At 35.3% G+C, this 129,211-nt stretch overlaps 1 long non-coding RNA gene across 1 annotated transcript; it reads left to right on the forward strand.

The window, feature by feature from the left end:
- Positions 1-40,420: 40,420 nt before the first annotated feature.
- Positions 40,421-114,754, forward strand: LOC141503449 (uncharacterized). Its single transcript, XR_012472850.1, has 3 exons — positions 40,421-40,503; positions 44,079-44,137; positions 114,670-114,754. It is a non-coding gene; the product is annotated as an uncharacterized LOC141503449 (long non-coding RNA).
- The last annotated feature ends 14,457 nt before the right edge of the window (positions 114,755-129,211 follow it).

The following is a 129,211-nucleotide window of genomic DNA, read 5'->3' on the forward strand; positions in this document are numbered from 1 at the left end:
CTTTCATTATTACAGAAATAATGTAAAGAGGCACTATTTTTATTATTTTGTATAAAAAGTATAATTACCACATTATTGAAAGCCTTGCTTAAGTTTATATGTATTGCTTCAAATAATAGTTAATTTGTTAGCAGCTAGTTAGGGGCTAAAATGGTCTCCTTGGAACCAGGAAAACCCAAGTTTGAATTCTGCTGAAGATATTAATTTGTGGAACTTTAGACAAGTCTTTCAACATCTCAGCCTCAGTTTCCTCATCTATGAAATAAGAATAAAAATAACAGCTACCTCACAGAGTTATATGAATCAAATGAAATGATGTTAGACACTATGCAAACTTTAAAATGTTATATAAATCCTGATTCCTTATATGTCTATTTACTATTCTTATCTGGTTGGTTGAAACCTAGTATATGGTGTTAGGACTTCATGGTACCAACTCAAAGCTATATCTAGTCATTTGATCATATATCCCAAGTCTAGTGGGACTTTTTTCTTCCTGCCTAGCTCCCCAACCTCTCTATGCAGTGTTTCATTATAACTATCTGATTTGTCAGCACAGGCAAATTTCACTTACTGAATCACTTTCCTTATCTCCCAGATAATTAGCACAGGTGTTAAATATGAGGGGGAGGACAGAAAGAAATGAGAAATGTTTCAGGAGTTTTTTAATAATATACGCTTACATGTTAAAGATGCGAAAACTGACATTTACAACATAAAGAGAAAAGACACCTCTCACCAGGATCCTCAACACTTACCAACCTGCATTATTAAATTGAGAGATTATTTGAATGTTGTGATGGAGAAAAATAGACTTGGAAACATCCCATTGTTGGTTACATGAGGTTTTCAAAGGCTCTTAGGTTGAAATTTGGAAGGGACCTTAGGGATAATCACATTTCACCCTCTCATTTTACAAAAGAGGAAACTGAGGTGAAGAAATTAGAAAGGAATCTCCCAAGAGAGTTTGCTCTAGGTAAATATTGTTATTGAACACAGAATGCACTGGAATAGAAGTGCCTGGAATCTAGGTATCTATCTATAGAAACAGAAAAGAAAAGATATATATGTGAGGTGTATAGGGAAAATGGTGATAATTTGACTTGGAGAAATTTGGTGATTGTATAGAGAATTGAATGAACATGGATGAATTAAAGATGACAATGAGGCTATTATTTGAGTAAGATGTCCCTAAGCTCAGTGATTTAGAAGTATCTATGAATCCCTGATACTGTATTGTTCTAGGGAAGAGAAGGAAACAAGCCCTTATTAAGCACCTACCAGGTACCAGGCAATGTACTAAATAATTTATAAATCTTATCTCATTTGATTTTCACAGCAACCTTGAGGTAGGTGCTATTGTTATTCACATTTTACATGTTGAGGAAACTGAGGCAGGCAGAGGTTAAGTGACTTGTCCAGGTCACATGGCTAGCAAATGTTTGAGGTCAGATTTTCATTTCAGTCTTCTAGATGGCATAAAAATATAACATATAGGACAATACTATAATATAAAAACCACTTCCATTTATCCTACTTCTGCTTTCCTTAACACTAGAGGACAGAGGGCAACAATCATCAGTGGCTATTGATCTTGTGCCTGCCTCCAAGACTGGCTGCACCCAAGGGGTCCAGTTATTGCTACACTGGGTCCCCAAGGTGGACAAAGGAACAAGGAATTTGTTAATGAATGCTTCTTTCATTTGTTAAGGATTACTGATTCTATCACTTCTAATTTGTGATTCCCAGCTTATATGTTTGGTCTTAGTTGGTTTTGTTAACTCTTTGAGTACTGGTTTTTATCACTCAGTGTGCGTCAAGGTTAGTTCACTCATAACTTGCCAAGCTCTTTTCTAGCTTAAATCATCTGCTACCACCAACAGAACAATTTTCTTAGAACTCTAATTATAATCCTTCCCTTCTCAAACATCTTCAAAGGATTCCCATTCCTTAAAGGACAAAGTCCAAATTCCTTAGTATTACATTCAAGGTTCTTAAATTTCTCATCTCAATCCACCTTTTCAGCCTTCTTCACCTATACAAACTCCCTTCTCTTAGTTAAAACATTCTATCAACATTCCTTATAGACACTAAGCACTTTCCAGTCTCTGTGCTTTCCCATTTCCTCTGCCTGGAATTCCTTGTAAACCATTTCTGCCTATTGATATTGAATCATCAATTCAACAAACTTTTAATAAAGACCCATTAGGGGCAGCTAGGCTAGCATAATGTAAAGAGGACTGGGTTTAGAATCTGAAAGATTCATCTTAATGAGTTCAAATCCAGCCTCAGTCACTTACTAGTTGTGTGACCCTGGGTAAATCGCTTAACCTTGTTTGTATTAGTTCCTCTCTTATAAAATAAGATGGAGAAGGAAATGTTAAACCACTCTAGTATCTTTGCCAAGAAAATCCCAGAATAGGGTCAGGATGTGTTAGACACAACTTATAATTCAATATAAAAGGTGCATGGCATTGGGGATCTGTTTTTTGTTAGTTTTTTAGTGTAGGCAGTTGGACCTTGTTGTTAAGTACACATATGGTATTACAAATTTGGAAAGTCTTCCCACTGATGCAAACTGGGAAGTCTGAAATTTATGGACTTAGAATTTCCCAGGGCACTGAGAGTAATTTACCCTGTCTCAAAAGAAGAATGTGTCAGAGGCAAGATTTGAACCCAGATCTTTTAGACTCTAAGGCTGACTCCTTATTTATTATCAGACTATTTCTTGCTGAGTGAAAAATGCAGATGAAAAATCTATATTATAAAAACAGTCTTTATTTTGAAGGAACATTTTGTCTAATATTCAAGGAAAAGGGGGTCAAGGGATAAGACAGATATTATGTTACATCCTGGTTTAGTGACTAAGACTAGTCAAACAGAGAGGCTTGAAAGGTTTGAAAAGAGAAATCACAAGCTCAAATGACCTTTCTCCAATGAAACCTTCTCTTATCTCAGTGGGAAGTAATTTTCTCCTTCATTTAAATTTCACTTTTCTATGTCATTCATGTGTCACTTATTATTTATTGTCTTATAATTATTCTGCCCATGCTTTTTTCCCTCATTTAGACAATATTCTTATGGGCAGAGAGTCTATTCCATCATTCGACTTTGACATCTTAGACAACCTTTTGGTTCCATATTATTCCTAACCTACTTTCTCCCATAGTGTTTAGAGAGGAGCTTTGCACAAAGCAAGTATTCAATAAATATTTGTTAAATGAGTGAGTGAATAACTTGCCTTCCTTTCATTACTCACTTTGACCCCTGGTTCTGTAGATTTAGGCTGTGGTCTTGATCCTAGTTTATACTAGGATCTATTCTCTTTTTGTGAAAAAAAATGGGAACAGTGAATACACATAACATAATAGTCATTTGGGTAGTAACCTAAAGTATCTTAGGGGATCTGCAGAACAAATAAGCCAAAAATACATACTCTGTATAGAATTCTGTGCTGGCACTATCGGAATATGTATGCTGGTTTTTGGATACCCCTGTTTGTACATGTACTACTAAATAGAGGAATATTTCATTTGTCCAGAGATCAGTTAATAAAAATAATAATGAAATAACATTTATGTAGCTCCTACTATCAGTCATTGTGCTAAGGAGCTTTATACATATCATCTCATTGGATTCTCACAACAAACCTGGAAAGTAGCAGTTGTTATTCTCAGGAAACTGAAGTAATAGAGGTTAATTGACTTGCCCAGGGTGACATAACTAATAAGTTATTTGAATTCAGGTCATTGTTGAATAAGTAAATCCATTGGGGCAGGGAGGTGGTGAAGGATAAAATGCCCAGTCTGGAGTCAGGAAGACTCATCTTCATGAGTTCAGATCTGACCTCAGATATTTACTATCTTAACCCTGTTTGCCTCAATTTCTTCATCTGTAAAATGAGCTGGAAAATGAAATAGCAAATCACTCTAGAAGACCTCCACCCCCAAAAGGTCTTGAAGAGTCAGGCACAAATGAAACAACAAAGTAACAACAACCACCTAATTACAAATCCCTGCAGTTTCTAGTTCCTTTCATACTGACTTCTTCCCAGGCTTTCTCCCTTTATGACCCTGTAGAAAGTTTGAATTCCATACATCTTCTCTCTTTACGTAAGAGGTCAGAAAATCTGAAGAAACTGAAGAGTGCAAGAGACTAAAGAGAAAAAGTCATTGGATCTCTCTTCTCTCCAGCTCTCATCAACTCCACTCCACCCATACAGGTGTAGGACATTTAATTTCCACCAATAAAGAGAGATTTCATATCAGTGGAGGCTTTGGGTCTCAAAGTTACATGTCTCCCCGGACAGAAATTTTTCGTAGTTCCTTGAGAAAATTAGTTGGGCCAAGTGGAAAACCTGTAACTTTAAAGTATTTTTTTTTAAATCCTATAACTTTACAGTCCTTTGAACAACAGCAATAATTTTGCTAGAATCTCATGTAAGCAAATTTTAGAGCCATTGAAAATAAAACTGAAATAAAATAGAACCTCACATTAACAAGACATATAGTATAGATCTGAAAGAATATTACCTGGGAGGCTACTGTAGTAACAACTCTAACAATATATAGGATATTATACATGCCCATTTCATAAGTACATTCATGTCCATAGAACTAGTTATCATGAAAAGCAATAAACAAAAAAGAAAACTAACAATAACCCTTTGGCCTGTATTTAAATTACAATTTAACTAAAAGCTTTGGCTTCTACACAGAAAGATTAATAAGTAGACATTGTGATATCAAGTTTTGCATATATCTGGGCAACAACATTAGAGGCTGACCATATGAAATGGACCTTTATGTAATTTCATATTACTGTTGTTCAGGTGAATTACCAAATGTTTCAATAGGCTTGATTTTTATTCTGCTGTTATGTTCATTTGACTCTTTTGTGGCATATTTATATTCCAGAGCTTTTTCAAATGAACATTTTTGAGTATTTGACTTTTTAAGTCCAAGTATAAAAACTTTACATTTTTCTTTATTAAATCTAAGCAGCCTAATCTAGTTTCCATATCCATGTATGTACACATATATCTATTTATTATTTTTCAGTTGTTTCAGTCCTGTCTAACTCTTCCTGACTCTATTTGGAGTTTTCCTGGCAAAAACATTGGAGCAATTTGCCATTTGCTTCTCCAGAATAATTTTACAGATGAGGAAACTGAGGCAAACATATTTAAATGACTTGTCCAGGGTCACACAGCCAGTAAGTATTTGAAGCCAGATTTGTAATTGGGAAGATGTCTTCCTGACTCCAGGTCCAGTGTTCTATTCCACTTACCTCTATATGTGTGTATTGGTACACACCAATGCACACACACACACACACACACACACACACACACAAACACATATAATCAAAATTGTATTTCATCGTGTTAGCTATCCCTTCTAGTTCTATGTATCTGCAAACCTGGTCAACCAATTTCTTTTAATAACAAGCATTTATTGTCTACTGTGTACCACAGATTCTTCAAGTTGAAGGAGATGCAAAGGGATTAATCTAAAGCAGGAGACAATTAGGAAGACAACATGTACACATATTTGAATATACACAGTAAACACTTAAGGAATAAATTCAAGGTGATTTGGGGATAGTCACCTGATCTGATCAGTGCTTTAGGAATATCACATTTGCAGTTATGTGAAGGGTAAATAGAGAGGAAAAGATTTACAGCAGCAAGATGGAACAAGTGGAAGACCATAGCAATAGTTGAGGGGAGAGGCAATGATGGCCTAAACTAGGTGATGGTCATGTGAGCATAGAGAAGAGAATAGATGAGTCTTACTAGTACTGAAACAATCATATTAGTCTATCACTTTCATAACATGATTTTAGGTCAATGACCAGAGATCTTGCTATCTATAATGGCATTGCATTTCTGACATCGTATGATACAACATGCATCTCTAGAGACAAAAGGTATCTTCAAGGTTTCCACTCAATACCCTTAGAATTAAATGGAAGACATTTTTAGTAATGGTTAAATGTAGAATCCATAAAATGTGGTATTTAAGAAAATATATTCTAGAATAAATATGGCATTAAACATTTTTAAAGATTTTTGATGTAATTAAATTTATAGGAAACCCCTCTTGCTTTCTGCTTTTCTTCTCCATAGTATAGGAAGACAATACATGACCACAATGGGCAGGTATAGATCTCAAACCTTCTCACTTGCTTCCATTATGTTATGTAAATAGATAAAGTTGGTTTGCATACACTCATTATATTCTGCAGGATTTTAGCCTCTGTAACATACTGAGCTTCATAAAACACTCTATTTTATGTATGTAGGAGGGAGTCTTATCTGAGATGGAGTTGGCAGGGAGGGGTGGGAGATAGAAGATGGGAGAGGCTCTGCAATACACTAGTGATTCTTCACTAAGATGCAGTCTTCCCTGCAGTCAATTTGGGAGTGCTGATTTGGCTTCTGTGTCTGGGTGTTTGTTCACAGTCCACAAATCTGTGTCTGTGTTCAAGGAAGTATGCAATTCCACTGTGATAGAGAAGCACAGGTCTCCTATGAATGCTATTTCCCCAGACTCCATAGCATCTTAGACACAGTAGCTAAGCAATCTTCATTCACATGCACCCAAGACAGGTGAGAGAACAGATGAAAAGCTTGATATTTAAAGCTATGATATCAATGTAATTTTTAAATGAAATCTGCATTTTATAGAGCTAGTAATAAGCTTTAGCAACAATTCTTCAGAATCTGGAAATGGAATTCCTGATGGTATTTTAGGAATATGTTATTTGTCAAAATTGCAAATAGATGGGGACAGCTAGGTGTGCAATGGATTGAGTATTGGCCCTGGAGTCAGGAGGACCTGAGTTCAAATTTGACCTCAGACATTTACTAATTACCTAGTTGTATGACCTTGGGTAAGTCACTTAACCCCACTGCCTTGCAAAAACCTAAAAAGCAGCAACAACAAAATTGCAAATAGAATCTTCAAAGGGAAATCATATTTGGGTCATAGATACAAAAAATATGTAATTAAAAGCCAGTTAAAAGCAACAACAACCACAGTACTAAATGTCAAGTAAATTTCGAGAAAACAGAATCCTGGAATCTCAGAGTCTGAAATGATATTAGAGGCTCCTTAGTATAACTCACACCTAAATAAGAATTCTTTCTGTAATGTCTGTAATAAGTGGTCATCTAGCTTTTTCCTTTAAGACATTCAGTAAAGGAGAAAACACTATCTCCAGAGTCAGTTCATTATACTTTTGTATAACTCAGAAGGTCTTTCTCCCCCTGAACCCTGCCCCCCAGTCTCATATGCAGTCTAAATTTACCTTCATGTAACTTATACTCATTTCTCCTGGTACAACGTATTAACCAAAAGGAAAAAAATGATTCCTTTTCCATGACAATCCTTGAAATGATTTAAGACAGTTACTGGGCCTTCTACTTCCCCTCTCCTCTTCAAATTTACCACATGGTTTAATAAGTAACAGGAAGAGGGATGGTAGCAGAAGGAAATTATTTTTTTAAAAAAATGAAAGGTCCTGGGGCAGCTAGGTGACACAGTAAATAGAGCACTGACCTTGGCGTCAGGAGCATGAATTCAAATCCAGCCACAGACACTTAATAATAATTGCCTAGCTTTGAGACCTTGGGCAAATCAGTTAACCCCATTGCCTTGCAAAAAAACTAAAAAAAAAAGAAAAAAGAAAGATATTTAAAGAATGACATCATTGTGGAATCTGAAACTAGGTGTTTTTAGGCAAAAGCTTATCAAATATGGTCATGATAAAGTGTGGGAAACAAGGAAAGAAGAGAATTATCACTGAATTTAATCTGGAATTAAATCAGGAAAGTCCATAGAGTTGTGGTGATACTACATACCTATATTTGAATGAAATCGAGCAGATCAAAGAACATGAATTGTATTGACTGTGCTTGGCATTGCCCAACAAAGAAGTATATAATGTGCATTAAATTAGTCTTCTGGTGATGGATAAAGTACTCAAAAATCCAAAGAGTCATTTTATTCTCTATTAGACACAGTTAATAAAGGACTTATTTTAGCCATATGCATAATTTAATATGCATAGAAGTACCATCATCTACTCAGGGTATATTTAGTCTTGAGCTGCTGTTGTGTTAACAGTTGTGACTGCTTGTGTGAGGAGAGCTGCCAATGGAAGGAGCTCTCACCATGGCTGATGATGCTAAGATAGACTTCCTGAAAATCACAGTCAGAAAAAGATAGTAGCAAGAAGGGACAGCCAAAGAAAGACTGTGGAACACTAACCTGACCTACTTAGCACTTACTAGAGCCTCAAACAGAAGTTTATTTTTTGCATCTGGAGACAGCAGTCTCATTCTAAGTTCAGTCATTTGAAGAATATAATTCTCAATAAAAAATCTGAACACAGTGACTGACCCTCAGATTTAGTAGTGTCATTTAAGAATCACAAAGGACTGTGTGAATAGAGAAAGAAAGCAATTTCCCAAGCAACATGTCATGTTTGTTGATCATATTTCTAGCTAGGTGGTGCAGTGGATAAATAAGTAGACCCGGAGTCAAGAAGACTTAAATTCTGGCCTCAGTCACTGACTAGTTGTGGAACCCTGGGCAAGTCATTTAATTGCCTCAGTTCCTTCATCTGTATAAAGGATATAATAATGGCACCTGCCCCATAAGATTACAAAGCTCAAATGTGAGACTATCTGTAAAGCACTTAGCAAATAATAGGTATTATATAAACACCAGCCATTATAATTGATACTTTATTGCTCCCTTTGTATAGTTACAGAACAAAATCAAGACATAATATCATAAATGAGTGCTCACTTCCAAAAGCATGTACAATTTATCAGATCTTTTGGCCATATTCAATCAAATGTTATTTGCAAATTTGGTGGCTTGATGGTCAATGAAGAGTAGTGAAGGACAACCAGGTGGTTGTATTAGATAGAATATTAGACTTGGAATCAGGAAGACCTACCTTCCTGAGTTCAGATCTGAAATCAGATATTTTTTTCTGTGACTCTGGGCAAATCACTAACTATTAACTCAGTTTTTTTTCATCTATAAAGTGAGTTGGAGAAGGAATGGCAAGGAATTCCAGTATATTTACCAAGAAAACCCTAAATGAGATCACACAAGAGTCGTCTGTGACTGAAATGACTCAACAACTACAAAGAGAAATGGGAAAAAATTATCTAAATCTAAAGGGAGTGAGAAAACTAGGCAGATCCATACAAAATATTCAATTTTCTGTAAATTTGATTAGCTAGTATTACAAATGGCCTTTAAATATAAAGTATTTGATAGTTCATAATTAATTTTAGCATTTTTCTCAACTCAACAATTTTTACAATCTCGTGCCTACCAATATTATGGCAATGATGAAATGAGTATCAATATCTAACAAAGTATAGCATTAATACTGATGATAATTATGAACTTGATTTCAAATTTTCTCATGACTATTTTATCTTAAACAAATTTCAGTCCTTGAGCCTAATGCTAATTGGTAACGGTAAAAATGTCTTTTCAGCATGATAGAATCTATCTATCTATCTATCTATCTATCTATCTATCTATCTATCTTTTTACATATATATGAGAAAGTTTTGATGTGTTCTTTCAATAAATCAAAATGATTTAATTCAATTAAACAATTACATATTAATGTATATTATGTGCAAAGCATTCTACAATGATCTGAATCTACAAAAACCAAATAATAATATATAATAATATTATATAAATTATAGGTGGTGCAGTAGATAAATAAGTAGACCTGGAGTCAGGATAATAATAATATATTCCTCTGCTAAAAGATTTTGGAATAATAATAGTCCAAATGTTTAAGTAAATGGTATACTATTCAAAATATTTAATTTGAGATAAATTATGTGTGCAACATATGAATTGATTTGATGTAATTCTTTGCTATTATTGATGTTACATTCACACATATGATATGCAGTTTTAAGTCAGTGTGGACTCTTTGGAGAGGAGTACAGAAAATTTCTTTGGACTGCTAGAAATTGTTCATTAGAGATGAATCAACTCCAGAATATTAAATCCTTTGCAGAGTTTAGACAACTTTGATCTGTTTCAGATATCATATATCTTAACCACTAGTAGAATAAGTAAAGGAAACAGGTGACAAAATACACATCTTCCTACTTGTTTTTGCTGATTCATAGTACTTGTTCTTTCAACCATTTTGATACTTAACCTTTTTATTTGACTTCATATATTAAATCTTAACTGTAATTCCTTAAGACATGGAATAGACCAAAATTCCAATAAATCATCTTTCATAAAGATAGGTATAATAAAAAGATTTTTAAAAGTTACAGCACAAAATAAAACATAATATTCTGAATTAAACTGGATGAATAAAGGTGAAAGAATGGGCAATTTGTAAATTAAATGAGACTAATAATTACTGACCTCAAGTCATTTTTCATTCCTGAAAAAAAGATATAAAATGGGGGAGGGGATAATTATAAATTAAATTTAAAAATTATGAAATATATATATATATATATCAAGGAAAGAACATTTCCACACACAAAAAAGAACAGAAAATGATGCTGTTTCCAAATGTCTTTGACATACAGCTTGCTTTAAGAAAAAGTAGAAGTATATAATATATTCAAAGCAGTCTTATTTGTCTCTTCAAAATTTCCTTCTGTTCTCTTCTGTGCATTGAAAAATGCTTCAATGACTTTATTTTGTTTATTTTCTGTTGTTTTTTTCTGTTACCCTATCACTAGCTCTTCTTTATCCCCTATAAAGAAAAACCTATTCTTCATAGCCCATAAGTAATCTAGCAAAATAAATCAATACACATGCCATGTCTAAAAATAGCATTGCAATTGTTGATTTCCCTACTCTCCCCCAATGAAAAAAAAAAAACCTCCTAGGTCTGGTCAATCAAAAATAAATCTGCATAGAGCTGATTTGTGAAAATGTATTTCTCATTCTATCCTTTGAGTTCATCAACTCTCTGGCAAGTGTTATGACACAAAGAAGTAAGAAACATGCTTAATCATGGGTCATTTGGAGAAAAAAATCAGTTGGTCATTGCATTGATCAAAGTTCTTAAGTCTTTGAAATTATTTTTTGCTATACAGTATTGTTCTTTTATAAATAGTTCCATTGATTCTATTCACTTATCTATATAAGATAGAACAAATCTTCCCAGGTTTCTCCAAAATCCTCTTTTATGATTTCTTATGGAGAAATGTTTCACTATGTTCACATATATTAACTTATTAATTCACTCAAAAATGTAAGGAGAATACAATATTAAGTTGAAAAGAAAGTTAAAATAAAATAAAAAATGTTATAGTAATTATATTTGTGTAATATTCTAAGCTCTGCAAAGTGCTTTCTTTATAACAATTAAAAGCTCCATTCAGTTGTTGTTTAAGTTCTTGGCAAAGATACTGGAGTGGTTTGCCATTTTCTCCTGTAGCTCATTTTGCAGATGAGGTACTGAGACAAAAGGGTTAAGTGACTTGCCCAGGGTCATACAGATAGTACTTATCTGAGGTCATACTTGAATCCAGGTCTTCCTAACTCTAGACCCTCCTTTATTATCTAGCTGCCTAGAATCTCCTATTTTATAGAGAAGCAAATTGAAGCTTAAATAATTGCCAATTAACTAGTTAATTTGGGAACTGAGATTCAAATTTGTTTCATCTAAACTACATTTTGGTAACTATTATAATTTCTCCTACCCTATCTACTCTAGTTTATTTTGCGGAACTAGAGGTAATCACAAGAGACTTTTGTGGGTTATGGGCCAAACTACCTTATCTACTCAATGGAGATTATCAGGGCAGGTGATTGTGACTCTTCCATTCTGCTCCTTGCATAAGGCTCATTTGTTTCTGATATCACTGTGTCTGTCTGTGTGTGTGTGTGTGTGTGTGTGTGTGTGTGTGTGTGTGTGTGTATGTGTGTGTGTGTGTGTAGGTGTGTGTATGCCTGTATCTATGTGTCTGTGTGCATGTGGGTCTCCACCTAGAAAAGAAGGAAGGAAAGAAGCATTTATTAAAGATTTACTATGTGAAAAAGCGCCATGCTAAGCTCCAAGGAAACAAAGACAAACAAAAAGAAATACAACTTCTGCCCTCGGGGAGCTTATATTCTAATGGGGGAAGACAACATGCCAGAGGGAGCTAAAAAACAGGGGAAGAGGGTAATGAAGATTCTGTGTTCAGAAACATGATTATGAAACTAGGAACAGAGCTAGGAGGGGGTATGAATGCCAGCTTGGCCTCTTTCCTCCGAAAGAACACTGACCCTTGGAATAATTTATCAATGGTAATTGGAGTGAGATGGGAAGGTCTTACAGAAGGATATTTCAGGTTAAGGAGCTACAAGGGTATCTGGATGTTCCAGGGTGAGGACATCAGATCTCTAGGCTCATCTCCCTATATTCTTAGGTACTATTTTTTTTTCCTTCCAATCTCTACATGAGTTTTATCACAACATTTCAAGATCATGACTTTTAGAAGTATTTAATTGGAGCAGTAAAAAGGAAACATAAGTACATTTTTATCAGTGCATTAACCCTGTTTATTACAAAATATAACTTTGTTTTAGTTCCTGCTAAAACCTTGAAGCAACACAGAAGATAATAACTTGGAAATAAAGTTCTTGGCAGTTCCTATTTCTATCTTTCAACTTTGCTGGAGACAAGCAAAGATAATTGATCTTAGAGGTATAGTATCTTACTATACTATTGAGTGAAAGAATAACAAGGCACTTTGGGTTTTCTTTAAGATGCTGCTTTAGCTGATTTAAATGGTAAGGCATTCTATTAGTTTCACTTTTCCATCTCATTTCCTTAGCACAGATAAATCACTGCAAAAAATCCATTTAGGACAGAGATTTTTAACTTAGGGGAACCTAGACCCTTAGATTTCAGGAGGGACTTGAACATTGAGAGAAGAGATGGTATATTCATCTTCACTAATTTAGCAGTTCCTTCAATTATGAATGTAATAAGCAATATATAGTTCATAGGCTTTGCCAGACTACCAATGAGGTTAAGAACTCTTGCTTTAGAAATACTATTAATCTCATCTCATATATTCAGGTTTTCGGAATTATGTGAATGAAGGAAGCAAGGTTGAGAAAAGAGTGACCTGCTTAAACTCCCCAAGAAAGTAAATATTGTTTTTATTTTTAAAATGTCAGAGTAGAAAACCTTATAATAAAATACTGCATTGTGATACTACAAAAGAATGTATTCTCTGCTCCTTAGGACAGTGAAACTTGCTCCATGAAATCTTATAATTAAAACAATATTGCCAATTAAGTGATATCACCCTTTAGGAATTTTGAATGAAAGGATGAGGCCTGCATCAGATAATGCCTGAAACCTACTCGAACAGTTAGTTCAGCAGAATCATATTGCTATCATATTGCTAATTCAGGGGTTGAGGTTTTCAGGTAGATGTATCCCTTTTCTTTGTTAACCTACCTGGATTTTTCTTAAAGCCTTCTTATTCCTTCAACCTAATTAGTAAATTATCTTAATTGGCTGTCATTCTTCCTTAATTTCCCATTTTCTGTTCCTCACTAACTATTATTTCCATCTCCCTCAACACAATCCCCCAATTTCTACACAAAAGCTACTCATTTCTTTCATCTTATTTTTTTGGAATGCTTATTTCATAGGTAATAAATTTGCTTTTTATCTCAAACCTTTCCTTTCCCACTTCTATTTTCCTTCATTCACTGAATTGACAGTCCTGTTGACACAACTTCCCTGGTCACTTTTTCTAGCACTCTTTGTCCCTTTATGCATCCCTCCAACTCAAAGGTTGAAGTAATTGGAATACTCTTTGTTCTCCATTACCAATTCTAGACTTTCCTTTGTCCTCCATCACTAAATAACTTCTCCTTTGAAGTTCACTCAATCCATATTTACCACTCAATCAAGATTTTGTTAGCCATTATCTACTGTTTTCAGGATATTTGCCTTCTTTACTTAGTCAATTCATTGCCTGGATCATAGACTTTCTCACTTCTCCAACTCTTGCCCCATATTATGGAGATACTGACATATATATATATATATATATATATATATATATATATATATATATATATATATATTGCTATTCCCTCAAATATATTGTTATTCCACTTTCTCAAAATAGTCATTTTCCAGGAGATGTTCATACCCATAATCTTGCTATCATTAATTAAGTGTTCCACTTCATTGTTTATCAGTTCTAAAATTACCTCATTTGATCACAATCAGTTGTCATCCCACCTCTCCCTCTGCCTTGCAACTTTCTTCTTTGTCCTCACCATAACTACTGCCTTGGCTCGGCTCCTTAATTTTTTCCAAAGTATTCATCCCTACACCCGCTAGAATATTCTATCTTCCCTATTTTGACCCCTCAGTTCAATTCCATCTTTTTTTCCTAGTGTTGACTTGCCAAGCCTTAACCTTGGAGTACTGTAAACATCAGTTACCTTTGCTCTTATTCACATGCTAATGAACAAGGCTGGAGAAACCAGCACAAAATTATGTTGACCAAGTCATGTTATAAAATCTCAACTGGGAACTTCATTGCAACAAGGAAATTCTTTTATATGTCCTTAATCAATTTATTATTCTACTCTCCAGAATGGTTACTCCAAATCTTTTCATCCTTCCTTAAATTTTCCTTCAATCTTCCTTCCTCTCAAGTGAGAATCTTGCCTTATATTTCCACTGGAAAAATGGAAGCTGTTCATCAAGAATTCCTTTTTTCTCTCTTCTTCAACTCATGTTACTCAAGTGCTTCCCACTGTTATCTTCTTCTTCATCCCTATTTTACATGAAGAGGTGATCCTGCTTAGTCCCAAGACTCTTCAACATGCATATGTCATCCTAGTCTACCCTGCTTTCTCCAATATGTTGCCCTTCCTTATCATTTCTACTCTCCCACTGATCTTCATTTTCTTTGTCTATTGCTTTCTTCACTATACCTACAAACATGCCATCATCCCTTTTATCCTCAGAAAACTCTCACTTGATCTGTTCATCCCTTCTAGTTAATAATCTCAAATGTCTCTTCCCTTTGTACCTAAACTCCTTGAGAAGACCACTGTTAATTAGTGCTTGTACTTCTCTCATTCTTTTCTTAACTAACTCTGACATCTGACTTCTAACCTCATCATCCAACTGAAAAGTTACCAGTGGTCTCTTAAATGCCCCATCTAATGACCTTTTCTTATCCTCATCTTTCTTTGCAACTTTTGACAGTATTCAACTCCCTCATTTCCTTGATATTCTCTTCTTTTAGGTTTTTGTGATACTAATTTTCTCTCTAGGTTCTTTTTCTATCTGTCTGACTACTCTTTCTCATTCTCCATTGCTTAATCTTAATCCATGTCATATCCGCTAACCATAGGTTTCCCCAAGATACTGTCCGGGACTCTCTTCTCTTTTCTGTTTATATTATTTCACTCATTTATCACTTTCAATGAACTCATTTATCTCTATGCGATGATTCCAGATCTACTCATTCAGTCCTAACTTTTGACCTTTAATCTCTCATTGCCAACTCTTTAATGGACATCTCAAACTGAATGCATTGTATTCATCTTAAATTCAACATGATAAAAGTTTAACTCACTGAATTCATTCTCCTTAAGCATTCCCTTCTTCTTAATTTTTTATTTTTATCAAAGGCACTTCTATCCTTCCATTTCCCTAGGCTCTCAAACTGTCATATTTGATTTTTTTCTTCCTATATTTAATCTATTATTAAGTTTTTTCCATTTCTATATTTATAACATCTTCTTTATATACTTACTTTTCTCCTTCAACCATGGTCTAAGTCAGAGGTATCAAACTAACTTCCCACTGTCTGAAATGGTCCACAAAATTAAAAAATGCTTGAATCAGATTAAGGACCTGTTTCTATTAGATTGACAACACTGGCAGGCCCTCATTACCTCTTCCTGGACTATAACAATAGGTTTCTGGTTGGTCTTCCTGCCTCAGGTCTCTTCACATTCCAATCTATCTCTCTCAGCCAATCACTTGTCAAATTCAACTTCTAAAAGCTTAGTTCTATGTGTCTCCCCATTCAATAAATTCCAGTGGTTCCCTATCACCTTGAGAATGAAATATAAGATACTGTTTGGTTTTCAAAGTCCTTCAACACCCAATTCTTTGTTACCATTGCTATCTTCTTTTACACCTTATTCTGATCTCTTTATTGTTCTTTGAATAAGATATTTCATTTTAGGACTATGGATATTTTTATTTATTGTCCCATATGAAATTCTCCCCTTCCTTGCTTTTGACTTCTCTTCCCCATTTGAGATTTCTTGGTAAAGATATTAGAATGGTAAAGATATTTGCTATTAGAATTGCCATTTCCTCCTCCAGCTCATTATATAGATGAGAAATTGAGGCCAACAGTATTAATTTATTTGCCTGTGGTCACACAGCTAGGAAGTGTCTGAAGCCAGATTGAACTCAGAAAGTTTAGTCTTCCTGACTCCAGGTCTGAAATCATCTTCACTGGGCCACCTGGCTACCCAGGGTCTATTTTTTTCCTTTATAGTTTTGGAGGTTTGCCTAGAACATTGAAGGTGTTTAATAAATGTTTGTTGGCTAATTCCCCTCCAGAATTTGAATATAATGCTGAATATCCTATACAAAATAAACCAATTTAGATGAGTTTCTGATAATTCATTCCCTTGCCCAGAGAAATTCTCTGATTTGTGCCATGTGGTGGTAAATCAAGAATTTTGCTCCTTAGGAGAGGAGAAAGTAGAGATATTAAAAGCTTTCTGAGCTTATATTGAAAAACAAAATTGTATCTGTCAACTTCCAGGCTAATGACTTTTCAGAAATCTTTATAACCTTATGCCCTTAGCCAAAGACTTTTCAAATTGATTTTTCTTGTGAGGGGGAAAAAGGGACAAAAATGGAAAATGTTTCTGTTAAAGTCACTTACACAAAATAAGCCATTAGCTTGTTTTGCTTTTTCATGGGAAAAGAGGATAGTGAATAAATTTCAGTGGCAGTATGGGCCTAGATTCTGTTTTAAGTGGTTCAATAGATCTATAAAGCCATAACTTACAATGCTGAGGCAAGAGCTTAAAAATCCTCATCAGACTATATACAAGCCAATCATCCTTTCATTCTTGCCACAATTTCTTTTTTGCAAAGAAATTCTTCAGATGGATTGGAGGTTACAAAGGAAACAGGAAACTTTTTGCCAGAGATTGATTAGCAGAGCTGGATGAAATCTTAGACATTTAATTCAATCCTTTTATGATATAGATGAGGAAAATGGGGCCTAAATATGTGAATGTGACAGAGTATACTTCATATTCTAATCAGTAAGGGAATAATGGGAAATGCTTTGGAGTTAGCACATGAAGAAATTTAAAATAATCTATTAAAACATAAATGTGTATTTTATATTTGTAGCACACACCTTCTGGTCCCATTCCTTCAGAACCAGGCAGTATTCACCCCTCCTACCTTCTCCAATCCCTCCACCCCACCCTGGAATCTCAGGTACATGGAAGGGCTTGGGTGGATGTCTTTTTCTCTGGATTTCCATTGTCTCTGTTTTCCCTTATTTTTAGAATGCTATAGCTATCATTCCTTTTCAATTAACCTCCTAACACCAAGTAGGTTTCACAAAGCGTTATTTACTTCACAAAAAAATAACAAAAACAAATGTAAAACATTTTCTCTAATATTTTCCCCTAGACCAACTTGGATTCTGGAAAAATAAGCTCAAAACTTATTTCATTTCTTACATGGTATTTCTGCCCTTTAAGTTCAAGTCCAAAGGCAGGATAGTTCTTGATTCAACTTTTACTGGCATGGATCCAGAAGGACTCTCCCCATAAATCTTTAGTCTTCCTTGTTAGGCTGGTGGCAATATTCAACCTGAATTCCAACTTTTGCATTATTGTGACTCAGTCTCCTGACCAATTTTCTCCCTGAATCTAGAACAGAAAGGAATAACAACCAAAAACAAAAGCCTAGGAAACCTCTTTTTGAGGGAGACAGGTGGAGTGGAATGGGGTGGGGATGGGAAAGTATATGACTATCAGATCCTTTTCTTTAGAGCAGAAGTGTCAGACACTTGGCTAACTGGCAAAATGTCTAATTTAGGCTCAATTTAAGTGTAGTTCCTTTCTGATTTTAATGTGTTGATATATCTCTCAATTAATAAAATAAATACACAAATATTTGTGTTTTTTTAAAACATTATATGATTTTCAGGGGGATCTTAATGTATGGTTTAGTGGTCCAAGTTTCTGGTTGAGTTAGACACTATGCTTTAGTGTTTTATAATCAGTCCATTAGCAAATGAATCACCTTACTAGTCCAGGCATGAATTTAGCAATAAGATGGGCAAAGCTAGTATAGGCCTTTTTGAAGATGCCAACAGCTATATAACCAGTCAAAAATGGTCCTCTCACTCATGTGACTCCCAACTACAGCCATTTAAAGAATGCCCATTCATTCACTCCAAAGCACTATCATCATCATGATTCTTCCAAAAAATCTGTCTTCTTGGCATTTTCCATATGGAGAGGTGCCATCTGAAGAAACTAATTGCATCTGTACATTTACCAGAACTCCATTACATATTATGTACAAGATAAATATAAAATGTCATCTAAGGACATTGTTTAGAAGAGTTTACTCTTTATCATAACTGGATAAGCAGTCTTGGAAAGAGATCAGCAAATTCACACACCAGAGGTGCTAATCCTTCTGCACACTCTAATCACCCCCAATTTATTATAAAGAAGAACCTCCCAATTCTCTCCTGTGGTTCCAAAAAGCTATAACATGCAGATTAGTCATATCTTGGGGAAATGGTCTCCACAGATAGGCTAAACCAGGTGGAGAATAATTGACAGATTTCAAACCCATCACTGAGAGAGAGGGATGTCTTATCCCAAGTGTGTGAGATTTACCCTGGCTGGGCAAATAAGAAAGAAAATTTGTTCTGTCAGCCATGAAGGAAAAGAAAGCAGGTGCTTTAGGATGCTTAGAACTTGGTCAGAGATTGAAGATATCAAGGTCATCCATTGCATCCCAGACCATTATCAATCTCTTGATTTTTGTCCTACCTTTGAACTTCAGTGACTCTGGAAGAGAAAACAAGACTGATGAGTTTGTTGCAACTGCCTCACCTATATCCATTTCAAATGTGTATTAAGACATCATCCTGTGATACCATCAGCCCTCTTCAAAAAGGGAGGAAAAATAATAATAATAATAATAATAACTAGGTATTCATGGTTTTTAAATTTCAGATTAATCTATAGGTGCTCATCATCTATTAGAGTTTTAGGGTTGGAAAGGACCTTAGTGGTCATCCTCTCCAACCACCTCATTTTACAAAGGAGCAAAGGTCCAAGCTTCACAGATAGCAAATAATTGATTTAAAATTTGAACTAAGGTCTTTTGACAACACATTCAGTGATTTTCTGTCAAACCACATTGCTAAATGATAGATTCAAGGAGCTAGAGTCAAACATCTGGTTTTGTTATTATATTGATGACATCAAGGTACCACTTGAGCCATCTATGTGCTAGCCCTCATTCTTGCTATTATTGCCAAACATGTCCTCAATTCTATTACCCCACCCCTCAAATGCAAGTCATTGTTAGTGACATGATCTAGTTTGCTTTTTATAAGTATGTAGACAAGTGGATTGGTTTGGTGGAAAAGTATTACACTTGGAGTGAATAAAACTGAGTTTATTTTCAAATTTTAAATCAAACTACCTATACGACTATGGGCAAGTTATTTTATTTTTCTGAGCCTTATATATAATCTGTACAATTTTGCTGTTTAGTCATTTTCAGTCACATCTGACTCTTGATATTCGAGTTTTCTAAGCAAAGCTATTGGATTGCTGTGCCATATCTTTTTCCAGTTCATTTTACAGAAGAGGAAACTAAGACCAACACATTTAAGTGACTTGCCCAAGGACATACAACTATGAAATGTCTGAATCCAGATTTGAAGTAAGGAAGATGACTTGAGTCTTCCTGACTCCAGACATGGCACTTTAACTACTGAATCACTGACTTCCAAACATCTGCAAAATAGAAATAGCATACTTGCAATAGCTATGTCTTTTGTGTTTTAAAGAAAGCATTTTGTAAATCTCAAGCTGCTATAAAGCTGTGAATTATTATTTCCATTTTCCTTCAGTTATTTATAATTTTGAGTCTTTAGAGATTATAGTGTTCCATAATTTACAGTCATATATAATCACAGAAGGAATAATGACATTAAAAAGATGGATTTTTCATCCACTGAGGAATAGCTAAACAGCCTGTGGTACATCAAAATTATGGGCCATATGAAACTAAGCTATATATGAAATGATGTCTATAAAGAATACAGAGAAGAATGGAAAGATTTATATGAGCTGATATGAAGTAAGCAGAAAAAGAAAATAATACACACAATTACTGCAATTATTTATATAGAAAGAACAACAATAATAAAAACAAAACAAAACTTTTTAGTTTTGATTGTCAAAAAACTGTATAGTTAGAAAATAAAACATATAAAGAAGACTGTATATGTGTATACTTTTGTTTCTAATGCATAGTAGAGAATAGGGAGTAAATTCAGGAGGAAACAAATAAGCAGGACAGTTCTGAAAGTAATATATGAAATTTATTATATTTTTTAAAAAGGAAGTGGTATGAAATTATATTCACTTTTTAAAGCACATAATAAATTCCACACATTACCTTCAGAACTATCCTATTTGTCTGTGTTTCTTTCTGAACTTCTTTCTATTCTCTTTTGTGCATTAAAAAAAGTTTTAATGATTCAAAAAAAAAGTTACTGTTGCTACTGTCTGCCCTTCCCACAAACCTTCTTTAAAAGAAATAAGCTTAGGCAAACAAAGCAAATCTATATAGTGACCATGTCCAAAAATATTTATGCCTCTATACTTTGACTATATCATTTCTCATGGGCATCACCACATGTTCCTAGGCAACATGAATGGCACAGTGGATAGAATGCTGGGTGGAGTCAGAAAGACCTAAATTCTAATCCAGCCCCAAACACTTAGCAGCTGTGTGTGACCCTGAGCAATACACTGAACCCTGTTTGACTCAAATTTCCTCATCTATAAAAATGGGCTTGGAGAAGGAAATGGCAGAATCTGCTTAAAAACTCCAGTATTTCTGCTAAAAAAACAAACAACAGTCAGACAAGTAAACAGCTCCAAACAGGGTCGCAAAGTATCAGACAAAACTGAATAACAACAACAAAAACCATTTTGAAGTTCTGGAGTCAGGGTTGGTAATTCTGTTCATCAGGACTGGTAAGTCTTTAAATACTATTTTCTTTAGAATGCTGTTGTTAATTGTTTTCATGGATCTATTCATTTCTCTCAATTCATATTACTGAAGATTCTCTGAAATCATCTCTTCTGTTGTTTCTTACAGAACAATAATATTACATTACATTACTATACCACAATTTGTATCTAATTGTCTGAGGTCATCTAAGACCCTCCCTTAAATTCAATTAATTTTTTTCCTCCTCTCCTTTTAATTCATGCTTCATGATCAACAAGTTTGCTTTCCCCTCATTGGAATTATTCCACACACTTAGCTACCTCCCCCCCTCTATAATCCAATTTCCTGTTGAGTTTAATCCAAAACTGTTATATGTGTGTGTTCAGCTTCTTTCTCTATTTAGGATGAATGAGATTCATATGCTGTCTTTTCCCTTCACCCATGCCTTAATTTTTTTGTTGTTGTATACTCTTATTCTCAAGCACTCTAATTATAAGAAATAGCAGTTTCTTCTCTTCCCCCCATCCTGTACTGTTGTATTTCTTTTCACTGTTACATCTCTTTTCCCTCTTTACCCTCACAATAGAGCCAATCCTATTTTTCTTATTTAACTTCTTCAATGCCCTTTGAAAACAATGTCACTGAAGAGACACTCTGTTTCCTTTCTTGCTATTGGAATATTAGTGCTTTTGTTATTGTTAATTCGTTTTTGACTATTGGTGACCCCATTTGGGGTTCCATTGGAAGAGATACTGGAGTAGTTTGCCATTTCCTTCTCCAGCTCATTTTACAGATGAGGAAACTGAGGCAAACAAATGACTAGCCCAAGGTCACAAAGCTAGTAAGTGTCTAAGGCTGGATTTGAACTCACGATGAGTCTTTTTGACTTCAGACTTGATGCTCTGTGCACTATGGTGCTATCTGACTGCCCATGTATGTGCTAAGTTTTATACTCTCTGCATCTATTATTCTTCCTAATTTCAACTCCAAAAACCAAGATGCCCTCCCAGTATAAGTTCATCACCAAGTTGCTGTCTTAATTTTTAATTGGTGTCACTTCCCTCAGCCCCTTCTCCCCTCTGATTGGAAGACTGGAGGGTATAGTGCCAAACTCCTCTGAATGCCTTCCTTTACAGAGGGCAGAAACTGGACTTTTTGACTCATTCCACTTTGCATCTGCTACTCTAATTTCAACTCCTCCCTATCTTTTTGCCCCTGCTCCTGCTCTCCTGCCTCCTTTTATGTGTTGTCTCCTTGTATTATATTGCAAGCTCCTTGAGATCAAATGCTTGTTTTTTAATTAATTTTTATTAATTTAAAAATAATTAAAATTAATTTATTAATTGTATCCTCACAACTTATACCAGTGTCTGACACAAGTGTTTTTTGGATTAGATTGATACAGATTCTTCCAAACTGTTCAGAAAAAAAATTCATCTTTCTACTGATTCTGCTTGTATTTGAAAGCTGCTGCTTAGCTCTGGTCTTTTCAAGAGAAATACTTGAAAATTCACTAATATATTAAAGGGCTCCCTCCTTGGAGGTTCCTGACCACCTTGAGGATTTATTGGGGTGGAGGAGGGCTCAGATCTTCCTGCTTCTGAACATAGAGCCCTGCAGACTGTTTGTATCTCTGACCCATCTCTGGCCATAATAGGAAAGTACCAGTTTGTTTGCCTATAATATTGCAGGATAGTCCCTTTCCCATTGTCCCTTGGCTTCTATCCAACTTTTAAATGCATTTCTGAGGTGGAAGAAGTCTTTAATTCTAACTTGTTATTGGATTTCTTGATCATATTTTGAGTTGGTAAGAATTTTTGGTTTTTATTGAGAAAGGTATAAGGGAGCTGGGGTCTATTTCTGTCCAGACAACCTTCTTGGCTAGAATAATTGTGCAATTTTTATATGCTGTTTGATAGTATAGAAGAGATGAGAAAATGCACCTTCCTTTCTTCTTTGCAGTTGCCAAGAACTATGGGTGCAAAGCATTGTATAAGCTGACATATATTTGAACTTTTAGTTGTGTTTTTCTTGAACTTCTTCCTCCCCTTTATTGCTTTTGGTTTTGTGTGTGTATTTGTGTTTGTGAAAAAGGATGACTCTCTGAATAGGGGAAAGGGAATGTATATATTTGCAAATGAAGATCACGTAAAAAACAAGATCGAACTTAAAGATCAAATTTTGTCATAGCATAGTTTTATCCCATTCATTCCTGAGATCATTTCATTTTCCATGTACATACTCACATATACATAAAAACATATATATATATATGCATATATTCACATGTGTGAGTAATTTATTTTACAATCAATTATTTTAGCATCTATAAATGGTTTGGTTTTTTTCATTGTAGATTACATTGAATGGACTTTGCAGTATTCACTAAATGGACTTTGTACTATTTTTGGAATTAAATGCAAAGAGTATAATACACTTTTGAATTGAAACATTTTTGAGAAATTTTCTATCAAGAATTGTTTTCCAGAACAAGCTATTTTTTATCACAATGGAAAACATGTCAAGTGAACATATATTAACATGTAACATATAATTGTGATATTTTGTTATCATCATTCATTCATTATTTGTATATGACTTAGACCATAGCAGGCCAATATTTGTTCATGGGGTTTTTTTATCAAAGATATAGTGGTTTGCCATTTCCCTTTATAATGGATTAAGGCCAACAGAGGGTAAGTAATTTTCCTAGGGTCATACAACTAGAAAGTATCTCAGCCCAGTTTTAGGTCTTCCCTGACTCCAGGCATTCTGCTCTCTCCACCGAGCCACCTGTCTATTGCAATATTTATAGATGCAATAATAATAACTTTAAACATAAAATGAGCAATTTGTGATGCTTTCCTGTCATAATCTCAGGGGCATTGAGTGGAGGACAATTTGTTTCATGACATATGTACTGGAAGCTAAAATCTAAACTCTGAATTCAGAATAATCTTTACATATACCCAGCATGGTTCTTTTGAAATGAGAAATTAAAAGGAAGTTCAGCTGGTTCAGTTCACATTGGTAGTGCTAGGTTGACCAGGATCATAGCTTTTATTTATTGTTTATGTCCCCAATTTCAAAGAATGGATTAATGTGAGTCATGAACCAAGATAAAAGTCAACATCTCTCGACCCCACAATGACAATATGAGAGGAGGACACCAGAGACTAGCAATAGATGACTCTACTATACCTTTCCTCCCAGCCTCAAGCAGTGTCTCCCCTATGTGTACTGTACTAACTATGGTTTCTTGAAATTTAGCTGGAAAACCAGACTTTGATAAACCACATTATGGTTCAAATGGAGCTACTTCACTATGTCTTTAAACACAACTCACTGGTTTTCACAAATTGACCAACAATAGGTCCCAGCCCAAACCTCACTTGTTTGCTTTTGATAGCTCAGAGTGAGTGTATATAACAATTGGATTCTGTTCTGAGAGTCTTCCCCTCCCAGACTAATTTCTTTTGTGAAGACAAACTGGGCCATCATTTCTCTAAATTCTTACCTAGCCTTAAATTATTGATTCTTGTCTAGATATAGCTTCCTGTGAATGCTTCAGAAGTTTGTCCTAGTCATGGTTCAGCATTTGGTACATTGAATCACTCCATTCCTGAGGGTTGAAATACTTAATCTTATTTAGAAAATGAGACATTTGTAAAGCACTTAATACAGTGTCTTAACATGGTGGTATTTAACAAATTCTTGTTTCTTTCTTTTTAATAAAAACAAACTCAAATGTCTCCAGGTGAAAGCAGGATTCAAAGCAGTTAAAAACACTTCTTGGGATGATATAAATAGTTAAAAGCCAAGGGCATGAATGCTAAAAAAAAAAAAAAAAAGGAAATAATAATGAGCTAGGAAGTTCTATGGACATGTTGAGAGCTCACTACCAGAATCTTAGAATTGATTTTCTAATATCCTTTCCCAAATGGTCCATCCACAGTTGCAACCCAGATTGATCCACTTGAGGGTAAAACTAACTCAAACATTCCCAGATCTGTTCAAAATCTTTTTTGCTCACCCTGTTGATATGCTAAGAATGTAACAGAAGCATCATTATTTTTCAAACCTGTAAGTGTCCTGTCCCACTAGTTCCATCCACTCAATATCCTAGAGACATTTAGATGATTCTTTTGATGTTATATAGATGTAAACAAAACACTTATCTGTATATTTGTTCTTGACTCATGTTCATTTTCTTTTCTGGTCATTCATATTCTTGATGAGAGGCGACATAACACAAACTCTAGATTGTTTGTTGTTGTTCTTGTTGTTATGTCTTCCCCTCCCAGACTGACGTAGTCTAGAACACTGGACCCAAAGTCACAAAGACTTGATCCAATTCTATTTTCTGAATGCACTGTATAGCTATGGACCAATCACTTTTCCTTAATTTATAAAATAGGGATAGAGACACCTGTAATACTTCCCTCCAAGCATTCTTATGAGGCTCACATGAATTCATATGTGACAATTTTAATGAGTTATATAAATGTCAGTTATCACTAGATGTTATACCTTATGTTTGCATCTCTTGCAACAGTGATTATCAAAAGCTTTTGGAATACTATGATACACAGGCCTATGTGAGAATATTTCTGTGAAAAATGTTGGACTTCTGTGGTCTGTAACAGTTTGGGATACTGCATAATTTCCCAAGTGACCATCCAACAACTTCTCTTCAATTTTGGGCCTATATCATTGTTGTTTTCTTATTATTTTCTATTGATTGTCTTGTTTTCTAAATATATAATCATTATCTGAAAATTTAGAAAGATACTTTGACTTGCTCATTTACAATGATTTTTTAAAAATTTATTCATTATTTCTATTGCTAAGATTTTGAAAACTATATACAATAAGAGCAGTAAGAGTGAATATCCCTGAATTATATTTGTTTTTAACAGGATTTCTTCTATTGTTCCATTACTGTATAAAATAATATTTTGTTATTTCAAATATTCATTTTCAATCATATTATGGAAAAATATCTGTTCTTGCATATTTAATATTTCATAATATATATTTTATATGGTCATCTATGTCTTTTAGATTCTCATGTTTATTAGCCTAGAGGACTTATGAAACCATTGTTGATTATTTCCTTTATATTACCTAGTTGTGATCTGCCCTTTCTCATTTCTAATTTTGATGATTTGGGATTTCTTTATTATTTTATTTTTGAATAATTTTTTAACCTTTCTAAAAAATTAGTTTGAGGTAATTTAACAGATCAGTTTTCTTTCCTATTTTCATTTGTACTGATATCTGGTCTAGTTTATTTTCTCATGGTGATCCACAACAGGACAAAGGAGAGGAAAACAGTTTATGAAATAATCCTTATTTTTGTTTTCTACTAGAATATAATTTTGTTCTTCTTAGAGGTTTTTTATTTTAAGTGAAGTCTCTATTAACTTATTTTCTCTCTTTTATTTATTTAAAAATTTATTTAAGTAAGCATCTAGGACTCTTACTCTTTGAGTATTAATTTGATTAAAATCACAGATTCGTCACATATAATGTCTTTTTTAAAATAGCATCTACTATTATTTTTACATTTTCTCTTTCACTCAGACATCATTAACCCTGTTTTTGTTTTGATATGGCCTGTACTTTTTATTCATTGAATCATTATTTTTGGGGAGGCAATCAGAATTAAGTGACTTGATCAGGATTATACAACTAGTAAGTATCTGAGGTCAAATTTGAACTTAGGTTTTCCTGACTCCAGGATTTATCACCTAGCTGCCCCTCATTTTATCATTCTTTACAATGAATATTATTTCTTCATTATCCATAAATGTAGTGTATAAAAATCTCTGTTTATTTCTATTTGTCCTTTTGGCCTGAGGCTAGTCTTTGTCTAAATTTCATATACATTTGAAGTGTAGGGTTTTTTAGCTCTTTAATTGAATTATTTCCATAATTTTTAATATCTAATTTGTTCAATACTTTGCTCAGTCTTATAATTTCTTTATTATATTTCTATTGTATTTATGATATCCTGATAGTGGTATACTAAAATTTATGATTGACAATGATAATACCTTTAGCTATTTTTCTTATGAAACTATGATATTTCCTAGTACAAATTTTACAGAAAAATTTTTCAAAGTTTACTTTTTTTTCTCTCATTCGAGATCTTTGATTTCATCTGCATGGGGAAATTCTTGGTATAAAACTTATTTGTAACTTATAAATACAGATTTAGAACTGGAAGAGACCCCAGAGCTTATTTATTCATTTATAGTCTTAGAATTTCAGGTAGCATAAGTGGTTAAGTGATTTGCCCATGGACAATCAGCTAGCCAATGACAGAAGCAAGATTCAAATGTAAATCTTCATGATTCCAAGCTTAGTTTACCTAATCAGTATGTCAAACCAAATCTTGGCAGAAACTTGTTGCATAACATAATCTTTGTTTATATCTTTTAATGTTTTTTTATTTGAATTCAATTTTTTAACATTATCAATGCCACTTTTACTTCTCAAAATGTAGTAGTAACATGATATTTTTTTTTTTTTTTAGGTTTTTGCAAGGCAAATGGGGTTGAGTGGCTTGCCCAAGGCCACACAGCTAGGTAATTATTAAGTGTCTGAGACTGGATTTGAACCCAGGTACTCCTGACTCCAAGGCCAGTGCTTTATCCACTACACCACCTAGCCGCCCCAACATGATAAATTTTAAAGTACATTTTCTATTTCATATGTTTAAATATAATTACATGTTTGCTCAAAGGAAAAAGTTATATTTTTGGATTCCAATTTTCAATTCATTTTTTCCCTTTTTTAGAGGGGTTCATCCATTAACATTTAACATTACAATGATTAGATTTGTCTTTTCTTCAATAAGTCTATTTGAAGGAAATCTATCCCTCTTACTCTTATTATTTCTATTAATTCACTATAAACAAAATTCATGTCTATCGCTAACTGTAAACTACATTAACATGAACTTTCCTTTTATTAAAGATAAAAAATGTATTTTTAAATTACTATATCCCCAACTTCCACCCTTTCTTTTTTTTTTGCTATTTTTTCTTTGTTACTCCAAATACCATTCTGAAACATTTATTGATTTAGCTGATGTAATATTTGAATGGTACTCATATTTTGTTAGCAACCGGCTTTTCTTGATTTGAGAAGTGGGAATTGTTTTAATTACATATCTTTTGGGCATGGAGACTTGGCTGCTGTTCAAAGACTTCCCTGAAGTATATATGACTCTACAAACTTTTCAAAGTCTAAATGTTTCTCAAATTTCCATCTCTTGCCTTCTTACAGAATACTAATTTTGCTGGGCCCATGGCCCATGCTTCTTCATTTTGAATACATTATGGTATTCCATTTTCTGTAATTGTCCTTTCTTAAAAGTTTGCTGTCTTTTGGTAGGCTAATTCTTTCTTCTTGCAATTTGGATTATTTTTTTCCATAGTTCATATAATGTAATTAATGTTGAATTTTGGGGTTCTTTTCAGGACGTTTCAATTATTATTATGCTATTACTCGATTTTCTTAATTCTTGGAACTTTTCTTTGGTAATTTTCATTTAGAATTTTTGCTTTCTTGAATCTTTTATTGATATTTTTGAGGTTGTTATGTTTTGAACTGCCATTTAGGTCCAACACTTGAATCTCTAAGATGATGACTTACTGATCTTGTTTTCCTCATTACTTTGCATCATCTACCATTCTGTCTCCTATTGTACTGTCTGTTGTTGTTTACTTATATTTTTGTTTTCTATGGTATATTTTGTATTTAGTAATTTAAAAATTATTTCGACTTGATTTTTTAACCGCTTTTAATCTTGGCTTCGGTTCCTCTTTTGATTTTTTTTTTCTGCTTTCTAGAAGTTCTTATTTTATTCAATCTCTAATTTTCCTACCAACATTAATTTTTACTTAGTTTCTTTAAATGTGGTGTTGATTTATTGATGACCTCTCTCATGATAGTTTTATATTTCTTTCCTATCTTCACTGCTTCTAGCTGTTTCATTTGTTGCACAGTATTTTTAAAAATCATACTGACATCTTTTTTTATTTTTTATTTTTGGTTGATTTTTATTTTCTAATGTGACTTTTGAGATTTTTCTTTTTCTCTTTGGTGCTATTTGTTGTTTTAGGAAGAGTATGTGAGCATATATGAGATATTTGAACCTTATCTCTCTACTACCTTGTTAGGAAAACTATCATGAAATCTTACGTGATAGATATGTACAATTGGCAAGTACCTTTTTAGAGGTGTTTTTTTTTTGAGATCTGTGACTTTTTTTGTTATATAAATATTTTATTTGTTTTCCAGTTGAGTTTTTAAAGTGCATTTATTCTTTTCTTTCCAAAGATGAATAAGTATCAGTACATACCCCCCAACTGCCTACAAGACATGGCTACCTGGATGTTTCATTGGTATGGCAAGTTCAACATTTCCAAAATCAAGCTTTCCCTCTTGAGCTGCTCTTCTCTCTGATTTCATCATCTGGTATAAGCTTATTCATGTTCCATTATTTGTTCCTCAGGACTTCTCAGCATTATCATCTTTTTTTTTCCTTATCTCTGAGTATAGCAAATATTTATCTACTCTCTATTAAGTCCCTCTCTGTCCAGGATCCTATTTTTTTCCTACCTTTACCAGCAATCTAGTCTATCAAATGGACTTTAATGACTCTTTTTCATCTGCTTATATACTTATTCGGGTCTCTCTAAGCTTAAAAAAAAACCCCAAACCCTCTTCTCCCTCTCTCTTTTTTAACCCATTTGCCTATTGGTCCATATTTCTTCTGATCCTTTACTCTCACTTCAGACTATTACCAGAGAACCCTATGTCAGCATTAGATCCTGGCCACCCCCTGGATGTTTTGTAATCTTTGACTCCATGCCAGGGTCTTCTAAGAGCACTCTAAATTAGCCCCAGTTTGTGGCTATTTGCCTTTTGCCTCTGTTCACTTTGGGGTCTTTTCCATGGCCCAGAGGCAACTCCTCACTTTGAAACTCACTTTCCCTACTAGCTTCTACCACTGATTGGACATTCCCCTTTGGTCCTTTAACCCATCAAAAGTCACACACTCTTTTGTTTTGTGAGGTGGATCTCCTAGACCTCTTAGGACACAACATCACCATCTGCCACAAGAATGACCTTTGAAAAGCCTAACCTCCTGTCTCCTTCAATAGAGCTCTCTAACCACTAAAAAAGACTCCTCCCTGTCTAGCACAAATCTGATTCATTCCTCAATCATTTGTATACTTCTACCCTTCCCATTTCAGAGTTTCTGAGCTGGGCTGCTAAATGACAAATCCCACTCCCGTTGTCACTTGCCTACTCCCTTACTACAATGTCTTATTCCACATTTATCTAACACTTTCTCTATGATCGTAGGAATACCTACTCTGTAATTTTAAAAATTTGTTTTTACTTTGACTGTTTCTTTTCTCATTCTTCCTACCTTCTGTATGCATTGAGTAATCCTCATGATAATAGCCCTGACCTCTCTGTTCTAGTATTTTTCACTTGTTCCCCATGGCCACTTTAAGTTCTTCCTCTATTACTAGAACTCTTCTCTTTCTTAGAAGTTCACACTACTTAAATTTGTCATTCTATCCAGATTCTGGTGGCAGATGTCTATCAAACCTCAGGACATTCTCTTTTCTTTCTCAAGGAGTTCAGTGTCTAGTTCTCAGTGTTTCTCACCTCCCGAGCTCCCGCCCTCATACTAGAGACTACAACATGCATGTAAACTCCTTAAGGATAGGGACTATCTGTATCTCTTTTTGTATCCCCTGAACTTAGCACAGCATCTGGGACATTTAATAAGTGTTCATTGACTATTAATCATGCTTCTTTGAATTTACTCCAATTTCCCAATTACTCAATCTATTTAATTCCCATGACCTACTACCTCAGCTTTATACACAGGAATCATATGACTGATTATCCATAAAAGTTCCACATCCATGTTTATGAATTACAGAATTCCTTTTTCTAACCATAATTACATCTTTCTCTCTGTCTTATGATTCCTAAACCTGTTCTTCATCCACACCAAGACCTCCAATTTCTGCTCTGGCAACATCCTCCTCCCTTCCCAGTCATGATTACTAACCTTAAACTTGGATTATACATGCTGGGTGGCACAGTGGATAGAGCACTGGCCCTGGAGTCAGGAGTACCTGAGTTCAAATCCGGTCTCAGATACTTAATAATTACCTAGCTGTGTGGCCTTGGGCAAGCCACTTAACCCCATTGCCTTGAAAAAAAAAAAAAAACTTAAAAAAAAAAACAACTTGGATTATTCCTGCCATTAAACTACATTTTTTTCCTGTTCTCATACTACTGAATAGAGATGGAGAAAATCACAAGACCATGCTGACTGGGCCCTCTTACTACAAATTCATGTTATATATTCTTCAAAGCAATGAGATGGATCCCTCTATACCTTCCTCATGAATTCATTTAGTCCATTTGCCAAGGAGCTCTATTCCAAGTCTTTTCATTCTGCCTCAAAACTCCACTGATACTCCTTCTTCTCCTCACTCTCTCAAATGATTTCACCTCATATCTTCCTGGGATGCAAAATGAGGTCATTCTCTGAGATCTACCTCTTCTTCTCTCCTCACTTTATGATCTAGGTATCTTCCTTGACTATTTCAGCCTTTGCCTTTGCCACACCTGAAAAGGTACCAAGGCACCTTTGCCAAGGCAAAATCCCTCTACATGAACCCTTGATCCCATCTCCTTCTGACTTCTTCAGCTTATTGTTTCAAAATTGTGTCTATTCTCTCTTCAGTCTTCAGTCTTTCTCTGTATGGATCCTTTCCTGCTGTCTGAAGATATGGCCCTCTGTCCCTCTTCCTCAATCAAACCAAAAGCAAACCAAAAACAACCTTTTTCCTGTATCCCACCATCTATGCTTATATCTATCCTTTCCTCCATTGATCTCCAAGGGTGGGATTCAAATAAATTAACAACTCTGACCTAGTGACTATTTAAAGTATACAAAAACATATACTAAAGGTAGTTTAATATTTCATGCAATAATATTCAAATAAGAACAGTGAAAGAGGTACACAAAACTAGATTATATTATATACTTACAATAAGCAAACATATACTTATGGAGTGAAAGCAGACATGTGACCTCAGCAACCAATGTTGGAACATATGCAAAAATAAACTTATTCTACCTATTCTACCTCTTTTTTCCCCCTTACTTCCATTGCTTCAGAAATGAGCAATAAGATAACCCTTGAAATCTTTATTTCTATTGGTTCATTGTGTCCCAGCTGCCTATTGGTTTCACCATTGAAGGAACAGCAACACAGTCATACTATCCCTAGGGGAATTTGGGACATAACACAGAGCAGAAACAAATGACAGCTTGTCATCCCCTGGTTGTTTGGAACTTTTTGTTTTTATGTTATTTGTTTGTTTACTGAAGTAACAAAAATAAGAGAATTAAAATATAGTATACAATCAAAGTTATAATGAGTTTTTCAAAAAAATGAATAAATAAATAAATAAATCGATAGATACAAGTATAGTTCCATCAATTTTTTTTTTCACCTGTGGATGGAATAAAAATTACATTGGATATTTGGAAAATACAGTTGCACAGAAGAACTGTTAAAAAAAAAAGTATAAGGACTTCAGCCTGTGTTCAGATACCCTCAGCTCTGTCTCTGGGATGGATCTCATTCTTTTTATTAGTCCATCAGAGAAGTTTCTTCAAGTCCATGTTTCTTTTTCCCCCCTCTCACTTTTTTTTTGAAGTTTCTCTATCTTTGTGGGAAGAGAGGAGGAATTATGTTTACTCTTAACAAGACTGTTGAAGTAATGTGATAAACTAACAAACAGATAAATGAATGAACAAATAAATAAATAATTTTAAAAGAGTAAGGAATATAAATTTGTGATTTCCATAATGTATGGCTACCCAGGCACCCACCTTAGAGAGAACCCTGATTACAAGTGCAACATTAACACCTGGTTTGCTGAAGTCAACATAAAATTAGGTATCCATTCTGCCCAACCAGTGTGAACTGGCTGAATCCCACCACTAATTTCCTTGAAAAGGCCATTTACACTGGATTCTTTCATTTCCTTTCCTCTCACTCTCTTCTATATTCTATCTGCAATCTGACTTCTAATCTCATCATTCAGCTGAAATAACTCTCCAAAATTTCTGATGATCTCTTAATCACCAAAACTGGATTTCCTCCTCACCTCTTTTTTTCCCAAGACTCTGCTCAAATCCAACATTCTGTAGGAGACTTTCCTATCTTGCCCTCCACTTTCTGGTTCTTCCCTTTAAGATTACATTTCATCCATGTTATCTCTTCTGTATATACACAGTTGTTTTCATGTTGTCTCCCCAATTAGAATGTGACCCCCTCCAGAGCAAAGACTGCTTTTGTCTTTATTTGTACCCCTGAGTTTTGAAATGTCTCTAGGACATTCAATTGGAAATATCCAATAGGGAAGCTGTGATATAGAAACAAACTTTGGGAGAAAGACTAGGGCTGGATACATAGATCTATGAGTCATCTGCATAGAGATGATAATTAAACCCATGGGAGTTGTTGAATGATCTGTTCCTTCCTTAACTATTCTCAAAATAAGGTTTTAAAGGAAAAACCTTCCTACTATTGTCTAGTGAAGGCCATTGCTAGAGCATTTTTTTTTTGTCTCTCAGGTCTACTATATCCTGATGCCTTTATTACACTGACAATGCTATCCTTTGGAACCCATAATTCCCTTCTTTTATTCTGTGGGAATAGGCCATTTAAATTTCTCTAGTTTATCTTTTCATTCTACCAATTCTACAAATTGCTCTGTAATAGTGGTTCAAAATCTAGCCAAGTATTGGGATCCATTTTTAATGTCAAAAACTTTCACAGATTTCCACATGCCAGGAGATATATTATTACTATCCATTGACTGAGAAAATACATGATTACACAGTGTAGCATGAACTCAGTAATGCTTTTCCATGAATATGTACTTTATTATTCATAATTTCATACATATGCATTTGAAAAATAACTTAATTTTTGACAATGTATGTTTGTTTATTTTCTATAGCACTAAGAATTTTGTTGGAGTTTTATGAAGATGAAAAAGGATGGGACTTGGTGGAAATATGGCTATTCAAATATCTTCCTTAGGGGCTGTGAACCCTTTGGGGAAGTATTGGTATAAATGTTTCTTCCTTTATATTTTTTCTTGGCTTTTCCTTTCTTCTCTTTTCTTTTCCTTTTCTCCTTATTTCCTCTTCCATTACTTCTTAAATCCAGTGGTACACAAAAATAGGAAGATATAATTAGAAGTGAAAAACTTAATGAAAGTCTGACCTTTAAGTATATATGCTGTTATCCCAAAGTTCCCAATCACTTAGAGATTTCTAAAATACTTTTGTTTTTTTAAAGAGTTAGTGTAGACATTGATTCAAATAAAGGCATTACTTTTTTTTGCAAGGCAATGGGGTTAAGTGACTTGCTCAAGGTCACACAGCTAGGTAATTATTATGTGTCTGAGACCATTTTTGAACTCAGGTCCTCCTAACTCCAGAGCTGGTACTCTATCCCCTGCACCACCTAGCTGCTCCTAGGCATCACTTTTTATTCAAACGATTTCTATAAAATTTTAGTGCTTTTCATCACTGGTGATAATTTTTACTGCATATATTTCTTTTAAAGAAAACTCATTTTAGTGGCATGACATATCTGGGGGTAGTCTATATTCAATACTTTATTATTCTAGTGCAAGATGTAAGATCATGTGGGAAATTTGATATACTTCTATGAATATGGCAACGATAAGGGTAAAATATTTTTAAATGTTAAAATAAACTTACTAGTTCCTAACCTGAGTCACATTTTAATGCTTATCCCCTTTCCCCTCATTTAACCCTAGGATTTATGGTATATATTAAATGCACTTTATAAATACTATTTCATAAAACATTTTTATGGGTTGGATGGATATGGACTGTTCCATTTTAAAGTATGGTCTCATGGGACTCTGTGAAGTGCTCAGTAAAATTGGGAATTGGAAATGTATGACAATGCTTTAGTGATTTCATTAACTTCATGTCATCAACTTTGCCTAAAACTTGTTGAAGAATAAATACTTTTCATGGACTAATTGATCTTTTAAACTGCCCCCAAATATACAGAATGAAGTTGCTAGGATGTTGTAGATGGCCACCCAATAAAACTAGGTTACTTTGATTATTGCATTTCAACCAGTCACACCAATGTCTCTGTGGGTTATTAGTCATTAGTAGGAAGGATTGCAATGTCAAATTGATATTACCTATTTGTCTCAGTAGTAAGGTCATACAGTCATTAACCACCTCATTTTGTAAAGAGTCTATATTAAAATACAAAATAAACTGCTAAGAGGTCTTAACTTTCATTTCCTCTTGGATACCACTATGTAAGGCTAGGGAAAGTTTTTCTGGTTAGGAAAAAATGATCTGTATTTTACATGTATCACTTCTTCATAACAAAATTAGCTTTTTAGGAATTTTAATTATTGTTAAAAGGTAGAAACTTTGGGTTCCCAATAGACAGGAGGATAGCTACTACTTCAGAGGGGATATAAGTATCTGATTCCCCATTCATTGCTAGGGTAGGGAAGGGGATAGTTATAAAATCTGAACTGCCTTTAATGCTGGTGAGCCATGGTGGGCAAGACTTGTGAGAAGGTCACAGCCTAGCTTTGGGGGTGGGTGGGTAGGAATGGGAAATTAAATAGAAGATAAGAAACATAGGATCATGAACTTGAAATTGATAGGGATCTCAGATGTCATCTGCTCCAACCTGCAAATTATGAATATGAAAAATGAGATCCAGAAGCCATAGAAGAAACAACTAGCAGAGAGATGGGATTTGAACCTGGGTCCTTTGCTATCAAATTTACTGTCCTTTTCTTCCTGTAACAAGTTTATTATGGACCTTAAGAAGGAAGACACTGGTAAATATTTGACAATTATTTCTGACAGTGGAAAGTATAGAGGGGGTAGATTGGAAAAGTGAAAAAGGTATGTATTCAGGATACCTTTGCAAGTTTAATCTTTATTATTAACATTTTCTCCATTGCTTTCTTAAGTTTAGACTATCAATGAAACAATGAATAAATAGACAAATAAATAAAGACCTGATTTGTAGCTTCCTGATTTCTTGAAGAACATGACACCAGTGGGCCTCTTCTGATTCCATGATTCCAGAAGAGGAAGTGAGTCTGTTGACTTTGCACATCACCCTCTCTCTTAAATCCAACTCACTTACATATCATAGTATTGCTTCCCTGGTGTCATGGTCTTCTTGGAGAACAATCAATAACAAATTTTCACACTAAAAATTTAACACTTCACTCCCTAACCCAAAGGAGCAGGTTTTTAGTACACCTGTAACTTTCCATTTTCCTAAGGATTGTTATTTGATCTTTTAGTGGTGATATATTCAAGGAAAGCAGAAAGGAATTCTTAAGGTATGTCTGTTATCCCCAAGATGTCCTCTGAAGAGGGGACTGCATTGAGTCATCTAGTCCAACCCATACCTGAAGATGAATCTTCTGTACAACTTACCTGACAAGTTAGAATCCATTGCTTGATTTCCTCAAATGAAGGAAAACATACTTGCTCTTAAGGCCATCCCATTCTATTTTTAGACAGATCTTATTCTTTAAAAGTTTTTCTTGATATTAAGCTTAAAATTGACTCTTTTCAATTTCAATCGGTTATTTACAGTTTCTCTCTCTAGGGATCTTTTGAAAAAAAATATTGTCCCTCTTTCACATGACAGCCATTCTTAACACTAGACTCCCAATTATTATGTGCTCCCTAAGGCTTTTTTCCTCCAAACTAAACCTCTCCATTTCTTTCTACCAATACTTATATGGCATGAATGCATGACTCTTCATTATCCTAGTTACCCTTCTCTGTATAGTCTCCAAATTATTGATTTTCCTCAAATGTGATAGACCTCTAAATACAGTGTGACCATGGTAGAATGCAATGAAACATGATTTGTGGATAGTAGTTTTCTTTTTATGCAATCCAGGATCACATTAGCTTTTGACCAGCTACTGTCTACTCTGATTGAGTTTTCACTTGACTGAGACCCTCAGATCTTTTTCAAGTTAATTATTTTCTAGCCTTTCCTTGCCCATTATATATTTGAGGAGGTTTTTTTTTTTTAAAATTCCAGGTACAAGACTTCACATTTATCTTTATTAAATGTCATCTTACTTAATTTGATCCATTGTCATCCATGTATTTGCTATCCTTGTCAGTACTGTGTCATCTGAAAATTTGATGTCTATGATATTTCTTTTTTTCCAGATTATTAATAAAAATGGCAAATAGTAGCGGTTCAAGGACAGTGCCCAATTACATGCCATAGAGTTGTCGTCCTTTCAAGTTGACATTGATTCATGAATGATTCCTAGGGTCAAGACATTCAACTGGTACTGAGTCTAACTAATTACACTATCTTCTAGTCCACATATTGTTATTTTTTAATAATAGCAATAGAGATTTTATCAAATGTCTTGCTAAAATCTATATATGTCAAACTTTCCCCTGATCTGCTAAGAGATTTATCATACATTCTAGAATTTTCTAAGGAATAAAAGTCAAATATACTAGATTTACACTAGTGTGTAAACTGCGCTTTCTTCCTTTTTTGTGAAAGTTGGACAACATCTACCCTTCTAAAATTTTGTGGTATGTTTCTCATTCTCTAAGATTTTTCGAAAATGACTCATAATTATATATCAAAATTTTTTCAGTGCCTGAAAATGTAGTGTATCTGAGATACATGATCTGAATTTACCATGTTACTTAATTAACTTGGTATTGACTCCAAATTAGTCTTTTTGTTCTTTTCCTTCCAGTGCGTTACCTGGTACAAAGGTGCTTCATAAATGTTTATTGACTATGACTATAGACTATTATCCTTGACAGAAAAAAAAAAAAGAATGGAAACAAGCAATGGCTGAGCAGCTTTGTCTTCTCTTTGTCACCAATTATCATTTCCCCATCTAGTCCATGAAGAGCTTTATCCCTTATTTGATCCTCTTTTTTTCCCTCCAATATAGTTTAGAAGAAAAATAACCTTCTTTGTTATCTTTAGCTTTCTTCACTAGATTGACTCATTTGGGGCTTTAGCCTTCCTGACCTTATTTTAACAAAAAAGGAGAAAATAAACCTTTTTAAAGTACCTGCTCTGTGCCAGATACTGTGCTTAGCCATTTACAAATATCATCATTGGTCCTCTTTGAGATAGATGCTATCATTATCCCCGTTTTACAGATGAGTAAACTAAGGCTGGCCATGGCTAAGTGACCTGCTCAAGGTCATACATCTTATAACTTGCTACAGGTTGTAATTTAAATCCAGGTTTTCCTGACTCCAAGTCCAGTATTCTATGTGCTCGGCTACCTAGGTACCTTTCCATGCTTTTGTATTTATCCATAATTACCTGTTTCGCTTTCTTCCTTGGTCTTTTTAAAATTTAAACTAGGCAATAATTTACATACATTTTGACCTCCTGAGACAATTCCCCTCCCCTTTTCCCTTTATGGAATTATTACCTTTTGTATCTTCAAATTTTCATTCTTGACTATTTCCAATTCCTTCTAAAAGGTTATCTAACCTACATAGTGAGTTCATGGCAGATCTACCCCTAATTGTGTATTCTTTTAATCTCTCTGTAAAATTAGGGACTTGAATCTTTGGTGTCCAATACTCTTTTCAACATTAAAATTTAAATTTCCAATCACCTTATTGAAGTCATTCCCAGATTAAGGAAAACTAAGAAGGAGCAGTGAAAAAAAAATGCTGACCCAGGACTTGACAATCTAGAATAGAATCATAACTCTGCTGCTTTCCAGCCATGTGACCTTGGGCAAGTCACTGAACATCTCTGAGTCTCAGGTTTCTCATCTAGAAAATGACTCGCACCTTTCCAGGAAACCTTTCTTGGTACTTTCCCAGCCCCTACTGCTAATATCTTCCTCTGAGTCTATTTCATCTATTTTATATATTTTTGTATGTTCACTTGTCTGCATGTTGCCTTCCCAATAAAATCATGGGTTCCTTGAAGACAGGGAATGTGTTTGTACTTTTCTTCTTATCCCAAGCATTTAGCATAGTGCTTAGCAAAGAGGATGGCTAAGTAGTGTAGTGAACAGAATTCCAAACCTGGTAGTTTTACCTGAGTTCAAATCTGGCCTTAGATATTCCTAGCTTGTGACCCAGAACAAAATCCTACTAAACCCGATTTGCCTCAGTTTTTCATGTGTAAAATGAACTGGAGAAGGAAATGGCAAACCATTTTGATAATAGAAAAACCCAAAAGGAATCACAAAAAATCAGACAAGATGGAAAAAGTTGAATAATAACATGTTAGTTTACTGACTTAAATAAACTTGTCCTAAAGGATCTCAAATGTGCTGTTTAACTCTAAACCTATGATTTCTGAACATGGGTGAAACTAATTCACTGAAATGAACTGAAATTTTAATGACTGCATATATATGGGGCTTGGTTTAACCTACACCTACTGTGAGAAAAATAAGCTTAAAGTTAGGAAGCTGAAGATAAAAATTAAGAGTTAACCATCAAAAGAACTTATGCTATGAAAAGTATGCTAAGGACCCTCTTTAGTTTCTCCTTATGACCTGACTCTTACTTAAGAGTAATAACCATATGCACAGGAGTGTAAGTAAAATCCTTTGAACTTGCCTAATGAAATCCAAGGAAATTGAGTCTAAAGACCTACATGAGTTTTCCAGAAGATCAGAAGCAGAAAATCATGTTTTCATGGGACTTTGATTTTTTTTTTAAGTAAAGCTTCCAGTTCCTGGATGACTAAGTCTATCCTTCTGGATTACCTGGACTGCTTTGTATAGGATCCAGTGAATGCAGGGGGTCTCATCATCATCTTTTTACAGGTTGATTTCCTAGTTTTCCTTAGAGTTTCTTTTAGTTTTGTCATTCCATTTTTGTACAGGTCCAGATGGTTTTTGCAAAGAATTCCATCCTGACCAGGCAGTGCCAAAAGCAAACCTTTTGAATACACACAGAGGCATGAGGTCCAGCAACAGAAAATGTTCCAGAAGCTGAAGCATTTGGAAAAAAAATAAAAGGCCTTAGCCAAGGAAGTAAGTGTTGAGGAAGCTAAAGATGCTTTTGTTTCAGGGATTTTTGTGTCTTCTTTAGTATTTCCATTTATAAAGGGTCTCATAAAGTCACTTTGGAAGGCCCGATGAAGGAGATTCATTATCTAAGACCTCACTAGAGTGCAAACTCACTTAGATTCTTCCTTACAAAGAAAAACACAGTCAGGGCATCAATAAGCATCCTTAAATATCTACTGTGTTCTAAAAACAGAGATTCAAAGAAAAAAAAGGCAAAAAACAACTCTGGCTCTCAAGGAATTCCCATTCTAATAGGGAAATAACATAAGGGCAGAAGCTGATACTTCTCTATGGGTTTCAAAATAAAATGAGATCCTGCTCATCTATTCCAAATATATGCCTTCCCCCCCCAAATGGCCAAGGCAACAGTAACAGTAAATGGCTGTTCAGGGTATTAAAAAGCCAACCAGCCAAAATTGCCCAAATGAGAATCAGGCAGTGGACCTAAAACATTGGAATAAGCTCATTTCTGTTCACTTTCTGTGGGAATTTATATTTGCAGGGGCACTATGGCAATATTTGCTGTAAACAGATGTTTGTAATCACCTAGCCCAGAGATATGGAGAATAGTGGAAAGAGGTGTGAATGATTTGAAAGGAGAAAAGATTGCATTAGTACTTGTAGGCCCAGCAAATGAAAATATAGTAGGACAAACAATATTTTCCCTTGGATAGTGAATTTTTTAAAAATGATTTTGAAATATTTTCAAGATTATTGTAATAGGGGGCAGCTAGGTGGCACAGTGGATAAAGCACCGGCCCTGGAGTCAGGAGTACCTGGGTTCAAATCCAGTCTCAGACACTTACTAATTACCTAGCTGTGTGGCCTTGGGCAAGCCACTTAACCCCATTTGCTTGCCAGAAAAAAAAACCTAAAAAAAAGATTATTGTAATGGGTGCTCCATAAGATTATTTTAATAGGCTAAATTTCTAAAGCAAAATACTACTGCAGTAATGTATTGGTACTCCACTTGACTCCCAGGAAAAACTTTGGCACTTTCCTTTACCTGTTTATTAGTCAGTTTTTAAAACTTCAATAATTATTGCAGCTAAGGATAAATTTGCAACAACAGAGCTGTCGATCAGCAATTGGAAGTGAGCCAGTTTATCACAACAGGAACCAAGGACACAATAAATCTCTCTCACATAAAAAGAGGGAGAAGGGGGGAAGAGAGAGACAGAGAGATAGAGAGACAGAGAGAGGAAGAAAGATAGATAAACAGATAGAACACAGAGAAACAGAAAGAGAGACAGAGATAGACAGAGGCAGAGATAGAGGCCGAGAGACAGAGAGAGAGGCAGAGACAGAGACAGACATAGAGAAACAGAAACAGACAGCAACAGAGTCAGAGATAGAGAGACAGAGATATAGATAGACAGAGAGAGGGAGAGAGACTGACAGGGACAGAGACAGAGATAGGGAAATAGAGACAGAGATGGATAGAGGCAGAGACAGAGAAATAGAGATGGAGATAGATACAGAGAGACAGAGATAAAGTCAAAGATAGAGAGAGACAGAAACAAATAGACAAAGACAGAGAGAGACAGATAGAGTCAGAGAGAGAGACAGACAGATAGAGAGACAAAGGCAGAAATAGAGACAGGGAAACAGGCAGAGGCAGAGATAGAGACAGAAAGACAGAGACAGAAATATAGATAGATAGATAGATAGATAGAGAGAGAGAGAGAGAGAGAGAGAGAGAGACAGAAACAGAGACAGAGAAAAAGAAACAAAGACAGAGAGAGTTTTGGCTTGATAGGGAATTGGGTGGGGGGATACTACTGAATCTAGCAGGGAAAGAACTTATCCCTAGTACACACCAACTTTGTAAAGATATGACATTGATGGGAATAAGGTCCTGATCTCTAAGTGCTTATTGATCAGTTATTTCCAAGAACAGAACTAACATCAATTTCAAGCAGAATGACTCTGGTCCTGGTTATTTTCTCCCATTTTCCACTTGAAATGGCATATAGGAGACTGTCCCAACATCATATACTTCATTAGAGGGTAATTTTCATCTGAGATAATCAAAGTTAAATCCTTACCCTGAATCTTGGCCACTTTAGACATTACTTAAGGAATTCATTTCTCCTTTTTGAATTTTTTGTGAATTTGGAGGGCAGGGATTGCAAAGAGACAAAGGAAAAGAAAGACACAGAATTATCATGAACCTTTTCAGACAAAAATGGAAAAATGTTCATTCTAATATTTTTCATATTTTTATGGGAAGAATATCCTAAGTAGTTCTTATAATCATGTTCCTAATTAAATAGTGTCTGAGAAGAATAGGTTAAGTAGACGCTGTTGCTGAGAACTGTTTAACAACCCAGATCTCCAGGGGAAGAATATATACATAATTTTAAGTTTAAACTGAATTATTATCACTTTTGTAAGTCTAGACAAATCAACAAAACAAGAATTCAAGGCAAGATATGTAGAGATTTCTGATATGTAAATGGTTACACTGAAAATTTAATAATTAGACCTTAGGAGCAGGTTACTACTGGTTTGGGCACATCCCTCATCTCTTCTACTACTGTTCACTATCTAGTGAGCACACTCCATCGATTCACTCTAAGGTGCACTTGCCATTTTTGCTCCACTATTTCCCAACTGTACTCCATGTCACTCTTCATCAAGGGATAAATCATAGCCACACAGGGGAAAAAACTCCATTGGAGAGCATTGATGAAAATCTATACTTATGTTAATTACCACCATCTGCTCCCATCAGCAACCATATAGCTAAAAAAAATAATTCCCTGATGGTTAATAATTGTGGTGGCAATAATATCAACAGCTCAATATAGCTCATTTCTGGTGGTCAGGACTTTAACTAGAATCTAGCCAGGGCTCACATTTTTACAAAAAGCAAAACACAAACAGCAACAACAAAAAGAGTCTTTAAGTGACTTTTTGTTAAGTCCTGTAAATTGTTTTAAAACTCAGCATTATAGGCTCACATTTCAATAACTGGCCACCTGTTCTCTGAAATTTGGAATGAAATGTAAAAGATGGATAACACAGAGAAATTGTGCAAGGAGAAAATCTTTATGAGATTTTCCTGGGAACCAATTTTTATAGTATGTTTTATGTAGCATTTTTAAATGCTAAATTAACTGCCTCATGGACTGTGGCTGTGGCTCTTGAACAGATAGTAAGAACATTTCTTCCCTTGCCTTTGTAACTCTGTTTTTTTCCTCCAAGCCAGGCTTATGAACTCTATGCTCTTACAGCTTGGGGGCTATGTATTCCAGACTTGCCACTGTTCTCCTAGGTCTACAAATACCCCTTTTGGTGTCAGACTCAGGTCAGACAATGATAAAGCCAGGGAATGAATGGCGAAGACAAATTGCTTTGGCATTTCCAGCTTCTTTTATCTAGATGGAATCCAAATATCTACTAATTGAAAATGTTCTTTGGGAATGAGCCTTTTTTGACTTCAGCCCAATTGGAAGGATTATATATATCTCAGGCCTGGACTGAGAATTCAGAGAATTTGAGGGAGGAGCTGAAATCAGACTTCTTTCCCTTAGGCATCAAGAGGATATGCTTCTTCAACCTTTTTAGGGTTAAAGGGGAAGACCTGAGCCTGGTGAGTATAGAGAAGATCAAATAAGTTATTGATACAATGAAATTTGGGGTACATGTAAATCCTACTGGCATTAAATTTTTTTCTTAAAGAAAAGGAAACAGATTTACCTATTCTCCATATTAGAGGATAACTTTGGAGCTGGAAATTACCCTTCAGGTCAGCTAGGTTTCCCTCTCCCCTCTGCCCCTGCTATTTATTTTATAGATGAGGAAATTGAAGCTAGTCCCATGCCACTTCAATCAGACAGGAAGAATGCCCCACTGGTTGAACTTTATCCCTTTGCCTTTTCTATCGTCTGGGCTGCTTGAGTACTCATAGTGTTTCATTGAGGTAGGAATCAACAGCTCCATGCTTTCTAATGAGATGAAGCATCCTCAGGCCTGATTATCAGCCCTGCAATTGCCTCCAAAGAATCTCCAGGCCTTCTCCTTTCAAAGCCCCACCAAGACTCATTCCTTGTTGCAAGAATTCTTATTTCCTTTTATTATTCAGGACTTGGGTCCATTCCTTCTGCAAATTGTGGCTAACTAAAGGTCTTTCTTAATATTTACTTCAGTTCCATTGGATGTAAAGATATATTTGGAGCCTTGAGCATGCCTTTGATAGGAAGTCAGAGAAAGAATCTTAACTATCTTGATTCTTTGTTGACATGGGAATTTTCCTCAGTCTGTGTATCCTCTGAATATAGTTTGATCTATTGTTATCAATGGTTTGTAATTATAAATATTTAGTCCAGAGTGATTAAAATGACTTTTACTAACTTCTTTGCAAAGAAAGACCTTCTCTGCTAGTGAGGGAAGGCCCTGAATCATGACAATGTCCAGTCTTACATACAATTTGAAAGCTTTATTCCTCCCCCTTATGCCAATCATTGGTTGAGGTTACAATCTAATCAAAACCATTTTCTAATAATATGTTTTTCCTTTCCTGATCATTATACTAAGGAGCACAAGGGAGTGAATAGTGAGTGATATACATGAACTTCCTTGAGCAGGCACAAAGGACAAGGACACAGACCCTAGGTCATCCCCTGACTAGTTGAAGTTAGTTTTTGACTCCCCCCCCCCCCCCAGAGAAGGAACCTTAATGATTAGTTAGGATAATTTCTTTTTGTCTTACACTATATTGTAGAGTGGTTGAGGCAACATCATTTCCTTGGTTGGATTTTCAGCAAATTTTCTGAAATGAAAAAGTTAAAATTTCAATATCTTATTTTAATTTAAATTCAAATCAGCAAATATTTATTGACTACTATAATAAGACAATGACCTTAGCTTTATACAAACAGTGTGGATTCTCCATCCATCCTTCCTAAGAAGACTAAATCTTCAAGGACAAGTCTTAATTCAATAGTATACAAAATAGTAAATGAAAATACAAAGTAATGAATACAAAGTTTTTACAGTTATAGACACAGTAATCTATAACAAGAAATGCTTATAGACAGAAAATTTGAACTCATAGGCCTAGATTGGGGAAAAGAACCCAGGAACTTGATTTTTGAGAGGATGAAGAGAAAAACTTGAAAGACAATGTCTCATAGGCAACTACACCAATTGCAAACTTCCTATAATGGATAGGGGCATCAACAAATAGAAATTTTTCCTTCCTTCCTTCCTTCTTTCCTTCCTTCCTTCCTTCCTTCCTTCCTTCCCTCCTTCTTCCTTCCTTCCTTCCTTCCTTCCTTCCTTCCTTCCTTCCTTCCTTCCTTCCTTCCTTCCTTCCTTCCCTCCTTCTTCCTTCCTTCCTTCCCTCCTTCTTCCTTCCTTCCTCCCTCCCTTCCTTCCTTCCTTCCTTCCTTCCTTCCTTCCTTCCTTCCTTCCTTCCTTCCTTCCTTCCTTCCTTCCTTTTTTTCTGCTTCTAGCATAGTGCCTGACAAATAGTACATACATAATAAGTGTTCACCAGCTGACTAACTGCTTCTGGGTCCAGTGACTTACCCACTATACATTCCATGTTGTCTCTCCAAAACTCATTTTTTTGGTGGGCCTTCATGTTCCAAGCTATTCTCTGACCCAGGAAACAATAGTTATGTGAACTTTATGTGAAGCAACTCCCTATCTCAAAGGAAAGTGCAATAAAGAAGAGGCACAATAAGTTCAGGAGTAAAGTATAATGAATAGAACATTGGACTTGGGGTTCAAAAGGATCAATTTGAAACCTAGCTTCAAATGAATGACCCATCAAGTGACAAAAGGACTCTAACATTAGTTACCTTATTCATAAAACAGGGATAATGTAGAATTGTGAAGGAAGATTTTATAAATCTTAAAATATCATTGAAATACAAGTTATCATTTCCCTATTTTTTATTGCCTCCCATAGTTTCTTGTCCCATGCCCCTCATCTTGAATAGGGGCTGTCTAGCAAATGAGGGATACCTTTAGCATTAGAATAAAATTCTTAGGATAATATTTAAAGTCTTCCATAGCCTTACCCCCAGGTTATTTTTTGGATGATTCCTATATTGCTATCTACTGGATTCCTTGCTATTCTCCAAATTTGACCACTCCACTGTGCCACCTAGCTGCCCTTATAACTGAGTTTTGAGCTGTGGTTGACTTGGTATTCAACGACATTCCTTTCCCCTTGAGATTTCTCTAGCCAGATATGCCCTTCTAAAAACCCTGAATGGGTTAGCAGAGAACAGAATTAGTACTCAAATTACTGGATGCGCTATGCAGCAAAAATGTCAGTTCTCGTCTTGCAAGAGTGAGGAGCATTGATTGTATTATTTGTGAAGCAGACTCCATCAGACTGGAAGGGACTAGTCTTTTATCATTGTAGTCCCAAACCAGTTTATTGCATTCTGTATTTTGCTGCTTTAAATATATTAAGTAATTAATTATGGATTTCATGCTTTCCTTGGGAGCAAAACAGCCTATTCTGGCCTATACATACCCGGAGGTTCATCAATATGCCCATAGGGCTCAAATTGTAATCAAGGAAAGTGATCATATTTGGTACCTCTGGGTTTCTGCAATCATATTAAAATTTCTATACCTTGTTTTCATTTGAATTCAATTCAACAAATATTAAGTGATCATTGTTCTAGACATGGAAAAACAAAGGCAGAAACAAAAGAGTCTTTTCCCTGAAGAAAATTGCATTTTACTTGGGCACTTACAATATTGTGGTTGTTTAGACAGTTTTAGTCATGTCTAATTCTTCATCACCCACTTTTTTCTGAGAAAGGGGTTCTTGGCAAAGATGCTGGAGTCGTTTGCCATTTTGTTCTCCAAATCATTTTACAGATGAGAAAACAGGATTAAATGACTTGTCCAAGGTCACAAAGCTAGTAAGTGTCTGAGGTGACATTTGAGCTCAGGTCCTCCTGACTATATCACTAATACTCTATCCACTATACTACCTAGTTGCCCAGCAACAACATGCTCCTTTATAACTAAATAACTAGATACATGCATGGATAAATTGATAATAGATCAATGAATAAATAGATAAATAATTAAATGATATATAGATAGATAATGTGAAGATGAAAAATGCTAAAAAAAAAGAAAAGAAGTTAAAAAGATTATCATAGATTTAGTGCTGGAAAAGACCTCAAAGGTTATTTAGCTCACTCTTCTCATTTTACAGATGCATTGATCAATCATTCATTTGATAAGTATGTATTAAGTAAAATTATATGCCAGGCATTTTGCTGTGCATTGAAGATAGATATAAAGACAAAATAAACCTATTTTTCCTTTAATGGGAAATACCAAAACATATCAAAATATAGACAAAATTAAAATACAGTACTTTCATCACTGTACCTTGCTGTCATTTAGCAAAAGGTTCAAAGGGAGTAGGTAGTTGGATGGGGAGAGGATATCAGAAAATGTAGAGAAGTCATTATAAACTTGTGAGATAGTTTATGCAAATTTATGGAGGTAAGAGAACAAATGTCAATTTTGGAGAATAACAGGGAATCCAGTCTATATGGAACATAGAATGTATATAAGCAGATAGTAATATAGGAATCATCCAAAAAATAACCTGGGGGTAAGGCTATGGAAGACTTTAAATATTATCCTAAGAATTTTATTCTAATGATAAAGATATCCTTCATTTGCTAGACAGCCCCTATTCAAGATGAGGGGGTGGGACAAGAAACTATGGGAGGCAAAAATATAGGAAAATGATAACTTGTATTTCAATGATATTTTAAGATTTACAAAATCTTCCTTCACAATTCTACATTATCCCTGTTTTATGAATAAGGTAACTAATGTTAGAGTCCTTTTGTCACTTGATGGGTCACTCATTTGGAGCTAGGTTTCAAACTGATCCTTTTGAACCCCAAGTCCAATGTTCTATTCATTATACTTTACTCCTGAACTTATTGTACCTCTTCTTTATTGCACTTTCCTTTGAGATAGGGAGTTGCTTCACATAAAGTTCACATAACTATTGTTTCCTGGGTCAGAGAATAGCTTGGAACATGAAGGCCCACCAAAAAAAAGAGTTTTGGAGAGACAACATGGAATGTATAGTAGGTAAGTCACTGGATCCGGAAGCAGTTAGTCAGCTGGTGAACACTTATTATGTATGTACTATTTGTCAGGCACTAATGTTAGGAGCAGAAAAAAAAAGGAAGGAAGGAAGGAAGGGAGGGAGGAAGGAAGGAAGGAAGGAAGGGAGGGAGGGAGGAAGGAAAGAAGGAAGGAAGGAAGGAAGGAAGGAAGGAAGGAAGGAAGGAAGGAAGGAAGGAAAGAAGGAAGGAAGGAAGGAAGAAAGAAAGAAAGAAAGAAAGAAAGAAAGAAAGAAAGAAAGAAAGAAAGAAAGAAAGAAAGAAAGAAAGAAGAATTTCTCTCAAAGAGCTTCTCATCTAAGGGGGGTGGAGATAACACAGAAAGTAGCTGAATGGGGAGGGGAGAAGGTACCTAGTATGGGTACATAGATAATGGTAAGAACAGAGGAATGTAACCAGAGGGAATGAAGAAATGTTTGCCTGGGCACTCTCTTTAAGTGGAGATTCTGGCAAGAACTCTTCAATACTTTTGGTTCCTAGGGAGGAGCACCAGAAACGGGGCGGGGTGTACACATGAAGTATGAGTTTCAGATATCAGTTTCAAATACTCATCAGATGTGAAGTTATCCTGCAGGATGATGGGGTTCTTGGGGCAGAATAGCAAAATCATCTTGAATCAGAAGGATATGGGATATAATTCTATACCAGATTCTTAGTAGGTCCTTAATCTCCCTTTGCCTCCATTTCCACATGTGTAAAGTGAAGGGGATCCATGGCATTAAAGGCCCTTTTAATTTCTATGATATTATGAGTTGAAGATGAAACACTCGAATGTCATTGATGTTTTTGTCCTCAATCGAGTAAATTATATTGTGATCAAGGAGATTGCTTTTTTCCCCCACATTCTAAAAAGATTAAGAAACCAGTACTGTCAACACAGACTGAAGCTTCTTGGCTCATGGCACCTCTGTACCAGGTACTGACAATCTGTACAGTCTCCAAAAAGAAACATCAAAAGCCAGTACAGTTTAAGTCCTATCATGTCTTCAAGGCTTCACATTTGTTTTCAATTCAATATCATACACATTAGTGAAATATAAAACACATTGCAAAGCCCTTAGAAACAAGTCTTATGTTCTCCATTTTTTTGTGTGTGTGCCTTGAACAATGTCTCCTAGGGATATAGGAGACACTCAATAATTATCAATTGCTTGAATTATTAATAGTGATGAAGGAAGAAAAAATTTCAGAGACTCCATGGTTGAGCTGTGAGGAAAATTCCCATATCATTTATATATTTCTTTTTTTCTGTTAAAATCCTTAGAACTTGTTTGCTGCTAAAAGAGTTAAATATTTTATGTCTTATCTCTCCCTTAATTTTCCTTGAGGTCACTTCCTCTAATACCTAGAATAGCATCAATAAAAAGTTTAATAAATATTTGATAAAGCCTTATGTTGTTACTGGTGCCCAGGAGTTATTCTCTACTTCTTCTAATTCAATTCAGTTAACATATCTTAAGGTTCTAGTTGCAAGTCACTGGACTAGGCTCTGGAAATACCATGATGAATAAGAAACTGTCTCTGCCTTCAATGTCTTCCAATCTAGTAATGGTGGTATAAGACATATACCCAAATAAATAGAATATTCCAAGTGCATAAGAAAGTTACAAATGCCCCCTCAAAGGTCAAAAGGCAGAAATAATTTTCCTGGGGTTAGGAGAAGGTGCTTAGATAAGAGTTTTGAATGACTAAAGATAAGAGAGAGACATGAAGAATGGGTAAGATTTCAATTTGTGGAAATGGGGAAAACTGTTCCAGTCATACACATTAATAAGATAATCTAAGAAATGGAGTTGAATAATCAAAAGAGAAAAGGTTTAGGGAATGGTGAATTACATGGATTTGACTGGAAGAAAGGATATGTGAAGAGAGAATCTTTGACCTTTCATATAAAGGACAGAAACAAGGGAAGGAAGGCTCTTTTCTTTTGTACCAACATCTTACTTTGGATGCAAATTAGGTCTAGTTATTTGACATGAATGAAATTTTCCCTCTATCTTCAACTAACTTTAAATCTATAGTCAATCACAGATTTAGAACTAGAAGGAATCTGAGAAATTACTTGGTAAAACTTGTTATAGTCACAAATGAAGAGATCACAGTCTAAGAATTTTAAAAGGTGGTGAATATCATATACATTAAAAAAAGATATTATTACTAATAAAATGAACAATTTTCTGAAATAAAGTGCTAGAGATTGTAGGTTGTAATAAACAGAAAACAGTACAATAGACCTCCATTAAAATTTAATCACAAGTGACTCATCACATCAATTGTCATGCAGATTGATAGTCTTCACCCTCTTTGTGAAGCCCTTCAGAAACCTATTGAAATGTAAAAACTAGATGAAGGATTGGAGAGAAAAAGTGTTGTAATCAAAATTCCAAATTTCCATCAGATATCCATAATCTTCCACCTAAATGTCAGTGTTGTTCACAATGTACAATATTAGCATCTTGAAATCTAAAGAGGCAGGGAAAAGGAAGGACAAAAGAATGCTTAGGCAGTAAATCAGCTTGGCTTTATTTTTCCAGTTCTATAGCATCAAAAAATGGAACATATTGAATCTTTCAAACAATAGAAATAAGTGAACATTTAAAGTAGGCTTTTTGAATCCAGGCTGATATGACATAAGTTGTACAACGTTTATATCCAGTTGCATCCCACCATCTAAAATGACTTCCAGTAGCATATGAATATCTTCTAAGTTGATAGGTTGATCTAAAGGGAATTTGTTGAAAGTTCTTATTATTTACAGCTTCCAGTATGCTCTGTTGGAACTATTGTATTATTTTCCATTTTTCTTTTATCTTATGATTACTTTCATTTTGTGTTCATTATGGAAAGAAATGAAAATAACAACATTGCCCCACTAGTAAAACTGACTCCACCTAAAAGCTGAAAATGTCATACTATGTTCACATCTTTTTTCCTGCTGTGGTTCTAAAAAAAAAAAGCTGAGTTTGTAAAACAGAACTTTCAAAATTCTGGCTGAGGGAGAATTTATTAATTAAACAACAGAGAGAGAGAAGTGACCAAAAAAGATGAAATAGATACTTTTGATAACTTAAAACAGAGAAGCTTTTGCATGAATAAAAGCATTGCAGTTAAAAGAATAGATTAAGAAAAGCATTTTGTCAAATATTATCGATTAAATTCTGATATCCAAGATATATAGTGAATTGACACAAAAATATGACCTGGAACCATTCCCCATGGTTTAACTGAGGAGCAATTTTAAAACACATTCAAATGCATGGTGTAATCTGGTTAACAGTTATACTTCAATCACTTGATTTTTCTCATATGAATGGTCAGGTCTTTTTGAATGTTTATGAATCTCTTTTAGGAGGCTCAGAAAATTTCAAGGCACGATGAAAGCAATAGACTCTTATCTGAAAACCTGAGTATTTGGAGGACCTCTAACCACATATAAGACATACATTATTAGGTATTTTCTCTATCCTTCACTGCATTTAAATTTCATTCTAGACAGTTTTAATCTGATGCAATGAAGAATTTGGAGTCTGAGTAGTCAAATAACTGGTCATTTTATTTAAAAGAACATATTTTTCAAGCAGTAATACAAAGATTGGTACCATAGGTTGATTACCTAGGATGCCAGAAATATCACTCTTGTTCCAAAGCTCTGATATTTATTTTTATACTGTATAGTTTCAGACTTCAGCCTTGGCCCAACTGATTTTTGTAAGGCATTGAAAAAGTTCTGACAGAGGAGGACTATAACCCACACTGAGTGAGAGTCTTTGAGTGGTAGAGTGAGAGTCTTTAGTGGTAGAGATTGAATGATGCTCCAAACCTGTGGGGTGGTATTAATGAAAGTTTGAGAGAGAATTCTAGCCTTGCAGCTTTAAGAGAGGATATTAAGATTTCAGATCCTTTTCAGGAAGAGTCCTCTGAAAAGAGAGAAAAGACTCTGAGAAGAGGCCACTATCTAAAAGAATAGTCATGTACCCATCCCCAACTTTAGGGTATTTTTCCTTAAGTGAGATCCGGAACTCTGTATGTCTATCTTTGCCTCTCTTTATATCTGTCTCTTGCTATCTCCTTTTCACTGAGGTCTTTTGCTCGTAATAGGAAACCTTATTCATGCTATACTATCTGTTGTATTCTCATATACACCAGAAGGCATTCCTATAGTATTTCTGATTTCTATTTTGCTATTGAGTTGGTGAAAAGGTTATATTAACTAAAAAGATACAATGAGTACAGCTTCTATTAAAGTCTTTCTATTATCCTGCAAAAGTCCTGGTTTACTCCCAGGCAAAGAAAACTGCCATAAAGCTAGAGGTTTTATTCAGATATGAAAGATTTTGAGCTGTTAAGAGGACCTTAGCAAACATCTTCTGCCACCCTCTCATTTTGGTACTGTTCCATTATCTTTACTTACTGAAAAAATTTTTACTTACTGAAAAGACTCAATCAATCAATCAATCAATCAATCATCCAAGCAAGAATCACAGAGAAAAGTAGTTTGAGGAAAGACATACACAGTTCTAAGAACCTGAGAGAAAAATGTCTCATCAGATAAAACAACTGAGAGGACGTGAAGGGGAGTAGCTTAGAGGCAAGTTCATAGATTGATGTTAGTAATTCCAGAATTATTTCTTAGCAGCTCATTAGAATATAGGTCTTTGCAGGGCTTTGAGAAATTGGAAAAAGTTACTGGAAAACTTCAAATCAAAGAATTGTATTGAGAATAAGAAATAGTTCTATAATAGTTATTGCTTCTGTATCTCACAGAAAATTTGGGTTTTAAGGTTCTATGGTTTTAGGATAGAGATCATAGGTTCAAAGACATAGAATTTGGAGGGACATTGCCATGAGAAGCCATTGTAGTAGGCCCTCTAATTCAACTCCCTCATCTTCCAGATGGCAAAACTGAGACCTATGGAATTTTTGACTTGCCCAAGTCAAAGGTAGTAAATATCAAAGTCATTAAACATAAAGAAGTTGTCTTTGCAAAATTGAAAAGCCATAACTTTGTATTGTGTGGGGGAAAGGGAGAGAGGTGGGAGGGTATGGATTCAAGTGATTAGAGGAAAACTGTGATGCTGGGAGCTGATTGGCAAGAACAACATGTTATTCTGGGTGAAGAGTTGGTTGAGGAAAGGCTTTCTTGATATCTAGAGCCACCTACAGATTTAAATATGGAAAATCCTACAAAGACTTACAGACCTGGATAGCTTTGCAGATGTTAGGATTAAACAGAATTATTTCACTGAAAACGCTCATGTTGCTTCAGTGAAGGGAACACTGGAAAAACCTTGGAAGTTTTCAGGTTTAAGGCTGATATTAACTAAAATAACCATTAACATTTCTTGGGGGTTCCCAAAGTCAGAGTTAAATGGCTTTATTCAGCAGGAGAGTTCAGAAGAAGAGTGGATGATTTGTGGAATAGATAGATTGTTCCCTAAAGAAACCATAGACATCTATCCTGAAGAATTGTGAATTGTCCCAAGCACATGAATTTTTCTACTCCTGGTGTTTTATTGTTTGCTTCTATACATATTCATTCTTTTCTCTCCCATGTACATTGTGCCCATTGTGACTTTGGTTTATGGATGAACTATTATATCTTGGCTATTCCAGTTTTTTAACTTCTATTTAATAAATGTTTCATGTTTAAGAGTTAATGGTGAATTTATGATTGATTTGTATAAATAGGAAGCACACCAATGGGGATTCAGGTTATTTGTGAGAATAGATATATATGCCCTGCCACATCAGGATTACCACTAGGACTCAGAGTAGTTTGCAACAAAGTGACCACTCTTCTGGAGAACCCCCCTCACTTGCCTGAGTAGGTAAATATTGGAGTGAATTAGCCTCACCTCAGAAAGAAACATCTTGGAGCGAATTGGAGTTTGAGAGCCATTTCCTTTCTATGTGCTACATACAGATAGGCAAATTGATGTCTAGAGAGGTTAAGGCACTAGACACACATAAAGTGTGTGACAGACTGATGATTTGAACCCAAGTCTTCTGACTGAATTCTAACCAATGACCCATAAAGTTGACAGACCTCTGTATCATTGTCAGGTTGACAATCTCACTACTCAAATTAACACAAATTTTTTTAAGATCTTTCAGATACTTGTACCTAGTTACCTACTCAGAAAAATCTACACCTTAGCTACAAGTATTCAATCATCTATCTTCGTTCATTTATTCACTGGATCTCTGACTCTTGAGGTCTTTTTTTCTTTACTTCTTCAATTTTTAAAGGGATATTTCAACTTCTCTTATAACCTGTAATATGCAAAGGTCAAATTTAAGTGCTTTCACTTTCCTTTCTAAGAAAAAACCCCAGCCTGCTCAGTAGATAACAGTCAAATAAAATATCAGAAACTTTCTACAGGTCATGTGAAATTCTCCTTGCTCTTAGTACTTTCTGGAAGTGAAAACTTTAGTATTTTGTTCTTGCTAGCAGTAAACCTGAAAAATTGCCTCCAGTAAGACCTACTTGAAGTCAGGTAACCCCAAGCTCATGCTGCCTTTGAAATATTTATTAAGACAATTGAACCTGATTCTCTGAGCATCAACTTTAATGCAAAGGGATGGAAAGGATTTCTAAAGCACATCTCTGATACCCATGCTTAGATTTGTGGGGTGAATCCAAAAAAGATCATGGTCCTAGATAGAATGGAAAAGGGGAAAAAACCAAATGATATCTTTACTGATTTCTCTTTCTCTCACATGTTAACAACCTCTCTCCTATAATCTGTTTTGTAAATACCCATGTATATTGTCTCTCTTGATGAAATATAAATTTGAATTCAGAAACTGTTTTACATTTGCCTTTTTATCTCCAGTTCTTTGTCCAGTGTTTGGTATATAATAGAAATTAAATAAATACTTATTGATTGATTATTTATAGTAATTTTTATATACAGTTTATAGAACATTGACCTTGTATTAGGAAGGCTTGGTTCCTGATCCTGCCTCTTAGGTTTATTAGCTATGTGATTCTCTGAAATCATTTTCTAGGTTTCAGTTTTCTAATCTGTAAAATGGGGTAATAATAGAGGGAAAATAATGTGGTGGAAAAAAGCACAAGATTTGGAATCAGGAAATGTGGGTTCAAATTAAGCCTCTGTTACTTGCTATCTGTATAAGCCTCTGTGGTTCACCTCTAAAATCTGGAGCTCATTTAGCTTGCTTCTAAATTCCCTTCTATCTCTATGTCTATGTTCCTACAACCAGTTGATATAATGACTTTGGTAAACCTTTTAGTCATTCTTAAAATTTTCTATAAATGTAAGCTATAATTATTGCCTTTATTTTTGAGTTGAGCATGGATATGATAACTAATGTTTATAGAGTTAAGTTTAAAAAAAATTTAAGATGTATTACCTCATTTAATCCTTGCATACTCCTATGAAGTTGGTACCATAAGTCTCATTATCACTTCCACTTAAAAGATGAAGAAACTGAGGCTTCAAGTGGTTAAATGACTTGTCCTTGACAATCCATTAGCCAGATCTTGAAACCAAAATAATTCACAAATCCTCTACTGCTCTTCTCTGTTGATTAGTGTTAGGGCAAGGGAAAAACTATTTTTCCTTATCTCAGGAGGACATCATGTGCTTGGCACAGTGTACTAGGGTACATAGTAGGCACTTACAAAATGTTGATGGACATATTTGTAGTCCTTAATCATAAAGAAGATTTATACTATATTTACTACCTTTAATCATAATAAAGTGCACAGTATATGAAGGTGGTGGTGGTAGGTTGCTTTCCTTCAGTTTTAAAGCTTCTTTATATGTTGAATAGAATTATGAATTGTGTCAAAGTATCTAAAGCTAAAATATCACTGCTTAGTTATGTTTCCATTTATGATTTTCAGCATCCTTTTGATTTTTACAATAGACACATCATTTGATATTATTTAACACTGACAACAGGCAATAACATTATCTCTCCCAGGTTGTAAGGGCAATTGTCATTGCTTAGAGAACAATAAAAAGAAAATATGAATAGCAATAAGAGCATTTAGATAAAAAATAATTTCAATATATCATCACCACAAATAGATCAATCATGAGGAAAGAGGAATCATCACCTCTTGGTATTGAAAGAAGAATGGTCATCCATATTAGAAAAAATAAAATTCACAATTGAAGTTTTTTAAAATAGTTTTGAATATGGACAATTTTAGAATGCATTTAGGAAAGAATCCTTAGGGCATCAATTTGCAACTGTTTCATAATTGCTTTATAGCATTAAATAGAATTTGTTATTTATTTTTAAAAATAACTATAAGAGGGATTAAACTTGAAGGGACAGTTATAAACATTAACCATTCACTTCTCACAATTTGAAATCCTTGTCATAGATTAAAAAGAAAGAATAAGATGGGGCGGCTAGGTGGCGTAGTGAATAAAGCACCGGCCTTGGAGTCAGGAGTACCTGGGTTCAAATCCGGTCTCAGACACTTAATAATTACCTAGCTGTGTGGCCTTGGGCAAGCCACTTAACCCCCATTTGCCTTGCAAAAAAACCTAAAAAAAAAAAGAATAAGATTACACATTCTTTCTCAAAATGGAGAGTCCTGACTTTCTGAGGGCTTAGGCCACCATGATTTAAGAGAGAAATCTTGCTACATGTGATGTGATTTGCATAAAACCTAAATACCATCATGGAGTTGTTTTGTCAGCAAGGTATATTTTCAACACTTGCATTACAAAGTAATAGTGATGGGAAGGCAGATCCAGAGAGTAAAGGGAACTAAGAATCACTTCATTTTCAGTCTATCTCTGGATATTTTCTTAAGTTTTTGTATTTAATTTTGAAATCTTTGTCCAATAACCAATGAACTGAAGTTCTCCTTAAATAATTGAATCATCTGTTTTTTTAAACAAGGTAATAAAGGTTAGATGACTTGCCCAGGGTCATATAGCTAAGTGTCTGAGTCTGGATTTGAACTCAGGTCCTCCTTACTTTAGGGCCAATGCTCTATACACTGCATCACCTAGTTGTCCCTTGAAACATGTCAATTTTGACATTCCATTTTCATGATAAACAAAACCAGAAGAAAGAATGAAGTTGCAGCCTAATGGAAAGATCCTATGATCTTTCCTTAGAAAGATACAGAAAAGAGTTAATGGTGTATGTTACACCAAAGTGTTGATCATACATTGAAAGTTCAGACCCGTGCTTGGTCTCAAAACAATGTGCAACTAAATTAGAGGGGCAATATACAAGCAGCAAAATCCAACAAGATATAAATATGTTGGAGATAATTTCAAAGGGAAGACCCTAATAATAAAATTGGTAGGGAAAGGCTTCTTGCATAAGGTGAGATTTTAGTTGAGACTTTTGAAAGAATCCAGGGAAATCTGGAGGAAGAGGAGGCAAAGAAATAAGAAACAGAGATTGAAAATTCCCAGTCAGGAGATAGTGCCTTATATGAGAACAGAGTCACTGGACTGTACATTATGTGGCAGAGGATAAATCATAAGAAGACTGGAAATGTAGGAAAGGACTAGGTTATAAAGTTTTCAAATGACAGAATTTGATGTTTGATTCTAGAGGTGATAGGGAACCACTGGAGTTTATTGAATAGGGAGAATGACACAGGCAATCTAACACTTTAGTCAGTCAGTCATTAAACCCTGATTAAACCTATCAGGTATCAGGCTCTGTTATAACTGCTGGTGATAGAAATAAAGGCAAGAGATAATTCCTGCTCTCAAGGAGCTCACAAGCTAATGGGGAAACAAAAAGCAAACAATGCATAAGCAAGCTATAAACAAGATAAATTGGACATAATCAAAAGAGGGTAAGTTTAGAATTAAAAGGGATTGGGAAAGGTTTACTACAGAAGGTAAGATTTAAGATAAGACTTAGGGGCAGGTAGATGGTGCAGCGAATAGGCACTGGTCCTGGAGTCAGGAGGACCTGAATTCAAATCCAGATTCAGACACTTAATGCTTATTTAGCTGTGTGACCTTGGGCAAGTCACTTAACCCCATTGCCTTAGAAAAATGCAAAAAAAAAAAGATAAGACTTGAAGAATGTTGGTAAAGTCAGGAGGCAGAGATAAAGAGGGAGAGAGCATTCTAGATCTGGGTGATAGTCAGGAAAGGCCAATGTCACTGATGCTATTGATGTTTTTGTCCATGCTTTGTTTTCAAAGAGGATCAATGTAATCAGAATATGGGAATGGGGTAGATGTAAGAATATTAGAAAGATAGAAGGACAAGTTATAAAGGGCTTGAATACCAAACAGAAAGAGGATTTTATATTTGATTCTCGAATAGAGAACCTCAAGAGTTAATTCAAGAGAGAGAGAACATGATTATACCTGTACTTTAGGAGGAATATTTTGGCAGCTGAATGGGAATAAACTTCAGTGGAGAGAAATTTGAGACAGAGAGACCAATACAAAAGATATTAAAATAGTTTGAATATGGGTTGATAAGAGTTTGCACCAGGGTGATAACTGTCCAAAGAATGAAGGAAGACATACAGTAGGTAGAATCAATTCTACTTGGTACCTGGTATGAATATATAGGGTGAGAAAAAGTGTAGGGTCAAGGATGACATCTAAAGTTGTGAGCTTGCATGACTGGAAGGATGGTGATACCTATTGCTATAATGGGAAAGTTAGGAAGAAGTTTTGGAAGAAAAAATAATGAATTCAGTTTTGGAAATGTTAAGTTTAAGATGTCTATGGGACATTTATTTCAAGATGTCCTATTGGCAGTTGGAAATATTAGATTGGAGGTCAGGAGAGATGCTAAGATTGGCTAAATAGATTTGAGAAGTATTTGCATAGAGATTGGTTTCATAGTCTGCTCCCAAGTGATAAGAAAAGTCATTTTGTAGAATACTTAGTTATTTCATCTTCCATAGTTAATGATATGCATAAGCAAAAAACAAAAAACTTCTTTGTGATTTGGTGATTATAATTGCAATTTATGTGACAAATTTATGTGTCACTTGGGCAGCTAAATAAGACAGTGGATAGAACACCAGACCTGGAGTCAAAAAGATTCATCTTCTTGGGTTTAAATATGACCTCTGATACTTTATGGCTTATCATCTTGGACAAGTCATTTAACCCTGTCTTCCTCAACTTTCCTTATTGGTAAAATGAGTTAGAGAAGGAAATGCCAAAGCATTCTAGTATCTTTGCCAAGGAATCCCAAATGAGGTCATGAAGAGTTGGACATGATTGAAAATGATGGAGTGACACACCTTCAACAAATGTTCTTGGCCAGTTTCTTTTTTAGCCAAAGGTCTCATTTGTTCAAATGATCCTTGTGGAAGGGGTGTGTGTATGCAGAAAGGTTTTTGGTTCCACATGGATCTCTCTAGGTGTGGCTGACAGGTTGGCATGGATAGATCTCTAGAGTTCCTGTGGATCACTCATCTCCAAGATAGACTGATTCTTGCCAAGTAAACAAAACATTGGAAATTGAGGCTGGGTGTTCTGCTCTCTTCAAAAAGGAGAGAGGGAGTATCAGATGGACATTATATCTATTTACTTCCTGAAGTATTTTTAATCTGGGGGAAAGTTTTTTAGCTTGAAGTAACTCTCCTGATCATTATTCCTTTAATGGAAGAAGTTTTTCAAACTATACACTCACAGGCTTGTCTCCCTTCCCATCAGATGCCAGTTCCATAAAGATCATCACTCATAGCAAATAGCAAATGAAATCATGTAATCAAGCCAATAGCAAACAGAAATCAGAGATATTAAACATTTTAATATATTGAGTAATATGCACAACGAATGTTCTTTTCCTCTAGGATCAATATATTTCAGCTCAACAGGAGAGAGAGAGAGAGAGAGAGAGAGAGAGAGAGAGAGAGAGAGAGAGAGAGAGAGAGAGAACAAGTTTAGGAAGAAGCCAACTTATAAAGCAGGCTTATCTTACTAAGGATCTCTCTCTCTCTCTCTCTCTCTCTCTCTCTCTCTCTCTCTCTTTCTTTCTCTCTCTCTCAGGACTCCTTCTTAGGAGAGAGTCTGGATCTGGGTGTGTCTTCTCTTGATGCTGGAAGCCAGAAGTTCAAGAATGCTTCCTCTGTCATGTTCTTGCCAATTCTGTCCTGTATACAGCACAGCGTATTGGCTAATCATTCTTCACCAAAGGAGGAGTCTTATAAAAATGAGTTTGGGGTTTGAATCACAAATGTATGGTATATTCTTACTACACCAATCCAGAACACACAATTTTGTCAATGTCCTTCATAAAATAAGATGACCTTATTACAAATATTCATTTTTTATTTACAGAAGTCTCAGACAATGGGGAAAGAAGACACATTGGAGTGCAATGCTAATGTTCTTTAGTGTAATGTGGTGTAGTGAGAACCATACTAGTACACTCTCATCATTTATGGTATGAAGCTGGGATAAGGAGTCAGACTAAGAGAATGCCAATAATCAAATCTCAACAGGAGACATATTAATCAAAGAGTAATAGTAATAGTCAAAGAAAGTTTGCAGGTGCAGGGGAAGAGGACTGGCACAGGCAAAGTTCTTTGAAATAAAGTTCCAAATGAGTAAGCAGTAAGCAGGTCTGGGTCCAAAAGTCAGAAATCCACAATGATAGAAGACTGAGGGAAAAAGTCAGAAAAATATGAAGCCAGAAGATCCATGCAGACAAAAGTCAGAAAGTAACATGAAAGGGGATTTTCAGTCCATTTGCTACTTACAATTTGAATCATGTCAAAAATCAGCTCCTAGTTTCCTTTGATGACAGGAGGGTGTTAGCAATGTATCATCTTGATTCAGCTGAGGCAGCTAGGTGGTGCAGTGGATAGAGCATTGGCCTTGGAGTCAGGAGGATGGAAGTTTGAATTCGGCTTCAGACACTTACCTTACTAGCTGTGTGACTTTGGTCAAGTCACTTAGCTCTGATTGCCTCACATCCAGAGCCATTTCCAGTTGTCCTGATTCATATCTGGCCACTGGACCCAGATGGCTCTGGAGGAGAAAGGTAGACTGGTGAACTAACACAGCACTCCCTCACTCAAATCTAAATTATGGGCTTGTCATGACATCACCTGCCTGATGTTGTGGTCTTCTTTGAAAATGAAGAACAAACATTATACCACAGAGTCTTATACTCCTAGTGCCAGACTTTTTTAAAAAAGTGATTACTTAATGTGATGCAATAATCACTTGTAACCAAATACCACAGTACTCAAATGCACTGGTATGAGGTATGAGCATGGTCAGGTATAAGAAAGTCCAATTATAATATTTCTCCAATTGACCAGCACATCTAGACATACCCAGGCACACTTTTGGCTTATCTTGCATGATTATGTAAATGTATAAGTTAAGGGTATTCTTGTCAATAGTATATCCTTCCCTGAATGTCTTCCCTGGTTATGCAACTCTCATCTGTGTCCTTCCATAAATTCACTATCAAGGGTGCACTCAATATACTGGGAACTTTCTTCATGTTCTCTTGATGTTGCATAGGTATCTATAGAGGATATAGACTGTTCCTTCATTGTTCCTGCCCATTTTTTTCCCTTCCTTCAATCATATATCTCTGATGACATCTTTTATACCATTTCTCCTTGTTTGTGATGCATTTACTCACTTACAGCATATACCTCTCCTTTGCAGTTTGGGTGATCCTCAACTTCAATTCTTTAAAGATTGTAGTTTCTTGATTCCCAGTCATGCACTAACTAGAATATCAGTGTTGAGAAATTGGACTTTTGACAGAAGTTTGGGAGTCATTAAAAACTTTGCAATTTCCTAGAGGAAAAATAATGACATGTTCCCATCCTCTGATTTAACTGCAGGCCCAACTTACAAACTTGCAATGTTGGTTCAAGGCTGTGCAGTTATCCCTTCCAAATTGTGAGGGATAAGGACATAGGGTCCCATGATCTGGAAAATCTGAGCAAAAAATTTGGACCCTTTCTTTGTACCTTGGGTACCTTATTGTAAAATTTGGGTTAAATATTTGATCATAGGCTGTGTGCTAACTTTCACATGATTTCTGCAAAACTTCTCCCAAATTCCCATTTAATTTCTTATGTTGACTTGTGATATATCAAACCTACAAAGGGAAAGTCATGATTTGGAAGAGTTAAGTATATAAATATTTACTAATTTGCACATATTTATATAATATTTAATTATATGCATATACATATAATACATATATATAATATATATGTCACACAGAAAGTAGGTATTGGAAACATTTCTTGATCAAGTTCAGAATGCTTTCAAATAGATGATTTTGCTTGTGCTTTCCAGTTGTTCTTACAAATAACACCACCAGTTATCCAGTTTGGGCTGCACTGTTTTATTTAAAAAGCATTTTGCCTTTCCACTGAGCAATTAGAGATGAGCCTCTATGGTGTCATATTGATCTTCCCTGTTCATATGTATAATTAGTTGTTAACATTTCATTATAATCAAGGATTTCCTGTGTTCTCTATGACCCTTGATTCATGAAGTTCCAGGAGCTCTGAATGCTGTGAGTTAATTAATTTTGCAGCCTGATGAGAACACAAGTAACCTGAAAAATGTGGTCTGAATCCTGCTATAGTACTTATTAATGACATTATTTTTTCGATTAGGCAAGCACTGTCAGGCAGTATAACAAAAGAAGAAGATTATCAAGTTGAAACTCTCACTATTCCCTGTATGCAGGCAAGTAAATGAGATATGAAATGATAAATCTGGTTATTTGTACATGTTCCTCTCAATTGCTGTGCTAATGGGAGAAACAATTATACAAATAATCTAAAAGAATGGATAATCCCACAATATTACTGTTTGATTTTTGGAATGTAGTCAAAGATATGTTCCTAGATAACCAAAAATATTCTACCTCCCTATAACCAATGGAAGCCCTAAAACCATCACTACTGACACCACTCCTAGGACTTCCCAGAAGGAAACATGCTTGGTCACCATTCCTATTTGCATGTCTTTGTGTGTGTGTGTGCACGCGTGTGTATGTATCTTCTCCTAATAGAATGTAAACTCCTTAAAAGCAGGCTCTGTTTTGTCTTGCTATTGTTACTTTTTTGTTTATTTATTTGTTTTTTGCATTTGTATATTCAGTGCTTAGTATAGAATTTGGAACATGGCAATGTTGAATAAGTTCATCCTCTCTTCTTCCCTCCTTTCACTTCCTTCCTCCCTCCCTCTCTCTCCTTTCTTTCCTTCCTTCTTTTCTTCCTTTCAGGAAATTCAGTGGATCTGCTCCTCTCACCTCTAGGAAGCTGACTTTAAGGACCTAGTATGGTGTAGGAAGGCCTTCTCTTCACTCTAGGAGTCACTACCTTAGTTTACCTTCACTAGATATTTCTTCCTCTAGAAACTTTTTTAGAGTTCTGCCATTGCATCTTTACTACTGCTACTATTATTTCTGGGACCAAGAGACTCAATGGGAAGGGAAGGGGTGATCCTTCAATATCTGCCAAAGACTCAAGTTCACTCTCTATGTGCACCTTCTCTCTTTCTCTGCTTTTGTGGCAGCTCTCATTGGTCCTTTATTCTGTTTTCAGGGCTAAATTGGAGGGTGTGGCTCAAATCCACAAGCGCCATGATAAAATCAATCATCCACACATCTGACTCAATCAATTATTCCCAGCTGTGGTGTCAATGACCAACAAGCACCAAAGGCAAAGATACCCATTTAAACTTCATCAAGGAGATAATTGAGTCTATATTTATATAGACTATAATTAAGTATCTATGGGTATGCTGTCACCTTGAAAAAGAAGTTATATTCAAGGTTAAATTCAAAGCCAAGACAAAGGACTTATTCTTTAACTGAATTGTTGATCAGACTTGCCTTTATTACACTTTCTACATATTCAAATTCTTTTAAAATTTGTAACTTTGTGTTTGCAGCATTACTTCCCTCCCTTCCCATCCCCTTGGAGTTCTGCAATCAAAAGCATCAATTAAAAGCAGACCAGTAGGTTTGTCTGATGGTTTAACTCCTCCAAATTCCATCATGATGATGTATCAGCTAAAAGCATGATTTTTTTCTCTTAACTTTGCTTACCAAACCCTGCTCAATTTCACCACACTGTATACAATGAGTGAATGCATGCATCAGCTTTGCAGACAGGACCTAGCAAAAATGTGTCATGGCAAGCATAGATTCAATGCTGTTAGACTGGCGAGGCCCCAAGATTGATAATTCTGGGCTGTCTTTTAATATTCAGTATAGTTCCCAGCTGACACTGATGAAACTGTTCATGAAGCCAGATGTTATATCTGGCAGATCCAACTTTTATATTCATTTAGAAAATTATAATAATAGCTGGCATTTATTTAGCATTTTACATACATTTAAGCCTCATAGCAACCCTGTGAGGGAGTTATTATTATCCCCATTTTGCAGATGAAGAAAAAGTGAGACTCAGATATTTTAAGTAACTTTCCAGTGATTTTATTGCAACTCAGTGGTAAAATGGTTAGAGAGGGCTAGGCCTGGAGTCAGAAAAATCTGAATTCAAATCCGTCCTGAGACACTTACTATCGTATGACCCTGACCAAGTCACTTAACCCCCTGTTTGCCTCAGTTTCTTCAAATATAAAATTAGGATAATACCTCAGCATTATTGTGAGAATCAAAGAAGATATTGTTTGTTAAAAAGTGCTTAATGCAGTATTTGGCACATAATAGGCATTATATAAATCCTTTTTCTTCATGCAACTAGTAAATTCTCTTGGTCATATTTTAACCCAGACCCCTATTGATACCAGGACCAGTACTTTTATTTTTTATTTATTTGTTTTAGTTTTTTTGCAAGGCAATGGGGTTAAGGTCACACAGCTAGGTAATTATTAAGTGTCTGAGGCCACATTTGAACTCAGGTACTCCTGACTCCAGGGCCAGTGCTCTGTCCACTGCATCACCTAGCCGCCCCCCCAGGACCAGTACTTCTAAAAAAATTTTTATTAAAGATTTTATTTATTTATTTTGAGTTTTACAATTTTTCCCCTAATCTTACTTCCCTCCTCCCACCCCCCACAGAAGGCAATTTGTCAGTCTTTACATCGTTTCCATGTTAAACATTGATCCAAATTGACTGTGATGAGAAAGAAATCATATCCTTAGGAAGAAACATAAAGTATAAGAGATAACAAGATCAGATAATAAGATATCAGTTTTTTTTTTCTAAATTAAAGGAAATAGTCCTTGGACTTTGTTCAAACTCCACAGTTCTTTATCTGGATACAGATGGTATTCTCCATTGCAGACAGCCCCAAATTGTCCCTGATTGTTGCACTGATGGAATGAGCAAGTCCACCAAGGTTGATCATCGCCCCCATGTTGCCATTAGAATGTACAGTGTTTTTCTGGTTCTGCTCAACTCACTCAGCATCAGTTCATGCAAATCCCTCCAGTCTTCTCTGAATTCCCATCCCACCAGGACCAGTATTTGTACAATACCTCAAGACCCCTAGATAGCTGGAGCTCAATGGCATACATTGAAGCTTCTATATGTATATGGAGGTGGTTCTATTCAGAGGCATTCACTGTTTGATTGATCTGGAGTCTTAGGAATCTTTGATAGTTCACTATTATAAAGTGAATAAACAAAAAAGAAATAGAAAAGAAGTTATTAAATGTCCCTATGTGTTATGCATTGTGCTGAGGGTAGATGGTAGGAAATAAATACAAAAAAAGTCCTTTCCTTCAAGGTATTTATATTCTAATAGAGAAGATAATAGACAAGGAACAGTATACAAAAAGGGTTTTTTCCCTTTTGGAAATTTATAGGGATAACAAGTGGACCCATTTAGAAATAGAATGACACCTCCAATATTGGAGCAATGGCAGAGTTATTTCCCAAACTAGAAAGAAGTGTGTGTGGGATGGGGATGGGTAAGAAAAGAAGAGAGGAGGCAGGGAGTGCATAGTGGCAAGGTTGTTAGTGAAAAAGGAGTCTAGAGAGTAGGGACTGAAGTACAGCATAGCTAAATTGCAAAGCTTCATAACATGACTGAACCTTGTTAAAAGCACAGAATATAGGTGCTGATTAAGGTTTAATAACTGGGGTTGCCCCAAGATGAACTGGTTGGTTTGGAGTTGCCCCTTAGTTGGCAGGAATTGCCTCCTAGAGGATCTATTTCAGAGACAGAGATTTCCCCCTAAGGTAAGTTACTTGACTGGGACTTTTGAGAGGACTGACTGCCTAGAAGAGCCAACTCCCTATAATGGCCTATAAAAAAATTTTCATGGAGGTATATGGGTTGTTCTTTTCAAAAAAGGAAGGAGGAAGGGAAAAATCCATTAACAGCTACTTTGAGGCAAAACACATGGAAGCTGCAAAGTTGCATGTACTTGTCCATATAACCTTCAAGGGCATTCTTGACTCTCTTTTACATTCCTTTTTTCCTTTCCTTTTCTGAACAAATAGGTTAGACCTATGAGAAGCAGCCTGGGAGACAGCAATTGTGGAGTATCTTGGAGAATGTCTAAAAGCTACATATAATCTCACTTTTATGTCTCAAGAGAGGAATTTATGGAAAATGCCATTGATGATTTTAGAATTTTGGGGCAGCTAGGTGGTTCAGTGGATGGAACACTGGCCCTGGAGTCAGGAATACCTGAGTTCAGATTCAACCTCAGACACTTAATAATTACCTAGCTGTGTGGTCTTCAGCAAGCCACTTAACCCCATTTGCCTTGCAATAACCTAAAAAAAAATATGACATTAATGAATTTCTGCCACCTAATTGGGTGGGGGGGGGTAGATTTCCTTAGTCAACTTGCCCCTAAAATCTTCCTAGCCAAAAAAAGGGAGATTTCTTAGAGATTGTCAGGGTCACCATGTTAATAAGCCTATGTTTGAGGGTGTGTTCAGAAACAGGCAACTGCTAAACAACAGACTTCTTGGAGAAAGAAGGAAATCGTTCATGTGATATTCAACTGAATGGAATGAAAAAAAGCACTAAATGATCAAAGTCATGATATGAGAGAAGAAAAAAACTTTGGTTTTGTCTCCCAATTTCAGAATAAGTTATTTGGATAGCTGGGAAGGAGATTATAGGTAAAGGGGCTTCAAAAATCTAATCCTCTTCTTTTTTTTATTGACCATTTTTTTTGAAATTTTAAACTTAAATGAGAAAATGAGAAAATAAAAAAAAAATTGCCTGGTACTCAACAGAACATGAGAACATTAACTACAAACAAATAAATTTCCATTTCAAGAAAGCCTAGTTTTCTTCACTTCCTTGTAGATTTTCTTTTGTTCTCTGCTGTTTATTTTTTTATTTTCCCCCTCTCCTTCTCCCCTGCCCCAAGAAGGCTACAATTAAGTGATTATATATTTATATCTACTTATAGATATAGATATACATATGTGTATAGATACTTTGATATCTATAAATATACATATATGTGTATATATATACATATAAATAGATATTTACATATACACAGGCACATATATATGTAAGACTTTACTATTCTCATTTCCACTTCTCTGAAGATAGCATCTTCCTTTATAAATCCAAAAATTAACTAGCACATCATATGCTATACTACGGCAATATTCCAACCCAATCACTTCCCATTTGAGAGATCAACAATGAAGTTTCCTCCACATTTTCTACATTCTTTCTATTCTTGAATACATAAGTTATATTTATATAAAAATTTTCAATTTGAAGTAATCAAAATAATTCTTTTTATACTTCCAAAATGCTCTCATCTTAAAGTTGGTCTGATACTACTGAATCTGTTTTCTTTACATCTTTTTTTCCTTGTTTTCATTAAATTTCCTGATCTTTTGTTCTTACAAATGAACTTGGTTATTTTTTCTAACAAGTTTTTTTTTTAGTAAGTTAATTGTAATGCCATTAAATAAATAGATTAGTTAAATAAAATGATCATTTGTATTATGTGGGCTTTATCTACCCATAAATAATAAATTTATTATTTTATTCAGATTTGACATTGTTTAAAAAAGTTATGTTTATGTTTATATAGTACTTGTGTCTATTTTGGCAGGTATAGTCTCTAGTATTTTGAATTGTCTAGTTGTTTTAAATGGTCTAAAAACAATAAAAACTTACTGATAATGAAGTTTCCCTATTTTGCTCTTTTGATTAAATCTATATTAGCTTTAATTTTGTCTGATATATGATTACTACCCCTGCTTTTTTTTACAAAATAAATTCTACTTCTGCTCTTTATTTTATCTTTGTATCTCTCATTTTTCATGTTTCCTTAAAGCAGCATATTGTAGAATTCAAATATTTGATTGACTTCCATTTCTATTTTATGTGTAAATTCATCCCATTCCCATTCTAAACTGCAATTACTTATTGTATTTTCCTCTTTCCAATTTTTCCTCACAATCATTCTCACTTCATTTACCCTTGCTTCTCTTTTCTATTTCACTTCTACCTACTGCCTTACCATTCTATTCCTTAACCTACCCAACCCTCTAAGAATCTCTCCTCTGACCCTATTTGCTTGCCCTCTTATTTCTTTCTAAATTTAGAAGACTTTCATATGCTGTGGGAACAGATATGCTGTTCCCACTTGAACCCATTCCCTATGAGAGTAAGTTTCTAGCACTACCAGCCTCCTTTCTAGCTTCTGTGTTATTTTTTATGCTTCATTTATATGAGAAATTTATACTTCTTTTTATCTTTCCCTACACAATTTTATTTTTCTTAGAATCATCCCAGCATGCTCAAGTCATTCTTTCAAACTGCCCCCAAAATATATCCCCCTTCTTGAGTGAAATCCTAATGAGGATTTAAGAACTTGTCTGGAAGAGACTGTATAGGACTCTGGGGGTGGGGGTCAATATACTATCAGATTGTTGTCTTGATAATAACATCAATCTTATTTTCCTTTCAAAAAGTGTCATAGGGTGAAATACTTTTAAAACACTGTAGAAAAGTGAAATCCACTAAATAGGAAGGGCAATTGTTAGTTTTTTTTAAATGATTATTAAAAGCCCTTTTATGAGCTTTCTCCAACTGATAATAAGCTTTGGTGAACTTTTGTTTTTAGCATGTTTTCTCCAGGGTAAAATAAAGTCTGCCTTATACCTGGCAACATTTGAGTGCTGGTATAACTTCTGGTTTTTACTTCTATGAAAACTTAAAATCAGCTATGTATATTTGGATAATCCTAAACTGAATCCCTGTTAGAGAAATAAAGAGTTAAAGACAGAATAAACTTTTAGACTCACATCAAGATTATACCAAATCCATATATGCCCTCAGTGACTTGGGTACTAGATGACAGGTTACATTTGCCCATGACTGAGATTTTAAATCATTGCTGATTGATTGATCAATTGGTGATCTGAATTGATGGAGAGATGGAGGGAAGACTAGTAAATAATGATAGCTGCTTACTTTAATATAATGTTTTATAGTTTTCAAAGTACTTTATACTTATCTAATTTAGTTCTCAAAGTAATCCTATAAAATATGTAGCGTAGCGTACAAATTATCCATATTTTTTATGAAGAAATTGAGGTCCAGAAATGACTTGCCTAAGGTCAACCCAGCAAATGATGCATCAAAGAATTTGAGTCCAAAGTCTTCTGTCTCCAAATTTAGGGTTTTTTCCTTTCTCTTCTACAACTGATTTATTTAAAGATTCCTATAGTATGGGGGCAGCTAGCTGGTGTAGTGGATAGAGCACTGGCCTTGGAGTCAGGAGGACCTGAGTTGAAATCCAGCCTCAGACATTTAATAATTACCTAGCTTTGTGACCTTGGGCAAATCACTTAACCCATTGTCTTGCAAAAATTAAAAAAAAAGATTCATATTGTATTTATAAACAGAGACATTATATATGCATGTTTTCTTCTGGGTTCTACTCCTAATCAACAGATTGAATTTGATATAGGAGTCTAATATAGCCTCCAACCCAGTCCTAATATTTTCTGTAGTCATGCCCACAGGAAAGTTATATTCTTCATTTTCCCCTAGTTATATTACTATTAGACTCTATTTCCATCAGTACCATTCCAATTTCGTTTAGAACCTGTGTCTGTGATTATAAGTTGATGTCATAATCTATCCTCCAATATCCTAAGGTGTCTTGTGGCTTTCTTGACACCATATTTTATTTCTCTCATAATGTGCTGCCTATATAATCCACTGATGTTCATAGTTCTTTTACTGCATAGAGGTAGGTTTTGCCAAGTGTGATTAAGATATGATCTTTTGGATTTCAGAAAAACCTGGAAAGACTTGAATGAACTGATACTGAGTGAAATGAATAGAACCAGAAAAAAACTTGTCCACAGTAACTGCAAAATTTTATGATAATTAACTAAGATGGACTTAGCTCTTCTCAGCAATACAATGACTCAAGACAATTTCAAAAGACTTATGATACAAAAATACTATCCACATCTAAAGAAAGAATTATAATATCTGAATGCAGATGGTTTTTTGCTCTTAGTTTTTTCTTTCATGATTTTTCTTTTTTGTTCTGATTCTTCTTTTTTTTTAGATTTTTTTTAAGGCAATGGGGTTAAGGGGCTTGCCCAAGGTCACATGGTTAGGTAATTATTAAGTGTCTGAGGCTGGATTTGAACCCAGGTACTCCTGACTCCAAGGCCGATGCTCTATTCACTATACCACCTAGCTGCCCCTGTTCTGATTCTTCTTTTACAACATGACTAATATAGAAATATATTTAATGTGCTTGTACATGTGTGACCTATATGAGATTAAAGGAGTAGACAGAGAGTGGAAGAAAAATTTGATTCTCAAAATCTTATAATAATGAAAGTTACAAAATAAAATGCTATTAAATGGGAAAAATATAATGGAGAAACCAGAAAAAAATCTGACCTTTTTTTCTTTAGACAAAATATGGAGCCATCGTGTTTTCTGGCAAAGCAAATCTGGGCATGAGTTATTATTTCTATATGCACTTTAAATACATTTTCTTCACCATATAGCTGTTCCCTTAGGACTTAGGGGCTTTAGTTGGCACAGCAGATAGAGCACTGGTCTTGGATTCAGGAGTATGGGAGTTTGAGTCCCACCCTCAGACACTTGCCACTTACTAACCTTGGACAAGTCACTTAACCCTGATTGCCTCACATCCAAGGTCATCCCCAGTCATCCTGCTTCATTTTTGGCCATTGGACCCAGGTGGCTCTGGAGGAGAAAGTGAGGCTGGTGATTTAGCATAAGCACTCCCTCACTCAAATCCAGTTTACATACTTGTCATGGCATAACCTCCCTGATGTTGTAGTCTTCTTCAAAAATGAAGGACAAGCATTATTAGTAGTAGTGGTAGCTTTAGACAATACTTGTAGATTGTTGAATTTTTTAGTTTCTCTGAGGACAGTAAAAATAGTATACAAGGTCAAGTCACATTGTGGTTGTGTAAAAAAGATTAAATTAGGCATAATATGAAATACTTCCTCAGATAATTAGATCTGGGTCAGACAGGACATTGTCTACATTGATATTCCATAGGGTATCCTTAAATGCATTGAATTTTTCAGGGAAGCAATATTTACTGATAGTTTCTTAAAACTATCCCTGATACAAAAAGTTTTCCTGATCCTTATAATTGTTACTACTCTAGCTCTCCTCAGATTACCTTGTTAACTTGTGTCCTGAAACAGAACGTAAAGTCTTTGAGAACAAACATTTGACTTTTTCATTTTTATCTTCAGTGCCTAATACAGAGTCTTAAGCATAGTAGGTACTTAATAAATGCTTCTTTTTGAATGAAATAGGAATATTTCAATTACAGAGTAAATTGACCTGTGTTGTTACTGTTAGTCATGTCTTACTTTTCATAATCCCATGGACCATAGCATGCCATTACTTTTCATGGAGTTTTCTCACTATTTCCTTTTTCAGTTCATTTTAAGGTGAGGAAAATGAAGCAAAAGAGCTAAGGGACTTGCCCAGGGTCACATAACTAGTGTCTGAGGCTGGATGTGAACTCAGATTTTCTTGACACAGACCCAATGCTCTATATACTGAGCTACCTAGCAATCTTAAACTGAAATACTATTAACTAATGGTTATGAAGAATGAGATCGAGTCTTTTATTTTTAAATCAGGTCATTATTTGACTCAGTGTTAAAAAAAAGATTTAGGGACAATTAAATTCAAATTATAGCCAATAGAGGGTAATAATAGAAAAATCTACTATTCAGATTAAAATAAGGATATAGTAGTTAAATCCATTTAAATACTAAGTAAGATAACAGTCTGATGAAAGAGAGACTTGATCTCGTTCTTCATGCTCCATAGAAAAATCAGGAATGGATCTCTTTTGTGATGTGATTTTTTCATTGATCTTAATTGCTGAATAAATTATATTTGTGAAGATTGCTGGCCAGTTACGAGCTGGAAACACTGGTGGCCAGATGTGCTTGGATGTCACATTTTAAAATGAGTTCTTTTAGCATAGTGCTCTGGGCTGGAGTCCAAAACCTATCTTAATGAGCATACATTGCAAAACAAGGGAAAAGAAGAATAACCAACCTTCCCTGCTCTGTCTCACTAATCCTTCCCCTAGAAGAAACCTCCTTTCTTTTCAGACAGTTCTGCTCTCTGTATTATGTGCATTTAAGTATGTTTTTACTTCTACACCTTTATTTAAACCATTCCATCTTCCTGGAATGCTTCTCTCCCCACCCCCTATTCACATATCTATAATAAGCCCTTAATAAATGCTTGTTGACTGATTGATTTACCTAAATCCCACCCAACCTTCAAGGCCCAACTCAAGTCCACCTTTTTGCCCACAGTGATTCATGATTCTACTGAACTTATAAAGTTTTGGTGCTACTATTCACTGGTCACTCGATCTCTTTATGACACTTTTATTATTTAATTTTTAATATGTGTGAAGTGTGTCTCCCCAGTTGGATTCTAAGTTCCCAGAAGCCAGGGACTGGGACATGATTCTCTATAAGCCCCAGAGCACTCTACACAATGCAGTCAAAAAATATTTACAGAAGGATGATTGAGAAAAAAAGATTGTTTTTTGCAGAGAAATTCAATGTCAGTTCTCAACACCAGGCTTGAAAAAGTGCCTGGTACTTGCAAATCCAGATCTGCCCCTTCTAGTCCTTGCCATGTGCCTAAATCATTAGGATATGAGTATGCTTACATCTGCCTCCAGTATACATTCTCTAAATCCTCCTCCAAAATGTTAATTCCTAGGAAAGCCAAATTTAAAAAGGGAATGGAAAAAAGTAGATCATCTAAAATTTATTTTGGTTTGTAGCCTGATCCCTATTCTCTCTGCCTTGATTTCTTTTAGTCACTAGACAGATGGGCCAGGGCATATTTTCTCTCTCACACTCATAGACCTTACCAAAACACTTTCATGTATATGATCTCATTTGATGCTCAAAACTCTCTTTCAAGATGGATAGGGTGAGTCTTACTATCTATATTTTGCAGATAGTAGATCAAGATTCTAAGAAATTAAGTCATATGACATACACATATGTATAAATATATCTATATATATAGATATAAAATCATATATTTAGTTATATGTGCAAAAGGTGTCTCCCTAGTAAACAGAAGCCCTTGAGGGTAAAGATTGTCTTACTATTATTGCATTTTTAACTTCAACACTTGTCACATTATAAGTACTTATTAAATGTATGGTAATTGATTGTTGGTTGACAATGGGAATGGGATCTGGACTGAAGTCCATATCTTTGACTCGGATGAAATTTCTTTCTAACCCATTATGCTAGACTTTATAGTTATTGATCAGTATCATAATGAAAAAAATCACATCTTTAACAATAAATAGGTTCTCATGTAAAAGGACATAGAGTTGAAGCTCAAGGGTTAGCATTTAAATGCTTAAATATTTAGTGATCTACTTTATTTTAAGAAAAGAAGAGTATTTACAAACAGAAGATAATGTAGTCAAGACTATGAGCACCTTTGGTCAGGATCATCAGAAAATAGGAACCCAGTTGAATGGATCTCTAAGACAGAGTTGCAGACTCTTCAATTAATCAATAAGGATGATGTTTCTTCTTCCTTCTCAAAGAAGACCATGGCATCAGGAAAGTGATGTCATGACAAACAAATGAATTGAGTGAGGGGAGACTGTGCTAAATCACCAGACTTGCTTCCTTCTCTGGAATCATCTGGATCCAGTGGCCAGATATGCATCAAGACTGGAGATGGCCCTGGATGAGAGACAATCAGGGCTAAGTGACTTGCTCAAGGTCATACAACTAGTAAGTCTCAAATGTCTGAGTTCATATTTGAACTCAGATGCTCCAGACTCCAGGATTGGTGTCCTATTCACTGCAGAAATTGGGTGCCTACTAAATAACTGGAACTAGGTATGAATCTCCCTAGTCTTTATATTTCTACATATTCTGAGTTCAAATTTGCTTCGTTATTTAAATGAAAAAATGATATTTAAGTAGGAAAATGTATACTTAGACTGATCTATTCTTTTGCAGCATCAGCTTCACAACAAATATCTAAAGAAGTTCTGGAAAGGCTTTTAGGACTTTAGGAAGCTTTTCTTTGGATTATCTGGCAAAGACATGAATAAGCCCCATAAGGAAGGAAACAAGGATGGGTGGTGATCTGTGCCATTGGAAGGACTAAGCACATTGCTGAGATAATATATATTTGAATTATTATAGCATATTTCTTTTTACTATATAAATATTTTATTTGTTTTTCGATTACATACAATAGTAGTTTCTACCTGTCATTTTTTGTAAATTTTTTGAATTTTACAATTTTTCCCCACCCTCTCTTCTTTCCCTCCTTCCCTTCACAGAAGGCAATCTGATAATCTTTACATTGTTTCCATATAGCATATTTCTTAAGTGCTCATTCAGTGTCTAGCATTGTTTGAGGTGGTGTCTGAGAGTAGTAATATCTCATTATTATCACTGAAGTTCAGTGTCCTGAACATGAAAGCTCACATGAATGGAAAATTTCCTATATCTGTCCTGTTGTGACATTTCCCATTTTCACATTATCCTCTGGGAGTAGCATAGTGTAAAAAAAGCAGGTTGTGGGAAGAATAGGGGTGCCACAATAATAGCTTATATAGCACTCTAAGATTTGAAAAACATTACAGATATTATCTCATTTTCTTCTCATAACAACACTGTCAGGGTAACTACTATTATTTTTCTCATTTTACAGGTGAAGAAAATTAGGCATTAAGTTACTTTCCTGGAGTTCCATAAGCACTAAATGAAAAATTTGTCAAAATTTGAACTCAGGATCTCCTGCATCTATGCCCAGAGTTGCAGCCACTGTGCCACTACTTTGGGGGTATGTGATATCATGATTCTGAAATTTGCAAATTTCTTCCTATTTGAATTTTATGCTTTTGGATTCTAGAATTTTTGAAACACACACACACACACACACACACACACACACACACATACACACACATACACCACATAAAGACATGAGGATGACTGATCTTTTTTTTGGCAACACAATGGAGTTAAGTGACTTTCCCAAGGTCACACAGCTAGATAATTATTAAGTATCTGAGTTCAAATTTAAGCTCAGGTCCTTCTGACTTCAGGGCCAGTGCTCTATCCATTGCATTATCTAACTGCCCCTAGACTGATCATTTTTGAAAAGAAAAAGATCTTGAAAAACTTAAGAAGATTGATAAATGTAATGGCCAACCAAAGTTCCAGAGAATTCAAGATGAAGCTTGCTTTCCTTCTTCTAAAGTGAGTGATGAACTCATGATGAATAATGAGATCTACATTTTTGGACATAACCAATGGAGGAATTGGTTCTACTTGGCAATACATGTTTGTTGCAATGATTTGCTGTTATTTATTTTACTAGTTAGATGGAAAAGAAATAAATGCTTGTTAAGCAAAAAAAGAAATAAAATATTTTAAAAACAGAAAAAAAAAATACTTTTTATCCTGGAATACACCATTCTCCAGGAGTTTCACCAAACAGATGAAAGTGAGCATTAGGGCCAGGTCTTTGAGGATGACAGTAGTAATGCTATGGATAATGGGACTGTTATTGTGAAATAAATGTGGATAATAGACCTGAGAGTCTGGTCCTTGTCACCCCCTTGTGTAAATAAAGAAGATGATGGGCCAAGTGGAGGTTGATCATAAGTCTTAACCAGAGCAGGGGCACTGAACCTTAGAGCTCTGTGGTTAAATTTAGCTTTATTTTCACATAGCAGCCTTGGCTCTGTGTGCGCTTGTGGGTGTGTGCCTGACAGTGTTTGTAATAAACTTTCCTATTTTTCCACTCATGGAGATGTGCTAAGAATTGTGAGAAGGTGCAGAATGAACCTGCTAATCCAAAGGTTATCATGAAAGCTCTTCCCAGAGCTGTAGGTCTCACCTACTGATCTGTCCCACCTCAATGGCAAGATTGCTAAGGTATGTGTAATATAATTATATCAGGTTGGGCAAAAAAAGGATTGGTGACTCTATAATCTCTCTGCCCCTCCTCCTCCACCTATTATTCTTTATGTATATCAATGAGCTGCTGCTCTCAGTCATCACATTTTTCTCTGAAAATATCTTATTGAAAGTCTTCTCATATTCTTTTTCCCTTTGATTTTAGATACCTTCCCTTTAGCATCCTTTGACAGAGATAGGGAAGTTGGTTTTCCTTTTGATACTTTCACCAGAAATGGTTACTCAAATCTGTAAAGAATTTGTAGGACTGATGCCATAGATCTTTTGTGAATTGTTCTATATCAAGAATGATTCTAAAGTTATCTAATACTTGAAAGGATAGCAATATATCAAAATGTGTTAAGACCCTTAAAGTAATTTTGATCGCAAAGATGGATTGAAGTTTTCAAGGATCCTTGCTCTCGCCTTATCACTAGTGACAAAATGATGGACATGGTACTGGATTAAACATTTCTTGGCAGGGTTATTCAAAATTTATTTTCCTTGGTTTGTCTGGTGATTTTCAGGTTCCATTCTATACTCAAAAATCTAGGAGTGCAAGATACTTTCTTATCTGTTTAACCTTTTTGGGGGGGGCAAGGCAATGGGGTTAAGTGACTTTTCCAAGGTCACATAGCTAGGTAAATATTAAGTGTCTGAAGTCACATTTGAACTCAGATCCTCTTGACTCCAGGACCAATTCTCTATCCATTGTGCCACCTAACTGCCTCTGTGATCTTTTTAACCTTAAATTTACCATCACAGTTGACATTGAAAAGCATATGTTGTCACTGGAAATTCAAATTATTTATGATACATGACCTTGGAGAGAGACTTCATTTTCCTCAATGCTTGGAGCTGAAAAAGCTTTATTCTTGGGAGTAGGCAGTATTTTTTTAAACTAAATGTTATTAAATCTACACATGAATCTGTCATGTGGTAATGCCATGAAACATAAACTGAGATCGGGTTAGAAAGTTCTGTGCAAAGGATTTTTTAAGAAGTTATTTTGTTAGCAAACATCCTATTTCATTAGAAAACAAATTCTAGTAGTACAGATAGTAGTAGTAGGAAGAGATTCAGAGGGAAATCCTGGTAGCATAGATCTTACTATGGCATCCTTAAATTCTGACATCTCAAATTAGCCTTTGAGGAGGCTAGATCTGTAGTAAAATATTTTGATGCTCACCAAAGAAAGTCACTGCTCTGTAGATTTCTATGCTAATATTGCAGATTTTAAGAGGCAATATGATCTAGTGGAGGGGCCTTGGAATCAGAAATATCCAGAGTCAAAGCCTTCTTTAGCCATTTATTGTCTGTGTGACTCTGGACAAGTCAATTAACCTCTTTAGACCTTTGTTTCCTCATTTGTAAAATAGGAGGGTTGGAATCAAAGACCTCCAAGTTTTTTTAAGCTCATAATATATTATTCTATCATTATCATTAAGTAGAAATTCATAATCTTGACATTAGTGCCCTGATTGTTCTGTGCCCCTTTCCTTTGTGTTAGAAGGTTTATTGATTGAAGCATTGACTAGAATTTTTCCTGTAAGAATGGGATGTTGCAATTATTTGATATGGGATGACAGAATTTCATATTTTTACCACCCACATTTCTCCCCACCATCTTTGCTGCCTACAGTGATTTCCTTCTAAGATTTTCTTTGGGATGAGAAATGTGAGAAGGATTTCAATAGTTTTGCCAATTCCTGCACACATATACCAGTGTTGGCTTTTGCAGATCCAAGCAAACATTTATATTAGACTATAGGGTCAGAGAGCTTTTGTATTTTGGAAGAGTAATAGTTACCAGGACATAATTGCATTCACCATGAAAAAACTTGATGACAATGAATTTTTATTATCCCATCTTCAGATTAGAGTTCTTGTCTTTCATGGATAAATTTTGAAAATATTATCATTATCATTAGTAGTAATAGTAGTAGTAGTAGTAGTAGTAGTAGTAGTAGTAGTAGTAGTAGTAGTAGTAACCCCCATTCCAAAGCCCATTGATATGGAACTCTCTTTATTAATGAGATAAATACCTTGTCCTATATGAAGAACAGGGATAGAATTGGTAACAGTCAAGAGCTTTCATTTTCAGACAGTTCCTCATTGGGAACTCATCATTTGGGTAATCCTGGTTTCCAACTGAAGGAAAAGACACAAAGTATATGAAGAGCCATCTCTTTTTCTATTTATTAAACTTTCCCCTAAGTCCTTTCTCCTTTGAAATCTAGCTGTGACTTTATCACTCAACTGAAATAACTTTCTCCAAAATTATCAATGATATTTTAATTGCCAAATCTGGTGATTGTTTCTGTTCTTCATCCTTTTTTTTTTTTTTACTTCTGTGCTGCAGCTGAAACCTTTGATCCCTCTGTCTTCCTGGATACATTCTCCTTTCTAGATTTTTGTGATGCTAGTTTCTCCTGGTTCTTTCCATAATCATTCTAATAACTCCTCATTCCCCTTTCCTGCATTATCATCCACAAAAAATCTAAATGCCAGGTGAATTCCACATGTCTGTGCTGGACTATTTTCTCTTTTTTTCTCCTCACTTTCTTATTGACTCCATTAATTCTCTTAGAGCCTCTCTTTTGTTCACATATATTACTCATAGATCTACATAATCAGCTAGCTTTTTTTTTTCTGCCCTCTAATGCCACTGTTTATTGGGCATTTCAAACTAGATGTTCCTCAGCATCTCAAACTCAACATATACACAACAGAACTCATTAGCTTCCCCCTCCCCCAACACATACTTCTATCAACCTACCTCACTCTTATTGTGGCATTACTCTTCTTCTAGTCTCTTAGGTTAATAATTTTAGGATTTTTCCTCAACTCTTCACTCTCATTTACCACATTTATCTAATAATGGACTGTCTTGCTGTTTTTTTCCCTGTACAACATTTCTCACATATGACCCCTTCTCTTTATTACAGTCATCTTCTTAGTTAAGTCTTTTACTACCTTTCACCTAGACTATTCTAGTAGTCTCCTAATTAGTGTCCATGCTATAAATATTTTCTTACTTTAATAATCTTGCCATACTAGTTGTTCTTAAGTCTAGATCTGACTTTTTCACTCTTCTATTCAATAAAATCCAGTCACTCAAAAGGATAAAATGTGAACTAGAAATCTGATTTTTAAACCCTAAAATAAACTTTACCTAAGCTATGTTTCCAGACTCATCAGTGAGGCTGATGACTTTGCATAGCTCTGCCTCATTTAAATCCCATTTACTTGTGAGTCAAAGGTACACCCCCCCTCCTGATGTTATTGATATTCACTGAGAATGAAGGATGAATAACAACAATAATATAATTCCTCTTCTTGAGCTCTAAGTTCCACCAAAATGGCCTTCTCTCTGATTCCTACACCAGACTCCATCTCCCATCTCCATACCTTTACCTTGCTCAATTGTACTACATTCCTGGAATGCACTCTATACTCACCTCTGCCTCATAAAACCCCCCATTTCCTTCAAAACACACCTCAAACACCACTTGCTATACAAGTTTTGGATTTTTCTATTTTATATATACTATCACCTCTTGTGAGAGGGCTTGCCAAGCAAGCCCTTTTCATGGCTGCTCATTCTCTTTTGGTATCCAACTGCCACCTAACTCCTTTTATTTTAAGGTTTTTTGCAAGGCAGTGGGGTTAAGTGGCTTGCCTAAGGCCATACAGCTAGGTAATTATTAAGTGTCTGAGGCCACATTTGAACTCAGGTACTCCTGACTCCAGGGCAGGTGCTCTATCCACTATGCTACCTAGTTGCCTCTGCCATCTAACTCTTACTTGCAGTTCCAAGAGGCTGCAGCATGTGCAGCTACCACATCCTGACAAAATTATCTCAACAGATGGGCTAAACCAAGTTGAAGGAAAACTGAGAGGTCTCAAAACTATCAGTGAGCAAATGGCATGTCTATCCCAAGCATTAAGACTTCCTCTGGGGTGAGAGCAACTAAGTGGCACAGTGGATAGGACACTGGCCCTGTACTCAGGAGTGCTGAGTTCAAATCCAGCCTTATACACTTAATAATAATTGCCTAGCTGGGTGATCTTGGGAATGCCACTTAACCCCATTGCCTTAAATAAATAAAATTAAAAAAAAGACTTCCTCCAACAGAATGGGTAGATGAGAATCATTTGTTCCAATGGTCATGAAGGAAGCTGAATCAGGTGCTGTGGAACACTTAGACCTTGGTCAGACATTGAAAATGCTAAGGTCATCCATTTTATCCTGGACTATCTATCACCAGTCACCTTCACTTCTGTCCTGCCACTAGTCTTCTATGACTCTGGAAGAAAGACTGAGGCTGATGACTTTATGCTACTCTGCTTCATTTAAATCTGATTCATGTGCAAGTAAAGATATCATCCATCACCTTCTATTTAACCCTAATATAATGATGTCATTGGTACTCTTTGAAACTGAAGGATGAAGAACAATTTATATATGTACAGGCTGCCTTGAATGATACAATGGAAAATTTCTAAACATAGGAATTGGTCTTTCTTTCTTTCTTTCTTTCTTTCTTTCTTTCTTTCTTTCTTTCTTTCTTTCTTTGTCTTGTCCCTGACAACAAACATAATGTCTGCCACATGGTAGATAATTAAAAATTCTTGTTGATTTAGTCCTCATGGCTTCGTTGAAAAGAAGTGATGAGGAAATGAACCTAACAGCTTCTGAGCACCTCTAGATTGACTTTTAACAAAGTCTTCATTTCAAAAAATGTTTGTACCTTCACTTGATTAAAAATAATAATAATAACAACAAACCAATGATTATGCTGAGATGGACAGAACTACTCACAAACTTCTTGACTTTGATAGTTCAGTATCAAAGTTGAATGATTTTAATGTTTATAGTTTTAGATTGATTGTTCTTGTGAATTCTATAGGCTATCAATCACACAGTATCTCTTTAAAACTTGCTACAGTTTGAGGTCTAACGTGATATATTGGACATGGACAGCCCACTAAGGATTAAATAAATCTTGTTCAGGGCAGCACCCATGCAATAAACTGGTTTTTAGCTATTATATTCAGCACATTCATTTTGAGTGTGTGACAGGGTTGAACATTTAGGACATTTTGATTTTTGTACAGATCTCACGAATTTTCATATCCATAGCATCATCTGACAAGGAGGGCATCAAATGCCTAGGTGCACTGGTCTCACAATCCATTCAGGTCCCAAATAGTTATTAAAAATAAATCTCCCACCAAGTATGACATAAAACCAAGCATATCACATCAAAAATGAAAAGGTTCTCCTCCATCTCAAAATCTGAGAGAATGAGGTTCAAATATTAGGCACGAGAAGGGCAGCAGAGGTTCCTCTGCTTTGTCCATAACTAAGTATTAATAACATGTGCTCACCATTGGGACAGACTCTATGATGCCTTTAGTTCCCATAAAAATTCTAGATAGGGGTAGATAAGCATTGAGAGGCAATGTCAACATGGATATCATTTTTGCCATGAATTGTGACTTCCCCTACTTCTCCTGTGGTCCCTCCCAGCTGATCCTCCTAATGCAATAGTCCTAATATTTCCTTATATTACAACTTATCTATGAGTTAACAGAAAGCAGTATCTGAGTTAGAAAGGCTTATTATAATAGTTGCTGATAAAGAACTAATAAACTAATAAACACTGAAGGACACGTGTTGCTTCTCATCTGACTAAGCTCCTGATCTCCATGCCCTCCAGCTTTGGCAGACTCTCATGGAGACTGGAAGATTCAAGAATCATTCTCTTTTCTTTGTTTATGCAAGGCAAAGTGGTTAAGTGACTTGCTGAAGGTCACAATTATTAATTGTGTGAAGCTGGTTTTGAACTCAGGTCCTCCTAACTCCAGGGCTGGTGCTCTATTCACTGCATCACTTAGCAGCCCCTTCAAGGGTCAGTCACAGGGCTTGTAGGGCTTCAACCCTGGACCTCTTATTTGGAAGTCATATGGGAAGATAGGGAAAAGATTCTCAAAGCCTATAATTCTGGACACAGTTGTATGAAGAGCAATTTCAATTCTGAGAAACAATGGTAATCTCTTAGGATCCAAAAAACATTTTGTAAAGTTCAGAAGATAGGATTGTGAAAAGAACTTGGTAAAATTCAAGGATCCAAAAATTATTTTATAAATACAAAAAGATTTGTAAATTGTAGAAACTCTCCCCAGTGCAGGAACACCCAAAGAAAGATTCCTTAGTTTTCCTAGGATAATAGGATAATATAATTGCAAGGGACATATATTATTAAATCTTTTGTCTTTACATCCCCCAGCATGAATCCAAAAGGTAGTGGGGTCTTAATAATGCATCAAATTTAGAGTTTGAAAAGATTTGAGATATCATCAGATTTAACTCCCTCATTTCATGTGAATAAACAGATAATCAATGAGGTAGTGAAGGGTTAAAAATTTACCTTTGGTTCATACAGCTTAGAAGTGTCTGAGATGGGATTTGAAAAGAGGTCTCCCAACTCCAAGTGCAATGTTCTGGATACTATGTCACATTACAAATACATGTTGAATGAATGAATTATTGCTTTATAACTTTTGTAACCATTCCTAAAAGATATGAGGAAATCTATTATAAGAGATCAAGGAAAGAAACTGCCCCATGTATTACCAGGAAGCAAGTATTGGAAAATACTCATGTAATCCCTTAAGGGGTAAACATGGGGAAATTTCTCACTTAATGTCAGAAACAAGTGATATAGAGTTAAGAGTGACAATGTAGGACATTGCTACAAAACATGAGATGTATTCTTTGCCCTTGACTAAATTACAATCTTATGGGAAAGATGTGATTTACACAGAAGAAATGACTAGGGAATAATTTAAAAGAATAAATGCCCAAATAACAAAATGTGAGCTATAGGCAATAAGAAGCTCATCTCTCTATGTTGTTGAGCTACATAGCCTTGAAAATCAATAAAGAGTAGTTTCAAGGAGAACGTAAGTCTAGATATGGGGGTCATATCTACTGCAATGGGTAGGATTTAGATAGATAAAGTAGCCTACCATGGTGCTTAGAATTACTTCCATTAGATTAATTCTTTTGGATTAAGACAGTGTTTACCAAAAGACCTTGGTAAAAGGCATACATGTTATCTAAAACCCAACAAAATAGAACTGGTGCCCTTTTCCACTATTCCTAGCTGGATTATCCAGGTGATTTGGACCTACTTTGAACACTCTAATTTTTTCAAAGAAAACACTCAGGGCCCCAGGGGGAAACTCAGCTAAGAGCATCGAGAGGTTGCTGAGAGGCAAGGGATGGGACAAGCAGTGACTTACCTTTAGACAGACCTCCAGTTCAATCCAAGATCCAACTACAAGCATTTTAACTGAATCAACTTTAATATATGCTATTGGATCTGTAATTACCCCAGCTGCTATGGTATAGGGTAAAAAATAATTCCACTTACTTTCTGAAAAATGAATAGCTCTTGTTGCAAGAGAACTCAACAGGTATCATATCCAAATAGCAGCCCTGAGTGAAATAAAATTGGCAAATGAAAGCCAAATTATTGAAGTTGGAACTGGATACACATTTTTTTCTGAAGTGGTTGAAGTAAAGGACCGTGCTGTGAAACTGAGGTAGGTTTTGCAATAAAAAACTTATCTAATCAAGGAGAAGTGACAGGATGTAAGAATGATGAAGGCAATTTGTGGTACAGTGTGCTGGACTGATCATAGACTCAAACTAAATATTCACAATCAAACAAACTGGCAATCCCAGGGCAAAATGCATACCCAAAGAATTAATGTCAAGAGATTACCATGTTCCTCTGAGCATGCTGTTAACTTGGAGGAAAAGTTAATCCAATACTGTTGGCAACCGAAAAGAAGGCAGCTTTCAGATTTTTGGTGTACAGCACTATATTTGTTCATATGGATCAGAACATTTGCAAACATCAAGCCTGTCTGATGAAAATATTGGAGAAATACAGAAAATGCTAACTGAAAGGCAGCCTTTAATTCCTTCAAAAAAAAGTAAAAGTGAAGCTTAAAGAGATGCAAGACTCTTGATTCAGTAAGAAGGCAGATGAAATTCAGTTTTATGCAGATAGTAACAATCCAAAGTGCTCTATGTTTCCTTGAAGGCTATTAATGGGCCAAAGATCTATGGAGAATCTCAACTACTCAGTGTTGATGTGGTTATGTCAGTGATAGGGACATGATACTAGAGAGGTAGGCTGAACACATTCTAGTGTTCTTAACAGACCATCATCAATCAATGTAAAAAGCATTGACTGCTACCTCATTGAAGTTAATTAATCTCCAGTTGAAGTTACAACTTAAAAAGGATGCCGTTTGGCTCCTTTCATATGGCAAAGCACCTGGTACTTACTCTATTCCACCTGAGTTTTGCAAAGTTGGAGGGGGTGATCTTTTGCTCATACAAAAGCTGACCAAAATTTTCCAGGTGGCATGAAGAAGTTATCCCCCAGGAATTCAAGGATGCTTCCATTGTTCACCTCTATATGGGAAAAGGGAATACATTTTTCTATGACAATAACAGGGGTATTTCTCTCTTAATCATTGCTGGTAAGATTCTTGCCAGAATCCTTCTCAATAGGTTGATCCTTCACCCAGAAGATGATCATCCACCTGAGAGTCAGAGTGGCTTCAGAAAGGATCAAGAAACAGTCAATATGGAGTTTTCACATTCAATATTTATAGATCTGATTAAGGCCTTTGAAACTGTCAGTTGTGAGGGCTTATGAAAATTTTGTCAAAATTTGGTTGCCTGGAGAAATTCATCAGCATTGTACATCATTTCAGGATAGTGTGCTTCCCTGGGCTCTGGATGGTGGATGATGCTTTCATGATTTCCCAGTCACCAATGAAGTGAAACAAGACTTTGTTCTTGTTCCTATTATTTTTAACATGATGTTTTCAGTCATATTATCTAATGCTTCACTGGGAATGAACACAACAGCATCAAGGTCAACTACTATATTGATGGTAAATTCTTCAACTTGAAAAGGTTACAAGCAAAGACCAAAGTGCAGGGCCTGTTGGTGCATGATTTTCTTTTTGCGGATGACTGTACACTCAATGCAGCTTCTGAAGCTGAGATGCAACAAAATATGGATCAATTCTCTTCTGCTTGTGCTAATTTTGATAACATCTAGAAAATATAGGTGTTCTATCAGCTAGCACCACACCATCCATATGTGGAACCATCGATTATAGCAAATGGAGGAGTTTTGAATACTGTGGACAAGTTCACTTATCATGGCAGTGTCCTTTCCAGGGAGGTACATGTTGATAACAAGATTGGCACATACATTGCCAGAGCAAGCTCAGTACTTGAGAGGCTCCAAAAGACAGCATGGGAGAGAAGAGGTATCAGACTGACTACCAAACTGAAGGTGTACAAAGCCTTTGTGCTGACCTCATTGCTGTATGCCTGTGAAACCTGGACAGCCTACCAGCACCATGTCAGGAAACAGAATCACTTCCATTTAAATTGTCTTAGGAAAATTCTGAAGACCATCTGGCATAAGAAGATACCAGACACTGAGGTCCTCTCTTGAGCTAAACTGTCAAGCATTCAAAGGTTACTTCAGAGAGCACAACTACAATGGACTGGCCATATTGTTCAATTGCCAAATGAACACTTGCCAAAATGACTTTGTATGGAGAGTTCACACAGGGCAAGTGTTCACAGAGAGATTCAGAAGAAGAGACACAGGGACACCCTGAAGGTCTTTCTTAAGAACTTTAAAATTGATCATGCAGCATGGGAGACATTGGCACAGGGCCTCCCAGAGAGGGGGCTGCACTCTATGAGCAAGGCAGAATTGAAGTCGCTCAAAAGAAATGTGAGATATGTAAGTTTAGAGTAACCACCCCAGTTGTTCACATGGACAATTTGGCTCTGTGGTAGAGCCTTACAAGCTCATATTGATCTGATCAGTCAATTGGATACATTATAACACATCTCTAACATAATGATGTCATTTTGGTATTCTTTGATAACCAAAAGACAAGAACCAACAAATCACCTCCAATGATGGCACCAGACTTGCCCTCCAGTGGATCCTCATTAAAGGATTTAAAGTGTACTCATTACAATTACAGGACCTCAAAAGAGTCCAGTCCTATATTGTTATTTTGCATCACAACCTCCCCTGGCTGTAAGTGGGTAATTTGCTCACTTGCTGCCTTCCTTGGATGTGGTAGCTGTTTCTCACTTGTTTTGTGCCACTACAGATGAAATTCTTGGACTGGCACAAGACAGAACATAGTGCAAATATTTGCCAAGAATGTGTTCATTAACCAGGAACAAAAGTCAGAGAAGATGATCAGATGCTGTCATAATTCCAACCATAAACCATATGGGCTAGAGATCTAATTGTTATTTCTATGACCCACTGGGGGCTTCTGGGAAACCAAAGTCTTTGGGTCTCAAGGTAGTATATGTTGATTATTGACCCATCAACAGGTCAAGTGGTGATTTGATACTGAAAAAGGCAAAGAGAAGAAAGTCTTTGCACATCACTCCCCTCACCAAAATAAACATAATTATACAAGTCATCATGTATATGATGACTATGGTCCTCTTTGATTACAAAAGTTGAATATCAATCCTATCAAAGAACAATATTTTAGTGAATGAAGTTTAGAACTAGTAATATTTGATGATAGAAGAGGTATTTTAAAGAACAATGCCTGTCAAGAGAAAGTATCAGGTCCCATTATGAGGGTCCCTAGAAAACTAGAGATAATATGATAGCTCTGAGCAACTAGGACAGATGAGTTGGAGAACTCTTATAATAAGGGATAGAGTCTTTCTGATATTAAAGAGGGTGATTGGTACATGAACAACTAAAAATATATGTGTCACTTTCAATAGTTATCTAAAGTCTTAGATCAATTTGGTCCAATGTAGTTCTGAACTATTGCTTAAGGGGAGCACTAAATGTTCTCTCAAACCAGCAAGTGTTAAAGAGAAACTCTAGATGCCAGGCCCATAAGAGAGACCTTAGGACAACATCATCTGTTGGAGGTGAATGGAGGGAAAGCAGCTTCAGAAGGCAATGACTGTAAGACTACTGTCATGGAAGCTGCCAAGGGATGAGCAGAATGGGCGAGGGCTTATTTGATATTTTTTCTATTTCCTAAATTTCATTGCCTTGGGCCATAGTCCCTAGTCACCTTGGCCTAGTTAAAATCTTGCTCTAGACTCTATTTTTAGTTTCTCAAAGAATCTTTTAATAAGTGATTCGATTTTGAAGTTGCATTGTCATTCCCATCAACTTTTATTCTACCTGGTACCCCATAAGACTACAATTTAGAAGTTAAATATTGATTCAGTAGTAGGTTCCCATGAGGCTTTGATTTGACATTATCATCCACTAGCACTTCTTTCGGGGGATTTTTAATGATCTCAGTTTGAGACTCACTGAACTCCAAAAAGGCCCTCCAAAAATGAAAACAATTTTAAAATATGATCTTAATGAACTCATTTGCAGATAGCAATAAGCTATTACATGAAATGGAACCAACAAATAATTGAAATGATAAAATGGCATAGCCTCTTTTTGAGAATAGGTTAAGAACACATCCCAGCCTTGAATGTTTTTTTTAAGACAGACATGCCTGCATACCTTTTCATGTACATGACTTTTCATTTCAAGTGGCAAAGCATTTTAGTGTCAATTTTTTTAACCTTTCCATTTCTGAAGACACATTCAGATAATTTACACACTGGGTCAAACAAAGCACATGAGCAAAATACTTTAGAATTTGCACCATTACAAAAAACTAAAATGGCAAGCTTTGGTACTAGCTGGGGCAGAAGAGGGGATTTAAATTAAAGATGCAGTATCCCATCAACCTATCCTGAATCAGCTGTGTAAGGAAATGGACTTAGGGATGCCTGACCTACCCAAAGAATCATATATCTCTTCAGAGTAGACTTTGCAAATCTACCTTCTGCTAAAAATCATAGAATTTTAGATCTCTGATGGAGATTCTAGTAAAGAATAAATAATAGAATCCTCTGGAGAGTTCAGTGAACCTCCCTAGGCATCTTGCTATTCTAGAGAGAGCACCTCTCTCCATGGCTTCCACATTTTTTCCAACAATCCAAAGATATTTGAGGAATAAAAGAATAAAAGAAAAGAACAAATTAAAAAAAATGAATCAATGTATGATTTACAATGAATCCTGTAAAACTCTGTGATGTCTACCAGGATTCATCCTAAAATAGATTGTACTATTATGATCACTGAAAGAGTCTGCATAGATGGGGATACTGTCTCCATAAGGTTAGTCATTATGGTAGATTGGGACCCAGTCCCTTTCCCATGAACATTTGATTGTATTATCTTGCATTTGTGTATCAGATTATGAATCTGACATCTTGAAACATATATGTGAAGAGAACACAGCCATGACAATTGATATATTGCTGAGAATATATGAACATAGAGTTATGGAGGGATGTTCTTCAGTGATAATACTCATTTGACCTCTATGAAATTCAGTGGCCTCATCTACAAAATAAAGATAATGTCACATGAGGTTGTTGGGAAGATCAAATGAGGAAATGAATATAAAGTGATTTATAAATTTGAAAGGACTACATAAATTTCATCTATTGTTATAACATTATCTTGGGTGGGTGGATATGACATATATAAAAGTAAAGGAAATACATGATAGTTTCCGATGGTGTCAGAGAAAAGTCTGGGCAAGAGCTCTAAGCATATGAGGTGAAAAAGAGCACTTGTAACTGGAAAGACCAAGGATAACTTGATAAAGTAAGGGAATAAATGCCTCCTATGTGCCAAGCACTTTGCTAACTAAGTACTTTACAAATATAATTTCATTTGTTCCTCACAACAATCCTATTGAGGTAGGTTCTACTGTTGCTCAGTTGAGCAAAACTGAGGCAAATGGCATCTCAATGATTTAGCCAGTGTCACACATAGTATCTAAGACTAGATTTGAACTCAGATCTTTCTGACTCAAGGTCCACCTTTCTATCCTTTATGGTATCTAGCTGATTTTAAAATTATAAAACTTTTCAAATGATCCTTGAAGATAAAGATTCTGAAAGTTGGAAATGAGGGGAGATGTATCCCAGGCATTCACAATGCCCTATGTGAATGGCACAAGATAGCAGGTTGTATTAAGGAAACAACCTATAGTTCACTAATACTGAGTCAGTTATAAGAATAACTTTCTGAAAATGATGCTTACTTAAGAAAGTGATTTTGAAAAAATCCTGAGATGGTAATAGCATTTAACTCTTCAGTCGCCACCATGAATTCAATTAACCAGGCTTGGGCAAACTAAATTCCAAAGGCTTAACAGATCTGTCAGGTGTCAGACAGAGCACTTTGGGGCATCTGAGTAGGGCTATAGACTAAAAAATCATGAATGTGAAAACAAGAAAGTGTTATTTGAATTGATAGGCTAAATAGAACCAAGGAAATGATACATATAATATAAATGGAACCATCTAAACAGAAGAATAAGAAAATTAAAGGATGTGTAATTATAATGGCCAAATGTGTTCCTAAAGAAATGATGGGAAAATGTGCTTCCCATCCTTCGTTGCAAAAGTGGAGGATATCAGCCAATGCTATCAGGTTTGCTCAATGTATTGCTAGCTCTAACACACTGGGTGGTTTTTTTATCTTTTTCTTATTTTTTTGTTGCTTGGTTTGGCTCTCTAGTTAAAGGTGATGGTGGATATATATGGAAACCAACATGAAATAAAGTCAAAAGTTACTAATGCAGAGTAAACAAAAGACTTTGAGAAAAACAGAAGTGTTACAGTATTTGGTGGTATTAATGGATTAGATAAAGATGAATGTTGTTCCAATTTCTTTTAAAAGAAGATAAAACCTATAAACTATGGATCTGGGAAGTTGATTTCAATAACTTAGAAAATTCTGGAACCCATTATTAAGGATATGCTTTATGACCTTTTTGAAAGGGAAGTCATGATCTCTAAAAGCCAATATGATTTCATTCAAAATAGATAATGCCGGGGCAGCTAGGTGGCACAGTGAATAGAGCACAGGCCCTGGAGTCAGGAGTACCTGAGTTCAAATCTGGTCTCAGACACTTTCTAATTGCCTAGCTGTGTGGCCTTAGGCAAGCCACTTAACCCCATTTGCCTTGCCAAATCCTAAAAAACAAAAACAAAAACAAAAAAACCAGAATAGATAATGCCAGATCATACCTTTTTTGATAGAATAACTACAAATACATTATATAAAGTTGGGCATAGGGGAGAACAAAAAACTATTAGGAAAAGGTATCTTTAGACTAAGAAACATTAAAGATGAAAGACTGATAGAATACATAGAAATTTTACACCTAGATAGTATGAGTACTTTTTTTAAGAAAGGAATCAGGAGATTCTGGACATGACAAGTATCAAATTGCATCAGAATAAATGAAATTACTGCCTTACAGACTGATTAATAAATTGGGAGTATTTTTTAATCAATTGTGTTCAATCAAATTACTTAGTAAAGATCAAAATAAATATCAAACTAGAATAAAAGCAAGGAGAAAAACATATGACATACAATTAAACCTGTTGCTGCTGGACCTATTTAAAACACTATTAATGCAGAAAATGGAAAATGAACGAATGATAGAAAAGATATTGTGGACTATTACCTATTTCCTTGGAAGTTTAATAGAGTTAAAGCAACTGAAATAATAAAGAGAACAAAGAAATCAGAGGAACTGCATCATCAAACAAATACTCACTTTCCATGCCAAGTTTAAGATAAGATAACCAAAGATACCATTGTTTTAGGATGTAATTTCATTGGCAAAACATTATGGAGGAATGTGGGAGAAGATTACGAACACTTATTTTATAAAACAATGAGAAGTGATAGAAGGGAAAATGAGTTTATAAGAGGTATGGTGTGATACTCAACTAGGTCAGTTCATCCTAGGGGCACTTTGGGGTGAAACTGGAAGGAAAATAACAAATAGATGAGAAACGGATAAGCTCTTTTAATCTTTCTATAACAAATTATTTTTTTTCCATCAGTGATGGTGGAATCACTCTACTTGGAGTCTAACATCATAGTTATATTATATGAGAATGTGGAAGTAGCATTTAAGAAAACAAAGATGACTAGAATAAGTAGACCTTACTAAGTATACATTAAGTATAGTGACCCAATTTGGAATCTAAAACAGAGATCTAGTGAAATCTGAAAAATATAAGATAACAGATGCCCAGAGAAAGAAAAATAGATATTATTATTGCTATGCAAAAAAATTAATCTAGGATAGCAACAACTACAAAACTGTGTGTCTACTTTCTCAACTTTACAAAATCAGTATGAGAATCATTTACACCAGTAAAAAGGATGTTCTCAAGCAAGGTATGACAAGAGAACAGGTTTTTGAATATATTTTATCTTAGACCAAAATTATGTTAGACCACATAATTGATTGAAAACTACTGAGATCATGAGATCCCAATATGTTCACTGTTTGTTGACTACAAAAATATTTATTAAACCAGTACAACAAAATACTACTTTAAAGGCCCTTTTGCAATGAGATACATGTTAAAGTCATGAAACATTTTTTGATAGAATAAACCTAAGAGAAAATTTTGATGGATGATTCTCTGATTATTAATATAAATTTAGACATAAAACAGGTAGGCATATGTTCACTATAGGTGTGAGTCATTGTCATGATGGTTGTCTAATGTAAAGCTGAAGATGAATTCTCTCTAGCTGATGAAGTCTTCCAGAGACTCTTCTTTGAAATGACATGGAGTTGCTTCTATCAAGTCTTGGAATATGGTGAAATTTCCTTAAAGAAAAAAATGGATTTTGAGTCTCTTTTCCTTTTTTATAAATGACCACTGTCACTGCTATCACCTTCCAAAATAGAACCCTCCCTTCTAACAAGTATAGTCAAACAAAACAATGCAACTTTTTGGTCATATCAGAAAATGGGTCATTCTTTTTTGTCTATTTTCTACTTCTTTACCAATAGATAAGAGTTACTGTCAAGTGTTTCAGTGTTTTTTCTTTGCATTATTTTGGACATCATGATTGTAAATATTTCTTCTGGTATTGAGTTTTTCCTTTTCATCAGTTTCATGCCACTCATTTCAAATTTCTTTAAATTCCTCATGTTTGTCATATCTTATGATGGCATTGATATTCCATTGCATTCATTATTCATTCTCCAAGTCATAGGCATTTACTATTCTTTCAGTTCTTTGCTCCTTTAAAAAGTGCTACTATGAATATTTTTGTATATGTGGATCCTTTTCCTCTGCTTTTGATTTTAATGTGGTATATACCTAGTAGTGATATTGCTGGGTCAAAGTTCATGTCCAGTTTAGAGGTTTTTTCATATAATTCCAAATAATATCCCAGAATAATTGGACCAATTCCCAGCTCCATTAAGAGTGCATTGTCTTCCTATATAACCTCCCTCAAGATTTATAATTTTTGTCTTTATCTTTGCCAACCTGACAGGTAAAAGGTAAAACCTTAGAGTTCTTTCAATCTATATTTTATTAATATTTGTAGAATTCCTTTGATCTAGCTAATGACAACCTGCATTTCCTCTTTTTTTTTAGTGTTTTTTTTTTGTAAGGCAAACGGGGTTAAGTGGCTTGCCCAAGGCCACACAGCTAGGTAATTATTAAGTGTCTGAGACTGGATTTGAACCCAGGTACTCCTGACTCCAGGGCCAGTGCTTTATCCACTGTGCCACCTAGCCACCCCTTGCATTTCCTCTTCTGAAAATTCCCTTTTCAGATCTTTTGACCACTTACCCGCTGAAGAATAGCTCTTGTTTTTACATATTTATATCCACTCCATTAGATATCATGGGATATGACTTTACCTTTTAGTGGTATTTTCCATAAAGACTTCATTTCTAAATTAATTCCTTCTCTTCCAATTCTTGCTGCATTTAATTTGTTCATACAAAAGGCTTTTAATTTTATGTAATTAATCTATTAACAAACATTTAGGTAGTGCTTTATGGTTTTTGAAGTTCTATATCTATCTGATCTCATTTGACCTTTAAAGTATTCTTATGAGACAAAAAAAAACTAAAAAAAGTATTCTTATGAGATATGTCCTGCTATTATTACCATTTTACAAATGAGGAAACTGATACTCATAGAAGTTAAATAACTTGCTAGCAAGTATCTAAGGCAGGATTTAAATTCACATCTTCCTCATTTTATGTACCTTAAGTTCACCTCTGTCTGTTGTTTCATTAAAAATTCTTCCCCTAGCTAGGTCTCTGTTACAGAGCTTCCTAAATAAGATCCAAAAATCACTCAAATACTTGAGCCTAACTATATAGACTAAAAATAAAACAAGTGGATGAAGAATATCTATTATCTTAACTATGAATATATAGTTGAATGGACAACCAATAGAGTTGGTTCATCAGTACATATATCTTATTCATTGGCTACCAAATGGCTAAGGAACTGTATCTAACTTTGAATATGGACAAAAGAACAAGCTGGATTGCCCTTGAACAGTTGTGTTATGCTTTTAGTGATCTCTTCCTTTTCCATGAAACAAAATCCCATCTTTTAAACATCAGTATTATTTTGGGAATAGGAAATAGGGAGTGTTATAGTATCTGAGCAATTAAAATTATGGGTCACTCAAGGGCTAATGAAGAGATGCATGGAAAGCACAAAGAGGCTGGAGAATACTATGAATAATGACTTGTGTGAATGAAGTGAAATAAAAGACATAATAAAATAGATTTATGAAAGGAAAAGGAAGTGGATCAAGAATGGGGGATAAGGGATGGACATTGCCTGAGCTATAACTGTGCCAACACAATAGTAAAAGATTCATAAGAGTATCCTCAATAATGGGGCCATGAATCTATGAACATATTTAAGAATTTTTGTCATTGTTCAGTTGTTTTCCATTCAAGTCTTATTCTTGAGATATTTGGGATTTTCTTGGCAAAACTATTGGAGGGGTTTGCCATTTCCTTCACTGGCTCATTTTTCGGATGAGGATACTGAGGCACACAGGTTTAAGTGATTTACCCAAAGTCACACAGTAAATAAATATCAGAGGTCAGAGGTCTTCCTGACTCCAGACCAAAAGGTCTATCCACTACACCACTTAATTTCCTATTTAAGAACATGACATGCTAGTACTAATAGCTTTCACAACACTTTAAAGTTTAAGAGCACTCAATTATTAGATATTAGATATTAGGACTGAAGACAAGTGAAATTGGGAATTTCTGAGAAGCCCATCTTCAAAATGGGAAATGGGAGAATATAGGAGTATTATTTCTTGGATGATCCCTGTGAGATAGAGATTTCTTGTATTAATATACCCACTCTACAGATAATAAAAGAGCTTAAGATAAGAAAGGTTAGATGTCTTATCAATGGTCAAATACCCAGTGTCAGAAGTAGAATTTGAACTCAGTTCTCATGATCCCAAATCTAGAGTTCTTTTTAGACATGGAATACTTTCATATCAGCAAAGCATTTGAGAAAGTTTCTTATTCTATCCCTGTAGGCAGGATGGAAAAATATAGGGTTTTTGAGTGTGGTGCTGATAGTTCTTAGCAACATGAGATATCAGATTGGCACAGCCTGGAACCCTTAGTTGTCTTCTCAAGGTGAAAAAGAGCATAGGTGGATTAGCAACTGATCCAAAATAGTTTGAGAGGCTATGAAACTGTTTTAGGACCCTGCAGAGAAAAAGATTCATATAAATTTGAATGAATGAGCCAGCATGTTCACATACAGTAGTCACTTTAACCAAGTACTTTCCTACTCACTTATAACCTAATATGACAAGAACTCACATAGACTGAATGTCTGACTCAGCAGTATATCTAGACTGGAAAAAAAGCATAATCCTTATGTCACATGATTCTTGTCTAAAAAAATAAATAATAAAACAAAACACCTCCTTGTCATCAGCATGTATCTTGCATCTAACCATAAGAATTCCTGGGTCATTTTCTATTTTTCCCATCAGATCTGACATTTGTAATTCCCAAAATTTCCATTTTCATTATAAGGACTCTCCAAGATAGAGGAAAAACCATAATAATGTTTTATACTTCCATAATACTTTTGTCAACATCATTTCATTCATTCATTAATTCAAATATATTTATTTCCAATAAAGTGCATGGCATTGATGGATGGGAGAGGATGCCAAAGAAATCTAGGATACATTTTGTGCTAGGTAGGATCAATTCTAATGGAGGAAGACAAAATATCAATCTAATCAAACAATGCAAAGCAATTTTAAAATTACATTTCCTGTACAATATGGAAACTGGAACAAAAGGATTAGGATTTGGGATGGGCATCCCAACCATCTCATATGCTCCTCCCTAGAAGATAGCAAAATAAAGATTGGAGTCATTAAATAGCTTGCTCAAATAGTGAGTGCCAGAAAAATTGAGAAATGGAATAAATCTGGGAAAGATAGTAGAGCTATTTTTGGAGGGTCCAAATTAATCCTTTCTATTGATTCCATGTATCTGAAATTCAAAACACTTCAAAAATAGATCTACAAGGATATAAAGCTTTTTAATCATATAAAAACAAAAAAGAATTTCATATGTAGGACAGAGAAAAGAAGAATATAGCTCAAGTATTAAACAATAACTGGTATTTATAGAGCCTTTTAGAACTTGTATACATTTTCTTCACAACATTGTCATATAGAGTGCAAGTATTACTATTGTCAGTTTATAAATGTGGAAACTGAGATTGTGAGATACTTAGAGGTCAACAGTGTCCCTTAGAGGTCTTATAGGATGGAGTCTACTAAAGGCAGTCCAGTGTAGAAAGAAGAGAGGAGAGGAAGGGAATAAGCATTTATTAAAAATCTACTATGGGGGCGGTTAGGTGAAGCAGTGGATAGAGCACTGGCCCTGGAGTCAGGAATACCTGAGTTCAAATCCGGTCTCAGACACTTAATAATTACCCAGACATGTGGCCTTGGGCAAGCCACTTAACCGCATTTGCCTTGTGAAAACCGAGAGAGAGAGAGAGAGAGAGAGAGAGAGAGAGAGAGAGAGAGAGAGAGAGAGATCTACTATGTACCAGAAACGTGCTAGCTTCATTATAACTATTATTTCATTTGAGCCTCATAACCACACTGTGAGGTAGGTACTGTTATTATCCCCATATTACATTTGTGGGAACTGAGTCAAATACCCATCAATTGACTTGCCCCACATGGCTAATAAGTTTTGGAGGATGGATTTGAACTCAGGCCTTACTGATTCTAGGTCTATCCACTGTACAGCCTTGTTGCCTCATAGTAGATAGAATGCTAGCTTCAGAACCTAGAAGATTCAGGTTAAAGTCCTATCTCTGACACATTAACTGTGTGACACTGGTAAAACGATAACTTTTCATTTGCCCCCAGTTAGCTCTCTAAGATTATGCATTGCTGCAGAATAAGCACTCTTACCTTCTGACTCCAGCATCATATTGCGATATGACACCAAAAGTTAGCATATGTAAAAAACTTGGCCTACCTTAAAACACTATATAAATACTAGTTATTACTATTATTCCAAACAATAATAACTCATCCAAAAGATGCTTTAAAGTTTATGAAGCATTTGATTTGCAATAGCATTGTAAAGGTGATATTAGTCCAATTGTTTTCTTTATTTTTAAAATTCTGAGGAAGAAGAAGAAGACATGGGAAGAAAAAAAGAGGAAAATGACAGAAAGAACAGGATAGGATGAACTGGGATTATAGCTGGAGAGGGTACTAGTTTGTGTTGGTCAAAAAAAGATGGAGGTCTGAAATGGACCAAATCAGAAAATGGAAACTTCCTAAAAGCTTTAAGAAAAGAAATGCACAACCAATGTGGCAATGCCAGATCGGAGAAGTGGAAATACCCAGAATGAATTCCTGATCTAAGCAGGTCTCCCTTACAATCCTTGTGGATCCAGTTAACAAATATCAACTAATGTCATTAAAAATAGCTCTGGGAAATGGAGACTTTCTCAATATATGTAGTATTATTTTCTTTTCAATTCACATATACATCAGAGAAATTTCTGGAATTTCTGCTTAAAATTGTAGGTACTGCAGTAAGATTTCCTAAATGCCACTGCTTATGATTTCCTGGTCCAGTAGAAAGAACAATACTTTTAAGTAGCTCAGAGGAGGGACTGATTTCTATGGGATTAAGGGAGACCTTGTGGAGAAAATGATATTTGATTTTGAGTGTTGAAGGGGAGGCAGGATTTGGAGAAGAGAGGAGGAGAGAGAGGAGGAGAGGGGAAGAAACAGAGGGTAGGAAAGGGGTTAGGAGAGAAGGAAGTAGGGGAGTTAAAGGGAGGGGATGGGAGGGGACAGGAGGAGAGAAATTCAATATGATCATAAATAAAACTTTGGAATTTGTGGGGCAGCTAGGTGGCACAATGGATAGAGCACTGGCCTTGGAGTCAGGAGTACCTGAGTTCAAACCCGACCTCAGACACTTAATAATTACTTAGCTGTGTGGCCTTGGGCAAGCTGCTTAACCCCACTGCTTTGCAAAAACCTAAAAAAATTTTTTTTGGAATTTGGAACTGCTTGACTTATTTGGAAGAAAACAGGAGTAAGACAGTTAGAATGAAAGCTATTGGACAGTAGAGGGAGTTAAGGTTAACATCATATTCTGGTATCCCAGCAAGCCTCTAAATGATATGAAGTAGACTTAGCAGTACCAGTTAGACACTCATCACTAAGCTGAACTGGAACAAAGGTAATTATTATCCTGCTCTCTCAGAGGTAAAATTTGTGACTAGATTCTAAAATAATATAACAACTTAATCAGATACTAATACTAATAAATACTAATACTAATACTAATAAACAACTAATCAGATCAGATTAGTCCAAGGGGCACCATTTAGGTACTGGAAGCTTCTCCTAGGAACTGGTGTTCAGCTGAGCACACACATACCCTAAATATATCCCCCCACCCTCACCTCACTAGTACCCCCACACACATATACATACACACCTACACACATATACACACAAACACACTCTCATATACTCCTACATATATCTCCCCTGCCCCCATCCCCCCCACCCCCCAACCATCTAAACAAGACGAAGACAACAGAAGTCTCAAAATAATCTCTGGTATACTTCTGTGCCATCCATATAAATCTTTCTCGAGTCTGCCCCTAACATTCTCTTCCCAAAGCTCTCATTCAGCAGTAATGTATCAGGGTCATTAGCAGTGAAAACCCATCTCATTTCAGCCTTTATTTGTTGTTTTGAGACAACTATGTTTGGGAAACAGGATATTGCTGTCTTTAGCATTATTATCACAGCTGATCCTGGGCAAATCACTTAAGCTCTCTGAGCTAACTTGGCTTAACTTAGTTTCATTCCTGTGAAATCAGGGAGTTGGACTAGTTGACCTTTAAAGTCCTTTCAAATTCTAAATCTATGATTTATAATCCTTTCTTGTATCCACAAAGCAAATTGCCCTACCTTCCTAACCATGCTGATGGCTGGACCTGTGGGTCTAACCTATTCTGCAACTTGGACTAATAAGGAATAGAATGCAATATGAAATCTATAAATATGAATCCTGCCTATGATTTTTGGTAACTGTTAAACCAAGGGAAAATCACAGTCTGTATCAGAACTTGAATTTATTTATCTGTAAAATGGGCATAATAATGATTTTAGTACCTATCACTTAGGTAAAGCGGGAAGATAAGTAAGTAGCATAATATGTGACAGGCATACAGTCAAATGTTGCCAAACTACTCTCCAAAAAAATGCAGAATACACTTTAAATTTATTTTCTTTTTAATTTATGGAATAAAACAAGTATTCCACAACAAAATATAATTAAAGTTGATTGTGCACAACTTGCTATTTTAAAATATACAGCAAAATCATCATGTAAATTTCTTTTTTTTCTTCCCTCTCCATCCCCTGCCCTAGAGATGACTACAATTAGGCATAGATATGTATGTATGTATGTATGTATGTATGTATGTATGTATGTGAAATTATTCTATACATATTTTTATTTATCAATTCTTTCTCTGGATGTAGATAGTGTCTTCCTTCATATGTCCTTTGTAGTTAATTTGGGTATTTGTAATAGACAAAATGACTTAGTTGCTCCAAGATGTTCATAAAATAATGATGCTGTTACTATATACAACATTCTCTTAGCTCTGCTTATTTCACTCTTCATTATTTTACGCAAATCTATCCATGTTTTTTAAGATCATAAAGCTCATCATTTCTTATAGCACAGTAGTATACACAATCATGTATCACAACTTGTCGAACCATTTCACAATTGGCAGAAATCTCCGCACTTTCCAGTTCTTTGCCACCACTAAGAGAAGTACTATTAATATTTTAGAACAAATAGGTTCTTTCCCTTTTCCCCCCTAGTCATCTTTGGGTTTTTTAAAAGGCTTTTGCAAGGCAAATGGGGTTAAGCAGCTTGCTGAAGGCCACACAGCTAGGTAATTATTAAGTGTCTGAGGCTGAATTTGAACTCAGGTACTCCTGAGTCCAGGTCTGGTGCTCTAACCACTGTGCTACCTAGCTGCCCCCCCCCCCATCATCTTTGGAAATAGACCTAATAGTTGTATCACTGTGTCAAAAGGTATAAGCAGTTTAATTATATTTGGGGACATAATTCCAAATTACCCTTTAAAATGATTGGATCTGTTCACAATTCCACCAAAAATGAATTTGTGTCTCAATCTTTCTACATCCCTCCAATGTTTGTCACTTTCCCTTTCAACCTTCATAGTCAATCTGATAGGTTTAAAATAGTATTTCAATGTTGTTTTAATTTGTTTTTCTCCAAGCATTAATGATTTAAAGCATATTTCCATAAGAATTGTTTTGATTTCTTCATTGGAAATTGGATGTTCATATCCTTTGATCATTTGTCAATTGGTGAATGACTTTTATTCTTATAAATTTTATAAAGTTCATTATATATTTGAGATGAGACATTTATTTAAGAAACTGTCTTAAATAAATAAATAAACCCCCATATTTTCTACTTTCCTTTGATCTTGACTACATTTGTTTTATTTGTACAAAAACTTCTTAATTTAATATAAAAATGATGATCCATTTCACATCTTCTCTGTTCCCCATCTCTTCCTTATTCATAAATTGTTCATTTATCTAGAAGTCTGATAAGTAAAATATCCCATGTCTTCAAATTATCTTTTAATATCACTTTTTATATTTAGGTCATATATCCATTTAGGTGCTAATTAGGTTTAAGATATTGGTCTATGACCAGTTTTTGTCCATACTGCTTTCCAGTTTTCCCAATAATTCTTACCAGATAATGAATTCTTATCCCAAAACCTTAAGTCTTTACATTAATCAAATACAAAGTTACTATATTTTTTTGTTGCTATAAATTGTATGTCTGTTTCGTTTCATTGATCTACCTTTCTTTTTATTAGTTAGTTTTGATAATTACTACCTTATAATTTAATTTAATACCTGGTACTGGTAAACCTCCTTCCTTTTATCTTTCATAATTTCCTTTGATATTCTTGACTTTTTGTTCTTCCAAGTGAATTTTGTTATTATTTCTCTAGTTCAATAAAATAATGTTTGGAAACTTATTTAGGATGATGTTGAACATATAAATTAGTTTAGGAGAACATACTTTTAAGTTTAATCTACATTATTAGTTATTGATGTTATTATTTTACCCATTACTTTAAGTATATTCAATCATGAAAACAATAAATGAAACCTAGATTTGAAGCAATTGAGGATTTCAAGCTGTAATTGCTCATACTGAAAACTGAACAATCAGCTTTTATTTTAGCTGACTTCAGTGCATGTATAAAGTATTTTGCAAACCTTCAAGTGTTATAAAAATGTCAACTATTATTATCACGTTATATTTTGAACACCAGATTATATAGAATTCTTAACTTGTGTAGTGGGCAATAGGAAATGACTAGAGGTTCTTAGAGAATTGACATAATGAAATCGGTTGTGTGGGGGGTATTTGGAGACAGTAGTGGACAGTCTGGGAATGAAAAGTCTGTCAGCAAGAAGATTCATACAAAAGCTGTTAGCAGGTCAAGAGATCCAAAATAGAGTGGTTCCTGAATGGAAGAAAGGAAGAGTTAAAAATATAGGAAAGAATTAATTTGGATGACATTGAATCTGTCCAACATTCTGCCAGGTATGTGTGGAAAATAATGAAAGCAAATCATTATAAGAGCATCTGCTGTAACCATCAAAATTTTGTCAATAGACAGCATGAACTTCTTATGGTAATAAATTTAGAGACAAATGAGACCTAGATTTGAATTCCACCTTGTGTCCTGCTAGCTGTGTGACCTCAGCACAGACACTTACCTTCTCTGAACTTCCATTTCTTCATATATAAAATGGGTATGATATCTATTTTTTTTAGTTCATTGCCTCTCATTCTTCACATCACAGACATTTCCAAATATATAAGAGCTTTCACCATCACCCATCCCTCACCTTGCCAGTCCCCATTTTCTGGAACTGAACCTTTCATTGCAACAAAAGAAAAACAGTTAATTAAAAAAAATTAGTGACTGGAATTTAACAATATTCTAACCTTTATAGTCCTATACATCTCTGATGTGAGAATACAGTTCATTTAATATTTTAGGGGTGGCTAGGTGGCGTAGTGGATAAAGCACCGGCCTTGGAGTCAGGAGTACCTGGGTTCAAATCGGGTCTCAGACACTTAATAATTACCTAGCTGTGTGGCCTTGGGCAAGCCACCTGACCCCATTTGCCTTGCAAAAACCTAAAAAAAAAAGTCTATAGCTTTATATTTTAAAAATGATCCAATATGAGGGCTTAGCTACTCCGGTCAATACAATGAACCAAGATGATTACAAAAAACACATGACGAAAAATGCTGTGCACCTCCAGTGAGAGAGCTGATGAATTTTGGGTGCAGATTGAAGCAAATGGTTTTGAAATTTTATGTTTCTTGCTTTGTATTGGTTGTTGTTGTTATTGTTATTGTAACAACTATTAGGGAAACGTGTTTTCCCTGACTTCTCATGTATAATTGATAGTATGTTGCTTGCCTTCTCAATGAATAGGGGGATAGGCAGGAAGGAGAGAATTTGGAACTCAACATTTTTTCAAAAATGAATGTTAAAAATGAACAAAATAAAAATATAAAAAGGTCTATTGCTTTGGGAAACTTTATTAGACTGTGTACAAAATGATTCAGTTCTTTCCCTCCTTAAATGACCTTGCATATATTTTTCTAGGTACATGTTATTTCACTTCCAGCCCCAGAATGTAAACTTCTTGAGGGAAAGGGTTGATTTCATTTGTTGGTCTTTATATTTCTAGCACCTAACATAGTGACTTGCATATAGAAGGAGCTTAATTAGTTATTAATTACATTTAATTTGTTCGAAATTCAAACCTACACCCTCTTTGATCCTTAGGAATCAGCAGATTTCTTCTCAGTCATTGTTCACTTCTGTTCTAAGGTCAGATGGGAACGGCAGACAAGAAAGGGCATTACTGGCAGACAAGAATGGGCATTACTAGGTGTCCCTGGATTGGTTCCTTAGAATGAGCTGTCCTCCCTACTTCTGAATTCAAATGCAATTTCTATTTCATTATAAATATGCATTTGCTTTATGAACACTTTTTATGGCAAGCCTTTCTGTATTATATAAACATTTCACCGTCTTTGCCAACCATGAAATTACTCACATTTTTAATCTACTTGTTATATTAAGAGAAGAGCCTTTAATTTAATAGGTTTCACAAAAGTAAGTAATTTATAAACATGTTTTCAGACTCTTTGAAACTAGATGAAGGGGTGCAAGGGATATGATAGGAAGAATAGGTCAAAGTGACAGCTTTTGAATTGGGGATTAGGATGAGTCATGAAGCCCCCATCCCTCATACCCACATACCAGATTAATTTGGAAAACAAAGACTCCAGGTAGACTTGAGAATCTTCTTTCCCCTTAAATGATTAAGCAGAAAATTCTCCCCGTTCTTAGGAGATGAAGCAAATGGGTTGAAATATGGCAAGGAAAATATGCAACCCACTGCAACCTGTCCCCCGACATCCTCAATTCCACTTAACACTGAGGAAGGAATTTTTTTGTCTTAAAATATATATATACAAGCAAAACCCACCTGATATGAGTAAATCTGATAACATATACAGAATTCTGCCAAATAGTATCATACTTCTCTGTTCTAAGAAGAGTAATGATTTCATTTCTCAGTTCTTTGGAATTAGTCAGTCAACTAACTTTTATTATTTATTATTATTTATTGAGTACTTTCCATGTGCCAGGCATGAGCTGAGTGCTAAGGATACAAAAAGAGGCAAAAGATTGTCCATCCTCAAAGAGCTTAAATCTAGTCATCACTGATCCCTTTTAATTAATTTTTCTTTACAATGTAGTCATATTGTATATTGCTCTTTTGATCCTACTTAAGGTTAACTTTGTGCCACTTAATATAAATCTTTCCAAGTTTTATGTGTACTCTTCATCTGGTTGCAGAATAATCTCCATAACAGTCATATACCTTGATTGTTTTTTAGTTATTCCTTCATTTTATGTTCATATACTTGTTTCCAAATCTTTGCTACAATATGAATTTTGCGTACATATTGGGTTTTTGTTTCTGTCTTTGACTGCCTTGGGGATTCTGCACAATAGTGGAAACACTAGGTCAAAGGGTATAGACATTTTTGTTACTTTTTTTTCACAATTGTAAAGTGATATCTAGAAGAAGTTCAACAAATTTACAACTCTACCAAAGTGTAGAACCAAAATGGATGTCTTCCCACAACTACTCAGATGCTGGCTTTTCTAATATCCAATGCAATAAAGAAACCAGTCAGCAAGCTTTTGTAATGGCCTACTAAGTGCCTACTAAGGAGAATCAAAGGCAAATGCAAAAGTTTCTCTCTGTAAGGAGTTTACATTCTAATTTGTTCCAGTTTGATGGATATGAGATAGAATTTCAAAGTTTGAATCTCATCAATAGTTACTTGTAGCATGTTTTCAAATGATCATCTGTAGTTTGCAATTCTGATAAACTGTTCTGATCACTCTGAATTGGAGAATGTTTTTTGGCATTGAAAATGTGTGTCAACTTCTATTTATTTTTAAGATTTTGTTGGCCATATTTGAAGGAAATATCTTCTCATTTCTCATATAGACTCTGGCAAACAGACTACAAACTTCTTGAGAATAGATTTGCTATATTTATTTCTGTATCTCATGGAATAGCAGCTAGAGAGACAACCTTTGAGTCAGAAAGAACTGGTTTTGTGTCCTGGATCTTTTCATATACTGGCTATGTGACAATCAAAAGGTCATTTAATCTTTCAGTGATCTAAGACTAAAAGTTACCAACTTGCACTTATAGAAGGAAGTTCCTCATTTGGGAGTTCACCATAGCAATGAAATCACTGGTCCAGCCCCTATTCCTGTCTTTATCCTATCTAGACATACAATCTAGAATAACACTATTCTTGCTGTGGTATACAACATCCTTACTAGTTGGTTAATCAATGACAAATTACATGACCCCTCTAAACCTTTGTTCTCTCCTATATAAAATAGGGTTATGTGGTTGTTGCAAGGAAAGTTTCATATAAGAGGTCCCAAAAGACTTAGTGTAATATTATGTTTTAATAACTTAAAATTACACTAAGATTTTTGACTATTTAAATGGTAATTAATTACTATTACTAAACTAGGTAAAATTAACCTAAGACTTTTGAGATATCTATTTAAATGATAATTAATTATTCCTACTTAACTAGGTGGCACAATAGATAGAATACTGGACTTGTTAACAAGAAAACTTGAGTTCAAAGATTCAGATATCTCTTAATTTTCTTCTCTGTAAAATGATGATAAAATATCTATCTCACAGGGTTGTTGTGAAAATTAACATGATAACATATGTAAAAATATTTTGTAAAACTTAGTGTTATCTAAAGTCTAGTTATTATTATAATTAATAGATATGAGTTATACAACAAATACTTATTGAATTGAACTAACATTGCTTTATATTAGAGAGGTACTAAATGAATGGGGAGAAGCATCTAGGTGGCACCAAAAAGTGCTGGACTTGGAGTCTGGAAGACTCCTTCCTGAGGAAGGAACTCATCTTCCTGAGTTCAAATATGGCCTCAGACACTTCTTAGCTATGTGACTCTGGACAAGTCACTTAACTCTATTTGCCTCAGTTTCCTCATTTGTAAAATGAGGCAGCCAGGTTGCACAGTGGATAGAGCACCAGTCCTGGAGTCAGGAGGACCTGAGTTCAAATCCAGTCTCAGACACTTAATAATTATTTAGTTGTGTGACCTTGGGCAAGTCCCTTAACCTCATTTCCTTGCAAACCCCCCCCCCCTCCACTGTAAAATGAACTGGAGAAGGAAATGGCAAACTGCTTCAGTGTCTTTGCCAAGAAAACCCAAAATGGTATCACAGAGTTGGGACATAACTGAACAACAACAACAAATGTGAAAGGGAAGGAACACTTGGGAGGAAGAGAGGAGTGCTTCCCTGTCTTAATTCATGGCTAAAAAGTGTTTACCAGATTCATTCTGCTTCCAGGAAAATGCCATCTCTCCATGTGTGTATATTGACCCCAGTGAGGTTGTCAAGGCATTAGTCAGTAAATAGATTTTTATTAAACATTTATATGGCAGAGCCTATGCTAAATGCTGTGCTAGGAAGGAAAGCAAAAAAATTCTTCTTGTCCTCAGGGAAATTACATTGTAATAGGGAAAAACATATAAATAACACATATAAGCAAATAAATATAGAAACTATATATATATCCATATATTTCTGTATATGTATAGAAATAGAATAAATAGCTTATTTCAGAGGTAAGGCATGAAGGGCCAGGAATGAAGAGGTTAAGGCCTCTTGCCAAAGGTAGGACTGGAACTGAGTCTTGAAGTCTGCAGATAGAAATGAAGAAGAAAAGAATGTGAGACATGAGGGATAAGCTACTGAGAAAACCACCAAGTTGGGGGATGGAGGAGATCATGTGCAGGAAACAGCCAGAAGACTAGTATCACTGGGTTGTAGAATACCCAATAGAGAGTAAAGTATAAAAATAATGGAAAGGAAGAAAGAGCCCAAGTAATGAAGGGCTTTAAAAGTCAGAAGGAGACTTTTATATTACCTGGAGGTAATAAGAATGCCCTATAGTTTGAGTTAGGGTAGATTACACAAACATTCATTTTAGGAAGACCACTTTGACAACTAAGTGAAGTTGGACTAGAAGTGGGAAAGACATGAATCAGGGATATCAAGTAGAAAGCTATTGCCATAGTCTAACCATGAGGTAACTATGGTCATGAATATAGAGAAGTAGGTGTTTACACAAAAACAAAAGTTTTTCCTTTATTCCTAAAGATATAGCATCAAGGAGTGATGCCATGACAAGCAAGTGAATTTGAGTGAGGGGACTGTGCTAAGTCACCAACCTCACTTTTTCCTCTGCAGCCATCTAAGTCTAGTGGCCAGATATGGATCAAGATTACTGAAGATGGCCTTGTATGTGAGACACTCAGGGTTAAATGATTTTCCCAAGGTACACAGTAAGAGACAAGTGTCTGAGACTAGATTTGAATTCATGTCCTCTGGACTCCAGGATTGGTGCTCTATCCACTGTACCACCTAGCCGCCCAAGGTATATACAAGAACTTTTGTGAAGGTTGAAATGACAGATTTGGCAATAGATTGGACATATAGGGAGAGTAAAAGAGAGAAGTTAAAGTAGACATCATGGGTGAAAACCTGGATAACTGGGAAAATGGTGGAATTGTTGATGGTAACAGGGAAGTAACATCTCTAAGATATATAATAGGCAGTTGATAAAAAGAGATTAGAGGTACAAAGAGAAGTTAGGGTTGGACAAATAGGTCTGAGAATCATCAGTAAAGAGATGATAGCTGAATCCAAAGGCACTGATGAGATAACTAAAATAAATAGCATTAATAAAAGGAAAGAAGGTCAAAGATGAACCCTTGAAGTATTCCATGGCAAGTCCTGGAAGAAGATCTAGCAAAGGGGTTATCAAACAAATAGAAAATAATCAGGAGAGAACAGTATTAAAAATACTTAGAGAAGAAAGGGTGCCCAGAGTGAAAGTGATTGATAGTGTTAAAAGTTACTGAGAGATCAAGATGGATGAGAATTGAGAAAAAAGACATTTGGCATTTAAGAGATCATTGGTAATTTTGATGAAAGAAGTTTCAGTTGAATGATGAGGATTTAGAAGAGAATGAGAAGAGAAGAAGTAGTGGTCCCAATTGTTGATAACTTCTCCAAGAAGAAGGAGCTCTTTGTGAATAGCACCAAATTTTTCAGCATACTATGAGCTGAAGTCCTCGTTTGAGAGCAGAGAGGAGGGGTGCCATGAGAGGTAAAAACAGGTATAAATAGATTTGAATAGTCCTTGTGGTAAGGGGCAGGGTGAATTGATTGAGGAGTTATAAAAACATTGCCTTATTGCTGTGAGAGCCCAGATAAGATTATGCAACAAAATTTAAATGATATATGTTTTTTTATATATATATATATATATATATTTATACTGTATATAGAATATATGTAGCTGTTTATGTAATTTATATAACAAATTATAATGGACCTAGTTAGCATGCTTTCTGAGTCTGAGAACTTTTAAAATATGGATTGTATTTTATTATCCATCAGATCCTTACAACTCTGGAATTCTGGGATCTCATGAGATGCCAACCATTTAAGATCAAACTATAAAATATCTTGGTTTTTCTCTATATTTTGACACTTTATAAAAGCAAATTTGACAATATCAGAAGTAAGGTCTCCTGAATACTTGGGAAGAAAATGGTATAATTTGCATTGCTTGTTTCTTATTAACCTATGTTAACACAAATATTGATTTACAAAATCACACTGAAATTGGTTTTGCTTCTGTGGGTGATAGCTAAAAAAACTCCTGTGAGTTGATTTCTATGTAAAAATACCTTGAGAATTCACATCACTGGGATTCTTACAGTAATGCTGGTTGGTTTGGGGTTTTGTTTCTTAAGGGTTTTTTTTTTTAAGTAGACAGTCTGGAAAGAAGTGAGTGGATGACTCAGGCTACAGAGTTTTCTGTTTCTGTATGTATGACTCCAGTTTCGATCTAGAACAGACTATGGGTGAAAGTTGATTCTAAGAATGAGCTACAGGGGGCAGCTGGATGACACAGTGGATAGAGCACCAGTCCTGGAGTCAGGAGGACCTGAGTTCAAATGTGACTCTCAGACACTTAATTACTTTGCTATGTGACCTTGGGCAAGTCATTTAACCCCATTGCCTTAAATTAAAAAAAAATTTTAAACATAAAAAAATAAGAGTGAGCTACAGTGTATATATAACTCTGAGAGACAGCATGCTTTGCTGTGGAAATCATGCTAGCTGAGGATGGACTAGTCAGGATGGACTTGTGTTCAAATTCTCTGGCATATATATCTGTGTGTTCATAGGCAAGTTGCCTAAATTCTCTGAAACTCAATTTCCTCATTCTCAAAATGAAGAAAAATAATAGTTATAGTTATTATCTCATAGAATTAGGCAATATTCAAGAATGATAAAGTAGATAAACTGCTTTATAAGTAACTGTTCTTTATATTTTCAGCACTTAGAAAGTTCCCAGCATATAGAAGATACTTAAGAAATGCTTTATGATTTTATGTATTTTTTGATTATATAACATGAGTGGTCAGTGGCTATTCTCTGGATGTAGTTTGTTTTAAGCAAACCCACTATATATGTTTCATTTTTTAACATAAGACTAAATTAGAGAAATAATTCTTTGATTTACAGAGGATTCATAATAACATTTCTTTTCTTGGAAAATTCCCCTAGAGCTTGCAAAATATGAATAAAGTTATAAAAATTTTACTTGCAAATTTTTACAATTGCCTTTTTCTGTATTCTACGACTATGATATTTATGACATGGAGTCATACAATACTGCCACTAGAATATGTATATTAAAAAGATTTTTTTTTTGTTTCAAGAAGAAGTCTGGAGTCATTAAATGAACTATACAGTTTCCCAAGGGCAGTCCAGTCAACTCTCCTCTCCTTCTGTAACTGGTTTATTGTACATCTGCAGTGTCTGCCCCAAATATTTGTTTTAATGTACCAATTATATGACCTGTTCATTCATATGTAAATCAAAGCTTAGACAAAAGGTATCTTACCATATATGGTCAATCTAAACTCTTCAAGGTGAATTTTTGAGTGATAATAATCTCCCAAAAGAGGATTGATTCAGCAGCTAGATAATCCTTCCTTCAATGTTTGTTGCTGGTTTTTTCTTTTTTTGGTGATTGTTTTTTGTTTTTGCTGAATAGCCTCCATGACAAAAGAAAATAGCTTTGATAAGCATTAATAGTGTATCCCTATTAATTGGATATACCATAAAAAAAGCAACAAAGAGTTGCCTAGGAGGAATAGAGGGAGTAAATGATGTCATCAGAGAGATGTGCAGCTTGAAAAGTTATTTGTAAGAGTCAAGGATAACCAATTGAAAGTGCATATGAATTGTTATTATCCATGTAGCACCAAGAGATAGAGATCAATGGCTTCAGTACTTGGTGGATCCCCATTGGGGAATTTATGGGAAGCCATGATGATCCAGAATAAAATAAGTTGGGAAGGTATGAATGGGTTGTAATCCATGCAACTGGAGAGAGGATCTACAGGTCAAAGGTTCATTAAAACACTAAAATAATTCTTGTTCACAAGCACGATTGAGGTATCTAAAGAAGATAGATAACAAAGATAACAAAGAAGACTCTCTCTCTCTCTCTCTCTCTCTCTCTCTCTCTCTATATATATATATGTGTGTGTGTGTGTGTACATATATATATATATACCTAAAGAAGACAGATAACAAAGAAGACTATATATATAATATATATTATATATATAATGTATATGTATATACATAATTTCTTATATAATCTAGGGATATTATAAATTAAATATTAGAAATTAAAATATGAATTTTGTACAAAGATTTTTGCCTAGTTAACTTTCGCTTCTAATTCTGTTATGTAACAAAAATTATATGTCTTATAAGAAAGAAGATAGTATCTGTAAATAATATAGTAGATAGAGTGCTGTGCTTGAAGTCAGGAACACCAGCATTCAAATCTAGCCTCAGCCACTTACTGTCTGTATGACCCTGATAAAGACTCTTCACCTCTTCCTACCTCAGTTTCCTCTACAGTAAAACAGAATTTTATAAAACCTCCCAGAGTTGTTGTAAGTATCAAATGAGATAATATTTGTCAAATGCTTGGCATGGTACCTAGCACATAGTAAGTACTTATTAGATTTTTATTTCCTTTACTTTTAATTAAAGCCCAAAGAACTAAGAAGGATCATGAAAGAAATTAGATTAGATAAAAAGTGGAATATGGAACTGAATAGAATTTCGCTCAGAAACACAGATCTCAACTTGGTTAAAATTCAGCTACTTAGACTATTCTTTCCTCCATTCAACTTTTAGAAGTAAGAGGTCTTTAAAGAAAAAAAAATATTTGCTATCAAAAATTTATTTGCCCAGTTGATAAATGGTCAAAGGATATGAATAGACAGTTTTCAAATAAAGGAATTAAAACTAAAGACAATCATATGAAAATATGCCCCAAGTCATTATTGATTGGAGAAATGCAAATTAAAACAACTTGGAGGTTTCACATCACACCTATCAGATTTCCTAAGATGAGAAAAAGGGAAAATGAGCAACATTAGAGAGGCTGTGGGGGGGGGGGGGCTGGGACATTAATGCATTGCTGGTGGAGTTGTGAAATGATCCAACCTTTCTGCAGAGCAACATGGAACTATGCCCAAAGAACAATAAAGCTGTTCATACCCTTTGATCCAACCATTCCAGTTCTAGCTTCTATATCCATTAGAAATCATAAAAAATGAGAAAAGTCCCAAATGTTCCAAAATATTCATAGTAGCTCTTTTTATAGTGGCAGAGAATTAGAAATTGAGGGGATGCCCATCAATTGGGAAATGGCTAAACAAATTATGGTACATGAATACTATGGAATATTATTATTCTATGAGAAACCATAAATGGTTGCACTCTAGAGAAGCATGGCATGACTTATAGGATCCGATGCTGAGCAAAGGGAGTAGAACCAAGAGAATAATGTCCACATTAACAAAATCATTGTGAGATGACCAACTTTGATGGAAGCAGCTCCTCTCAGTAGTTTGGAGAGCTAGGACAAACGTATTAGATGGGTTATGGACAATGCTGTGCCCATCCAGAGGAAGAAAAACAAAGCAAAACAAAACAAAACCAAAAAGAATTAAATAAAAATTTTTAAAAAGTCATCTGATGAACACTATAAAAATATCTTTTATGTATCTCTTCCCCTTAATCCTAATTCCTCATACCAAAAATGACAAATCTGTAACATGTTTATCACAGATAAGTACAATGTTAACCTGACTGCTTGCCCTGAGGGCAGGGGGAGTGGGAAGGGAGGGTGGAAGGAAACTTTGTAACTTAAAAATATACAAATGTATATGAATGAATGTTGAAAAACTTTCATAATATGTATTTGTAAAAATAAAATATCAATAAGAAAAATTGATTTAAAAAAATCAGCTACCAGCATGTCTTGAAGTCAGTGCTTATTCACTTCAACCTTTTATACCTTCTGCAGCTACCCTTGTGATCATAATTGATATTTACTCTAAATAATGACCCTGAAGTAGCTTGAAAGGTTCATCATGAAAGAAAATTGAATTATTCTCCACATACTGTACTAAGTCAAAATGTAACTAAATCATCTTAGAATTCTCGATAATCGAGATTACATAAAAAGACATTATCTACTTGAACTGAGTATATTTAAATACTTGACCACCTAGTTTCCCAGACATTCCACTTGAGGATATTATTGCTTATTTTTTATCAGAAGCATCAATTCTGTGTGACTCCTAAGTGAAAAAAAAAAGGACTTAGTATGAGCAGGCCAATTATTAACAGACTCAAGATATTATAACCAGTGAATATTTAGGTTTGGAAAGGAAATAAGCTGGGATTTTTTTCAAGCAAATACTACAGTATAAGGTGTAACTGTTCAGTGAATCTTTGGTTTTTAGTATCAAATATGGCAAAAAAAAATCGCAGAAAATAACAAAAGTCAAAAAACTCCAGAAAACATTTGCTTATCAAACAAAATGGATTTTTTTGTTCTTTTTTTTTTTCTTTATCACTGAAGAAATCCAATACAAGGCTAAATGGTGGAGAGATTCCCTGTAGGATGGGATGTAGATGATGAGAGTTATTCAGATTTTCCAATTTTCAGTTGAAATTGCACTGGTTACACAAAACCCCAGAATGCCACAGAGCCTAGTAAATGAAAACTCAAAAGGCTGAATCCAATTATCCATGAAGGAAAACCAAAGAAGTTCTCAGATATGTTGGACATTGGATAGGTATTTTCATAGAATTTCTTTTTTCTGTATCCACTGACTGGATTTTGATTATAATAATCAACAAGTATTTATGAAGTATTTACTTTGTGCCAGACATTATCCTCTGCCATAAAGATAAAAGCACAAAGAATGAAATTATTTCTTCTCACAACATGCTTACATTCTAATAGATGAAACAAGTACAAACAAAAAAATATGACACAAATTCAAAGTGAATAAAGTAAAATATAGAGTAGCTAAAAGCTAGCTAGTTTATCAGAGAGGATACTAGATTTGGGGGGGGATCAAGAAAGGTTTCATGTAGAAGAAGCAAATTTTAAGTTTTATCATAAAGAGAATTTTATTACATAGAGGTGAGGAGGACTACTTCAGGAATAGGAAATGACCAATGCAAAAGCATGGAGATGGGATAAGTAATATCATGTATGAAGAAAAAAGAGGGAAATAAAAAAAGAGGGAATGCTTCTTTGGCTGGATATGAGTATGGAAGAGGTAGTAATGTTCAATGATGTAGATTTGGGCCAGGTTAGTGAGAGTTTTATAAGAAGCTTAACAAAAAGGAGTTAATTTTTCATCCTAGAGGCAAAAGGAAGACAGTAGAGTTAACTGAGTATGGGAATGACATGGTCAATTCTTTCTTTATTTAAGGCAATGGGGTTAAGAGACTTGCCCAAGGTCACACAGCTAGGCAATTAAGTGCCTGAGGCTAGATTTGAACTCAGGTCCTCCTGACTCCAAGGCCGGTGTTCTATCCACTTATACCATACAGCTGCCCTGTCAGTTTGATAATTAAGGAAAATTATTTTGGTAGCAATGTTAAGAGCAGATTGGAGTGGTTTGAGACTTGAAAGTCTCTAATTTAACTGAGAGGTGATGAGTCTAAACTAAGAGGGAAGTTATTTGAGTAAAAAGAAGGGGTTAGATGTGAAAGATATTGGTTAGATAGAAATAATGAAATTCGTAATTAATTGAATATGTGCAGGGAGGAAGAGTGATATTGGAGAGATTATAAGACTAATGATTCTTTCTACAGAAATATGGAATTCTTGAAGAGGGAAGAGTCTTGGCGGGAAGATAATGAATTCAATTTGAGACACGCTAAGTTTAGATGTCTCCATAGCATCCAGTAAGCAGTAGGTGATGTTGGACTGAACCTCGAGACTGGGGTTAGATATATAGATCTTTCATCTGCAGAGCTCATAATGGATAGCTTCATCAGCCATCAAGAGAGGAGGTTTGGAGAGAGAAGAGGATTTTGGATCCACACTTAAGAGGCATGGTATGCATGATAAACCAGGAAAAGAGCCTGAGAAGGAATTGCAGTTAGGAAAAAGAGAATTTTAATGAAAATCCAGAGAGATGAAATAAAATCCAAAAAGGTTTGTGATTTCTATGGATCTATTTTATATTGGGTTCTCTGACTAGTTTTTTTTTTGTTGAATCTCTGGAGTTCTTTAATTTCATTTCCTCTCCTTATTTTTTATTCCCTCATTGTGGCAATTCTTATTTGTTAAAAAGAAAAATTTTCAATTGGGATGAGGGAAATGAAGTGGTGGATACCACAAAGGAAGAAAAAAATTTTAAAAAACAACAGAAAGAGGCAACTAGGTGGTGTGGTGAATAGAGCACTGACCCTGGAGTCAGGAAATTCAGTTTCAGACACTTAATAATTACCTAGCTGTGTGACCTTGGGCAAGTCACTTAACCCCATTGCCTTGCAAAAGCCAAAAAAAATTTAAATGATACAAAAGAATAATAGAAAGCATCAATAAAACATTAAATATATGCAGAAGAAAACAAAATAAAGTTTAGAAGAGGACATTAGTAGGGAACTCTGTTGCTACTTTGTTAAATTAATTTTATACTTAAAGGGACCAAGTTGCATATGTGTAATAAGTCATATTTTAATATACAATAGCCTTTTTGGTTCTTTGATGTTGAAAGGTACATAACTGCTGATATTTTGAAATTCATAATCAACAAGAAAATTTAATTTAAAAAAATTGAGTTGAGGAGTGCCTACTGTTCCAGCTCCCCCTAAGTATCTGTACTCAATCAAATGAGCATGGGATCATGAGGCTCTTGCTTGAGATATACAATTACAAGAAAGTTTCTTGCATCTATCTTCATATCTGATTGAGTTTCTGCTCAGCATAATGTTATTCCTTGACTAAGGGTCTCAAATCAACAAATAGCAGTGGTCCATCTTCCCAGCCATGCAGGATGAGGTTCAAATAATTCAATAAATTTTTCTCACAATTCTCATAATAAAATAAAGTTCTCTATAAGACAAAAATTAGACTAGACCCATAATTGAATAGAAAGGGAAGTGAACTAGAGTCAGAATTGTTGGAGTTAGTGTGATTCACTCAATTTCCACAATTCCCTCAATATGCAGTTGAATTTACAATTTGGATAAAAACTTATGAGCAGGATAAGAGTGAATTTATGCCTTTGGAATATTGCACAATGTTTTTTAATGACCCCCAAGGTGTTCCCTGATAAAAAAAAATCTTTTTAATGTCAGTTTTTTTTCCAATAACGTTATATAATTACAAGTCACTCAACAAATAAACAAGAGTTATGTGATTCTTAAGCAACTAAAGAACTGATGTACCTGAAACAGGAAGAGGTATATGGTACATATGACCAGTACATAACACATTACCAGCTGAAGAAGCAGCATAAAGGATGTCAACCCAAAGATGTATGACTGGATGGAACTGGACTAATCAAATTACAAGAAGTGATAACTAATGGACAATTCATGTTCTATGAACATTCATATAGATATCAAAATATCTATACAAAGCCTACTTGCACACTAAATGGAGCCTGGTAGAAATTTTATAGAACATTGACAAGAGTTATATGAGATGAGAAGATATAGATGAATGGCAATCTATACTTAAGACAAAACATGCAAATTCATGAGGTCACACATCCATTAAAGGGAGAATAAATTTCCTAATAATTAGAGGTATCCAAAAGTGTAATGAGAAGCCTGGAAAGCGTTTGGTTCACCTTTACTGGAGGTCTTCAAGCAAGAATTGGATGAACATCTATTTAATACATCACAAAAGGTATTCATGTTCAGGTCATATTTGGCCTAAATAATAGCTGAAATCCTTCTCAACTCTGAATACTCATCAATTAATAAACATTTCTTAAGCACCTACTATGTTCCAATCATAGCCTTGGCCCTAAAAATTCTGTGATTCTGTTTTTTTATGTCATTTCTTATAGGAGATGCCACAAAGTCCATTCCATATCTCTCAATTTTATCTATAATTTGGATTTTTTGGGATCATGAAGCTCTATGAATCTCAATCATATAACATAATCAGAGCTACACTGGTGTTTTTAAAAATCTCATATTTGATATCAACTTGTTTGTTAGATGTGATATGATATGATCTCCCATTCAATTCTTGGTCCATTTAATTGACCTTCTATAGGACTTATTCCAGATAAAAGAACCAATGCACTAACTCAATGAGTATCCCAGTGTAAAGCATGACACTATCTGTACAATGTGTCTTCTTCACTTACTTTATTTTGTTGTTTTCTTTCATGTGTGGGTAGATAGGTATGTATACTCTTATGGCTAACACTAAATCTCTTGTGGAAAGTAGTGCTCAAGAGTTCCATGCATCAGCACATTGCCATTTGCAAATAGGAGTATCTGGAAAATTCTGCTGCCAATAGAGAACCCTTCTTTTATTGACCTTGTTTAGTACATCCTGTATGACAATATTAAAATTGTATCTTGTTCTAGTCCTTCTGATTACTCCCCACCTCAATCTCCACCTCACACACTCCCAGTCAAAAGAAAGGGCCAATAGCAGGATATAAGTTACATACCATCCCCCAAATCAAAGAAGCATAATTTACAAATTGTATACTATATGAACCAAATTTTACATCCTGGTGATAATATGTGCTGAATCAAAGGCATCTAGGTTTGGCTTTCAGAGACTTTTGGTCTTAGGGTGTATAATCTAGACCTCTATAATAAAGAGTAGCAGATCATTAAATGGGGCTGATAATTTTGAGTTAATATGGACAAGTTAACTTTAAAGTTTACCAACAATTTTGAAATGATTTGTATATATATATATATATATATATATATATATATATATATATATATAAATGAACTAACCCCAAAGTGGCATAGTTAAGAATTAATCTGTTGCCCCCCAAACCTTACAAAAATAAGACCCAGATTCTTCCCCCCCACCCAAAGACTCTTACTTCTTTATTAGGACCATGTTATATAGTGCTTTCAACTCTAATCCATGGTTACATGAACAATATTCTCTGTGTCTTCCCCGCCCTTGTCCTCATCCACATGCAGCTTGCCTTCCTTCACCATCTTCTGTCCTCACACCATTTGCCTCTGCATCCTTTTGCAGTTTGTCTCTATTTTTTCTATGTTGTCTGCCTCCACACCCTCTGTGGTTGGTAAAGAGTGATTACAGCTCCATTTCTCCCTTCCATCATGGTCTTTTCCAGCAAGTGCCCAAAGAAACTAGTATGCTTGTCCTCATTTCATAGTATAATAATTTCATAAATTAATTATCAATTCAGTGACACACTGGCTAATACCTTTGGTGAGCATGATTTCACAGAAGGCTGCAGCAGAAAAACAAGCTAAAAACTGATTAAATTATTAACAGCTTTATTAACAACACTTTTCGAACAACAACCTAAATTAAAATAGTATTATCCCTATTTTATGGATGGAGAAATAGAACAATGACTTGCCCTCAGTTTTATAGCTAATGAGAATGTGTATTGAAAGTAAAAGTAGGGGTAGCTAGGTTGCACAGTGGATAGTGCACCGGCCCTGGAGTCAGGAGTACCTGAGTTCAGATCCAGCCTCAGACACTTCATAATTACCTATCTGTGTGGCCTTGGGCAAGCCACTTAATCCCATTACCTAGCAAAAAAAGAAAAAAAGTAAAGGTCAACCTTGATATCAGGTTCTTGTTCCTCTCTACTTAATTTAGTATACTGGTAAACCTTAATCCTAATTCTGTTTAATTTAATAATCTGCTTGCTGGAAAGACCACAACTTTTAGTCTGCCTTATTATTATTTTCTCCATCACTTTCTTAAGTCTAGATAATAATTAAAATAATAAATCAAACCCCACGTTGTATATCTGCTGATTGCTGAGGTGTAAATGCTTACCCTCAGAATTTTACCCTTAGTTTTCCTCTAGAGTTCATAAACCAAACAGAAGCTTGCATATTTATGAAATTGCAACCAAGGGAGGAGGAGAAACAGAAATCTCTACGTTAATGGGAGTGGCAGGGGAGGAGAAATCATGAACAACTAAGATGACAAAACCTGCATTTTTTTCTCTTGGAAGAACTGAACTATGATGATATGATGATCTGCTTATCTACAAGGATCCCAGCTGCACAGAATAGTGAAGATTGACTAGGTACCTTGATACCAGTCCCGGTAGTCCAGCTTGGGGTGTAAACAACAAATTATATCAGCTCAGGGACTAGAGAGGGACTTCATCCTTGACATGTTCAGGACTTTCTGCAGGTTCTGGGTCCAATGTTCTTGGAAAATATGGCAACTCAGAAAGATAAGTTCAAGGGATCCCTTCACACCTGAGATTGTTTGAGCTGGCTCCAGTTCTATAAGGAGAGATTTATTCAGGTAGGCTTCTCTGCTGGTGATAAATAGCATTTTTAGTAGTTGTGGGTGCCTCTTGGTGGGATTCTTTGACTTACTTGTAGAAACTGGGAATATAGGATGAAAATAGAGAGAAGATTCCATATCTGGCTAGTTCTTTCCTATAAACTGTTCTTCTCAAGCCCTGTTCATGTTTCTCAAAGAACAAGTCTTCTTGAGAGCACATCTGTAAGGTGAAGAGGATTTTCAACATCGTCAAAACAATATTCTACATCTTGTGAACTTGGAGCATCTTGGACCCCAGACTACCAAGCAAAGGCAATATCAGTTTGAACGTTTTGTAGAAAACCAGACTTTGGTCAGTCAATTCATTTAATAAACCATAGACTGTTTTAGGTGTGACTCAGGAAAATTCATAAATATATAATTCAATCTTTTTTCTTTTTGAGACAAATTCTTCCAGTGTCTCAAGCGTCTTTGTAAGCTATAATAACTCTGGAAAATGGTCATCTTCCTGAATCAGGAATTTTACTAAACCTGATTCTTCCTTCAGAAAGACTGGGAGGGGGAAGGTAGGTAGCACATTGAATAGAGAACCAGCTCTGCAGTCAGGAGGATTTGACTTCAAATCTAGTCTTAGACACTTTATTACTAACTGTGTGACTTTGGGCAGGTCACTTAAACCCATTGCCTCACAAAACCAAACAAAGAAACTGATTCATAAATGGATGATTTTTTTTCTTCCAAGGGACACAAGTTGAATGGGGGGATACATTGCAGTGCAAGTAAGAAGAATGCTAAATTTGGATCCAGAAGACCAGGGTTTGAAACCACTTTCTTTTATTTACAATCTTTGTGAGCAAAACATTGAACTTGGCCAGATCTTAATTTACTTGTTTGTACAATGACCTCCTATAATAATCTATGATCCTATGTATCCTGTGTTCCAGAGAGGCTTGAAGCAAAGAACCCATCTGTTGTGCTGAAAAATAAAACCAAAAAAAATGATATTGCCAAAGTAACATGACTGATGGCTACAGAATGAGTGCTGAGAGATCTAATCTCTAAAAGTTATAATGAGTCTGAATTTGTGAAATATCAAAAAGAGTACTGGTATATGTAAGAGACAGACCAAGATAGTCAGAATGAGGTTTTTTTTTTTTCTCTTTTCTTAGGGAATTCCTCTGTGGTCCATTGGTGCCCATATATAGCTTTTGTCTACAGTCATGTTGGGATGCATAAAGAAAATATAAATATAAATATATGTAGAGAGATAGAATCTACATATACAAATATGATGCTTGCTCTTCCTTCCTGAAGAAGGAAATGACATCAAGGAGATGATACCATGACAAGCACATGAATTGAATTTGAGTGAGAGGGTGCTGAACTAAGTCATCAGCCTTACTATCTCTTCCAGAGTCATCTGGATCCAGTGATAGGATGAATCAGGATGAGGCAATCAGGGTTACATGACTTGCCCAAGGTCAGTTTCAAGTGTCTGAGTCTAATTTTTAAATCCCATTCTCCTGACTATATTCAAATATATATTTCTAGGAAATGCATCATGATATCTATTTTCTCTGAGTTTAAGTAACTCAGGCAATAAAACTGTACAGTTCTTATTTAAAATTTGCTGGTCAGACTTCTCATCCTACTATTCATAACCAGCTCTGTTTTTGTCTGTTTCTAGAGGATTCTGTTGAAATTGCAGCTGTATGTTTTCACCAGTTGTTTCTAATGGTTTTACTTTTTAGTTCTTTGTATTAGGATTATATTTTTTTGTAAAAAAAAGCAAGCAAAATAAAACAAAACAGAGTTCAGAAAACTAAATCATTCTAGGCATAAAAATGTCTAGGTATAAACTGGTTTCCTATTCTTAATTAATGCCTGCAGAAAGTCTTAGGCGGCTTGTTGGATGCTGTAGCTCATTTATTTTTTTTCTAGTCCCAATACTAAAGACCTGAGTCCCTTACTTATGCATATTATCATGATTATTAATATTTATTTAGCATAGAGTAGTATGCTTGAATGCTATACACAGAAGTTTAGTAATCAGTGATCTCTGTCTAGGGGAATAATCAGCTGAATCTGATCATTTGAATCCAACAAAGAAAAAAGAGTTTGCTTAGGAAAGTATAACTGAAAGGTTAGGATTGTACAGTCAAAGTGAGAAGATTAGATAGTGTCTCTGAGTTATATAGTGCTCTCTTCAGGCAGAAATTTTTATCTGAAGGAAGAGTTGAAGGGATTTATTAAATGGAGAATGGGATATATGTGGATCCAGGTGGTTACAAGGAACCCCTGATCCTTTACAGGATAATCTTAAAACAAACAAGATCAATAAAGGGCCTTGATACTGGAGATTTGTTGATTTGATTTTTCTCTAATCTGACACTATAGCTCCTATGTCATGACTTCAGGCAACTTTGCAAGCTGACCCCTACATCTGAAACCCTCTCTTTCTCCTTCTTCATCTCTGTCTCCTGACGTCTCTGGCTTCCTTCTTGTCTCAGCTAAAATCCTACTTTCAGCAAGAAGCTGACCTCCCTTAAAACTAGTGCCTTCTCTCCAAGATTCTCTCCAATTTATTTTGTATATATCATTATCATAAGTACCTATATGTTGTCTTCTCCATTAGAGAATAGATTTTATTTTTACCTCTATTTTTGTATCCCTAGCACTTAGCACAAAGCAGACAATGTTTTTTAAACAAAAGAGGGAGTTCCAAAAAAAGGAAGACATGATCAACAAGAGTGGAGGCAACACTTAGGTGAGGAAAATAAGATGGGGGGGAAGGAAGGAATAGATCACAGAGATGTCAGAAGACCTATTTTCAATATAACTCTTAAACTTGCATATTCTTTTTTATTATATTTATTTTATTGTTGTACAAATGATGTTTTTAATACATTATTAAAATATTCTTGTTTAAGAGTAAACATAATATCCCCTCCCCCCAAAAATATAGACTCTCATGAGCAATAAAGAGGAAAAAAATTAAAATTAAAATTAAAAAATAATAATAATAGGGGCAGCTAGGTGGTACAGTGGACGGAGCACCAGCTCTGGAGTCAGGAGCCCCCGAGCCCAAATCCGGCCCCAGACACCCAACAATCACCCAGCTGCATTGCCCTGGGCAAGCCACCCAACCCCATCTGCCCCACAACCCCCAATAATAATAATAATAATAATAATAATAATAATAATAATAATAATAATAATAATAATAATAATAATATGAATGTGCTTCAGTCTATGTTCCAACACCATTAACTGTGTTATGGGTGGATCACATTCTTTAGGATAAGTCCATCACAAAAGCTACTTCCATATTTTTCCACTGTCACAACTCCCTCCATTCATATCTCCCCACTGCCATACACTATATTTTCTCTCTCCTTTCACTCTGTCCCTCTTCTTAAATGTGCTGTAGGGTAACTGAGTGGCACAGCAGACTGATCACTGGCCCTGGGGCCAAGAGACCCAGAGCCCACATATCACCCCTAAGACCCAGCAACCACCCGGCCCTGTGGTCCTGGACAGGCCATCCAATCCCAGTCCCTTGCAAGAAGTAAAAAAGAAAATATGTTATATCTGACCACTCTCCCCCATGGTCCACCCTCTCCTCCATCACTCACATACCCCCCCCTTCCCCCTGTCCCCCTTCTTTCCTTCTTAATCTAGATGTCTATACCCCATTGAGTATATATGCTGTTTCCTTTCTGAGCCACCTCTGATAAGAGTGAAGGTTCCTTCATTCCCCCTCACCTTCCCCTCTTCCACATCATTGCAATAGCTCATTGTAATAAAAAAATCTTACTGTATGAAACATCTTAGCCTATTCCACCTCTCCTTTCTCTTATTCCCATTACATTTATCTTTTAGCCATTGACTCCATTTTTACAATATATTATATCTACACTTGCATATTCTTAATACAAGAAGAAATGTGATTAATCCAGAGTAATTAAAACAGCAAAATTAAAACAACAGTAAGAAGAGAAGGCAAAATAGAAAGACTTGCATGAACTGATGCTTAGTGAAGTGAGCAGAACCAGGAGAATATTGTACACATTAACAACAATGTTGTAGGATGATCAACTATGATGGACTTAGCTTCTCTCAGTAATACAGAAATCAAAAACAATTATGAAAGACCTGTGATGAAAAATGTTATTCACATCCAGAGGAAAAAACCATTAAGTCTGAATATAGATCAAAGTGGACTGTTTTCACTTTTTAAAACTTGTTTTATTTTTCTCATGATTTATTTCCCTTTAGTTCTGTTTCCTACTTTCACAATATGATTAATATAGAAATATGCTAAACATGATTGCACATGTACAATCTATGTTAGATTGTTCACTGCCATGGGGAAGGAGAAGAGTAGAGAGGATGGGAGAAAATACAAAAAGATGAATGTTGAAAGCTATCTTTGCATGTAATTAAAAAATAAAACAAAATAACATGAAAAAGAAAAGAGGGCAAAATATCCAGCACCAAGTAAGACATTCTGAAGTAAGTAGAGAACTGATCTAAAGCCCTTGTTCTTCCTTAGTATACCTACCTCAATATAGATCTAATAAAATGAAATATGTATGGCTCCAGGATTAAAATACTGACCTTGTAAACCAGGAATTGTGAGTTCAAATTTCACTATGGCTTGTTTTTTTCTCTATTATGGAAGATAATGAATATGAAAAGAAAGCTTCTGAGGTTAGAATGTTGTACAATATAACAGACTTAGAGTTGGAAGGGATTTTTGAGGTATTCCAATCCTCTCTATTTGTAGGTGAGAAAATTGTGATAGAGAGAAATAGGTGCAGCTAAATGACTCAGTGGGTAGAGTGGCAGGCCTGAAGCCAGGAACACTCATCTTCCTGAATTCAAATTCAGCCTCAGACACTTACCAGTTGTGAGACCCTGGGCAAGTCATTTAACTATGTTTCCTCAGTTTCTTCATCTGTCAAATGAGTTGGAGAAGGAAATGGCAAACTACTCCAGTATCTTTGCCAAGGAAATCCAAATGGAGTCAGGGAGAGTTGGACAGAACTGAACAACAATAATCAAAATAAATATAATAGGGAACTTTTGTTCAAAAAAATCAATTTCACAAGTAGACCATGAGAAATATGTTACTTGAAAATAGTCTGAAAATATCTAGATGTACTGCAAATTCAATAGGAGTCAATGGTGTGTTATCACAGACAAAGAGATAATGTGATTTTAAATTGTTTAACATATTATGGAAAACAGGACTAGAGAGGTCATGGACTCCTTCTCCTCTTCCTCCCTTTTCCCAACAGTATTTGGCTCTAGTCGGGTCACATCTGTAGTATTATGTTGCACTCTGGGTCTTGAAATTTCAAGACTCAATTATTTGAAGACAATTTAGAAAGTGGAATTTCTTCTAGTATTTCATGGGCTGTTATGTAAAAGAGAGATTATGCTTGTTCTCATTGGCTCCCAAAGACCAGAACTAAAACAAATGAACAGAAATTGTCAAGTGGCAGATTTTCAGCTTAATGTGAGGAAAACCTTAATAATGAGAAACCAACAGAAGCAATGGGCTGCTTCAGGAAGCTGTGGCAATGGTTGAGTGACCATAGTGAATAAGAGAGTGAATAAGACCATAGTGAATAAGAGAATATTCAGGTACTGGAATAGATAGTTTCTGAAGTTCTCTGAAAGAATACAAACTTTTATTTTTTGACAAAGTACCTTCTTTGCAAAATTATGTAGGTAATATAAATTTTATTATTCTCATTTTACAGATGAGGAAACTGAGATTTATAAAGGCAATATGTCTTTAAGATGAGATTTAACCCTGTAAGTAAAGAGGTTTCTAGGCAATGTACATTCTGTGATTCTATGTATTTTTTTCAGTTCTAGGTCACATAATAAGTCAACAGGGATTTTCTATGAATCTTTGCAAGAAGGCACCTATATTCCAAATGAAGATTCCTTTCTTAGCACAAGACTTGTGAATTTTTCCCACTTTCATAAAATACTACCTCTGCTTTTCCCCTTGCATTCTACTTTGACAGAACTTCTGAGATGAAGGACAAGATTTTTAGTCGATATAGAAAGTAAAAGATAGGTACATTTAATCATCAGAATTGGTTTGCTTTAGCACCTATCTTCATAAATCCAGATTTATAGATACTGACATGTCCAACATTACTGTAGGGATCATTTTCTCAAAGGACACATCACCCTCCTTTTAGTCCTAGTCCTAAGAAACTACTCAGTTGTTTTCAGTCATGTCTGACTTTTCTTGACATCATTTAGGGTTTTCTTGGCAAAGATATTGAATTGGTTTGCCATTTCCTTCTCCAACTCAGTTCATTTTACATATGAGAAAATTTAAGGCAAACAGGGTTATGTGCCCAAGATCATGCAACTAGTACTATCTGAGGTCAGATCTGAATTCACCAAGATGAGTATTTCTAACTCCAAGCCTGGTTATGCCACCTAACTACCTCTAGCCCTAAGTGTACCTATCCTACAAATTGGTTGATGCAAAGAAGGAAGATCTATGTTCAATTGAAACCATATATAAGGAATGGAAGTATCCGTGTCATACAATCATTATCCTTTTCAGATACCTTTTCAGACTATCCAGGAGCTCAATCAAATGCCAGATCCATCAAGTATCATTTAAATAGGTTCAACTTGACTATCACGTATGTTCTTATACATCACAGTCTGCAGTCAGATATGTCATTATCAGAATCAATGTAACTACTAAATGGTCTTCAGAGTCATCCGCTGGGGAGACCCATACTCACGCACCCTGTTTTGTACATACCTTAATGGGATACAAGTATTATTCTCTATTATTCTTTCTCTTAGCTTTTCATCTTTTCACAGGAAGGTAACAACTTGATGTATTACTAGAAAGTATGTGAATTTGTAGATCTCTTCCATCAAAATTAACTCATAAACACTTTCCACTGACTAGCCTCCTTCTTTTCAACTGGCTATAGCACTGGTTTTATGACCCTGAAGTAATGGCATCAGCCTTGTACAAATACAGAGAAGCTTCTAGCCTCTAGCCTCTCGCCTCAATAAGTAAATAAACTATATAATAACTAGATGAAATTAGATTATAAAATATAAATTAATTAAATTATTAATTTATTAAATTGATATATATAATTAAAATATAAAAATCTACTATAATGTGAAAAGATCATCACTCAGTTCCTAGCAATCCCTTAAAACATAGTGTTGATCTGAACCCAAGATCCTTTTTTAAGATATTTACAATTTATATTTGCTTAGTTTACCAATGCCTCTTCCATCTGCTCAGGGAAAGGATTTCCCCATTCAATCCCCATTCAATCAGGAATTCTGGTTCTGCAAATAAGGACACAAGGAATGGGATGGGGATCGAGATATACTTGGGATCTCTGTTCATCCCAGGGTATGGAATTCAATAACTGCTGTGAACTGGGCAGCTAGGTGGTACACTGAACAGAGAGCTGGATCTGGGGTCAGGAAGACCTGAATTCTAATTCACCATCAGGTACATACTGACTGTGTGATCTGGGAAAGTCATCTAACCTCTGCCTGATTCAGTTTCCTCCTCTGTAAAATGGGGATAATAACTGCATACTCCCCCCGCCCCCAGGGTTGCTGTGAGGATCAAAGATAATAAGAAAGCATTCAGCATAATGTCTGGCTCATATGTTAGTCTGGTTGCTTTTGGTCATTTAATTTTTATCCTATTTCAGAGGAGCATCACTTGATTCAGAATAGTGCCAGCACTGTCCTTAGGGCCTTTTCTCAACATGACTGTCACCTCACAGTTGAAGTTATTGCTGGTCCTCATACCTATGGGAAAGGAAACTAAAGAGGAAAGCTTGTTGTACTAGAATGGAACATCAATTATCCTAATTGACTGTCCTATAAACTATTAAATTGGTAATGATCCCTCTTCATTCAGAACCATCAGATCTGACCCAATAATAGTTAGCATGGGATTTCCACACTCAGACCTGATTGTATTTTTTCCATGGAAGCATAATGTCTATACCTAAAGGGAAGGATAAATTAATATGGGCTTTTGTACCTCCATTCCTATCTAGCCATACGTGGCAAAACTTGTTGGGTAGAGCTCTGTCTCTCTTACAAAAGCCTGGCAGCAGGTCTCTGGGGACAGTTCAAGGCTTTGTACACAGTTATCTAGGATTCTCAATAGCCATGATTATGATGTGACAGTCTTATTAGGTATGTGTTTGGGTTTTTTCCCTGCATTGGAATAATGCTGCCATGGCTCCCAGCATTATATTTTCATGCAGTGAACAAGAGGTAGGAAAATACATAAATGAAAAAGACAGAAACCTGCCCAAATATGGTTCCTGTAGACAGAGTCCCTGTATCTCAGGGGAAGCTTCCTGGTTTTCAGAATGCAACCCTGATGGGATCCATTGGAAAAATGGTCTTGTCAAGGACAAATTGTATGAGCCAGTTAGTTGTAAGAAATGAAATAGCTAGTCTACTGGACTTATGCCTGGATGGATGGCAGCAATATATCTAGGCACTTCTTATAGGACATCTTAAGTAATATAACTTCAAGTAGTATGTGACCAAGGACACCCTAAAGCAAAATGTCAAAGGCAAGGGAATCTGGTATGTCAACAAGGTATTGATCCAACAGTGGGTTTCAGGGTGGTACACTTGGAAAACTGCCTCATTTTCTACTTCTCTTCTGGGGAATCAAAGATGGGGCAAAGGGATAGAAAAAGTAGATTCTGTGTGAAGACTGCATATTTAAATGCCTTCCCTGTGACAACACAAATCTTAAGTATTAAGGTGGTATTTGAAGCTCTGTAGCTTCTAATTTTAAATTTAGTACTCTTCCTATCACATCATGATGACCATGAGAAATCAATGAACTCTTCTCACTAAACACCCAGACATTCAGATTCTAATAATGTGAGCTTTTCAGTCCTAAAGTGGCTCTTGGAATGGTGGGGGAAGAGAATGGCTTCAAGTTTCCTGATTTGATAGTTTTCACCTATACCCTGGTCATGCTAAATGTCACTGGGCTAGCTACACTAGAATATATTAATCAACTAACTGACTATTCAATAAGCATTTATTAAGTGCTTGCTGCATAAGAAGCACATGTAAGATACTAGAAACCCAAGGATAAAAATAAAATTGTTTCTGTCCACAAGGAATTTATAGTCTAGTAGAAAATGAAGGAAAAACTGGATTTCTTGCTACATTCCCATTGTCCAGTAAAAAGCTTTCCATAATAATTAGATGTATGAAGATCCTGAAAAATTGCTCCTCATGCTATGAAATACTTAATAGCTCTAGCACTTTCCTCTCAACCCAGAGAGATTCAATAGAATTTTAAAATTGAAAGAACCTTGGAGTCTATACTTAAATGAGTTAGAAAGAATATTTACTAATGTCCTCTGCCACATGTGCTGAGCTAGTGGTTGTTTTCCTTGAAAAGTGTTTAAAAATAGGGGTGGCTAGGTGGCGCAGTGGATAGAGCACTGGCCTTGGAGTCAGGGGTACCTGAGTTCAAATCCAGCCTCAGACACTTAGTAATTACCTAGCTGTGTGGCCTTGTGCAAGCCACTTAACCCCATTGCCTTGAAAAATCTAAAAAACAAAGTAAAAAAAAAGTGTTTAAAAACATCCTCAGAACAATTTTTAGGGTATTGAATGTCCCTGGTTATCAGATATAAAAAATATACTAAAAAGCAACAGTTGTGACCCTTGATCTTCCCTAATGCTTGACTGGTAGATCAACATGGGCAATTCAAAGACAGAAGACCCAACTGACAAATGGTCAAAGGATATGCAAAAGCAATTTACAGATTAGGAGATCAAAGCAATCCATAGCCATATGAAAAATTGCTCTAAATCAGTAATGATTAGAGAAACGCA

This window comes from Macrotis lagotis, chromosome X, assembly GCF_037893015.1.
Source record: "Macrotis lagotis isolate mMagLag1 chromosome X, bilby.v1.9.chrom.fasta, whole genome shotgun sequence".
Classification (NCBI taxonomy): domain Eukaryota; kingdom Metazoa; phylum Chordata; class Mammalia; order Peramelemorphia; family Peramelidae; genus Macrotis; species Macrotis lagotis.